Source organism: Physcomitrium patens, chromosome 18 (genome assembly GCF_059467195.1).
Source record: "Physcomitrium patens ecotype Gransden chromosome 18, ASM5946719v1, whole genome shotgun sequence".
NCBI lineage: Eukaryota > Viridiplantae > Streptophyta > Bryopsida > Funariales > Funariaceae > Physcomitrium > Physcomitrium patens.
In genome coordinates, this window is record NC_143427.1 from 6515761 (window position 1) to 6628438 (window position 112678).

The 112678-nt window shown below is 32.3% G+C and overlaps 7 protein-coding genes across 15 annotated transcripts; 3 read left to right on the forward strand and 4 right to left on the reverse strand.

The window, feature by feature from the left end:
* The first annotated feature begins 12661 nt into the window (after positions 1–12661).
* LOC112295096 (uncharacterized) lies at positions 12662–17974 on the forward strand. Of its 3 annotated transcripts, XM_024546276.3 has the most exons (9): positions 12662–13574; positions 13675–13788; positions 14093–14192; positions 14326–14340; positions 14517–14588; positions 15654–16589; positions 16710–17114; positions 17340–17417; positions 17559–17974. In XM_024546276.3, exons 1-8 carry the CDS (start codon positions 13480–13482, stop codon positions 17403–17405), a joined length of 1803 nt encoding a protein of 600 aa, XP_024402044.1. In that variant the 5' UTR covers positions 12662–13479; the 3' UTR covers positions 17406–17417; positions 17559–17974. The 3 variants fall into 3 exon arrangements, with proteins under 3 accessions (XP_024402044.1, XP_024402043.1, XP_090100446.1); XM_024546275.3 differs by having other exon boundaries at positions 17340–17974; XM_090244320.1 differs by lacking the exon at positions 14326–14340 and having other exon boundaries at positions 17340–17974.
* Positions 17975–29401: 11427 nt separating this feature from the next.
* LOC112295515 (triacylglycerol lipase 1) lies at positions 29402–32152 on the reverse strand. The gene is made up of 9 exons (XM_024547243.3): positions 31847–32152; positions 31542–31655; positions 31228–31368; positions 30972–31082; positions 30708–30857; positions 30534–30574; positions 30330–30400; positions 30086–30181; positions 29402–29912 (listed from the first exon to the last, which is right to left on the reverse strand). The coding sequence occupies exons 1-9, from the start codon at positions 32084–32086 to the stop codon at positions 29602–29604; spliced, it is 1275 nt and encodes a 424-aa protein (XP_024403011.1). The 5' UTR covers positions 32087–32152; the 3' UTR covers positions 29402–29601.
* A 6439-nt stretch (positions 32153–38591) lies between these two features.
* LOC112295033 (potassium transporter 4) lies at positions 38592–43065 on the reverse strand. Of its 3 annotated transcripts, none has more exons than XM_073540546.2 (11): positions 42967–43065; positions 42532–42690; positions 41834–42335; positions 41666–41716; positions 41211–41471; positions 40851–41018; positions 40663–40692; positions 40311–40535; positions 39676–40186; positions 39276–39558; positions 38592–39146 (listed from the first exon to the last, which is right to left on the reverse strand). In XM_073540546.2, the coding sequence occupies exons 2-11, from the start codon at positions 42568–42570 to the stop codon at positions 38829–38831; spliced, it is 2388 nt and encodes a 795-aa protein (XP_073396647.1). In that variant the 5' UTR covers positions 42571–42690; positions 42967–43065; the 3' UTR covers positions 38592–38828. The 3 variants fall into 3 exon arrangements, with proteins under 3 accessions (XP_073396647.1, XP_073396648.1, XP_024401901.1); XM_073540547.2 differs by having other exon boundaries at positions 42971–43036; XM_024546133.3 differs by having other exon boundaries at positions 42809–43005.
* A 22738-nt stretch (positions 43066–65803) lies between these two features.
* LOC112295584 (multisubstrate pseudouridine synthase 7) lies at positions 65804–73172 on the forward strand. Of its 2 annotated transcripts, none has more exons than XM_024547356.3 (21): positions 65804–66287; positions 66771–66849; positions 67039–67117; positions 67309–67551; positions 67763–68037; positions 68194–68266; positions 68485–68541; positions 68650–68729; positions 68858–68920; positions 69125–69212; positions 69364–69466; positions 69810–69913; positions 70069–70142; positions 70523–70587; positions 70839–71020; positions 71131–71198; positions 71372–71432; positions 71786–71823; positions 72017–72085; positions 72233–72434; positions 72771–73172. In XM_024547356.3, exons 1-21 carry the CDS (start codon positions 66059–66061, stop codon positions 72831–72833), a joined length of 2295 nt encoding a protein of 764 aa, XP_024403124.1. In that variant the 5' UTR covers positions 65804–66058; the 3' UTR covers positions 72834–73172. The 2 variants fall into 2 exon arrangements, with proteins under 2 accessions (XP_024403124.1, XP_090100360.1); XM_090244234.1 differs by having other exon boundaries at positions 65914–66287; positions 67002–67117.
* Positions 73173–82724: 9552 nt separating this feature from the next.
* Positions 82725–86469, reverse strand: LOC112295025 (ribosomal RNA-processing protein 8). Of its 2 annotated transcripts, XR_002973516.2 has the most exons (10): positions 85836–86469; positions 85478–85539; positions 85312–85363; positions 84829–84943; positions 84399–84493; positions 84199–84305; positions 83830–83944; positions 83562–83606; positions 83025–83194; positions 82725–82894 (listed from the first exon to the last, which is right to left on the reverse strand). XR_002973516.2 is itself a non-coding variant. In XM_024546124.3 (9 exons), the coding sequence occupies exons 1-9, from the start codon at positions 86232–86234 to the stop codon at positions 83126–83128; spliced, it is 1059 nt and encodes a 352-aa protein (XP_024401892.1). In that variant the 5' UTR covers positions 86235–86469; the 3' UTR covers positions 82725–83125. The 2 variants fall into 2 exon arrangements, 1 of the variants encoding a protein (XP_024401892.1); XM_024546124.3 differs by having other exon boundaries at positions 82725–83194.
* An 8652-nt stretch (positions 86470–95121) lies between these two features.
* On the forward strand, positions 95122–96873 carry LOC112295091 (ATP synthase subunit gamma, mitochondrial). Its single transcript, XM_024546265.3, has one exon. It carries the CDS (start codon positions 95261–95263, stop codon positions 96266–96268), a length of 1008 nt encoding a protein of 335 aa, XP_024402033.1. The 5' UTR covers positions 95122–95260; the 3' UTR covers positions 96269–96873.
* A 526-nt stretch (positions 96874–97399) lies between these two features.
* Positions 97400–101640, reverse strand: LOC112295090 (pentatricopeptide repeat-containing protein At1g80270, mitochondrial). 3 transcript variants are annotated; one of them, XM_024546263.3, is made up of 5 exons: positions 101406–101640; positions 100595–100645; positions 100259–100321; positions 99457–99964; positions 97400–99244 (listed from the first exon to the last, which is right to left on the reverse strand). In XM_024546263.3, the coding sequence occupies exons 3-5, from the start codon at positions 100300–100302 to the stop codon at positions 97961–97963; spliced, it is 1836 nt and encodes a 611-aa protein (XP_024402031.1). In that variant the 5' UTR covers positions 100303–100321; positions 100595–100645; positions 101406–101640; the 3' UTR covers positions 97400–97960. The 3 variants fall into 3 exon arrangements, with proteins under 3 accessions (XP_024402031.1, XP_024402032.1, XP_024402030.1); XM_024546264.3 differs by lacking the exon at positions 100595–100645 and having other exon boundaries at positions 100259–100316; XM_024546262.3 differs by lacking the exon at positions 100595–100645.
* Between the last annotated feature and the right edge of the window lie 11038 nt (positions 101641–112678).

The following is a 112678-nucleotide window of genomic DNA, read 5'->3' on the forward strand; positions in this document are numbered from 1 at the left end:
ATATATATGGTAGTATCAAGGCATCCTTTAGATTAGAGCAGGTTTTTCGGGATATTGTAGCTTTGGGAATGCCCACAAGCTTTAGAGTTTATAACATATTAGGAAACATTAGAGTTTATCTCTAGATAGCAACTTTTCTCATGTGTGTATGTATAGATTTCTTAGTAAATATTCAATTACAAATTGTAAAAATAAATAGCAAGGAAGTTCAATTAGTTGTAGATTTCTTAACAAATTATGTCATTATTGTATGCTTTGTTAGAAGAAAAATGTCATAAGAGCAATTAGTGTAAACATAAATAAATAACTATAGATATAAGGACAGCTTTATAGTAAGAAAAATATTAATAAAATATATTTAAAGATGAAAAGAAAAAAGAATTTTTTAAAAAAATTGTGTAATTTTTTTTTAATAGAATTTTGACCAAAACTAGCTCCATTTTGGTTTAGAATTTAAAATATAATTCATATGTTTTAAAATATAATTGTATATAATTATTTATGTTTTAAATATTTTATTGATATTTATGATATAGTTATTTATGTTTAAATTTTTTAAATATAATTCATATATTTTAATTATTAGTTATTATAAAAGATAATAAACCACTAAAATCTCAACATAGATATATTAGAACGTATTTTTTTATTAAATTTAAGAAATCATCTTTTAGATAGTAGTCAAATTGAAGATGTTTTAGGAATTAGTCTAAAAAAGATAAAAACTAAATAAATATTCATTTTTATTTAGTTAAATGTTTTGTAAAGGTTAAGAGTTAAAAGTCCATTTTATAAACAATTATAGTTAAGATACCAAAGAGACATAAATTGGATAATTTATTGGCTTGAAGTAGGTCTATCAAAAAATTAATAGAGCCATTTAGAAGTATGTAATATTAAAAAGATTCAATTGCTTTATAAAAGAGATAATTTTTTTGGAGTTTGCATTGTTTCAAAGCCCCAAAAGGTTTAAATATGGGAGTTTGTTAGTATTATTGGGCTTTTGATACTAATAATTTATAAAACTTATATTAATAAAGAAGATTCAAACATTAATGTTTATTAGAAGGAGGGATGAAGGTACTAATTGTAACATGAGATTATTTAAAATTATTAAATCAAATTCAACCAAAAAATTCCAATATATATTAATTTCATGTAGAATAATATTATTTAAATTAGCAACAAACAAATGCAACTGAAAGGATAAAAGAAAAGGAATCACATTAAATAATAAAAGAAGAAAGATTACAAGATAATACTAAAATCAACCAATATATAGTACTATTAATAATACAAAAATTTATATTTCAAGGATACTAAAATATATCAAACAATAATAGTTTATTAAGACAAGCTAATTGTATATAACAATAAGTTTTTAAAGAATTTCTGAAACCACAATCAACATTGGTAGTCAATAAAAACATTTATAATCATAGCAAATAAGATAAGACAACACCTAATTTTTTAGTTTTAAAAAATAGATAAAAAATATAATAAAATAAGATTATGAACTTATAAATATATATATATATATATATATATATATATATATAGGATGTTGTCAAAGACATAAACCACAACAAAATTCTAAAAATGACAACACATTCTTATATCACCAAAAGAGAGAAAGTAAACAATTAAAAGGTAGATATTAAATTAAAACTAGAATGACTATTGTTATCAATAAAATAACTAGGAAGTCTTGAACCAAGATAGAACATAAGAAAGGCATTGCCAAGAGTAAAGAAAGCTTTGTTCTTGCCTCTATATATACTATATATTGATAAATTATGTAGTAATATCCTATAGATCATATGATATGTGTCCAACTTTCAAAACGCATGTCTAATTTTGTAAGGCAAGTTTTTGACATGTCTACTATATTACCATCTTGTAATATAAATGGCTAAATATGCAACATGTGGATAAGTTGTCAATCTATCAACCACTTACAAATACTTTTAAGATCTACAATGCTTTTAAAAATCTTTTCAATAAAAAAATAATAATTTAAACTATTCCAATTTAATTATATTTATTTAAGTAAATAAACTAGTAAATTTGGCTATCTATTAAAGATGTAATTAAACATAATAATTACATATTATTAAGCTATTGATTTAATTGTATTAAAAAAAATTATTAATTAATATAATAATATTAAAAACTATCTTACTTAAATAATATAAATAGAGTCTATTTATTTTTTAGAAAGATACTAAAAATATATAAATACAGAATTAAAACTAAATAAAATAGAAAATAGTAAAAAATAATATAAGAAATAAATATTAATTTTTAAATTATTTTTAAGTTTATAAAAACTACATTCTTTAACTTAATATTTAAAACCATGTTAAAATAGTCTATAGTAAGTCTTCATCTTAAAGCTAGAAAAATAAAATATCACACTAGTATTTGAATTGTGATATATCAATCTGATATAAATTTGGATAAAAATGGCCTAATATTTATTATTAGAAATATCTTTAATTATATTTTCTATTTTAATTTTAAGAACTATTTCACTTTTAAACTAAAGTAACATAAAATTATTTAAATAAGATAAGAAAAATAACAACGAAGGCCAAAAATCTCTTATTATCTCTTATTTTTAAAAATATAGTAGAGGAATAAAAAAATCAAGATAAAACAAGAAAAATAATAAAAATAGTTGAAAACAATCTATTTACTTTCAGTCTCAAAGATCTAGAATAAGATGGCAAGTTAGTTTTTAAAATAAATCCTATTTTTTCTATTATTAAAGATTTTTTTATAATCAAGAATTCTATTGTACTCAATAATTTTTGAAATAAATTTAAATATTATAATATATAATATAAGAAGATTTTATAGTTTTCTACATATATATTTTAAATTAAAAATACATCTATAGTATTAGATATTTAAATATTATAATAAAAATACTTATAATAAGCTAATTTAATATTTGAATATAATATTATTGCCACATCTTGGATTTAAAATATTAAAAGTAGCTCCAAATCATATATTAGATTCAAATAATAAATAAAAAAAGAAGAAGTAAACAATTGAAATTATTACTTTGCTACAATTTAGATATATTATCAATAATGTAAGAGCAATTGTCTAGAAATTAAAAATTAAAAATTATTTTAAAATAAATTATAGGTAAGCTAAATAATTTTAATAATTTTACTTTAAATAGATAAAGAAAAGAATTCAGATATGAATGGATATGATAGATATATAATATAGGTGCATAATTTGGATTATCAAAGGAAATTAAAACATAACTAACAATGTATGGAATATATATATATATATATATATATATATATATAATGAAATATCATAAGTTAAAAAATATGAATGATTATTTAATTAAATTTTAATTAATAAAGGCTAATAATTCTTTAATAAAGGTGATCTAGAATAAGGTTATAAATTACAGGAATATTATTTTAACCAATCTTCACTCTAAATAGAGCAGGTGAATGTTTTTTTGAAGAACTTTTAAAATTATATTAATAAAAAATTACTTTAATATGATAAAATTTTCTAAAATTTGAAGTTTTTTTCTTCAAATGTTAGTAAAAGAACAATCATTCTTCTTTACAAAGAGTGTAATAAGAAATCTTATTAGTATATTCTAAAAAAAGTATAATAAACTTCTAAAAAATAAATTTTGATTAGTACTGAGAAAAAAACTTATTAATATGAAATTTTTTTCCAGTTAGAGTTTTATTTAGGATAAATGTCTTGTAATCTGTAATACATTTAATGAAGTTAAAAAAAAGAAAAATAAAAGTACCTCTTTTATGCTAAAATCAAATTTTGAAAAGAACAATAGAAAATTATCTTGTAAGTTCTTATCTTTTAATTATAAAAATTATATAACATTAAAAAAAATAACCGAAAATAATTTTAAGCATAAAAAATGATGTTAGTAGCTTCTTCACTAGAGAATTATGTATTAAAAATAATATTTAAGAAGGTTTCTTTTTGGTTTAGTATTTAATTTTTAATTTGAAATAATATTGATAATTTATATTTCAGGTGCTATTAGGCAAAAATGTATTATTAATTTTAATTTTTTAGGAGAAAAAAACCCTCAAACCTTGAGCCAATGTATTAAAAAATTTGCATTGCTATTAAGATGAAATGAAAAAAATATAATTAACTATTTAGAAATATTAAATCATTATTTTTCTTAAATCAAACTACCCTAAGTTTTCTTCATAATAATAATATACAATAATTCTAAAGCTATAATAGAAAAAAATAAAAATATTAAAACTTAGACTCTAATAATAAATTTGAATACATTTATTGGTAGTTTTTTTGGTTTATTTTTTAAATTCCAAAATTGGATCCAATTTTAACTAGGAAATTGAAGAAAAAATTAGATTATTTATATTTTAAAAAATTAAATGTTACAAAAATTATATTTTGATTGATAATATCTTCTTTTTCTTGATTTTTTACTTTATATCAATAAAAGCAAGACAATCAAGAAGATTTTAAAACCTTTAGACATTGGTAAAAAGATATTTTACTAAAAAATATTCATGTTTGTACTTTTATCAAACTTTCACGATAGTACTATTGAAAAATTAAAAAAGATAGAAGTTTAAAATTATTGATGTAAAACAAATAATAAAAGTTTTATTATCTAAATAGAATATTATAAGATTATAACTTAAATAAGGTTTACATGATTGATGAGTAGTGTCTATTTTGCATGAATTGGAGGTTGTCATTACTTTGCATATGACTACACCCTAATATAATTTACTATTGGTAGTGTTGTGATAGTGTTGCTGATGCATGTTTTGTTAAAAAAAAAAAAAAAAAAAAAAAAAAAAAACTCAACTATAAAACAATTCTACTCTAACACATACACCAAAGCACATCAATGCATTCTTCAAACTAACAATGGGAATAGAGTAATCAAATAACCTTATGGACTTGTTGTTGCATTATTGAGTCTTTATAATATTCAAAGTATAGAAGGAACATTGGCAATATGATGATTTAAAGTGAACATGTAAGTTTGAGGTTGTAGTAGTGGTAATTGCTGCTAATTGGTGAAACATAAGTTTGAGGTTGTAGTAGTAGTAGTAATTGTTGCTAAGTAGTAAAACATAAGTTTGAGGTTGTAGTAGTAGTAGTAGTAATTGTTGCTAAGTGGTAAAACATAAGTTTGAGGTTGTAGTAGTAGTAGTAATTGTTGCTAAGTGATAAAATATAAGTTTGAGGTTGTAGTAGTAGTAGTAATTATTGTTAAGTAGTAAAACATAAGTTTGAGGTTGTAGTAGTAGTAGTAGTAATTGTTGCTAAATGGCAAAATATAAGTTTGAGGTTGTAGTAGTAGTAGTAATTGTTGCTAAGTGATAAAACATAAGTTTGAGGTTGTAGTAGTAGTAATTGCTGCTAACTAGTGAAACATAAGTTTGAGGTTGTAGTAGTAGTAGTAATTGTTGCTAAGTGGTAAAACATAAGTTTGAGGTTGTAGTAGTAGTAGTAATTATTGTTAAGTAGTAAAACATAAGTTTGAGGTTGTAGTAGTAGTAGTAGTAATTGTTGCTAAATGGTAAAATACAAGTTTGAGGTTGTAGTAGTAGTAGTAATTGTTGCTAAGTGATAAAACATAAGTTTGAGGTTGTAGTAGTAGTAATTGCTGCTAACTAGTGAAACATAAGTTTGAGGTTGTAGTAGTGGTAATTGCTGCTAATTAGTGAAACATAAGTTTGAGGTTATAGTAGTAGTAGTAATTGTTGCTAAGTGATAAAATATAAGTTTGAGGTTGTAGTAGTAGTAGTAATTATTGTTAAGTAGTAAAACATAAGTTTGAGGTTGTAGTAGTAGTAGTAGTAATTGTTGCTAAGTGATAAAACATAAGTTTGAGGTTGTAGTAGTAGTAATTGCTGCTAACTAGTGAAACATAAGTTTGAGGTTGTAGTAGTGGTAATTGCTGCTAATTAGTGAAACATAAGTTTGAGGTTGTAGTAGTAGTAGTAATTGTTGCTAAGTGATAAAATATAAGTTTGAGGTTGTAGTAGTAGTAGTAATTATTGTTAAGTAGTAAAACATAAGTTTGAGGTTGTAGTAGTAGTAGTAGTAATTGTTGCTAAATGGTAAAATATAAGTTTGAGGTTGTAGTAGTAGTAGTAATTGTTGCTAACTAGTGAAACATAAGTTTGAGGTTGTAGTAGTAGTAATTGCTGCTAACTAGTGAAACATAAGTTTGAGGTTGTAGTAGTGGTAATTGCTGCTAATTAGTGAAACATAAGTTTGAGGTTGTAGTAGTAGTAGTAATTGTTGCTAAGTGGTAAAACATAAGTTTGAGATTGTAGTAGTAGTAGTAATTATTGCTAAGTGGTAAAACATAAGTTTGAGGTTGTAGTAGTGGTAATTGCTGCTAATTGGTGAACATTATAGACTATATTAGATTATTATGTCCATTTATATGATGGTGATCAATTTTATGATGAGAAAGTATTTGTAGTCTACTACAACTATGTTCCACATATATAAGAGTTGAACTTTAGGATACAAAATTATAATTAAATCTTATATTACAGATGCTATTATAATTGATTATCATTTTGTATCACTTAATATTATAATTAAAGTTTAGGATACAATATTGCAATTAAATCTTATTTTTGTTATCAATGGAGTTGCAATAATGGTTGCAAGGAGAAAATTACTTATTAATAGAATTTCAAAAATAAAGAAATAATACCATATTTAAAATATTAAGTTTATTCATTTATTAATTATATTACTGAAATATATGTAGTTGAAAGATTTTGTGGATTCATAATTGCCTTGTCATATATTGTTGCTTCAAATTAAAAAGTTTTAGACTTATTTTGTAGTTAATTTAATAAAGCTTTTGAACTAATTAGACTAAAATTTCTAGATTTATAACTTAAACTTCTACTTTTTATTCTCTATAAAATATCTAAAGGTATTATATCTTTGCCATATTCAGTAAATAAGCTAGTAAAGTAATGTAAATTAGAATAAAAAATATTAGAATTTTGCATGAGCTATCAAAACTTTTAAAATGTAGATGCTCAATGTTTTCTCTTGTTATTTTGAACCAAGTCACAAAAAGATTTCAATTTTGATTATAATATTGTAGAAGTGAGATATTTTTATTTTATTTTATTTTATTTTAATAAAAAATGTAACTTAAGGAATGTCTAATTTCTATATAAATTTTCATTGAATATTATTACAATAGTAGCTTATTTTTGAGTATATACAAAAAGAATGAGGACAAGGTTTATTAAAAATGAAGAATTTTTTTTGTGCTATTTGCTTAATATTGTAATTAACATATGGTTGCAATTGAGACATTATCTTAAATTTTTTATTGCTCAAAGTGCCTTATATTTTCATAAGAGCTTCTTGCAAGAACTTATTTATATGTTTTATTTCAATTGTTTGTATTATAATTATTTCATTAGTTGACAAAAAATATGTATATTATAAAAAAAGAGGTTTGTATAAGTAATATAATATTTAAACTAGTGCCACTTTAGTCTTGGTCAAATCCCAATTTTCATTGATATATAAGTCTTAGATCAAAAGAAAATAAAAAATGACATTAGCGATTGGAATTATATTTGAGAATAGAGATACATTTAAGGCTGCAATTAAGTATGATACAATTACAAAAAATTGCGAAGTGTGGGTTGTCAAATCTAATTGCAAACAATACAATTTGAATTGTATTCATACAAGAAAAAAGTGACATTTTCATTTTTCACAACTCTAAAATACCAAAGCCTTTGATATCAAAGCCAATAATATAACACACACTTATATAGGAATAAAACACTTCAACAATCAATATGTAATTATTATTTTAGTGGTGTCAATAATTAAATAAAAAATTTAAGATGGTCCAACATATTATTCAATAGAGATTGTTAAAAATCTTTGTTCAAAGTATGGCATTTCTTTAATTTATATATAAGTATAGAGAGGTTGTAAAAAAATATGTAATAATCTTTAACAATCATTTGAAGATGGATATCAATTACTTCTATAATATTAAAAAGAGATGTTTCGATCTAATTTTGAAAGTATAATAATTATTGAATGGAATTTTGGTTACTTTGATTGCATTCTTATAGTATTTTATTGCTAGATTGTATGATTTTATATATTATTATTTTTTAATTGGTATTAATAGCATACATCTTAAAGATAGATATCTAAAAATTATGCAAGCAATAACTAATATTGATGCAAAAGGAGAATTATCTTTTTTTACTTTTGTAGTTGTGGATATAAAATTTGATGTCAATTAGATGCAATACTTGCAAAATTTACACATTTCTATCAAATAATAGGATGAATGCAAATACAATTTTTTTTATTACCAAAAATAATTGATTGATAGTATTAAAGAATAAGTTTTATAATTTTATTACACCTTTAGCATGTACCATCTTATGAAAAATAATCATAAAATATTCTACAATCTTAAGTTGATATAATACTTGTAGAAAGTAATATCAACTATAATAATTATAGAATTTGATTGTCATTATAAAAAAATAAAAAATATTACTGAAGTAGCAAAAAATAGCTATAAGATATTGAAAACATGAAATTTTGGAAATCAATACATTTTCTAGGATGTTACTATAATAAATTTATTTTTAACATTACCAAATATTTCAATAAAATATTTCTCGGAATTTGGAAGTTACCAATTTTTCAATTGTTTAAATGCTTTTGTTTATATTTTATAAAATAGATTGATTTACAACCTCAAATAATGCAAAAGGTATTTAGAAATATCCTTTGATAACCATGAATATTCTAAGTATACATCTAATTCTCCTAAGTACATCCTATTAATCTTAAAAAAAATCCAAAATATATCTTATCTCACTTTAATAAATTTCAATTAAATCTTGAATAATCTAAACTCATTTTAATTAAATCTATATCAAATCATAGTCAAATCTTAATCCAATAATATTAACTTATAATTCTATTCAAATCTTAAGTAAATTCTAATCAAATTCTCACCAAATTCTATTCAAATTTAAAAAGAATCTTAACCAAATTCTAATAAAATCTTCTTAAAATCTTCATCAAATCCTAATAAAGTCCTAATAAAATCCTAAAAGAATTAAAATAAAATTCTAATCAAATTTTAAATAAATCTTAATCAAATCCTATAACAAATTCAAAACTTCAATAATTAATAATATAATCATTGATATTAACTTAAAATTTGTAAATTCCTCAATTTCTTAGTTGAATATAAGTGCAACAAACTTGAAGAAGATTGAACTTACTAAATGGAAAGAAAACCTCATAGTTTGTTTAGTTGTCAACTAGCCTTCTTTTCCAATCTTTAAGCTGATTTCTAAGCACTAATGTATTTTACTTTTATTTTCAAATTGCTCTCAAAATTTGCAAAATTGTTGGAAATCAAGTTTTCTATTATTATATCTAAATTTATTTCAATCCAATTTTTAGTTGTTGAAAATCATATAAATCCTCATTGGCCTTCTACATTCTAATTTTAAAAGTCTAATATATTTAAATTTTGATAATTTTTAATTAACTTATTTAATCAAGCTCAACTTTAATATAACTATAATTAAAAATCTAAAAATTTTAAACTATAGATCTCACAAATCTACTACAAATCTCACAAAATACTTCAAAGTATAAACTTTTTTATTTTACAAAAATCAAAGTTATTTCAAAACAAGTATGACTTTGCAAAGCTCTTAGTAAGTCATTACAAACTAGAATAGCTTAAAATCAATGCCTAATATATTGTTCTATTGTTTGCTTTCAAATGCTACTATTTGATCAACAAAAAAGCCTCAAATTTAGTATAAGATTAGAGTTTTGTGCCTTGGAATTTGATTTTGATCTTGATCATAACCACTCCTCTTCAAGTATCAATACATAGTTTTTATTAGAAGCTATGATTTACTTATACTTTAAGATGCCCATAATACTAATTTTGATATTTTATCTTATCTTTTCTTATTTATAGCTATACAAAGTGAATAGAAGCCCATTTTATAAAATAAAACATTAGTATTTATTAATTTTATTACCTCCTTGACTATTATCTATATTTCTAAAGTAATTTGCTATTATATTTTGAAATAAGATCTTCTATAATGAAATTTTTTCTTTTCTCTTTTACTCATTAGTTGTATTACAACATAATATCAAACATCCTAAGAAGCAGTGCATTTGAATATAAGATGTTGGATATTAAAAGTATAAATATACTTTTGATAGATGCAAGAAGGAAGAACATACTTAAGCAACTTACAAAGAATCTTGGACCATTAGTAGCAAAGAAGCCTATTAAACAAGTTTTTTTTTTTTTTGACTAAATAGAGAAGTAGCAAATCTAAAAAATTGAGTATTTTCTGGATTTAGGACTTGCACTTGCTTCTATTAAATAAATTTAAAATTATTTTTAGATAACATTTAGTGTCATTCATGCATTTCATAGCTATACATAATAATTTTAGTTTGATTTTTACTTGGTGTTTTAAATTGCTTATTGTGGATTCTTTTTCTTTTGACGAGCATGATAAAAAAAATTACCAAGGACTAAAAAATCAATTGTTATTGAAATAGATTTAACTAACCTTTTATCAAATTTCATTTTATTCTTTCTTTTAAATACTTTTGATTCTAGTTGTTTGATGTTTTGTTTTGTATTGTATTTTTTTTTCTTATGTTTATATAGTGTTTTTAATTGGAATTTGTATTGTAGCATGCATATATATATATATATATATATATAATTTTTTTCTGTTTTGTAATATGTTGTAAAAACATTAATACAATAAAGGGTCTGAAGGAATATTTTAAAGAAAAAAGTAAACTTCCAAAGTCTTTAGAGCATCTATAGAAGCAATAAATTAACGCCAATTGATTTACTCACAAACATTTGAGCTTCATTAAAATTGGTAACTTCATTAAAATTAGTAACCCTTTAGGATAGATAAAGTTACATTTGATGCTACACATTCTGCCATGGCCAAAACCAACGACTAAATCCTCAAATGAGATTTTAGCAAATCTGCTTTAAGTCACAAGTTTAAAAAACGGTCTATTAATCTTTTACCAGTAGCCACACACAAGGTGCAAAAATTTGCACTGAGTACAACTATTTTTCATACCAATTACCAGTTATAATATCTAAGTATTATAAATTCATATAAATTAGAAAACTATACTTTTAAACTTTGTTTTCTAGTTTTTTATTTTTTTGTAAGAATTCAAGGTAATATGTGATTTTTTATATAAGATTTAACCAAAATTAAAATTTATAAAGTAATTACTTAATGTCATATATTTTTATTATATGTTTAATATCTGGTCTTTATAGAATAGAAATTAAAATTTTAATAATAATGTTAATAATGAAATAGAATGTTTTACTAAAATTATAAGGGTGGTATTTAAACCAAAATAAAAGAAGACAAAGATGAAGACACCAATAATTCTATAGACCAATTGAAGTTCTAAATGTTTATTTTAAGATGCATTGTTAGACTATATGTATTAATTTTGAAGTATATGTAATAAAATTAGAAAAAAAAATTGATTTAATATTAAGTTTTGTTTAAAAATATGATAAGAAGTTATACTAATATGATTAATTTGACATATATAGATAGTAGTATATATACAAAGGGCAAAAATCTCTTCAAATTCATTCTCTTGTCATTATCTTTTTAAGTCTTGTAAACGAAAAATAATCCCGTATAGATTTTGAGAAGATTTTCAAGTCTAATAACTTCAGGACTAAATTGCATCTTTTCTCTATACATTAGCCTTAAGCCTAAGATGTTAAAATTTGTAAAAAACTTTATAGTGAAAATAATTTTTTTATTAAAAATATATTCTTGCATAGATTTAAAAGATTTTGTAAAATTTGGTTCTTGGTCACTTGATAATATTCATAGATCATTTAGATTTAGAAAAGTACCTTAATATTTAATGAAGAATATTAAATAACCTTCTCATTTAAAATTATTATTTTTTTCGTTATAGAGTACATGCTTTTGGGTCAGCCCCCTCCCCTCAAGTGGAGGTGAAGGAGACGAACACCCTCCCTTGGACAGAATTATGAGAACAATTTCCACATGTGAATGGGTAACACAAACCTACTTTAATACAATAAGACAAAGACACCAGAAACGCGACCGAAACTGAAGGGAGGAGGGAGGAAGGGAGGCTGTGGGAGGGAATAAAACCTGATAAAACCGACACTGGTCTGCAACGAAGTTCGACGCTTCCATGAAAGCTCCCTCATGTCCTTACGAAAGTACACGCACAGAGACACAGTAAATATAATAAAAGTGGTGTCTTGCCCCCACGATCTAGGACCCATCAGTAATCTCCTGAGGGGTGGGCAAATGGGGGAGGGAAAGGGAATGAGGAATTGGAACACGTGAGTTTTGAATAGCCAGCACGTTTTCCGCTCACGGCTGTCACCAATGCCCATCGTCACCTCCAAGCACATCCTTTTTGTAGCCTTCTCTTTGATCGCACATGTCCCTCGACACGTGTGGGGCCAGGCCTCGGCTGTGGGTTACACTCTTTTGAGTTGTAATATTTGCTAGTAGAGGAGTCGTCGTGATGGACGATGCCCACACCCAAGTGAGTTGGTTCCATGCCTGCAGTGTAGTGCCGGAAACCTAATGCCGTTTCATGCTGGGTCATTCGCCTTTTAGATTTTCGATTCTGAACCTGCTATATCCAACCCCCCCCCCCCCTGTCGGTCGATCCATGTGCAGGTTCCATTCGATACGTTTGAGGTGTTTGTGGCGAGCGGGTACTAGTAGAGGATTTAATCGCTTGTGCTCGTGTTGGAAATATGTCGGGCAAGTTTCTGAGGTTCAGTTCTGCTTGCACGCGAGACCTGCAGGAGATTTGGGCTCGTAACCATGCCGCTGCTTCCTGTGCAGTCTCCAGCGACACAGTTGATCCTGAAATCTGACCAGTATAAGCGTCTGTGCAATCAGTTGGATCTCCGACAATAGCAGTATTTTGATATTGGTTTGAATTCTTTTTGTCACCGCGATAGTCTGAGGGTTGATTCCTTTCAAAATCTTTAAGAGCTGTTTGGCCGTGGTGGCGCACTACTATTGGCAGAAATTTCCACTTTCACTTCATTGATTAGAGAGGTTTATACCGACAGCTACATTCTTCTACGCGAATTATGTTTTTTATATCTATCACCACTCTCATGCCTAAGAACATTGGTTAGCAGCCAGTAAAGTTGACGTAGGCTGGTGCACTTTGTAAGTCATTTAGGAGGACGCTGGAGCGCAGGCTGAGTGCAATGAATTGAGGATTCTATCAATTTGAATCTAGCAAAGAGGATCAACCTGGAGTCTTTTTGCCCCTGACAGCACAAAAGCTAGTCATACGAAGTGTAGACTAGAGCTGTAACCGATCTCCATGGAGAAGGAAAGCTCCTTCAACGCGCTGAGAGAATTAGTCATTGGTGTTGAATGGACTTATAGAATCATATGGAAGCTCGAGCTCAATCAAAGGTATCACAAACCTAAGCGTCCCAAACGCTCAGTTTAGTTCTGAATGATATAATTCAATGCACAATTGCCAAATAACTGTCAACAACTGTCGTGTGTGTAGGAGCTTGATTTGTTACCAGAGTTATTTCAATGAAAGAGAAGCCACGGAAGTTGATCAAGCTCAAGAATTTCAGCTTGTGTATTGCTCGCGCCAGTTCGCGACCTCTAGACCTGGGTACGTCCAATTGCTGCGGATCTTTTCGAAAAATAAACCCTCTCATTTTGTTAAAATTTACGAATATGTCATATAGTCATTCTGGGCCAGGTTTTTGGTAACATCGACAGCATTCTCTTCTATCCTACATCATCAGACTGTATTCTTGAGTTGCAAACTCAAAATCTAGTTTGAAAACGTTCTTATCATCGCTGAGTTAAGTCCTTGAGATCATGAACAGTTTTTAGGTCATGTTGGTTGAATGTGAACATGAATTAAAAAACAGTAACTCTTGAAGATTCTGGTATTAAAACTAACTTGGCAGGTATGCATACAACGCTTGGAAGCAGCAATCATCGTCCTGGTGGACACCACAGCTAATGCAACAAGTTCCCACAGACGAGAACAGAGATCTCTTCTTAAGGGTAAACATATTCCCTGATATGTCAATGGACTTTTCTTCAGCTGAATTTGATGATACTCACCTGCTCTATTTCTGAAGCTCTGACGTTGGCTTCTCTTATTATTGTCTCTGTCCCTACGGCGATCCTCAACTAGAAAGCTGGAATTCAGGTACGCTTTCGTGATATACACCGACAGCATTCTCCGCGTCAAAAGGATATCAAATTAAATAAAAATATCTCCGGTGCTCTAGTTCTAAGAATTCACAAATGCATGCGTAACACAATTGGAACATTCGCACGCCAGTTTAAAGAGTCTTCCCTCACGAGGAGTTGGTGTTGCTGCAGACTCTTGTGTGCTTTCCAGGTCGCACAGATGATGGTATCGGCTATTGCGTTGAGTTGGCCACCAAAGCTCAGGTGAATAAGCATTATTCCTAGATTGGCCCAGCTCCCTAACTCTTTTGGCTACGAAAGCGCTTCTGAAAGAGCGTTTCCCACCTCTCTATTTATATATAATTATTTTCGACTGCTGTAGACTTGAAATACATTCGCAGCCAAGAGGAAAAAGATAGAACGGAATGGTTCAGGTGAATTTTATATTGTGGAAATTCATCCCCGGATACCGAGTTTCTGTCAATCGAGTCACTGTTTTCTTTCGAATCCCCTGTATAGAATGCTACGTGTTCTGTGTCTTTTGTCCGGTGTGCTTGGCTGAGAGCGAACCAACTGTCACTGGGATTTATTTTTTTAGAAAGAATACTTACGAAGGATGGTCCCAGCATACTTGGGGATTGCGTTAGCATCCCCCGCAGAGCCGGCGGGAACGTCGAGACTACGTCATCCTGGTGCTAGTTTGTGCTCAGCAAGCGTCGGAAGTGTGTCAGATACTGTAGCACCACGTGGATGGGTTTTGGTTTTACCATTTCTGATTCAAGAGTCGCCTATGCTGATTGGCTTGAAGTCATGTTGTGTTTCAGGTCCGATTATGGTTGTGATTTTTAATGGCGATTGATTCTGCGTGTGAATCATATTTGTTTAGCTGATGTGAGGACTCGATGGAATGTTGAATTATTCTTCTTCCGATTAGATTTCGGACGACATGCTGTGTGTGTTTCTGGGTAACTCACCTGAGAACATTGCTACAGTGTACTCATCAGAAAATCTTTTTTCAGGTTTGACTATAGGCCTTTTCCCTCCTTGGACTAGCTCGGTAGTCAGATCCGCTGCAAAGAAAACGAGTTGACAAGGGCGGTTTTGTTCTTCCGTTCGTCCAGAAAGTATTTGAACGTAACCAACACTTGAACACTGACATCTTGAATGTAGACCGATGTTCGGCCTTGATCCGTCGAAGCGAGTAAATTGAATCATGACCAAGGTCGTAAAATTATAAAATCTGTGCGTATGAGGATTGTAGACCACGCAGGGCCACAGCAGAGCACGTTCATTATTCTCAGAGCTGTAATCGTGGAATTTTTTTGACAGATTTTGGAAACCGACACATTGCGGAGCTTCATCCAGGGATTTCTCTACTCCTCGATTGCACCACACATCCAAGAAGAAAAGGTGCTGCGGAAAGTGGGAGGGAGAATTGAGGGTTTTCCTCAAGCGTCCAGGACCGTGACACTACCTATGGAGCCCGTGGAGCATAATTCACCTTGGGCGATGACAGTCTTGCAAGCTAATGCGAATCTGGGACAACCAAGTGTAGGAATCCAAGAACTGAAGTATGTAGACTTTCCAATCCATAACTCACAGTTAGACTTGGGATCAATTGATCTTCCGGACATAATTGGTAGAGATAGCCCGAATCGAGACCCAAGTACTGCATTTCTATTCTCGACGGAATGGATGACCGCCGGAGGTAAAGAAATTGCTGGAGAAGGAGGAATACATCTAGAGAATCTTGCAGGCACACCAATTGACCTACAATTACGGAAGAAAATAGCAATAGAAAACTTAGATAAAATTCTTATGGAAATTCCTGATGAGCAATTGCAAGCTAGCCCATCTCTACAAACTAATGGCGGGATTTTAGACACTACAATGACTTCGCCGGGGAGCTCCTTTCACCAAAATTCGCCAACAGGTATTGGAAAAGTGGGTCAGGTTCCTCCAGGGCACAGCTCGAAGTCTTTGTTTCGACCCCGTCGGAAATCCTCTTTCGCCCGATTAAGCAGCTCGTCTAAGAGGCAGCCCATGATACATAACTGGGCGAAGAATTTGGCGCCGAAGATAGTGGAGTTGCAACGGGAAGCTCAACCATTGACGTTGCCCGACTTTAATGCGTATGAGAGTCCAGGATACAGCCCTCATGAGCATTATCAAGCTGTAGCCCACAAACTGGCAGAAAGAGATCGGAGGTTCAAGTTTAACCAAAGAATGCAGACCTTGATCTCCATTGTGCCCATCATCAGCAAGGTAATCAACCGATTCCCTAAATTCACCTACCAAGTGCTCAATATTTCAAGGACTGACCTCACTGCCCTAAGCCTTAATCGTGTTATTGACACACTGACAAATTCACTCGTGCATCCGCAGAAGGACAAGGTGTCAGTACTTACAAGTACCATCGCTTACATCCACCAACTGACTTCTCGAATCTCAAGATTAGAAAAAGGGGAAGAATTACCTGCACAACCACAAGCGCCAACAATGGAAACTCCACCACCTCTTGATGCAGCAGGTGTTTCAACATTAGAGAGAGTTAACCAGCAGACTTTTGTAAGTGACGAAGCTGGAGCTGGTCGGTCATCCCCTTCCTGGCCCTCTGTCTTAGTTGATGAAGACGACGATGATTCAACGTTGATCATCAAACTGGAGGCTAGCAACAACAATATCTCCCTGATCCAATTGCTCAACTTGTTACTTGAGCTGGATCTTCGAATCCGCACCCTCGATTATGTTTGCACGGATGGCCGATTCAGTGCCAAAACACGCGTCAAGGTATTACACTAATCCTGCAATGCCGCTAAGTCATGAAATAGTCTTGGGGACTTTCCATTTTCTGCTGCATCTCCTTTCTTCGAACCTAGTGAATTGATGCGACAGTTTATCTCGGCAATATCAGGACACATGACACAATGCAATTATTTTATTTTATTTTCTTTCAGTTTTTGTTTTTGTTTTTTCTTTTCTTTTCTGAACGTTGATTATCCCTTCTGATTTCAGAATTCAAAGACGAGCAATAAGGAGATCCAGGTGACGCTTCAAAGATTTCTTCGCATAAAGGAATAATTCAACCACCAGGTGGACTAGCTGTGCTCATCTCCTAGATCTGTGCAGAAACTAAAAATCCAAGTTCATAGTTACGAACTCATGAATATTGGATACTTGTTCCTAAAATATTTATTCTCCTTCTCGTTAACGGTGGATAACAAATTGCTGTAGATCTGCTCGGGACTGGGCTTCGAACTGTTGTCAGCAGATCTTTCACGGAGTTGTTGTGTGAACTGAGTGTGAACGAGTTCTGCGTGGCACTGCAAGAATGTTAGTTTCATTCGGAGCTAGTTTGGGCGAGGAATGGATACAATGAAAGCTTGAGATTGCTGTAGCAACTGCAGCTGATGTGAATTCCAGCGCCGTTTGAAGAGTCTTGGACTCCACAGACTTGGAAATCTGTTCATGGCAGTTGCCATACTGTAGCGCTATATGAATTGAAAACAACTAGTTTAAGAGAGTAAATTTATTTAAGGCATTTTTGGTTTAAAGATTGGTATTTGCAAAACGGTTGGGGGAAAAATGTTTGCAATAAATCAGCAAATGTTTATGTTTTTAGTGGCAAACTGTTAGTTTCAAAGTGTAATTCACTTGAATGTACAAAAAAACATTGTGTAATTTTCTTGGATCAAATTGATGCAATGAAAAAGAGGTTGGATACATTTCAAAAGGAATTGTATACTAGAAATACATGAATTCTATTTTTTTTTTTCAAAGATTGTCTTTGCTCTAAAAGAAAATGTTATACTACATATACATGTAACAGAAAGTGTAAAACTTTGTTTATTATAATCAATAGAATACATGTTCTTCTAATTTCTCCTACAATAGTTTTATCTTGTATTTTACCTACTTAAGATAAATGTAGCACAACATGCTTGCTTGTTATTTAAAATTTCACCTACAAAAGTTTTTAAGAGGTGGGTTCAGTCTTTTTAGCCTTATATTATTGGAAGACTATAAGTAGTGCACTTGTAATATGGTTTTTATCTTGAATAAGGTAAAAATTCACATCAAGCAATTATTTAAAAAATAAAGTATTTATGAAGGTTTATATAATTTATAATAAATTTTTATTAATATTTATTTATTCTTATACTTTCTTATTTAATTATGGATTAATTTTATGTTTAATTCCAGAAGTGGTTATTAAATTACATCCAGAATTGGCATGTACTTTGATAACATGAAAATTACTACTTTGAATGCACATTTAATATAACCACTTTAATTTCATATTTAATATAACCAATTTAATGATTTTTAAAACTTTAATTGAATATTGCATGCAGTTATTTTTCAATATTCTAGTCTATTTTTCCAATTACCATTCAATGAATTTAATTTTAGATTTACTACGCTATTAGATTATTTAGATTAACTTTAATCCTGATATTAAAAAAATAAAAAATAAAAAATAAAAAATAACTTTTAACAAAAAATCAGTTTTAGATGTAGTAAATTCTAATCTTAAATCAAAATTCTAAAAAAAATCCATGAAGATCTTAAATATAAAAATTTAAACTCTAATTATATTAGAAAATAATTATAATAAATTTTAAGTTAAAAAGATCCAGTCATATGAAAATCTGATTATATTAATTACAATTCTAACAATTAATACAATTAATAAAATTATAACAAGTCCTAAATACAACAAACTTAATTTAAAAACTTAATTCTAGAAAAACTAAAATTAATAATTTTAAACTTAAAAATCTATAAGAAGTAATTATTAATAGAATTAAGCTAATAATTTTTTTGATGAATTAGAAATAATTTAATTATGTACCATAAAAATTTTAATAAAAAATTATTTTATTTATTTATTTTTTAATAAAAAAAAAAAAATTAGAAACTATCATAGCTTCATTAATAAACATAATTAAGCATTACTTGTCACCTAAAATTGTTTTAAAATCAAAAAAATATGTTCCATCCTTAATGCTATCTATCAATTATACTTGCTCCTTCTACTTGTCTATAACAACATCTTTATTGGCACCTAATATTGCCAATTGCATTGGCTTTTTTTAATCAACTACTTTAGAGCTTAAATTCTATATAAAAAATACTACTTATGTATAATCTGCAATTTAGACATTTTTGCTTTTGCAAATAAGTGAATGATTTTTTAATCTATATTTTTTTGAGTTCTAGCTATAAAACCAAGAGAATCATACTATTTAGTTTTTTTTAAAAAAAAATATTAGTATTCTAATCTTCAAACTTAGAATGTATAATATTTTTCAATTATTCTATTAATTCTTTTTATCACAAGTAAGAGTTGATATAGATCGGTTCAAATTGTTGAAATGAAAAAATCAACTATATTAAATAATTTGATTTGATATATATTTTTAAAAATATTTGGTATATTTTTAGAATAATTTGATAAGAGGTCAAATTGGTTCTAAATCTAAATCAATTCTAAAGTAGCATTGCAATACATTACTACTGCAAGCTAAGTAATTTACTCTAGATCATTGTCTATTCTTGTTGTTGCATTGTTGTATTGCAACCTACTTTATTAGTAATCTTTGTGATCTTGTACCACAACCTTATTTTTTAGTTGTACTTTTATATTACTTTCAATTTCTACCTAAATAACTTTTAAATAAACTTGGAATGTACATCTTCACAAATAAAGAAAAAGTTGCATATTGATATATACTTAGGATTCTATTCACATGAATAAAAATCTTAGTTTATAATTGCCTATCTTATTACAATCTTAATTTTTTTCTATATCCATCTTTTAAAAAATATTCTTTCATCTTTATAATTTAATCCCATTCATATAAATAATAAGATGCTAAAATAAGATGACTATTATCAAAATTTTATTTTGTAATATTCTATGTTCTTATGCAATTGTACTTATTTACTTATATTATATTTTAATAACTTGTAGTAATTACTTCTAAACTTGTGTTTTATAAATTTCATCTATGTCAATGTCAATTATTACTTTACAATTTGCCTCTTGCACTAAACTATGCCAATAGATTGGATACAAGAAAATGAAAAAAAAAAAACTTTAATTCGAAATTTGTGTCAAATGCAAGAAGTTTGAGCATCTAATATCACTAATAGAGCCAAATATTCCATTGGAGTTAAAGAACACAAAATAAAATTGCCTAGTACTTAGCACCAAAGCACAGAGAAAGTACTAGAGCACAAGAAAATGTACGTGCTAGCCTAGATTTGAAAGTTAAAATCTACTACTAATAAATACATGAATGGTGCACATTATGTGCCTTAACAAGCATGTTGTCTTAGGTGGATGTCAGGGACAAGAACTCGATGAAAGCTAAAGAGTAAGTGAGACTTTTCTCAAAAAGAAATAGGACAAAATAGAAATATGTATATTAAGAAAGAAACTGGAATGGCTATTGCCAAAATACAAGAAAACTAGAGACCCTTGAAACTAGACTAGAAGCAAGAAAGGAGTTGACAAGAGTGAAGAGGGCTTCACTCTTGCCTCTATATATACTATCTAACTAGAAGCCACGTGGCGATGTTCTATAAGACCTCCAATATATGTTGACTTTCTAGGCCACATGCCTTTGCTTGCAAGGCAAGTTTTCTATGGATAGACCATGTAGTTAGCTTGTTCTTTAAGCTTCCAACATGCGTGGCACATGGCTAACTTGTTGACCAAGTTTCTAACCTAAAAGTCAACTATAGACTCCTATAAAGTCAAAGCAGCGTCTATGAAGCTTCTAAGAAGCTTCTCTAGAAGATATTACACAATTAACCTACTTTTACATACTTTTATCTATTCATATAGGTAATTATATGTATGTCCGTGACATTACCCCCCCTTCTAGGGACGAGTTCCACGAGGAGCGGTGATTATATATTGAAAAAATCTAATATGCGGCGAATTGTATTTGCTACATACTCTGATCTTTGTTCTCTTCGAAGATAGTTGATGGGTCCTCTTAGCCATCGATAGTGTCCCATTCCAGGGCGAGAAGACCACCTTGTTATTTGATCACTGTTGAGGCCTTCATAACTTCCTTCAAATAATACATTTGAAACACCATCAGGAGTCGTTCCTATCTCCAATAATATCACCAAACATCGAGAATCTCTTCCAAGGTCGTGATACCAAACGCGTTGTATCTCACCATCTATTCGAGGAAGAACATGTCGTTCTTGAGGGTCTTCATTTCGGTTGCGTCGTCTTGAAGGTTGTGACAATCGCAATGTCTCATCCGGTAAGTCAGCAAACGAAGGTTCTTGAGTTGAATCCGCTGGTTGTTGGCTCTCCATCTAATTAGCGTCACAAAATGCAAAGAAGTTGCAAATAAGGATAGGAAATTGAATGTTATCTTGCCTCAATCTTGTCTCTTTTATAAGAGAGGTTTTCATCTTGGTTTTGATGGATGTCGTTGATGAAAAACTTTGACTTTAGCTGATGCATTTGCTAGATTCTTGGATGGCTCCCATGTGCGCTCACTAATATCATATCCGCACCAATGAACAAGATATTCCAGCTTATTTCGGCGCCGCCTTGAGTCTAATATCTCTTCCACCTCAAATTCTTCATTATTATCTACTTCTATAGGAGGCGGTGGCATTTGTCTTCTTCCTTGTATATCCACTGTCTTATATGGTTCAAGAAGAGACACGTGGAATACAAGATGGATCTTCATTGACTCCGGTAGATGTAACCGATATACAACTGGGTTGATCTGTTCAGAAACAGAAAAGGGGCCAAGCCTACGATAGTCCAATTTGTCACAAGGTCGAGTGGTCTTGATATTGCGACGAAGTAGCCATACCTTATCACCCACGTTGAATTGTGGTTGCTCTTTACGATATACATCTGCATTTATCTTTTGTCGTTCTTGAGCTTTCTTCAACTGCGCCTTCATTATTGCATGTAACTCTGACAACCGATTTGCCATATCTTCTGCTGCAGGATTATCAACTTTTGAAAAATCAAAAGTATCAAGTCGTGGATGATAGCCATAATTGGCAAAGAAAGGTGTTTGTTGCGTGGAGGAATGTACCGTATTATTATAAGCAAACTCTGCCAATGGCAGAAGGTTTGTCCAATCATCTTGTTGGTAGTTGATGGTACACCTTAAATATTGTTTCAAGACTTGGTTTACGCGCTCTGTTTGTCCATCAGTTTGAGGATGGAAAGCTGAAGATAGCTTTATGTCCACTTTTAAAATCTTGAAAAGAGTCCTCCAGAATCTCGACACAAATTGAGTTCCCCTATCCGATATGATATCTTTAGGTAATCCATGATAGCGATAGATATTATTAATGAAAAGCTTAGCTGTTTCTTCACCTGTGATAGATTTTGTACATGGCATAAAATGTGCCATCTTGGTGAAACGATCTACTATCACAAATATAGAATCATAAGATCTTGAGTTTGGAAGATCTGTGATGAAATCCATAGAAACAGAAGACCATGGTTGTTCTGGTATAGGTAATGGCTGAAGAAGTCCGTAAGGTCGATGTCGAGGAATTTTAGATCTTGAACAAATATCACATGATTGTACAAAGTCTTTGACTGACTTCCACATTTGTGGCCACCAAAAATCTCTTGATATGAGTTCCAGAGTCTTATTATATCCAAAGTGCCCTGCTGCTGGAAAGTCATGACGTGCTTGAAGAACACGCAAACGTGCTTTTCCTTCTGGAACATATAGGCGTCCTTCAAAATATAATAGATTATTCTTGAACTCGAACTTAGAAGAATCATGAGACTTGGAAGAATTATTCTCGATATCATGAACAAGAGGGTCTGAGGACATACTGGACTGGATTTGCTTGAGAAAAGTTGAATCAACAGTCAATGTTGATTTCACTGCTCGGAGATGAAATTGCTCCGGTTTCAAGAGGACCGTTCTTTGTTGCTCAAAAGCTGCATCTCCTTCTTTTGGTGCAAAATAAGAACGTCTAGACAGGGCATCAGACAAACCTTGTTGTTTTCCTGGCCGATAAGTGATAATGTAGTCGAATCTTGACAAAGACATACTCCAACGAGCTTGACGACGATTCAACACGCGTGCTGACATGAAATACTCGAGGTTCTTGTGATCTGTATACACAGTGACTGGACTAGAAGCACCTTCTAGATAATGACGCCATTCTTGAAAGGAATCCACGATTGCAAGAAGTTCTTTATCGTGGATCTCATAATTGATCTCGGCTGCTGAGAATTTTCTTGAATGAAAAGCTATCGGATGAAGTTTGTCATCTGTTCCCATTTGTGATGAAACTGCACCCAAGGCAAAATCCGATGCGTCTGTTTCCATAAAAAATGCCTTGGAAAAGTCAACACGATATAAGACTGGTGCAGAGACAAACGATGTCTTCAAGGCTTCAAATGCTACTTCCGCTTCTTGATTCCATTGGAATTTATCTTTACTAGTCAAGCGTGTAAGTGGAGCTGCAACTCGTGAGAAGTCTTTGATGAAGATCCGATAGTAATTGGCAAATCCCAAGAAACATTGGACATCTCTCACAGTCTTTGGAATCTTCCAATCCATGATTGTTTGGACTTTCTTAGAATCCATCATAAGACCATCATTTGAAATGATGTATCCTAAAAAGTCAACTTGAGTAGTGTGAAATACACACTTTTCCATCTTGGCGTACAATCCTGCATCTCTGAGTTTTTGTAATACTTGACGAACATGTATTTCATGTTCTTCAACATTCTTAGAATAAATCAGGATATCGTCTAGGTAGCAGACGACAAAATTGTCTAAGAATTCACGAAATACATCATTCATGAGATGTTGAAAAGCAGCTGGTGCATTCGTGAGTCCAAAAGGCATGACATTATATTCAAAATGCCCGTACCTGGTTCGAAACGCAGTCTTCCATTCATCTCCTTCTTTGATCTATTTTTGTATAGATCTTAGCTTGATTTAACTAGTCAAGGAGTCCTGATATCAAAGGTAATGGATACCTGTTCTTGATTGTGATCTTGTTGAGTCCTCGATAGTCAACACACATTCGTAAAGATCCATCTTTTTTCTTTACGAATAAAATTGGAGCTCCTGCTGGAGATTTTGAATGGCGTATGAAATTCTTCGCTAAATTCTCGTCAATATATGTCTTGAGTTCAGCCAACTCATCTTGCGATAAACTGTAAATTGGTCCAAATGGTGGCTGAGTTCCTTCCTTGAGATCGATTGAACAATCGTATGGGCGATGTTCAGGAAGAATATCTGCATTCTTTTTCTCAAAAACGTCTTGATAATCCTGATATTGACTTGGAATGCCACTTGAAGTCTTTACGCTTTCAGAAATAGGTGCAGCATAAATAGCAAAAGTTGATCCTTCTTTTGCTGCGTGTATAAATGCTTTTGCACCTATAGGTGCAAGTTTTACTATACTAGACTCATGGTTTTTTACTTGGTTAATAGAACTGTTACTAATGCTCTGAGGAAAATCAAGTTTACGAGAAATCCAATCTATTCGAGGATTATACTTTTCTAACCATGATAAGCCTAAAATTACTGGATTAGAGGGAGATCTAATTATATTAAAAATTACGCAACTACTATGACCATTTATTACTACATCTACAGGAAGTGTTTCGTGAGTTACATCTCCAGAAGACAACGGACGACCATCTATGACTTCTACGTGTACAGGTTTAGTTTTTTGTATTAATGATATTCTATGACATCTAGCAAATTCTTCATCTAAAAAACAAGATGAGGCTCCTGAATCTACCAAGGCAGAGGCTTTGTAATTATTAGGTCCTAAACGCACATCTATTATAAAACAAGGAGATGGTTTTGAGGAGAGGATAGGACCTTTATTAGAAGTTGTACAAGATTCCAGCCGCACGGTCCCTATTGTAGCTGGACGTACTCGTTTTCCGACATACTGTCTTCTTTGACAGCCGTACTCCTCATTTTGTAGTTACGTCGCTTCTTTGGACAATGTTGAGCAGTGTGCTTAGGTTCTCCACAATATAAGCACAATCCTTCTTGTCGACGACGAGACTTTTCTTGCTCAGTAAGAGGTTTGAAACGTACCGCATCAATTTGCATATCTTCTACTTCCGAAGGTATGTGTTGAGGAGACGTCGGTGTTGCCATTGAATTGTAGTAACGTTGAGGCCCACTTGTGCGACTCTCGGATCGAAATTCAAAAAGTCGATTGTCGCACTTCACAGCAAAGTCAATTGCTTGACTCAATGTTTGAGGATCAGGTAAATTAAGCATCAATTTCTTTACCTCATATTGTAATCCGTAGAGAAATTGACTCACAAGTGCAGCATCATCCCACTTGATATCAGTTGCAAGTTGTCGAAATTGCGAAGCATATAATGTTACTGATCGATTGCCTTGTCGCAAAATACGGATCTTGTTGGTTGCAACACGAATTGCATCATGTTCTCCAAACATGGATCGAAACTCCGCCAAAAAAGCCTCCAGATTATCCAATATTGGATCTCGTCGTTCAAGAAAAGATGAAAACCATGACAATGCTGAACCTGAAAGAAGTGTACCAATGAATCTTACTTGTGACCCTGGAGTTGGATAGCTCTGGGATTGAAGTTCAATCACTAGTTGGACCTGATTGATGAATCCTCGAAACTTGGATCTGGTACCATCAAACTTCTCGGGCAAGGCAACTCTCGGTTCTCTAACACTCGAAGGGTGTTCCATTCTGGGAGAAGGGACATGGTTTGGTGGAGATGTTGAAGCAGCCCCAATCATCTCTATATCTTCACTTCCTACCATTCTTGTTGCTCCTTGTGGTGGTAAATTGAGTTGATGCATCGCAAGCATTAACTCCCTCAATTGTTCTTGCATCTGTGCCATTGCACTCTTCATTTCAACAAGCTCTGCCATAGTAGCACTTAGAAAAGAGAAGATGTCTAACAACGCTCAAAACAAATAGAAGAGAGGAATTGATAACAAAGAAAATACTAAGAACAATATCAGTTTAAAAGAGGGTAATCCGCAACTTCTAATGCGCTTATGTCTTATCAAGAAAAAGGGGTAATCCACTCTTAATCAAGAAAAGACAAAGCTCTGATATTGTAAGTGTACTCTTGTCAATCTATCAGGGACAAGAACTCGATGAAAGCTAAAGAGTAAGTGAGACTTTTCTCAAAAAGAAATAGGACAAAATAGAAATATGTATATTAAGAAAGAAACTGGAATGGCTATTGCCAAAATACAAGAAAACTAGAGACCCTTGAAACTAGACTAGAAGCAAGAAAGGAGTTGACAAGAGTGAAGAGGGCTTCACTCTTGCCTCTATATATACTATCTAACTAGAAGCCACGTGGCGATGTTCTATAAGACCTCCAATATATGTTGACTTTCTAGGCCACATGCCTTTGCTTGCAAGGCAAGTTTTCTATGGATAGACCACGTAGTTAGCTTGTTCTTTAAGCTTCCAACATGCGTGGCACATGGCTAACTTGTTGACCAAGTTTCTAACCTAAAAGTCAACTATAGACTCCTATAAAGTCAAAGCAGCATCTATGAAGCTTCTAAGAAGCTTCTCTAGAAGATATTACACAATTAACCTACTTTTACATACTTTTATCTATTCATATAGGTAATTATATGTATGTCCGTGACAGTGGACCGTAGAACCTAGATTACAATAAGCCATTTTTTTTGGGGCATATGAAGTCAAAACAATGCAAATTACATACTATGAGAGGCATGGCACCTTTATTGTGACCATAAGGGCCTAGATTGTAGTAAGCTAGTTGCTTAGAGGTATATTGTGTCAACTAGCCTAGGTTTGAAATCTAGAAATAAACATCTAGTACTACCAAATCATGGAAGGCCACAAGCAAGGGAAAGAACAATAACTTGTAGTTTCTTTGTGAGCTTGCTACTACTTCAAAGAACCACACATGAACATACACTCATACTATCCCATTGAAGCAAAATCCACCTCTACTTTGGTTTTTGCAAAAGAATGTCAAAGCCTCTAAGTTGTTTAGTAACCATATTCCTCAAGAACCACATATCTTTTGAGCAAAAATCAAACAAAGTAACAAACAAAAGAATGTGCAACTTCTAGTTAGGCCTATTGTAGCAACTTTAGAGAAATCACACTACACTCTACTCCACCAAAATGATCTTGTTCATATCTCCATTGCAAGAGTAGAGATTTTTCCTCTAGATATTTGATCAGACTTAATGCAACAACCTAACATATTATGCATATAACTAGCAGCAAAATGCAATTCTTTTATTCTAAAGAATCAAGCAAAAATAATTTTTCCAATCCTGGATACTACAGCACATGAGCATTGAAATTGAAGGCAAGCTACAATAAAACTAAGAAACTATTAAACTAAGAAGTTTTCACAACAAAGGAGTGAGAGAAATAAGAAAAACACTAGAGTTGAATGTCATTATCTCTCTATGTGGTGGTGTGGATCACTTGACGCAAGGCAAACCCGCCACCAAAGAGACATTGCTGACCTAAAGAGAGGTTACTAAAGAGAGAAATCTACTCTCTTCTATGAACAAGAGTGCCCCTGTCCTTGGAAGAGATAAGAGCACCTTTGCTTCTACAAAAGACATATCACTAATAAAGCATATGCAGAAATAATTTTTTTATTGTTATTTCCACACCATGATTTAAATTAAACAAAAATATTTTGAAAAAAATAATAATAATTCTAATCGCAAGCTATATAATTATATCAATTACAAAAAACTATCACACATTAATTGTGCATATTTTTTGCATTATTTTTCATGTAATCCAACATTAGGTCTTATTTTCAATAATTTCATACTTTTACATCATACTATTTCATTGATTAATCATAAAACTACATCTTTGTAGTTTTTGATTGAAAATATGTATATATACAATCATTACTAAAAACAAGTATAAAAAATAAATTGAAGTTTTTAAAGAAAATCCATATAAATTTAGAATACAATCCGAATTTATAAATATTTTTTGACATATCTGTACTTATACAATTTGATACCTTAATGATTGTTTCAAATTAAACTATGAAGTCGCAACAATCATAAATATACTAATATACTTAACACTAAATGCAAATATTTTGAGTCGAATTTTGATGTGGTTTAAAACATTAATAAAAAGATATTTTGACTAAATTAGATATATAAAATAAAAATAAAATATAAGATAAATTGGAAACATTTTGAGTCGAATTTTGATGTGATTTAAAACATTAATAAAAAGAGATTTTGACTAAATTAGATATATAAAATAAAAATAAAATATAAGATAAATTGGATTCTTATTGACAACTCATTTGTGATTTTTGCAAGTTATAAATTTTACTAAGTTTTCCAATCTTTTAGAATTAAAAACACCAACATTATTATCTTCAAAAAATGTCTTAAAGACATTGGTTCTATTATCTCAATTGAGTCTACATAAACTTATATATGGATTAATATGAGATATTTAAGTGCAAATAGATTCACATGCTTTAAGAGTTGTAAGCACTAAGATTAATGTATTATGAGTTGTAATTTACTAGCATTAGTATCAAGAAGGTTGCTTCGAAGGCTAAGATCAATTATATGTAATAAGTAGATATTTCATAATTATTCTTACAACACTGTAGATTTACCTAAAGAATCGTGTGATTGCACAAATCTAAAACAATGGTTTTGATTTTTTTTGATATATAGGTGTTTGAAATTTGAAACAAAACTCAATATTTTACAAAACATTATTAACAAAAGAAAACAATCTATATTTTAGTTTTGTCTCCTATGCATTAGTTACTTTTGACAAATTACTTAAATTTCTTTGTATCTTAGAAGACAAGGTAGAAAGTTGTTCTTGTTATTATAAATAATAATTCAATTTTCTCACTAGATATTATTTTTTTTATTGGTTCCAAAATCTATTTTAAACTTTTTTTAGATTAATTGAAGAGCAAAAACAAATACAAAAAGAATACTCTAGCAAAAGTATTTGATATATTTATGATAGCAATTTAGTGTATCAATATTGCTTTGTTTGTGTTTGTTTTGGAAGAATATTACTTTATGTATATAAAGACGAAGAACTTTATTTTATTTACAGTCAATGAAATACACGTTCCTATATTCTCCAAATGGAAATATGGTTAAACAATAAAATCATTTCCAAAATTTTCCTTGAAATCTCTGTGATGCAACTACTAAATTTTGATTCGACACAAATTTCTTGAAAGATCTCAAAAGCGCACTGCTAACATAAACCACTAATGCTCCAGAGTTTGGAGATAGTTGATCACTTGAGGGTAGACGTCTACTTGAGCCTGGGTTCCCAGCACAAAATCGGAATGGCCGTAGTTGGAAAGGTAATGGGAGGAAACCCGGCACCGCAGCTCTCCTGCCAACCTCTTCACATCGATGGGATCCGCAAGGGCATCTTGTCCGCCTGACACCATCAGTAGGCTCATGGTGCGCGGAATGTCGGCTAACTTGTACTGCGGTGGGCTCAAGCGCGTGTAATGAGCAGCATTCCCGAACAATCCGTGGTCAAATTTCTCAAACCGGCCACTTCGCATCACTGTCACACAGCGCCGCAGCAAACAAAGTTAGTTATGTTCCCGACTGAAACTTCTTGGATAATTCAAAACGAAAATTCCTCGTTAGAACGTTCACAGATCCTCGGAGGCATCAGAGAGGGCTAGTGATTCTCGGGAACGGTTTACTGGACTGGATCATGGGCTGAAAACTCACTCTCAGCAAGATGCTGCAAATTCTTCGTGGATGTGGATTGAGGTTCCCATTGCAAATAGTAGGGGACTCGGGAGGTGTTGATGCAGCAACTGGGACCTGTGTTTAATTCACGTTAAACCACGTCTAATCACTGCCGGAAATATGCTTGGATATGCGTGTCTTGTTCGCATGGACTTCAGAATGGTGTCCGTTAATTGAAAGGATCCAAGAAAAACTCAGAGATTGTGCACTTGAACGTTGTTACCTGAAAAATCTAGCAAAAGATTGTCGCAAATCATATTTGGATCGTTGTTAACCAGCCAGGATCCTACCTCACTGAGAACACAGAAGTTGGCGTGTCAGCACGTTTAGAGAAACCGACACCAAACTGCAGGCTAGCGTAGCCTTTCAGAAGAATGGCAAGCACTTCATCTGCATCAGTTTGGAAATTCAAGCAAGAAAAGATTACTTGTTAAGATTGAACTCCCTTGTTCCAAACAGCCCCACAATCTGAAACAAATCATTCAGGATAAGGTTCAGAATTAGCGATTCATGGCACCGGTCTATGGTCCTACGATTGAGTGAAAAATTCGACCGAAATCTAGCAACAGACAAATGATAAACTAATTCAAATCTCAAGCACCTTATCCAACATGAGATCTGCACTAAGAGTAAGCAATGGTGATCTCATGTGTTGCATGTATGCAATTGGGGCAAATAGTACACCAGCCTTCAGCATATTCGTCACTGCTGAATTGTCGTCCGACATTGCAGCAAGCGCCAAGATCGTTCCCTGTTCAAGAAGCAGCATCAGGATTATTAGTGTGATTTTAAAATAAGGAATGAAGTAGTTGAGAAAATCAAAGTGAAAAAGAATTGTATGAAGTAGTAAGCCAGTTGGTGTTACCTGAGAGTGACCCACATAATACAATTGAGATTGAGTGGCACTGGTAACATAGCCGACCAAGGCTGGCAAGTCGGTATCCGCAAGCTCGTCAACTGACCAGTCCCAAAACCTCTGCACATCCATAACATAATATCACATCACAGTCTCAGTGAAGCGAGCAAAACAAACGGTTACAATATTCAACTCCTATCACAGCTTGCTGAACTTGCCTCTTCGTCAAGATAACCCGCATGTGTGTCGGGTGAGGAGCTCTTACCGAATCTGTTGGTGAGAGGTTTTTGTGGCCATAACTAAAGCGCCCCCCACGCAAGTTACCAATCCAGACATCGAAACCTTCATCGGCCAGAATATATGCCAACGATTCCTTCGGGGGATTCAACGCCCAGATATCCCCCCCCTAAATTCCCAGATCATGAATTACACAAAGACGTTAAACGTCAGGCAAATACGAAGCTGCAGCCGGAGTAGTTCTTTCCATCCATACTAATCTAGACAAGCAAATATATTTCTAGAAATTCCTAACTATCAGATTTAGACCTGATAACTTCGCCTTTTTCGAAGTAATTGCACCTGTGTTAAGCCGTGCTGAAGAAACACAGGTAGTTTCTTATGGGTAGAACTGGAACCCACGACCCCGTGTGGAATGTGCTGCAACCCCAACAAGAATCCATCTGATGTGGGAACCTGCATGTTGAACCCAGCCAGTATGTTTGACATCATTAACGACTCAATAGCATGTGTTGGTCATTATCGTTCAATCTCTGCATTCCACGAACCTATTATCCTTAACAAGGTCATGAGACGCATTTCAAGCAGATAATTTATCAGCATTGCTGTCGAGTTGATATCCAGCAGCCTGAATCTTGTCAACACACCGTGATCTCTTCACAAGGATAACCCGCCGCTTTGATAATACTTTCGCAAAGGCCAGGGGCTGTGGAGGAGTCCATGAGTAAGCGGCGTTCTTCACGTCGATCGGGTCCGAATCTCCCTCTCGGCACGGTGACGCTTCCTGGACCCTCCAAACCTCGACTGCAACTACAAGGCGTGGAAAACAACAGCAGTGCCAGCACGATCGCAGCGCCGCAGAAGCGGCCAAACCAATTACCCAACATCGAGATCGATACTAGATTTTCCAATGGACCATGCAGAGCAATCGTCCCACTCTATCGCGACAAAATGTCGTCAATTCCAAGGCAGCTAGGAATTAACGCAGAGGGCTCGATCAGCGCGTGCTAAGGCCTGCGCGGGCGGGATTCAAATGCAACATCAATATCTAAACATCCTCAGGCGAGTTGCGTCAACTATGATTTGGATTCGGTGCCGACACGTGGATTGGCGATTTTCTTGCATGAGTCGCCCAATGTTGATTGATCATGCCTCGAGAGAGTCGTCGCTTCATCACCGACGCGACGAGCGTCGAGGTGCTATCTCGCCGACCCACCGCTTCCTTCGCATGTGTGGGGCTTCTCCGATGTTGACGTCGGCGAATCTACTTTTGAAAATTTTTACATTAAAGTGTGTATTTTCCAAATAAAAATAAAAAAACACAAATACAAAGACAATAAAATAATTTTTTACATCATGTGTATATGTTCTATTAAGTTGGATCAATTTAATTTTATAATTTTTTTTGTTTTTTTGTTGTTTTGGTCTATACTTATTGAAAGGAAAGGCATTATTTTGAGTCCAAATTATGTATATGAAAGCATTATAAAACAAAGACCAAATTGTTTAAAAATAATTAAACATGATAGCAAATCTTTTAAAGATATTATTTCTTCTTTTAAAAACTCTTAGTAAGGTCTTGATATTTGAAGGTTGGTAAGAATTTACATATATATATATATATATATATATATACATATATTGTCCAATCTTAATAAGTATATGTTATTTGGACATAATCTAAAAACATACAATTTATTATTTATAATTTCTTTGAAATATATTTTTTATGTAAGAATAAAATTGCTTTATTAACTTGAATTCTCTAAACATTTATTGCTATACTTCTATCTCTTATAAAAAATAGCTCAAGGGAATAAACCAAAAGAGACAAAAACCATCTTTGATTGGCTATATATTTCATTGTTTTCATCAAAAGAGAAGCAAAAGTGAAGCAATGACTTAACTTTTTAATCAATCAAAGATCAAAATTTGCATTTTGTTACTACAATTTGCCTACAGTAGCACTACAAGATCATTAGGCATGGAAATGAATAAATTCAAGTCTAATTTATTTTGATGTCCTATGTGAGTGTGATTCTTGGACAATTCATTGAAGCTTTAGAGGCTCTATTTGAAAAGCACAATAGCTCTCTAAGATTGATGACAACAATTTGTATGTTTATTAATAGATTTATAAGAAGACAACTTTGAAAGCTTAATGGCAAAAGTTTGGATAATTTTTATAGTATCCAAAGGTGGCACAAACATGTGTATAGGTGGCAAATTTAGAAGTTTAGCATAAGCTAGGTAATATTTTTAAGTATCATATAAACCAAATAAGCAAAACTTCTTTGCATGTTTACAATATAAACTACATGATGTTTTAATTAGGATTGAAGTAAAAGTACAACAAATCTCATTACTTAAAAGTTTTTCCATTTCTACAAAGAGTATGTACTTTCTAAGTCTTTTCAAATAATTTTGGCTCAATGATCCTTCAAACTTTGAATAAAAGAATATAGGTGCAAATTTAGATTTGAATTAAGATGACAAATTCCACCACAAAAGAATTTGAAATAGCCATTATTTTCATATTTAATTTTAATTTTCAGATTCAATTTTATTATTTTGAAAATAAACTTCATATTAAGTTTGGAGCATATAAATTTTTATTTTTGTACCTAATTATAATTTTTGGTAAGTCTTTATTATATTGAAGACTTTTTCATTATGGTCTAATTTGGTAAGATGTCACATATTTTATTAGATATTTTAATAAATTTTAAGTTATAAATTTTTAATTTATAATACAAATGATAAAAGAAAATGATGGTTAATTTATAGATTTAATTGATTTTCTAATATTAAATAAGTTTTTCTATCTCTTAAGATGTTTTTTTTAATGGATTGCATAAATTATTGATTATTGATTATTGATTATAAAATGTTGATTATTGATTATAAAATTTTAAATGTATTTTTTTACTTTTAAGATAAAAAAATTAGTTTTATATCCATATGTTGATATATATATATATATATATATATATATATCACCTTTAATTTTTTACACATGATTTTTTGTGAAGTTTAGTTGCTGTAATAGATACATAGTCATATTTGTATGTTCTTTGCCTTTCAAAAGGTGTTTGTAGTAACAATGAGACTTTTCCCGATTTGTACAAAGTTTTCAAGTTTCTTTAACTTGAATAAGGGATAGTATTTGACAAAGTTATTTTTTTAACTTTCTTCTTATAAATAAATTAAATATTTTATTGTAAATAAAGCAATATAGAATTATAGATTGATTAGTCTTTCACTTAGTGATTGTAAGTCCTATCAATAGATTTTGATTGGTGTATTGGTTAAAAATATTATTTTAAATTATTTAAATATAAAATTTTAGGATTAGAGATTTTTTAAAATATTTAAGTATTTTTTAGAATTTAAAAGGATTTATAAGTTACAAGAGTCTTATTAAAAAATTATAAAATGGAGATTTAATAAGTTTTAGAGGCAATTATCTTAATTATTTTATTATTTTTTAATTATAAAATTAATATTTATTTATTAAGATCAATATCTATATTGACCTTTTATCTATATATATTGCTTATGAAAAAATCTATAAATATGGATTAGTATTTAGAAGTAGCATGAGAAGAATCTCATATTTTTTTAATTATTTGTATAAAAAATAGGATTTTTTGTTGATTTAAATTGATTCTATTACTGTAAGATTTATTAAGGTAGAAAAAAAAATAGCTTTAAGTTGATAATTTTATCATAAAAATATTATAGGAATTTCTAGAATTTATTTAGAATTTATTTAGAAATAATTAAAATTATTTATGAAGTTTTAGAGCAATTGTCAAGATTTTAGTAAAAATCATTTTTATCATTTTGGAAGGAGGGGGCCATTATTAAAAAAAAATAGAATAAGATTTAAAGGCCTTTTTAGGCTCTTAGGCCAATTGGAGTTTTTTGAATACTATAGTATAGTTTAAAATGAAAAAAATATATATTTTACTAGTAGAAAATATAAGGACTAGCAACTAGTGTAGTTTTTATAGGAAGGAAGGTGCACAAGTCTTATATGGGTTGTAACACCTTAGATGTAGGTTGGAGGATAAAACCAAGGCCTTGTGGCCTCTAGAGGACACTCATATATACTACTTGTGAGCCTTAGTGAAATTCAAATCCTTGATTTCATAAGCAAATTATTTTTGAGATTAAACTTATTTACTTAATTTTATTATCATAATTTTTTTATCTTCATATATTCATAACTTAATCATAGTAACTTGGATTTATATGTATTTTTAATGTCATTGCAAATGAAAATCTATCTTAAAACATACTTTTATTTTTATTTTTATTAATAAAAATATAATAAATAGACTATAATTAATTGGTAGTGTATAATTACTTGATTTTAATTTTTTTTACTTATTTTTTGTTAGTTGTCTTTGTAATTTGTTATTTCCTTCTTTCATTTTATACCACCAATTAAAAGCAATTGTTAATTGAAATTATCTTATAATTTGGATTGAAAGATAAATTTTACAATCACATAAATGATGCATTTATTGAAAGGTGGTCCTTCAAACAATGTATGTGAATATAAAAATATTGTGTTTTCATTGGCTTTTACTTCGTCTAATTAAATGAGAATTTTAATTTATTTTTTATCATTCGTGAGTCTTCTATTTTTATTTTTTGTTGGTGCAAAAAAAAACATAATAATTTGTAAATTTAAATGCTAATAAAAAATCCTATTACTAAGTAAAATGTTGAATTGTTCTCAAGTTTTTGTCAATGAGTTTTTATGTATTTTGTTGTTAAGATTGAAACTTTGGTAATAAATGTATCTTTGGTAGTTAATGTATCTTTCTATGAAGGAAAAATACTTTCAATTTAAAAATGTAATAATTTTTTGGTAAATTTTTGAATTCAAGAGAGTTTACTACCTTATCAATTTTCAAAATCCCATCTTTGGAAAAGTATTTTTTAATGCTTGGTGACTATTTAATAGTAGAATTTTTTTATTATAAGCATCTTAAAAATAAATTAAAATTCTCATTTAATTAGACGAAGTGAACTTCTAGTGGTGTAAGTTTCATTGCAATTGCATTGAAATTAATTTTTGAAAATTTTTGAATTGGAAGGAGTTTGTTACCTTTAAGCAAAATACAATCGAGGTTAGTGATTTCTATCTCATCCATCAGTCACCTTGTTATTTTTATTTTTAATCTTTATATTTTAAAATTTTATTGAATTAAATTAAATATAAATAATTTAAATTGAATATAAAAAAAATAAATTTTCTTTAATATTTTATTTAATTTTTGTTTGATTTTATGTTATATTATATTTTATTGTTTTTTATTTTATTTTATTTTCATATCTTTACTGTTTTTTATTTTTACTATTAGTTTTATTTACTACTATTATTTTTTCACATATATGGTAAGTTTTATATACTAATATAAGTTTAAGAATTATTTTTTCATATATAAAACTATTATTGCTAATCTAAAGTGATTTTTTGTTAATTTAGTATTAGTGCAAGTGTTATTTGATTGTCCTAAGTTGTTGGCCTCTTCAAGTTATTGACCTTTCCAACTGGTTGTCAATTACATATACACATATAATATTATTTTTGCTAACTTATTTTTTTAAGTTAGTAATGACTGTACAAAGTAAATATGACCCTTTTTTTTTAATCAAAAGGAAGCATTAGCATTAAATTTTTTTTTTACTAAATCTCTATCTTTTATCTACGTTTCTAAAATAATTTAAAACTACATTTTAAAATAAAATACTTTCAAAATAATGACCTACTTTGAACACCATTTTCTTGTTTCAGCTCAGAACCATTTGGAATTTTTAGAAAATCCCTCTTAGAGAAGGCAAATCAGGTTTAAGAAAAGAAGAACAAAATATGAATTGGAATTATATCCTAACATTTATGATAAGCAACCTCTACCTTAGGTAGATCCCCTTTTTGTTAGATAGATTCCCTTTTTGAAACTTTGTAGTTGCACAAAGCAAGCCAATTAACAAAGTAGTTCACTCACTTATATTAAAAATAATTATAAATAAATAAATAAAATAAAATAACACAGTTTTGTGAGAAAATCACAAAAACTCTATACTCATTATGCTTTAAACACCAAAGCATCAATAAAACTCAATAAAAAATGCACGAAAAAAGAAAATAAAAATAAAAATAAAAATAAAAATAACTTGTAATTTTATTTTAAAATCTAAACAATGTATCATTTTTTTAAAGAGTTTTACAAAGAAACCAAAATAACATTTGAAATAAAAATACTGTTATAAACATAAGTTTATTTATATCCAATTAAGCACAAAGACAGTAGAAATTAGAAGGCATCTGTAGATCTCTTGATGTATTTCGTAGCAGTTTATTCCTCCCTTGACAATCCAGAACAATCTGTCCTTCCTTCCTCTTTTGCCAGCTTTGGTGCTTTGCCCCTCCTGCACGCCCCATTGTCTCCGAATTCGGTGGACTCAGTGGGATCTCACGTAATATTTGTGTCATTCGGATCGTAGAGTCTTCAACTTTAATGCCATTTCGGTCCCTCTTTCTAGTGGAGCCATTGACTCCATCTTAATTGTGCACCACTGCTGTGAGTCCACAGTTACACCCACCAAATGCACAATGGACAGATGAGGAAGACTCATGGCATGACAAGCTGTACTTCTCGTTTCAGCTGAGAACCATTTGGATTTTTTTGTCTATGATGCTGTCCACAGAAAGAGGTGCAGCTTCACTGGGTTGTTTCGTGAACTATGCTCTCGGGATGGTCACAATTTGTTAAGGTTTTTGGGAGCTCAATTTTCACGTATCCAGATACTGAACTCAAACGTTGACTAACCGACAAATAATTGTTTGTCTTAGAAGCAACCTTGTTTTGATTTGCTGTGGTCAGAGCAATTGTCGAATAATCAGCGAAATAAAAACCCATTTTACAGCTTTTAGACTGGAATAGTTGCAGTATTGACAAAGTTGCAACGACACCATTTTCCAAAAGCAGCAAGCATGCTACCATACTGAGACCCATCTGGTTCCTTGTTTCTGTCGTATTCAGGTTCGAGACCCCGAGTTTTTTAGTGGTTGGATCCAGTGTAAGATGATTCTGCACTACCCATCTTAGAAAGCGTGGATTGTGAAATGTTTTAAAAAAGCTTGGCTTTGCCTCATCAATAGGTTGTGGGTCACTGACAGAGATTCCACTGTTCAAGCTATTGCGAGTTGCACGTGTGGGTACAAGGTGAGGTATGGCACAAGTATGACCAAAACAATTGAGATATTGCTTGGTCTGGACAATGCTCTATATTTTTAGTGACAACTACAGCACACTCAGTGAAAACTCATCCCACCAAGACGTAATAGAAAAGAAACAGATCATACCACGTTAGTAACAAAGAAAAACCCTGCATTATCATTTTGTGTTCAAAGGTGATGTTTGCACAATCTAGCAGCAGGAGAGCCTGTTCCAAAATCGAAAGGCAGTTCTAAATGGTTCTATTATAATCCTCGTATTCGTCCCCAAGTGTCTTGTCCCACTGGAGCCCACCTCGTTTGAAGTGATCGAATGGCCGAAGTCCGATTAGTCCACTGTTGCGCAGCTATTTTACAAGTTTATAATACAGGATCTACACATAATATATCATGCCCACCTCAATGAGGCTCATGTGAGGGATGTGAAGAGCCGTTGTCGGCTGCCGGCAATTCCTCCGAAGGAAAGAGTAAAAACAATCGATGATGAACTTCTTCAGCCAAGAGGACGAAGGCTTAGCCTTTACATAAGGGTGGCCCATTACATACGCAACGCCAGCCTCCTTCGCATCAATCAAGTCCATGAGCTCCTTCCGGACCTCAGAATCAGCCTCCATGTCGGTGTCACTCTTGGCGATGTTGAAGTGCACATGCCTCTTGCGCACGACAGGGGGCGAATTAACTCCCTCCCACGACTACAAATTGCACAGATTGTAAAGAAAGAGTCAGTGTTCCTTAGGTCAGGTGGAGAATCCAACAAGATCATCGTGAGAGTTAGCAGATGGTTGCAACAAATTGCAACAGGTGAAAGTTGACGGACTCACCTCCAGGCTGTCTGCGTTGAAGTTGAAATTATATGTGTTTTCTCTCTCGGTCTGTGTCTCTGAAAGGGGAAGTGACAGGCCGGTGTTGGAAGCTGCAAAGCTGGCGCCAAGGGCGCCCATGGCGGTCATGCGCCCATCCAGCGACATTTCGTTGCTAGAAGCGATCCATGGGGCTGAGCCCTCCGTCTGGATGAACTCCGAAAGGTTGTACAGAAGCTCGTTTTCAAATTCGTCTTCGTCGCCGCTTCCATAAGTATCCTTGTAGCCAGACCTCACTACACATCTGCACATGTAGCAGAGAAGCTGATATCACACACATGGAGGGTTAAATTCATCAAAACCAATTACGGCAGGGGCTGTGGATGTGGCAGAAACATGGCAGCAAAAGCAGGGTGACTACCTGTACATGCGGAAATCCCTCGATCCGACTCGCCCAATGAGGTAGCGCTCGTGGGCTGGGACGTAGGGGACGGGTACTGATTTTATGCAAACGAAGACAAGGACTTGATGAAAGGCTGGAAGGTTCGTGACGAAGTGGGAGAAAATGGCAGGCACCCCAGTGACAAGCTCGGTGTAGATCAACCCGATGCCTGGTACGCGGACAATACCAAGGCTTGGGCCCAGACCTAGGAGCCATTTCATGCACACTTTGTTTTGTAGGTCATATTCGTATTTCTTTACGGTGCCATAGTGCCACACGTACATAATGCACATCATGGAGCCGGCCAGCACCAGAGAAACCCAACCCCCCTGCTTAACCTTGTATAGCGCCGCTGATAGGTAAATCAATTCCACCGAGCCGAAAAGGAGGAAGAAGCCCCAAGCCAGAAATGCGCTTCTTTGCCAGACGATTAGAATAACGAGTGTCGTCAAAAATGTTGTCACCAGCATCACCGCAATCACCGCAATGCCTGTGGCAATAACCTCACCAGAATCAATCGAAAACGAGTTTTCAGACATAGCTTCTGACATAAGCTGTTTCCCTAGGAACTGCCAACATAATCAAAGGTAGGTTATCCATGCTTCCCAACTTACCGTAAGCATTTCCAATAGCGATTGTGTTTTGGAATCCGACTGTGACGCTCAAGCTGATAGCGAACATGATCCAGTTGACCTCGGGTATGTAAATCTGCCCATGCATGGTGCTCGAAGTGTGCACCACTTTCACCCAGGGAAAGAACCCTAGCGCCTGGCACTGCTTGATGATAGAGAACGTCGCCGTGATGCTAGCTTGGCTCCCCACGATTGAAGCCAATGTCGCTGTGATTAATGAGAATGACACACGATAGGTTGTTCAGTGGCTGAAAAGAAAACATATTTTTGCAAGGATGAAAGTGAATCGACCAGACGAGGCAGAAAATGAGAGCGAGAGAGAGAGAGAACGCACCAGTGACAAAGACCGGCCAGAAAATAGGCTCTGCATGAATGCACACATAGGGGTTGGTTACTTTCATTTTTTTTTAAAGAAATTGAGTGTGTGATATTTTAAACTCCTCCTGAAACCAGACAGCGCAGAGACATAGTCTATCATGCTGCAAAGACGTAAACAAGTTGCAACACGGCTGCTGGGATTACCTGGGATGGTGCGATAAAACCCATGGTCGACATCGTTAATGTTCTTCGACAAGTACGCAGCTTGGCCCAAGTACCCCAACAGCAGACTAGGGTATATGATGCACGTAAAGGCGACCTTGATAGAGTTTCGAGAGAAATGGCCCAAGTCGGCGTACATTGCTTCCGAGCCTGCAAGTAAACAAACGTAACGCTAAGATCGTCACAAGCATACAACATTCTCTTATTTTGAAACGTTTTTCCCTCATCCTACATTGTGCGTCACTGAATCCAAAAGGTGCTTAATTAATGCGGAGGTTTTGCCGCGACTAGGTTTCAAGCGGTAAATACAAGTATACTGAAATGTGAGAGGTGGTGACCCACCTGTGATGCAGAGGAGAACACCCCCGAGGGAAATCCAGCCATTCTTGCCTGAGACCTTGAAGAAGTGGTATATGTAGTACGGTGAGAGACCGCGCACAATGCTTGGATTGTAGGTAATGAGATTATATACTCCTATGGTGCAATTGCAGAGGAGCCACAGAAGCACAATTGGCGCAAACAAAAATGAGATTCGGTGAGTGCCGAGGTGCTGCAGTCCGAAGAGAAGCACCAAAATGCAGCACGACACCAGCACTGCCACATCTGCAGGCAAATTCCCGTCCCACCATGGCCTGAATTCACGATCCTTCTTAGGGTTCAGATCATTCTAGTCTACCCCCCACCCCGCCTGGAGACCTCAAACATGATTGTTCCATGATTCTTTCGAAAATTTGCAATTGCCGATCATGACTGACGTACTAGAAGAATTTAAGCATTAAGGGTTGCGAAGTACTCACTCTCGGACAGTTGAGGGGCGGCCACCGTAATACCCGAAGTAGCTGACATCACTGCAACAGCCATCAAGCCAACAGGGGACGTGAGATGAGTTGCTCAAGTAGAGATGAGTTCCTCCAGAGCTGGTGCTGCGTTAATCTTATCATGCGTGAGAAGAGTGATTTCCATACCTGCAATAGAAGAAGTGAGGATGCCGTCCCCAATGACCATGCAGGTGCCCAGCAACACAACGATGAGCAGCCCATTCTTCAAAAAGACGTTGTTCTCCAACAACTTGCGCACCTTCTCCCCCCGTGGCGTCTCCGGTGGCTGCTCCAGCTTGTAGGTAGAAAGCTCCGAATCAGCGGTTTGCTGGTTGAGAATTAGGCTCAGCTTAGCGTGCCGGCAAAGAAGGGAGTAGAGTGCGAAAGTGCCGCCTTCGCCGTTGTCATCCGCGCTCAGGACGATGATGACGTATTTGATGACGGCCACAAGAGTGAGTGTCCAGAAGATGAGCGACAGAACACCATGGATCTCGGCTTCTGTGATATGCGAGTGAGGGTCCTCCGAAAACGTGCTGCGGAAGACATACAGCGGGGAGACGCACAAATCACCATACACCACGCCGAAGCTCTGGTACGACAGCATGAGGACTGCTGCCAGCGAGGACTTGTGCATGCGAGCTCCCCGACTCTGCAAAAATCAGACCCCAATTGTTTGCAGCACCAAGAACAGGTCAGATGCATCGATTTCTTCTAGACATTAAACAAGTTCCTCAGTGTTGGAAGATATAAGGAACTAACAGCAGCTGACTCTCTACCAGGAGAATCAATCAATCAATCAATCAACCAATCATGTACAGAGCAACGAAGAGGTCTATGGGCTTCACCTCCGGAGGCCGTTCATCGGAGTCGACTTCCGTATCCATGACAAACGAGTGGCACCCTCACTCTCCCCAACTCCCTCCGTTCCCCTACTTCAACGTGGCAGCGCAATCGCCTCCACACCGACGGACTCAACAACTCATTCAGCATGACCACAACGATCACTGCGCACCGTATAAAAACATAAATAAATAATAATAATAATAATAACGAACCCAAAACCAAAACCTCCAGCACTCCAGTACGCACACTATCACGCTACCACGATGGATCCACACTCACACAAGCTACAGCAGCTTGACCCAGTTCCCGCATCCATCAGTCGCAGTTTACGCTGCTCCCGAGCTGCGCAAATTCAACTCACAATCGACCTCACACTGATCATCTCCCACCAGAACCATGATCTGGAGGTCCACGGATTCTAGACACCAGGCACTCACTCACTCGCCGAATTTGAGAGCTGGGCATCCATCCACCAAGCCTGCCTAGTGTGATCTGACCCCCGGTCTGTTCCTGCTTATATACCTCACGCATTGTTCCCCAATTCACTATGCGAGCGGTTCTCATTTCGGATTCGTAGAATGTGGCGGATGCGCACAGTAACATGACATCGTCCTTTCAAATACTCCATCGTGAGCCCGTGTTTCGGTTGCAGAAAATACTGGAGCTCAAAGGACAATCAGTGTGGGGTCTAGTGGTGGCACCGAAACCTTGCAGAAACAGTGCCCTTTCATGGGTACCAGTGTTAGCACCTTTACTGAGCTTTCTTAGTCCTGCATGTCATGTAGCATTGAAGGCCAAAACCTCACTGCGCTGCACCCTATTAGGTTTCAGCAAAAGCTTCTGGAATGAACAACATCAGCTAGTGGAAATCTAGAAGGAAGAACATCAACTTCGATTGCACTTTGCCATTCATTCATTCTAGTTGGGTTCTGCACGTGACTAGCGAGCACCATCGCCACTGCGACGAGTCACACGTAAAGTTGCTTCTCCGAGGTCTCCATCTTGCTTTCATTCTTTTTCACTGTTTTTTGGTAAACTGCTTGCTAGTCTTTGATTAAGTTCCCCCTTCGTGTTCTTTTTTCCTTAGACAAATAATCAGTATTTGTATATATATGTGTGTGTGTGGGAGAATGTAAAATGGAGTGCGAGTATCTTTGACAGTAGATTGAGTACACATGATGACTTTGAAACCACTCTCAGAACAACCAAAAACAACCCTCAATTTAGGTTTTTTTATAAAGGTTTTTTTTTCTCCTCTAGTCAAGTTCAAAGTCATTGATTTTTTTGACTAAAATATTGAAAAAGTCGTGTGCATTTATGTCACTTTTCTTTTCTTTTCTTTTTGTAAATGATACTTTAAGACAGTATTTACACCTAATATATCTCCAAAGAAATATGTACCCTAAGTGCACTTATTCGCAATCCAAATTACTCCTATACATGCACGTTTTTGTTTCCATGTCACAAAATATCTCACCCACTCATACAACCCATTCTGCTGTCTTTTAATGATATATAATGAGAAACTCTCAGCCTTTTTTTTTGGCTCCATAGAGTGTGAGCCTTACATACAAAATATTAAATAAATAAAATAAAAGAAATAAACATGGCAACACATGTAAGCACATGCTCATGTCACTGCCCAAAACTTAAACAAAAAACCCAGACTTGGGTCCACAAACCAACTTGCATTTTGTTGTTTTCCCCTGCAGGACAAAAGAATGGCCTGGACATCTTGGCTTTTACTTCGTTACAAATGAGCCCACTCAGATTTGCACAGACCCAAAGCACACTACAACTATATATTATTTATATGCTATTTTTTTTTATCTATTTTAAACAAAAATAATAACAAAAGAGATGGGGAGTTGGATTTCTTGGGCCCAGAGTACGACAGTGGAATATTCTTTAACAGATAGTAAGACCATAAGGCAGCAAAAGGGAAAAAAAAGGGGGGGGGAAGAGAAGGATGAGAGAGTGGAGTTACTTATGAGTGAGAGCCTTACATACACTCACTCACCATAGTCTTTTCTTGTCTTTGTTTTTGTTTATTTATATCGTTAATATAAAACCAAAGGAGACAAAAACCATCTCTGATTGGTTACATATCTAATTGTTTTCATCAATGCTGAAGTAACAACTCAACTTTTGATCAATCAAAGATTAAAATCTTCATGTTAATTCTGTAGATTGCCAAGAATAGCACTGCAAGATCACTAAGTGTAGAGCTCGGAAGCTCATAATTGTAATTTTCAGTAATTTTTTTTTTTTGTAGCCAACTGCACAGATTCCAATTAGTTAGTATATGTATACATGTATAATTTATTCTATATATATATATATATGTATATGTATATTTATATATTTATTTATTTATTTTCCTTGTGTCTGCCCTTGTGTTGTATGGTGGAGGTGGTGGGGGAGCAGGTTGACTTGAGGATGAAAGTAGTGCATTGGGTCTGAAAAGTGTCACTAAAGAGACTTCCCCTTTCTCCGACCACTTTCTACACATGCCCCCCTCCCCACACACATGGATGAACAGAGTGTCCTCATTTTATTGATTGGTCTCTCATTCATCCATGACGTTCATGGTCTTCTTCCTTTGAGTTGGATGAAAAAGTGGGGCGGGCCCATATGAGGACACGAGGGGGAGGCTGGCAGCAAAGAGGATGGATGGATGGATGGATGGATGGATGGATGAATGATAATATGTTGTCTGACCGTGGCTGGGACTACTAGGCTTAGCTCTAGAGGGGGGCGGGGGGTAGGTCTTTGCTTTGTGGGGGGGGGGGGGGGAGATTCTACACAACTTTGGTGCTTGTTCTTCCTTCAGCTTTATACACATTTTCATGCTGGATCTGGAGTAGTACAGTGTTTTGCCTTTCTGAATCAGAATTTGTGGTCCTATGTAAGTAATCTTTGTTTAGTCAGGTTGTTCACTAAGATGGCACTTCTCTCATAGAAATATCTCACAATCTTGAAGGTGTGATTTGGGGATCTGTTCTTAAAGTGGCGTTTTCAAGGAAAGAATGTCATGTTTGAATGTGGTTCAACATGTGTGTGTGTATATATATATATATATAGATTGCATACAATGAACTAGTTTAACTTTGTATAGTTTCATTCATCAAATAAACATTTAAATTATCAATAGTTTGTAAATTTTGTAATAAAGTAATAGTCATTTATTTTTGTATTTGTGATTCATGTCTTCTGCTGTTATATATATATAATATCTTGACAATATACATCAAGATGGACATGCATAAGTGATGATTGAGTAGTAAAGAATGGCAAAAATAAAAAAATTTAAATTCTTTCAATTTTAGGATTTCAAATAAAATAGTCAATGAAAATAAATAAGGGCAAAAAGGTATAATATTCACAAATTTTTTTTGATATTAGAATGTACATTCAAAATAAAAAAAAATAATTTGTTTAAATAAAAATAAAAAATATATATAAGAACTAACAAATCTATTAACAAAAAAATAGTGAGTGGATGTAAATGGATGCCCAATTCGATAGAGTGTCAAACCAAAAATGTTTAATTTTTTTAATTACTAGAGTAAAAATAAACCATGTTATTTATAAAAATATTAATGATAAGAATAAAAGTATAAAAAGAAGATAATAATGAAGATTGAAATAAATATCTTTTTTACATAAAAAAATAACTTAAAAATAATCATTTTTTTCTATATTTTTTCCAAAAGATAATAATTCAAATTAAATTAAAATATCAAATATATAAATATATAGCAATATTTAAGTGCTACTAGAAAGCTCAATGGATATTATTGTTGTGTATTTTCTTTCTCATTGATTGTATGACCTTATGTTTTTTGGTACTTGTCATAGTTTATGACTTATATAACCTACCTCAACTAACTCAAGGCATCTTATGGTTTCAAGATGTAAATGAACATAAACAAATTTGCAACTTTATATTAAAAACCTAATTCGTAAATTATCAGAATAAAATATATGAGAGAAAATAGCCTTATTTTTAAAAACCACAATATATATTTTTAGTATTTATTTTGTAAAATATATTAAGCTTTAAATTTAAAAGTAATAAGAGGCAAAATGGGCATAGAAGGATGTTGCAATTGTTTTTTAGAGAGTGTTTCAACACCAAGTCCAAGTATTGATAATTTAAAGTAATAATTGGAATTTATAGAGATGAGATAGTAAGACATTGCAAGAATACATAATTTACATTGATTCAATTTAAAAGGATCCAATTCTGTTTTATTTAGAATTAAATTTAAAAACTCCATTTACCCATAATGGAATTGAAAATTTAGGCACAAAAAATAGATCAATTTATTTTAAAAAATTGAAAGAATTTTTTTAATGTTTTAGTAGAAATATATAAAAAATAATATAAAAATTACATAACATGCATGTAAAACAATAATATTTTAAGTTTTTATTATTATGATTATTTATCTTTAGAATTATTTTTCAAATATGTATACCTAATAAAAATTTAATAATTCTTCAAAACTATGATGGAGAGACTTACAAAAGACAAAAAATAATTGAAAAGTGAAAAAATACAAAATAAAATAGATAGTAAAGATTAAAATAAGTTGAGTCTTTATAGCATGTACTGTAGTATTAATTACTCTTCTTTCTATAGAATTTCGAATCTATGTAATATCTTGAAAATGGACAAAAGCCCTTAGAACTATTCGATACAATGAAAAATTCATTTATGAACTTCATGGGTACTTCACAGAATAATAATTTAGGACATAAAAGACAGATTCACTAAAAAAACTCAACATTAGCATCACCACCTTAATAAATTAAAAATAATGATAACATGTTTTCAAATTAGATTGCAGCATTATGGCATTTAAATATGGCTTTTATAATACATAGATTTTTTTTCGTAGCATTACTGATTACTGATTTCGTACTTAGTTTTTTAAAGATTAAAAGTAGGAATTTAATTTAATTTCAAAAATAAAAAAGTAACAATTTTTTTAAAGTCAAGAGAAATTGTATTTAGAATCATTGATAATAGAATAAAGAGAAAACAGAAATAAAACCAGGTTGGTTACTTCTAATGTTCTCTCTAGCAAGTGTAGAATTGGTTTGCTGAAAACAAATTCAGAGAATTAAATTCAATTGTGAAGATTCAAACTGTTTAGTACAAAAGGAAATAACAGAAGCATTTTGATATTTTGTCAATTAAATTTAGTAAAGGATAGAAATTAAATAAGAACATATTATAAAAAAATTCAAAAAAATCGTACGGATGTACTGGTTTTAATAAACTATAATCACCATACTTTCTATTAAATGATAGCATTCGAATTTATACTATTAATTCAAAGAAGTTTATTTAGTTGTAGTATATTTACTTTAGTAGTCACTAGTAGAAATTAGTGATAAATAGCTTTAATAAAAATAATATAAAAAAATAAAATAGGAAAAACCAGAACCAAAACCAAAAAAATAACTATCTAAATTGTTTCTAACTTGGATGCTATATAAAAGAATATTTAGCTCAAAAAGAATAAGTCTTTATAAGAATCACTTGAAGTTTTCAGATAATATCATAATTAGAGTGTACTTGAATACATGTATAATTATAAATTTAGTATTTAATAGAGGTTTTGATATAATTGATAGAGGTTAGATTATTTGAGTTAGATAGTATTGAATCTTGTTTCATACATATTATAGAAATATAATCAGATCATGACTTTTTTTGTTTTAAATTATTAGGAAATTGAATCAATGTCAAAATTGTCTCAGATTGTATAATTTGGAGTTATATGAATTGGTTCCAAATAAGTTGGTAATTTTTTGGTAAAATCCTATAAAGTTCATAAAGTGTGTTATTTTAAATTTTGTACATGCAAAAGCTGGTTTTATTTTTATTTTTTTAATTTTTAATATCTAATAAAATAATATCAAAGCTTTAAGCATAAACATATATTGCATTGAATCAATACACACTTCATAAGTAGACTTCAAAATTTCTAAATAATATAATATTAGATGATAGGAGATTATATATTTAAATAAATAAATAAATATATATATATATATATATATACACATATATACATGTAGTTTAGATATAAATTAACAATAAACGTTATAATTGTACTACATAATTGGCATGGATGGTTCTATAGTCATATATAATAATTATTTTCTTGATGTACAAATAAAAACAATAAATAGAAACAACTCAATGGTTTCTAGTCAGAATAAAATATGTACAACGTGAGTATTTATTCATAACAAAATTTTAAATATTTAATGTTTTTTAAACTTATTTTACTTTTAATAGATATAATTTAGAAATAAAGTTCAATCTTGACATGAATAATAAAGATATATTCTATTATGTAAATATTAAAAAATAATTTATGGCTTCTTTCAAATATAAATACTTAATTATATTAAGTTTTTGTTTATTCTATTGAATCAAATACCAAATCATATCACTAAATTTATGTAATTTTATAAATAAAGTTTATAAATATTGTGATGCACATTTATATATATAAAAAATTATCTTTAAAACTATGTAATAAATTTTAAGAAAATCAAAATTAAGAACATAAATACAAATAATATAACATAAAAAATAGCATAACATAATAGAATGATGTATTCCTTGAGAAAAATGAATATTACTAAAGATTAGCCAAATTATTTGAATAAAATAAAATAAAATAATTTATTAATAAAAATTTATATAATGCATAATATCTAGCATTTTTTTATAATATTTTTCATATATCATGTATAATATCAAGCCCCATTTTATTATGAAATATAACTATTACACTATTCAGATGCTAAAATAAAGGAATTAATGGTACTACATGTGGGCATTGCCTCCTCCATTGTAGAAGCAGCGTCTAAACAACCAGCCTCCACCCTCCTTGATTAGAAATCCAAAATAGTTGAAAGCACTATTCTTAGATAGATATGGCTCCAAATTCAGTACCATCAGCCAAACTCTTATGCAATTGAACATCCAAAATCCATCAATAAGGGACAATGCAACACAATAAAAATTCAACTCTAATACATTATAAGTAATCTTTTCTACCAAAAAATTTCAAATTATCAAAGCAATCTATGAGAGAGCAATGCAACTAATAGTCATTGGATACATTGTCGTATTCTATGAAATTTGATTGCAAATGCACCAAACACCTAGTTGTCGAAGGTAAAATAGAATTTATAATAAAAAAGTCCTAACAATTCTAATAGAACCCTAAAAAAATTCTAATTATATCTTAACAATGCTGATCAATCTTTAATCAAATTTTAAAGAAATTTTAAAGAAATTACAAAATAAACATAAAAAAATGATAAATTAATCTTAAAAAGATATATTATAAAAAATCCTAAAAATATATCAATGAAATCTTTGAAATATTAAAAATAAAAACTTTAAATGAATCTTAACTAAATCTTAATGTAATCCTAAACAAATCCTAATGAACCATAAAAAAATCCTAATCAAACTCTAAATAAATCCTAATAAAATTTAAAACCAATTCTTATCAAATTTTAATCAAATTCTAATGAAATCCTAAATAAATCTTAGCCAAATTTTAATACAATTCTAAATAAATTCTAGCCAAATCATAATATAATCCTAATCAAATCCTAATTGAATCTTAAAGAAATCTTAAACAAATTCTAAATAAATCCAAAACATCCTAATCAATCTTAATAGTTGTTTTAAAATCTCAATAAATACTAATCAAATCATTGATTTCAACTCAAAATTTATTTACATTTCAATCTATAAGCAATTAACAAGCATACAAACTTTGAAAAATATCAAATTCACTAATCAAAAGAAAAAGCTTCTAAACCTCTCAGATGTTGGCTATTTTCTTTTTCAATCTAGATGTTGATCTTTTAATAATAATTTCTCTTTGTTGAACTGTTAAATTACTTCCAACATTGGCTAGAGTATAGATTTTTAATTCCAAATTACTTTTACAAATTTTTGCTACAATCCAACACATATTTTTTTTTAAAATCATAAAAATCCTTAATGACCCTAAATTAAAAGAATCTAAGACCTTAATCAATTAAAACTCACATATTCTTCAATTTAATTGTTTAATTACCATTAAATTTTTTAAATACATTAAACACAAGTAGAATTATAAACTTACAAAATTGCACCTATAAATGTACTATGATAATTGTACAAGACTCAAATTGTAAACCTCTTTTTATTTCTCAAAATCCAAAACCATTGTTATGTCTATCACTTTGAGAAGCCCTCAAAAACTTAATATGTCTCCAAATCATATAAAATCAGCTTTCTAGTCTTCTTATCTTTGGCAATAGCCATTCTAGTTTAATACCATATCATCTTTGAGTGACTTTCTAATTCTTTTCATTGACATAAGAGCATATTGAAGATTTCTTTCTTTGAGATTCATATCTTTGATACTTTGATAAGAGTGCTAACTTATTGTTTAGAAATAAGTAGATTATCCTACTTCTATTGTTGTATTTTGAAGGTTGCAAACTATTCACCTTTTAACAAATAATATTATTTTTTAATATTGATTTTTTTCTTAAAGCGAGTGGATTACCCCTCTTGAGAAAAAATTTTATTTGTTATTAGAAGTTGCAGATAATCTTTCTCTAATTTAATTTTTTGAATTTCTTTCAATTGTCTATGAAAAGAAAGATTATGGATGCTACTCTTAGTGGAAGTAAAAATAGATTTGTAACTATTGTAGATCTTCATGATCTTGTCAACATTCTAAGAGTAGAAATCTCATGTATTTCTAATGTGAATCATAGAGGTACTATTCCTATGTCTATGGAAGAAGTTTAAAGTCCACATTAAGAAATTGTGCACTTGAAAGAAGTAAGTAGATTGACCTCACAACCAAATCCAAGAAGTTTTGCTTTTACAAGTATAACAAGGACAAAGATTAGTATATTTAAGAAGTTTGATGTAAAAAAATCAAAATTTCGAAGATTTTTGCAACAAATCAAGCTCTATCTTAGGTTACATGCCTTCCAATATCTTGATTTACTCATAGATGCACTTCTATCAAAAAATTCTCTTTCTTGATTTGCACCTTTAATAGAAAAGGATTTGGATTCTTTTATGCTTTGAATTCATTCCTAGGAGAATTTACAACCACATTTGGAAAAAATGATCAAAAAATAGTAGTATAAATTAAGTTCTTATCTTTATAGTAAGGATCACGATCAACTACTATATATATTACTATATTCTAATACCTCACTTACGACATGGACTCGAATGACAAAGCCTTTATTAATCAATTTAGATATGAATTGAAGGATAATGTCAAAGATTTGTTATTGATAATGTCAAAGATAAATCTTTGAAATAAATTATTGCTCAAGCCATTGCATGCAAAAATTAATTATTTAAAAGACATCAAGGATAAAGACTTGATTGGAGAAGAACAAGTCAAATAATGATAGTGTCGGATTAAATGAACTCTTACTCGAGAATGCATTGAGCACTTGGTTGTGGAAGGTAGAATGGAAATTACAACAACAAAATCCTAACTCTAATAGAATATTAAATAACTCTAATTAAATCTTAATAATGCTAAATAATCTTTAATTAAATTCAAAAGAAACTTTAATCAAATTATAAAAGAAACAATAAGAAATCTTAAAGGAATTCAAAAGAAATCCACAATAAACCTTAAAAGAATTCTTAAGAAATTCTAAAGAAATATTAAAATAATTACAAATATATTTTAAATAGATCTCAATCAAGTCCTAATTTAATTTTAATTGAAATCCTAATGGACTTCAAATGAATCCTAGGCCAAATTCTAAATCCTAAACAAATCCTAAATCTTAAGCAAATCATAAATTCTAAATCTTAAACAAATTTTTAATCCTAAGTAAATCATAAATCTTAAATCCTAAATAAAATCTAAATTCTAAATCCTAAAAAAATTCTAATTTCTAAATTCTAAACCAAAACCTAAATCTTAATCTAATCCTAAATCCTAACCAAACTTTAACCAAATCTTAAATCTTAATTCAACCCTAATTCTAAACCAAACCCTAATCAAAATCTAATCAATTCAACTTAATCCTAATATAGTTTAGAACTTCAATATCTATTGATTAAACTATTGATCTTACTTAATATTTTATATAATTTTCAAAAACTAAGTTGGATATAAGCATACAAAACTTAAAGAAAATCGAACCTACTAAATAAAAGAAAAATATCAAAATCTGCTTGGGTGTTGGCTTGCTTCTTTTTTCAACCTTGATGCTAGTCTTCTAGTATCAATATCTCATTCTCATATCATTCAATTGTTCTCAAAATTCACAAATGTGTAGCAAATTAAGTCTATTACTCTCTTATGTAAATTTCACTCCAATCCAACTAGTAGTTTGTTGAAGATCTTAGAAATCCTAACTACCTCTCAAAGTCCAATTTCTAAGAGCTCAACCTACTTGAAATTCAATAACCTTCAATTCAACTATTTGATCAAGTTCAAATTTATAGCATGTAATTTTGAAAACTATTCTTATAAGTGCTCAAAATTTGAACCATAGATCTACTACCAAACTCACAAAATTTTCCAAAATGTAATATTCTTTTTATTTCACAAATTCTAAAGTCACCTAAAATAATTGTGACCTTGAAAAACTCTTATAAAGTCATTACATATTAAAATCAATAAAAATAAATGCCTAAAAAAACTATATTAAATTTGCTTTCAAACTCCACTATCTAATTTCTAAAAAAAACCCTAGAATTATCGTAGGTGCTTGGTTTTGTGCCTCACGGTTTGATTTTCACCAAAGTTGATAATCGGCCTTCTTTGGTGTGAGCTCCAAATTCACCACTCATTAAATTGATGCCACACAATAGATTCGGGGAGTAGAATGGAAGGACTCTTGATTGTGAAATTTTTGAGTTGATGTAAATGTGGATATTTGTAGTTCAATTCAAATTAATGCCTTTCAAGCAATGATTAATGATATTGAATTAAAATATTAAATTTAATTTAATATGAAAATATAGTAAAAATAATTAACTAAGTTACTATTAATTGAATATTAGAATAAAAACTTAAATTTGAATTAAAAGTTAAAATTAAAAGTTAAGTTAAAAAATTAAAAATTAAAGTTAAAGCTAAAGTTAAAGTTAAAGTTATAGTTAAAATTAAAAATTTAAGTTAAAATTTAAAATTAAAGATTAAGTTTAAGAATTAAAATTATAAGTTAAGTTTAAAAGTTAAAGTTAAAATTTAAGTTAAAAGTTAAAGTGAGAATATTAAAGGTTAAAAGTTAAAACTTAAAATTCATTAGCTAAAAGGTGAAATGTGGAGATTACAAGTCATTGTGAAGATAATTGTAAAAATAAAATAAGAGAGGTGAAAGCGAAGGTACCTTGATAATATATAAGGATTGAAGGCAGCGACCCCCTTCTACTCCAAAATTTCCCAAAATTTGCAATTAGCTTAGATTTGAATGATTCTTAGCTGGTTACAAGGCTAACTTAAAGGTATTCTTGATCTAATAAATTTCGTTGCAATCTAATAGTTCAATCGTAATAATTGCTTCTTTGAAGTTGAATGATCCAAATTGCTATGGTAACCAACCCTCTTCACTTAGAAATTCACTAAAAATTCAGATTATCTTCAAATCCAACAAAACTTATGCCTTTCAAAGCTTAAATTATAAATTTTGATGTTCCAAAAATTTCAAATGAAGGAAATTATCAAGCACTAAGAAATGCCTTTCTAAACTCGATTGATCCAAACTACAAAGGCAGTCGGCTCCCTCACACTAAAAAATTCACCAAAAATTCCTTCTTATTTTAAATCAAGCAAGTCTTATCTTGTTGGAAATCTTACAAGAAAAGCTACAACTATTTGGAATTTCACATTGAAAAAAAAGAAACTGAATAAATGATTGAGGAAAATCCGAGGTCCATAAAATCTTTAGAGTATTTGGGAGGCCGAGTGAGCTATCTACCTCAATGGAGCATATTTTAAAACTTAATGACCATCCTTCACAATTCAAAATCCATACATACACAATCATAAGGTTCACAATTAGATTTAAAATCTAAATAAAATTAAGATTAGGATTTTGGCCAAATTTTGGCATGGCTTCGCCCTTCATCAAAAAGAAGAGAGAGAGAGAGGGCTTGGAAAACTAAGCCTCTCTTATACAATTGAGTAGAGGCTCGTAGAAGGGTGGCTGCATCTCCACCCTTATTTTCTAAGATCTCTAATCTAGATCTACGGCCTTCATTCTTCGAACAGCCAATCTCGTTATCAAGGCTGATGGCTCTTGTAAGTGATCAAAATTTTTTTTTTTTGATAAATCTAACTTCACCCATGTGTTCAAAACACCTTTTTAAGTTATGATCGATTACTCACATGCCTCAATCTATGTTCAATTATAACTTTTATGAAAGTTTTTACTTACAAGGATCTGGGCAATTTTTTTGTAAAATTCTTCAAAATGAGAATTTCATTGCTTTACTAGTATTTTGAAGGAGAAGGTGCTGATCTTGTTTTCTTCACTTCATGAAGTGAATCCTATGCTTTCATTACATTTGAAAGCTTCCATTAATTAAAAAAAACTACTTTGCTGCTTGGATTTTTTGAAGTTGAAGAAAAGCTCAAAATTATCATTTCTAACTTCACTAAATCTTTTAGAGAATTATAATTCCAATTCCTAAATCATGTGAATGATTATAGGTGCACTCATAGGCTTTTAATCAACACTCATAGTAATGACTAACAATCTCTAAATTATTAAACTAACTAAGTTACTATTCTAATTTTTTAGCTCTTATCACTTTAGTCCTAATTCATCTAATTCAAGGAATTAGGCTATACATTATACCATCAAGGGTTGTAATCCTAAAATTTCTATAAAATTAAATTTCTCTTATATAAATTCTAATCTAACATGATCAACTATCATAAAATAGGAAAATAACAAAAATTTAAATTTTAGAGTATAATTGAAAGCTTACATCTGAATATCAAATTTTATTTTTTTTCAGTTGAATTTTTATTAAAATTAACTCCTAATTTCTTTTTATATATGCTCATATTCTTTATTTTTCTAATCTACCTTATTTTATCTAATTTATGGCCTAACAAAGTAAGTAGAAGCCTACTTTATAAAAAAATAGAATTTATACTTTTAGTTTTACTTTCTTTTGGACTATTGTCTATTTTCTAAGATAATTTGCTACAATATTTGAAGTAAGAACTTTTATAATATAATAATTTCTTCACTCTTTTCACCTACTATACATGTTACTTCATGACAATGGGAGCTCCAAATATTCATAAACTTATTTATTAAGGCTAGAATCAATACAAATTGATATGATGTGTACTAAACTCTATACAAAGCAAGAAAAGTCTTGACAATGTCAAGAAGCCGTATGCTTATGTTGTAGAGAAGCTTAATACATTGTTCAACCTTATCCAAAAAAATAACACAACTACAAAAAGAAAAGCATGATTGCCAAAAAAGACAATGTATCAAAAAACGAGTTTCTCTAGTTATAATAGGGACCATGTAGCTAGAATCTTGCATAATTCTTAGTAAAGCTCCTATTCTTTCCTTAGATCTTTTACCTTATTTTATAATAGAAATTTATTTAAGACCATAAAAACACAAAGTCTTAGCTTTGTTAGATTTGGGAGCCTCAACTTATTTTATAAACAAAGATTTTGTCAAAAAATAAAAAATATTTTTAATTATGAAAACTAAACCTATATATATAGAAGTCATTGATGGTTATTTGTTATCTTCTAAAGGTGTTGTGCATGAAATTTTTTCTTTAGATGTAACAATTAAAGATCATAATATCATATTAATATTTAATATAATAAGATCTATATTTAATCCAATCATTTTAAAATTATCTTAGTTAAAAAAAATAATCTTTAAATAAATTAGATTTCTTATAATCTTAATTTTATTATTAATTTAATCCAAAATTCCATTAGTAAAATAGAAATATATAAGTCTAAAACATCCAAATCCTTATTGATAGGTACAAAAGCTTTTATAGATGGTGCAAAAGAAGGATCATCTTTTGCTACATATGCCATGCTCATTTTTGATATTTAGAAGATATCAAGTAGTATTCTTAGCTAATATCAAGATTTTCAAGCTATTTTTGAAAAAAAAATACTGATATTCTTCTAAAATATCGTCCTTATGATTATTCCATCAATTTTCAAGAAGGAACTCAATCACCATTTGGACCAATCTATAATCTATCATACAACAAGTTGGTTACACTCAAAGAATATATTAATAAAAATTTGACTAAAAATTTTATATATCATTTCAAATCTCCAATCAAGGCTCCTATCTTATTTGTGAAGAAAAAATACAAATCTCTGCAAATGTGTATAGATTATCAAGGACTCAACAAGATCACCATCAAGAATAGATATCTTCTACCTTTGATTTTGAGATTTTTTGATCAATTCAATCAAGCAATAATCTATGTAAAAATAGATCTATGAAGAATATACAATGTAGTATGCATCAAAAAAGGAGATGAATAAAAGATTGTATTTTGAACAAGATATGGATATTTTAAAAACAATGACATGATTTTTGGACTTACAAATGCACCAATAGCTTTCTAATATTTAATAAATGATATTTTTTGAGATTTTTAGATAAATTTATTATTTTTTTTCTAAATGATATTTTAATCTATTATAAGAATATAAAAAAATAAGAATGTCATATTTTTGATGTGTTACAAAAACTTAGAGATGTAAGATAATATATCAAGTTAGAAAATTGTGTATTTCTCATTACGTAAGTTGACTTCTTAGAATACATCATTTCCAACAAAAGACTATTGATGGATCCAAAGAAGGTCCAAACTATCATGAATTAAAAGATTCTAAAAATAATATAAGATATGTAATACTTTTTGAACATTGTCAATTACTATTTGATCTTCATCAAGAATTTTTCTCAAATTATAGTTTTACTTACATGTTTGACTTGTAAAGACAAACTTGAGTAGAATAAAGAAGTCAAAGCATCATTTGATGCACTAAAAAAAGATTTTGTTTCTACACCAATCTTATATTGTGTTGATTTTTTCAAGGTATTTTTTATGGAAATAATTACATCAAAATTTGCCATAAATGCAATATTATCACAAATAAGAGCAGATAATAAAATCCATCTAATAGATTTCTATTCTAAAAAAGTTTTAGTAGCCAAGATTAATTATGTGATCCATGACAAAGAGCTCTTTGTAATCATGGATTTATTTCAAAAATAGTATCATCATCTAGAAGGTACCTTGAGTCCAGTCACCATGTATACAAATCAATAGAAGCTCAAATACTTCATTGTAGCATGTATTTTGAATCATTGCCAAACTTATTGGAACATGTCTTTATTGAGATTTGATTTTAATATCATTTATTGATCCAAAAAATAAGATTTGTTGGATGCATTTTTTGGACATTTTTATCTTGTATCAAAAGAAAGAGATGCATCTTTTAATCAATAAAGAATAATTTTTTTGAAGTCAAAGCATTTTTACCTTCAAGCAATAAAATCAACATTAACTATTGATTCAATCTTTGTCAAGCAAATTCAATCAAGTATATCCTCTGTTCTTCTTGTCTATAATATTAAGAATAATTCTTTTAAATTTCATGATTCTTTTAAGTTTAAATTTAAGAATAACCTACCTTATTTTGGTAAATACATATATATTCCACAAGGTGGGGTACAATTACGTGTTCTTCAAGCTTGTCATGATTTTTTAATAATTAAAAATTTTGGATACAATAATATTTTAAAGATAACATTAAAAGATTTTCGGTCGCTTTGAATGTGGAAGGCAATCAAAGACTTTGTACAATCATATGATATTTGTTTAAGATCCAAAACTCTTGGCTATTGATCTTATAGATTTTTTTAGCTATTATTTATTTTAGAACAATTATGGTCTTTTGTTTCTATGGATTTTATCACAAATTTTTTTATCTCACATTTATATAATTTTATATTTGTGATAGTAGATCATTTTATCAAGATGGCACATTTTGTACCATATACAAAATCTATCATATGTGAAAAAATGACTAAGCTTTTTTTTGACAATTTCTATTGCTATTATAGATTACTCAAGGATATTATATGAGATATGAAGATTTAATTTACATCAAGATTTTGGAGAATATTTTTTAAGATTTTAAAGGTGGATATAAAGTTCTCTTTAGCTTTTCATCCTTAAATTGATAGGCAAACTAGACAGGTAAATCAAGTTTTGGAGTAATATTTCAGGTGTATCATCAACTATTATCAAGATGATTTGACAACTCTTTTGCCATTGGTAAATTTTGCATATAATAATTCAATATATCTTTTTATTTAATAAATATATTTCTTTGTCAATTATGGTTATGATCCATTACTTGATACTTTTGACTTTTCAAAAGTTGATAATCCTATGATAGAAGATTTAATAAATTGTTTGTTAGAGTTACATGGAACAATAAAGAAACAATTGAAGAGAGTTCAAGAACAACCAAAGATCAATGTAGATGCCTATTTCAAGGAACAACTACAATTCAACATGGGTGATAAGGTATGGTTACTCTATCATAATATTAAGACTATTTGTTCTTGTGACAAGTTAGACTATCAAAGGCTTTGACTTTTTTCTATTTGTGAACAAATCAATCTTATTGCTTATCAATTATATCTACCAAAGTCTATGAAGATCCACCCTATATTCATGTGTCTCTTCTTGAGCCATATAAGATAGTGAATATCTTAAGAAGAAGACTAATACTACCTCTTCATATAAAATTGGATAATAATCAAAAGTTTGAGGTAGAAGAAGACTTAGATTTAAGGCGACACTAAAATAGGTTGAACTATTTTATTCATTGGCATACATATGATATTAATGAATGTACATAGAAGCCAATAAAGAACCTTATAAATACAGTAAAGAAAAATGAGACTTTTCATTAACAATATTTATCAAAATTAAGATAAAAATAATAAATCTTTATTATAAAAAAAAGATCTAAAGAAGATAGCATTCTATCTTTTATCCTTGTTTATAGCTTTTGTGTATTTGTGATGTTAAGGAGATGAAGAACCAACAATCAATAGATTCAATTCAAGAACTTTTAATTGCTAACTAATCAGACAAGAAATTACGATTCTCACAACCTTCAAGACGACATAATGTTAGGGATATGAATCTCAAAGAAAGAGAATCCTCAATATACTCTTGTGTCATTGAAGAGAACTAGAAAGTTACTCAAAAGATAATGTAATATTAACTAGAATGGCTATTGCCAAAAATAAGAAGACTAAAAAGTCTTAAAACAAAACTAAAGATTAAAACAGCGTTGACAAGAATGAAGAAGGCTTCACTCTTGCCTCGATATATACTCTCAATTAGGAGGTACGTGGCAATGTCCTATAGGACCTCCAAAATATGTTGACTTTGCTAGCCACATGTCTTAACTTGTAAGGCAAGTTATCTATGTATGTGCCACATGGTTAGTTTGTTCTACAAGCTATTATGTAGAGTTAACTTGTTCTACAAGCTACCAACATAAGATTAACTTGTTGGCCAAGTTTCTGATCTATAAATACATCTAAAGTCAAAACCTTATCTATGAAGCTTCACTAAAAGACTTTATGAAATTAATTTATATTTACCTACTTCTACTTAATCATATAAGTAATATTGAAGTAAATGTTTATGTCCGTGATACATAATCAAGATAAAGATCCTTAAGAATGACATGTCTTGCTTTGAATAGATGTCAAAATACAATGTATTTGACATCACAACCTTAAAAGAGAATTCTAATGTTTGGTGATTTTATTAGAAGTAGGACCAACTCTTGACAGTGTTTTAAATGTTTTATTTGAAGAAAGTTACGAAGGCCTTAATAATGATTAAATAATAGGATGGTCTTTTTGCCTTAGTATGAGACACTATTGATGGCTTAAAAGACCTATTAACCATCTTTAGAGAGAATAAAGATCGAAGTATATATATATATATATATATATATATATATATATTGTATCTTAGATATTCTCAATATATGAAGATTGCTCTTTGTGAAACTTACCTTTAGAAGGGAGGATAATGTCATGGATATATATATATATATATATATATATATATATTTATTTATTTATTTAAATGATTAAGTAGAAGTAAATATATATATATATATTTTTTATAATATTTATTAGAAAAGCTTGCTAGAAGCTTTATAAATATTGTTTTGACTTTACATATATTTGTAGTTGATTGGTAGGTTAAAAACTTGATCGATAAGTTAACTATATATTAATAGCTTACAAAAAAAGCTAATCATATAGTATATATATAGAAAACTTGCCTTGCAAGTTAAGCTATGTATCTTATAAAGTCAATACATTTTAAAGTTCTTATAAGACATCGCTACATAGCTCCTAATTAAGAGTATATATGGAGGTAAGAATGAAGCCTTCTTCACTCTTATCAATGCCTTTCTAGTCTTTAGTCTTGTTATAAGAATTTTTAGTCTTTTTGTTTTTGGCAATAGCCATTCTAGTTTTATATCATATCATTTTTGAGTGACTTTTTAATTCTCTTGAGTGACAGAAGAGTATATTAAGGATTTTTTTTAATTATAAAAGAGCCTAATTCAAAATATATAATAAAAATATATAGATAAATAATAAGAAAGTAATAAGATCTATTAATATTAGAATTATTTTTTATAAAATAAATTTTATTAACTTTATTGAGTCATAAATAAGATAAAATAAGATAGATTAAAAAAACGAAGAATACAAGCATATATAGGAAAGAATTAGGAGTTGATTTTAGAAATAATTTCTTTAAGAAGAAAAGAATTGATGGCCAAAGAGAACTGATTGCCAACCATGGTCAAACTTATATTTTAAGATACAAAACCAAGTATTTAAATCAACCCTAAGATTTTTTTATAAATCAAATAATAGAATTCGAAAGAAAATTTAAAGAAATATTTTTAAATGTTGATTTTATATTATTTGGATTAATATTGAAAATTTGAGAGATTTTTAAAATTATTGATGGACTTAGTGGATTTAGATTTTGAGAAATAAAAACAAGTTTTTAAAGGTCAATATTTTATGAATTTTGTAGCATGTGTATGCGTAAAAATTAGATAATTTATTTTTGTACTTATTATAAATATGTGTGAAAAATTTGAGATCAATCAAGTGGTTAGATTAAAATACATAAGGATTTTTAGAGATTATGGTCTTGGAAATTTTAGATTTAAGGTCAATGAGTGATTTCAAGATCTAATAATATTTGATAGTTGGATTGATGCAAAATTTAGTGAAAATAATTAAGACTTGAATATCTACAAAAAATTCAATTTTTGAAGTAAGTAAATAATTCAGCAAAGAGACAACAATATTGAAAGATCAACATTCAAGTCTAAGAAGGATGGCATCTAACAATCGAGAGGTTTTGAAAGCTTTTCTTGCAATTGGTAACTTTGACTCTTCTCAAATTTTGTGTGCTTGTTAATTGTTTGTTGATTGAAATTTGGATAAAATTTTAGTTAAAATCTATAATTCAATTAATATTTATTGAAATTTCAAATAACTATAGTAATTAATTAAAATTTATTTGGAATTTTCTTTAGATTATTTAATATCTAAAATTGATTAGGATTTGGCATAAGGTTATGATTTAGGATATTCTTAGGATTTGATTAGAATTTGGCCTAAAATTAGGATTTAAGATATTTTTTGGATTTGATTAGGATTTGATTAGAATTTAATTAGGATTTATTTAGGATTTGTTTAAGATTTAGGAATTTATTATGATTTAGTTAGAAATGATATAGAGTTTGATTAAGATTTTTTGAAAGTTATATTAGAATTTGATTAGAATTAAATTAAAATTTATGTTTTAAATATTTTTTTAAGATTTCTTTATTATATATATTTTATTAAGATTAATTTTTTATTTCTTTATATTTCTTTTATAAATTTTGGAAACTTCTTTTGGGTTTAATTAAAAATTAATTAAAATTATTATAATTTAATTGAAGTTATTTTAGGATTCTATTAAAGTTGTTAGGATCATTTTGTTACAAGTTCCATTTTTCCTTTTACAACTACATATTCAATACATACTTAAGCAGGCCCCACATAATACAATACCACCATTATGTAAAACCTCATATAATCTCATGTATTGGCTATAAGTGTCATGGACATATACATGTAAACAATAATTATTTATATGATTTAGATAATAGTAGGTAAAAGTAGGTCAATTCTATAATATCTTTTATAGAAGCTTTTTAGAAGCTTTATAGAGGCTACTTTGACTTTATAGAAGTCTTTAATTGACTTTTTAGGTTAGAAACATGGTCAATAAGTTGGCCATGTGCCACACATGTTGGTAGCTTGAAGAACCAGCTAACTATATGACCCACAAGTAGAAAACTCGCCTTATAAGCTGAGGCATGTGTCCTACAAAGTCAACATATATTTGAGGTCCTATAGAACATTGTCATGTAACTCCTAGTTAGATAGTATATATAGAGGCAAGAGTGAAGCCTTCTTCAGTCTTGTCAATTCCTTTCTTGCTTCTAATCTAGATTTAAAAGTCTCTAGTTTTCTTATCATTTGGCAATAGCCATTCCAATTTCTTTCTAATATACATACTACTTTATTTCTATTTTTTCAATTTTCTTTTGATACAAATTTTTCAAGTTTATGCATCTTCTTTTAGTTCATGTCTTTGACAATGAGAGATTAGATTGCACCTTAATTTTTTATTTTAGATGTGAAGCAATCAAGGATATATAATACACAAATAGCAAAAGAACAAATCGACTAAAACATGTCAATATCTAAATAATGATGTCTATATAGGCATCATACAAAGCAAGAGTAATTATCAAAAGCCAAATAGACAAGATGATGGAATTCAATCCAATAAATTCTTCTAATACTACCTATATAATATAGATGCAAGAGGAGGGCCTATCAAGGTCCTTCACAATTGATCCAAAAGAATGGATATCGCACAAATAGGGAATCAATGTCAATTGACACATACTTTAATTATACTACAAAGAGAGAATATTGAATCATTTTATAGCATCAATATAAGCAAATGGCCTTTGATAAGAGAATGGAATGCCAAAAGTATTTTCTAGTCTAACACACCCAATACTTTCTAGACTGCGGCGTCCATAGCTACTCCAAAAAAACTTAGTCATAATGTGGTTGGTGATTGCAAAAGGCTTTTCTATTAAGGAATAGAGATTCAAGATTTTAAAAAAAAGATAATGCAATCTATGCAAAGGCTAAATTTTAGAAATAGGACAGCATATATTTCTCTCTTACTTTCAGGTTATAATAGCATGGGACAAATATACAACCATCTAAAGACTTGTAGGTTCCTCTACCTTCAACCTCACTTAGGACATAGCATTACATGGTACATTTCCAATGCTTGCTAATAGCACTAATGCACAAGATGAGGCCACATTTTGGAATGCAAGCAATTCAAGCTCTATCACCAAAAATATAATGTAGAATGTCCTATGGTGGGTGATAATTTAGTACATATGGTACTAAAAATGCGCATACAATCTAAAAGAGGGCTATTTCTACCTTGAAAAAACACTCTACTACATTTGACAAATAACAATCCTAGTAGCAATGGATATCTAGCTACAGCTCAAAAAATACAAATACTATTGTTCATCAAGTGCCACAATATAATAGAATCCAAATCCATGGAGAAATGGGTGCAGTTGAAAATCTTCTATGATTGACAATACACCCCCTCCTCCCTCCCTCTCTCTCTTCTAAGTGGAAGACATTCTTCCATCTCAACTTCTTCCTAAAAACCTTACCAATTGATTACAAAAAATTCAAGTAGCCTTACCTCCTTTGCACCAATATAGGATAGACTCAATAATAGTGATTTACTCAAACAAAGTACAATAAGCTGGAGAAGCCTTCCCCCCATACAACAAATGATAATATAACTTTAACTCTTACAATCCACCTCCTTGTAGTAGTCTAAAGATAATGTCATAAATATTAGAGAACATCTTTCAAGGGTGATGGTAGAAGATATCTTTATGTAGATTATGCACAATATTGAATTATCAAAAAAAGATCACTTATTATAAGATAAGTAACTAAACCTGAGTCATACTAATACAAAACAAATCAAATGATCATTGATATGATCAAACGAGCTAGCATAGCCCGCAAGGAACTTCAAACACCTAAATCCAATTAGGTAGTGAAAACCTCACAAGTAGTACTCAAAAGCCCAAGCACACTTAGCATCTTTGGATATAAAACATAAAATTCTTATAAATTTTCTACTGGCATGCTCTATATACAAGCACAAATTAACTCACTATAAAAATTTTTACATCCTTTTAATACAAGCCAGTTCAATACATTTCAACTCAGATGAGTAGAGTGATTACTTAGCATGAAAGAGTTATGAAGATCTATATCCCACTTTTTTACAGCTTTTTTAATTTAGTTGTTTAAAGCACTTATTTAGTAAGTTAGAGGTCATGATTTTATCTTGCAATGGAAGCAGAGATGATCCTTTTATTCATCATAAGGAATTAGAACTATGTAATTATTTGATTTCTATGTAAATAATCTACAATCTTTAAATTGTTTGCTTATTTGTTTTCTTGTAAAAATAATCAAAACAAAATCTCTAAACAATCTTGTGGTCATTTTACGTAGTATATTTAATAATTTTAAAATTTCTTCAAAAATACCATTTAAGATATGAAGTTGTCATTTCTTCCATCAAATATTGAATGGATTGTATATTACAAACATACGCACAAATTAAGCAAAATACAATTTGTTGAATTCTCACAATTAAATTTAATTGTCTCAATTTGTTTTCACCAAATCCATTCTGCACTTCCTAAAGAAACCATTAGAAGTAACCAATCAAAACAAAACATTGTCACTAACAACTAATCAAAAACCAATCTCTCGCCTCTAAGTAAGCTTTTTTCTACTTTTTTTCAAAAAGTAAAAGTAAGTGCTCTGTCTCAAATCCCACGAAACGCGCATTGCCGTCGACGCGCGGCCGCGTCTACGGTCGCCGTCCGGCCAGGCCATCGTTGGTTTCCGTCTCCGTCGTCTCCATCGTCTCCGTCGCCTCCGTCGCCGTTGTCGTCGTCATCGTTCACAAACAAGGGTTTAGGGCTTAAGAGAGAACTTTTGCTGTGGTCGCGGGGGCTCACTTCTTATGAGCATCACTCTCCTCGTGGAAGCCAAGAGATTCGTTCTAATAATCCAAACATCGACGAGGCGGAAGCGCGTGACATTTGATTCCTCCCTCTAGCCAGACACTGTCGCCGCGAGAAGGAGTTTTTTTCCACCACGTTAGATGTGCATTGGCGGGTAATTGTGGAGGAGTGTTCTGTGCATGTGATGCAAATTTTCGTTGGAGTCGCCAGCTTCGCAGTGCGAGCTTTACATTTGCATGATCATCGGAATTGCTTCTTTAAGATTCTTCAGCAGGGCTATGCAGTAAGAGCTCTTGGAGTTCAAGGAAAGCGGGGGAGCATCACTGGTAGTGTCCTATTGGAGGAAGAGACTTCGGTCACAGTTGAAGCCCTGCAGATTTTGAAGAATTGGAGGACAAAACGCGCCGTATTTGGTAAATGGGGAACGAGTTGTGTTTTCTTTTCGAAAGAAATTATTCTTATCTTTGCCGCTGTGATTTTTGTTTATATTCATTTTCCTTCAGTGTTCTCTTTTGTGAAGACGATGCGTGTATGTTGCTGTTTGACGTTGTCTTAGTTTCTTAGTTCATTTATTGTCTAGCTAGCTGGTTGGTAATACGAGGGACCCGTGCAAAACACGAGGAGGAATGTTTTCTAGACATTGGTAGTAGCGAGACCGTATTGTCTAGGGTCAGGTATTAATCATGGAATTTGTTGGTACATTGAGTTGTAACTGCTTTGATGTACCTCCGTAGTGTAGCTTTTCCGGAAATGGGACGCACCTTACTTTGAAGCTCAAATGAAACAATTTAGGGCTACAGCAATTCTGACGAGAAGTCGTGAGTGTGTTTTGAATTGTTGGGCTCGGTCTTTGTAGTTGTTGAAAAGTGTAATGTGAAATTGTGATGTGAAATCAGAAATGTCTACAGAAGAGAATGTTGGGATTTTGAGTTATGCGAATTCTCTCCCAGGTTTTCGAGGTATTCTGAAGCAGAGGTAAGATTTTTATTCAAGGGGGAGAGCTGTAATGTTAGACTCTGTTTATGTATAGATGCGTTGTAGACTCCATTTTCTTTCTCAATGAACTTAGATAGATCTGTTCAATGGTGTATGATGATGTTCTTAGAAGTGTTGAATTCTCTTTGCAGAGATCATGACCTTTGACGTCGCGCATTGTTTTATTAGATTTTCAGATTTTATTGTAAACGAGGTTGATCTTGAAGGCAATGTCATTCATCTCTCGGATCTTGAGGCTCCTTTAGAGGTATGTTAGATACCGTCTCGTGCTAATTTATTTCTCTTGAGCTTTTCATTACTCTTTCGAGCTGCGGGCCACTCTTCTTCGCTCCTGCAGACGTTCTAGTTGCCCTTTTTGTTTCTTTGCATGAGATCTCTCTTGTGCCAGGGACAAATTCACGGTTTGAGTAACGGTTATCAATTTGTTCACTGCATCAGGAAAGGGCAAAAGTTGTTAAAGTTTCTGAGGAAGGTGTAGCAGACGATGAAGAGGAGGTCAACGGGGAAAAGCAGCCAAAACCCTTGAGTGATGATTATGCTGCAGATGTTCTGGCCTTTAAAGAGATCGCTGGGGAGAGCAATGCAAAAGTGCTGGAAGGCCTTCTTGTTCAAATTGCAAATTCCAACGATCCTGTTCCGCCAGTCCTACTTGCACCTGATGATGACAAAAACCACCGAGGGGTATGTCAAATGCGTTTTTACGTTCTCCCCGTCTTTAGGCCAAACATTACCTCTTAGCACGTCATCTATGAAGTAAACTAGCGAAAAGGATCTATTACTTTGTATATAGCCAGTGACGCTCTGTTCAGCACGTATTACTTACAGCCGTGAGGTAATGCAACCAGTCGGTGTGCCTCTTAGTGTATTTATGGGGTCGAGGTGTTCTCTACAGATGATTCATACTTTCTTCAAGAGCCGTTTAACCTTTATTACATCTGACACCGTCGATGGGGCTTCCGCAACGGACAAGTGCATTCGTCTTCGACATCAACCTCGTAACCAAGGTGGGGGAAACCGATTTCAGAAACGGGGTAGGGAGCACGGTGGTCGGGGTCGCGGTTGGGGCAGGGACAGCAAACGCCAGAAGGCAACCGAAGGTGGCCTTGAGCAACCGTACGATGCGCGGGATTCAGATGGTTGGCCAAGCGAGCGCCCTAAATTTTTGCGGTGTGTTTCTTATATCTTTTCCTGTAGATGATTACTATTACTTCATAGGTGCCACTTTAAGTGTAGGCCATGCTATGGTACCATGAGATGTATTTGCTTAATGTATTGGAGGAATTGAAACCAATACTCAACGTGCATACTTGCTTTGAAATTCAGGTTTCACCTCTACAAGGAAAACAAGGACACTCAAGATTCTTTGACTGTTATCGGCAGAATGCTCCATGTTCAGGTATTTGCAATTTATCTAGTCATTCTGCTTGCCTAATTGTGATATGGTGGCGCTTGCATTCGTTTTATTGTGTGGCTTCCATTGGATCTCTTCTTCGTATTAGATCATTATTAAGCATCATTTTTTGAGAGTGTGAAGCACGTCAAACTTTGTACGTTTGCATCATCCTGTTCAAGTCTAATGCTTCTGGATTTTGATGGCTTATCCATCATTGATAGCCGAAGAACTTTGGATTCGCTGGGACAAAGGACAAAAGAGCCATTACAACACAGCAGGTTTAAAAACCAGCTCCAATCTCTAGCAATCTTTTTTCATTTTGGTTCTGGACTAAACACCTTGGTGCTGATTGATTATATTCCCCACTTCAACGTCCCTACTTTCAGGTAACCGTATTCAAGCAATCAGCAGCAAAAATGGCAGCTTTGAATCAGCGATTGTTTGGTATGAGAGTTGGAAACTTCAGGTGCAATTTCCGATCCGTTATCCATGCACGTTGAGCAATTCTCTATTGTTGAAGTTAGGACATTCAGGGACACTTCGACTTGGAATTTACTTTCGTTTATTTGAGAATTTACATGCTCTTCCTTGCAGTTATGTGGATAAAGCATTGGTTCTGGGAATGTTGTCCGGAAATCGATTCACTATTACTTTGAGGTTAGACGACTTTCTTACCTCTAGTTTGTGACTTTCTGACTTTCTTAGGTTCAAGTAGTTCAGTATGGTTGTTTTGGTAATGATTAGTATCTTAATAGTCAGTTGAGTTCCTGAAATGATTCTAAAAGTTCCTTTTGCTTTGTGTCAAATTGTGTCTTCAGTTGAATGCTTGGCAAGCTTATTTTTTATTTTATTTTGCGACAGAGGTGTCGTGGCAGAAACTGACAAGTCAATCGAGAACGCTGTAAAAGGTCTTGGAGAGAGTGGCTTCATCAATTACTTCGGTCTACAAGTAAGGTGTCGCGGTTTTATTTATTACCCACTGTAAAACAGCACATTATTGGGTCTGAGGTGAATTATGACAGTGTACTTTCAGATTATGGACCAAATACCATGCAACTGTTATCAAATGACTTGCTTTATGTCGTGGCTCTCATTTGCAGCGATTTGGAAGTGGGTCCATAGCGACACACAATGTCGGAGCCGCCTTAATAAGAGGAGAGTGGAAAGCAGCGGCGGAGTTGATATTAGATCCGCGGGAAGAAGATATCCTGTCTTGTTTGTTGCTTCTCTCTTTTTTCTAGTTTGATGGTGGTTTTACGATAGGAAGACTTGTCCGAATGTTTCTTAATTTTCGTTGCTTGAATATGGCAGAGATTTTTCTTTTGCTATTTTTTAGTACCTGTGAATCGTCATTGCCCATCTTGTGAGTTATCTTTGTTGTTGATTTGTGCTTTGATTTTCTTTTTCTTTTCTGTGGGTTTTTCCGCGTCCTCTCGAAATATAGGGATATGTATTAGCCAATTGTATTATCATAAATTGTGGTAACCGCTTGGTCGCGAAAATCATATATTTAGATTCTGTGAAAGTTCCTTGACATCAGAAACACATCAACCAGAAGTTAAAGAAGCACGAGAATATTTCAAGAAGACTGGAAATGTCGATGGGGCCTTGCATAAGTTTCCCCGTTACTTGACTGCTGAACGGGCAATTGTAAGAACTTAACGAGCATGAATGCATTGATGCCGAAGATTTAGTTCTGATTTACACTTTCTTTCTATTGATTTCTACTGAATTGTAACCATAAATCTGGAAGGGTCTACATCTAAATAACGTCATGTTTTTGATGCTGTCGTGGATTTGGGCAGCTAGGAAGTCTCAAGCGTGATTCCAAAAACTACCTGCAAGCAATCTGCTCTATTCCCAGAACATTGCGGCTGATGTATATTTCATACTCTTCTCCTTCATGAAGCCTAGTGTAGAATTTTGCAGGGTACACCTTTATGTGATGTTTCAAATGCTTTGTGAAGTTAGGAAAGAGACCAGTATGGTTGTCTACTGTAACGTTGTATATGCTGTGTGTTTGTCGTTACAGTTGAAATAGGGTTTGAACTATGATAATATCTTCCCCTTGTTAGGGGTTTTGTCCTCATGGTACTCGTCAGTCATCTTTGTTAGAAGAGTTGATAATCCCCGTTTGGATGTTTTTGGGTTTGATACTTGGGGACATTTAATATACAAAGCAAGTGCACATCTTAAACCAACAATTCAATCAACGTGATTAATAAGAGCTGACTTTCAGGAACTTAACTTGATGATCAGGTACGTGCACAGCTACCAAAGCTTTCTTTGGAATCATGCAGCGAGTTATCGCGCCAAAACTTATGGTATGTTTCACCTGTATCGACAGGTTTTTACTAACTATACATTTTGAACTACATATGCAATGTATAACACATTGCGGAAGCCCAGAGTCTTGTTTAGTCTTCAGAGAAGGATGTGTAGACAAGGAATGGAATGTAGATCATTTCAATGGTAATCAAGAGTTTCAAAATTCACAGTTAATGCGCACTTGGCAATTTTAGGTTATTTGTCTTACAATAGCTCTGACTGATATGTTTCTTCAATTGGTGTGTAGGGGTTGACAAGGTCGTTGAGGGAGATCTTGTGTATGACAAGGATTTACAGGGCACTGATGAAGCACCGGAATCAAAGATTGTTGAATCCTCTTTTAACGATTCGGAAGTACGAGCCCCTGAAGTGTTACTTGATGATGTGGTAGAGGCTGATGTTCCTGCTGAAGCCAGCAACAAAATCAAGGTCTTCTTTCAACTTTTATACTTTCACTTCTGATGTAGAAATGCCTTCATTACATTCTTTATGGAAACTAATGCCTTCTTAAAGAAGTTCAATTTTATTTTTATGTACAGTGCTTGACAAAAGAAGACGTTGCGTCAGGAAAGTACAATATTTCAGATGTGCTACTTCCTTTACCAGGGTATGTGCTATACCATTATGAACATAGTATATAGTGTTATCCTCAACTTCATGTAGTAACAGATCTTTACACCCTCTACATCTGTTTGTCCAACCGCTACTGAAGTGATACTAGCTGCTGATTGGAAATTGCCATGATACTACATGATTTTAGACGTTTTTACATGTGTGCAGGGGTTCTTCTATATTCCCAGCTAACGGCACTGCCGATGTGTACCATGATTTGGCGAGCAAGGTCTGGACCAATACCATTGCAAGCATGCTTTTCGTGCCCTTGACATATTGGTTAACTGTGTGCTTGAGTCGTAAAGCACTGTCTTCGCCTCGAGTCTCATTTTGCATTGTGTGTATCAAGTACTGTTATCTTTTATCCACTTGTTATGGTTTCTTTGTCAGTCATTGGAAACAACTTTTGCACATCAGAATCACATTTATCATATCTGAGTTTGAGTTCTCTTTGTAGTTTTATTGAATTTCTTTGTATTACCAGGTACATTCAAGAATATTTAGATTTTCCTTGGTAAGGATGTTGCCGCAGCTCTGCTTGCCCCTTTTTCTGACCCTGTATATACAATTGTTACCCTGCAGGATTCCGTGGACCTTCAGAAGTCTACCCACAACGTGAAGTGAGTACCTGTGTTTGTGTAAACAGTCGGACTTTACCACTGCATAAACGCATAGTTTTCTGTTGTATATCTGTAATTGCATGTTTTACTTTCGTTTTTAGTATATAGAAGTTTATTATGTACCTTAGCTCCATTCATGACTTTGTCCTATTCTGACATACACAGCTCATGTTCTGGTGTCTCCTTTGAGCAGGGAGTTTGCGTTACCTCTTCTGCCTGGAGCGTACAGACTGTTTCTTCAGAAACCAGTGAACTTGGAGTGGTAATTTTCTTTTTCTATATGTATACCTATCTGCATTGTGGCACAGGTTTATCATCTGACGAAGTTCTGCTTCATGTTGTTTAGTGTATTGGATTGACTATTTGTAATCAGCTCTTGATATTTACATCTGTGTTATATTTGTTTCAGGAAAATACTGAAGTATAGTGATCCAACAAAAACTTTAGCTGAGACTGATCTGGACAGAATTCAGAAAGTTTCTGAAGAATCCACAGAGGATTCTAAAAATAAAGTAGAGAATGAGCAGACAGCTTTTCAATTGAGTTTCACGCTACCTGCATCATGTTACGCAACGATGGCTCTCAGGGAGCTTATGAAGATATCCACGTCGGTATGGCATCTTACCCCTTCTTATTCTTTAGTAGTGAGGCTTAAATAATGCGAATAGGAGAGAAAGGGATTGGACGACACTTTAAGCTCCAGTGAGAGACCATTCATGAAATTAGCTTCTCCTCATACTGGTGTCTTGTGTAAATTTCGATAATATATATATATATATATATATATATATATGTTTTTTTTCCTCCTGGTTTGACATCCCCGAACCATTTTCACTCGGCAAACCACAATGGCTTGCGAGAATCTCTTGCTATATGTTTCTCTGTTGCTGTTTGAAGCGGGCATGAAACTCACGAATAGTTGCTTGTGTTGTTTAACTTTGGAACAGGTTGCCTTTCACAAGTCTCTCAACGATGAACCAGTAGTGACTGCAAAAGCCACGTCCGCATAAATTGGAAATTATACGAAACCATTTTTAAGGTTCCAATGCTGGGCGTGCATTTCGGTATTCATTCCAAATTTTTCTCAATTAGATTGTATTTACCATATTTATTAATATGGTTTAAATCGAGACAACAGATGGTAGGAACTATTCAATGCAGGAATGGAGTTATTGAGTGCTGATGGGGTCTACGGCCCAGGGATTTTTGAGAGATCAGACATTGGTTTCCCATCAGAACAAGGCATTGATGTAGGGGCTCCAAGAACTGTGCATCATGAGACTTCTTATGGGGTCAATTTGGCCATTTCATGCAATTGAGTAGTTCTCTTCATAAAATTTTATTTTGGATATGCTGAGCTATCTTGTCAATGGTTTTTTTGGATTACCAAATAGTTTTATTTATTTATTATAATTACAAATTAGGATCGATTTAAATATAATTGGTTTTTATAAACTATAGCATGTCTACTATGTCTACTATGTTGTTTAAACATGAATTCAACTTTAGAAGTTTTAATTAAAGCCACCTATATTAAAGAAATATATGAAGGGACATTCAATTACAAATATTTAACAAATCAATTAATTTTATTAGAACAAAAGAGTTATGTAAATGATATTAATAAGTATTTTTTGTCAATATTTTTGAAGGATTTGCAAATTTTTTTCCATATAAATATGTATATTTATAACAAATTTTATGTAGTTATGGCTTAGAATACATTCTAAAATAAAATTTAAAAAAACCATTAAAGTAACAGTCATGTGGTGATCATATCTATCTCATCACTTTATTTAATTTGATTTTTATGAATAAATTTACTGATTAAATATTTTCTGGGAATTTTTAATTTTCTTAAATTATAACATTTGGTCAATTAAATTTTTAACTATAAACTTTAGTATAGAGCCAAAAATTTCATATTAGAGTGAATTACAAAAAATGTACTTTAGCTTTTTTTAATAACTATATAAGATCATTTGAAATATTTAAAATAAAAAAATAATAATTCTACTAATTTATATTCTTTTGTATATTTAAATTATCTTATAATATTTGTAAACAATGTAATCCTTGTGTATTATACATAGTTCATTTATTAATAATTTTGAGCTATATGTTAAGTAGTTAGGTTATTGTTGATATATTAAATTTAAAATAAACTACAGATGCTGTCGTTTTTCTATTAGTTTCTTAAAAATTAAATATCATAATTTAAAAAATGAAGATAAGTAGGAAGGGAATTTTTGATAAAAGCACTAAACTCAGGCCGCTGCTTTATAAGTTAAAGAAATTCAAACTTGGTTACTTGTCAAGAAAATAAGAGGGACACATAGGTGATAATTGAGGATAATTTGCAATTTTTAAAAGGAAATAAAGACAAAAAGCACTAGAAGATGAAAGATCCTGTAAAAATTGAATAATAGGTTGAATACTCTTCAATTACAATGAACCTGCTCCAATGGTAGATGGGATATTGGAGCTAAGCATTGTCTTCTTCAAAATAGGAGTAGCGTCCACTATCAACTTCTTGCAATTTTTGAGCTCGATATGATTATCTGAGATGTACTTGCCTCCACACAAGATCTCTATACATTCCAATTCTTAGCAATGCCACAATTGTCTAGTCTCTCCTTGATCTTGTAGAAAGTTGGTGATATCTTGTCCAATTCTATCAACTTTCTTTTTGACAATAGTTGCATCTCTAATTCTATCACATTAGAATCTTGAATGTGACCCAATATAGGAGGGCCAATAATTGAAAAGACAATATCATAGTGTGAATTGCAAATGATTCAAAATGCAAAGGGAGAGAACTTGGCATTTCCAATCAAAGAATAAAGGACCAATTATGCAAAAGAACCACACATAAAACAACATTGCATATACCACCAAGAGGAGGAAGAATGTGCACAATGATACAACTTTCAACAACACATTGTTATGTTGAGATGAGAATGAGTGTGGCAAGTAGCATAATCTTTTATAGACATGTTGAAAATTTAGGGCATAAATTTTTGAAGATTAATTTTTATGGAGTAAGTAAATATTTTATTAATAGTTAAATGACAATATATATATATATATATATATATATATATATATATATATATTATAAGTTAAAACTTGAATTTATAGAAATTTAGTAGTATTAAAGTGGAATTAAGATTAAGTTGTAACTCGAATTTATAAGAATTTATAATTATTAAGGTAGAATCTAGACAAAAGATCATATGCAATAGTAGGAGATATTTTTTTGTAGGTATTTTATACAATAAGTAAGCCAAACTGCAATGCATGTCTTTTGCACAACAAATGCAAAATACTACACTAGCTCATTTATCAAATGAGGTCTATTCTTGCTATAGAAATTCCTCTCTCACTCACACAAATACACACATATAATCCTTTCTTTGAAAGATTATCTTAAATAATCTCATGCTACATGACTTGTCTCTAAGTTTTGATTTTTGTTCTTTATATTTGACAATGCGGAGTTGCTACTTAAGTGGCATGTACAATCTTAAAACAAGGAATCAATAGTATTTGCATTGAATTTTTATTTAAATTTTGTCTCAACTTCTTTCTACCATTATTTTTTTTTTCTCTCTTTTTTACTCTTGCTTTCTCTCTTTTTCTTTCATAATGAGCCTATTTTTACTAGATTTAGAAAAAATATACAACTCATGGAAAGAATTGTTCAAAGACATCAAAATCCAGATAGTAGATTATAACTATGTCATTGTGACTAAGCACTCAAAGAAATATTGCCACATATGGTATTGTTGTGACCACAATGGTGGCTACAAAAGCACCATTTTTGAGCTTTTTTGAAAGCAAGATATGTCAAAACAAAAAATTAGTTGCCTACTTAAAATTATTGCTTGGCTAGAAAAATAGAGACAATTATTGGCACTTTAAGATTACTAATCTTGAGGACAATTATGAACCATTATTGACTCCTTCTAGACATGTTATTCATATGAAGCTAATGACAATTGAAATGACATGTGTTGACAATTTGTTACATGCAAATATTTGCATGTATGAGATTTTGACAATTATGTGCTAATAAGATAGAAGACTTGTTACTATACAAAAGTCAATCTATAATGCTTGTTAAATATTTTTTAAGATATTATTCAATAAACAGACACCACTTGAAGCTTTACTAGATGACTTCACTTGCTAAGATTTCCAAGTAGTACACATAATAATAAATAGTGGAACAATGTTCCACATTTATTTTTCTTGTCTTATTTCAATTAATCTTATTTCCATGAATCTAAAACTATTGTTGATTGATGCCACCTATAAAAGCAAAAAATATCAAATGATGCTCTTACATGTTATTAGATGCATGATTTTCAATAGTTTTTTTATAATAGTGCTTATTTTCATGGCTTTGGAAGAAGTTGTATCTTACCATATAATGCTTGAATATATCAAACAATTCTTTATTAAGGTACTTTAGCCTAACATGTTTGTTGCAAATTATGAATTAATTATAATTAATGCAAATAAAGAAATCTTTCTATCTGTAACTATTTTTCTATGCTTCTAGCATATTTACAAGAATAACTTAGAAAATTGCAAGCAAGACTTTACAAATAAGTAGTAGCAAGAATTTTTGCAAGGTTAACACTTAGTAGTGTAAGTATAGAAAAGATAAGTTTAGAGCATAATGGAGTGCTTTTGTAGAGATCTAGAATTCCAATTTCTCCAACACAATTATTTACATTAAGAATATATAGATTCATGTGTATAAAAAAATATTTCTTGCTGCTTGGACAAAGAAGATTTATTACCTTGGTAACTTTGTAATCTCTGTAGCAAAAGGCATATACTACATGTTCAAGCAACATCTTGGATCAAGTAAATTTAATTTGGTTGGTATATGCTAGATCCTAGAGTTTCTCATTAAGAATATGTTGTCATAGACATATATTTATTGTAATTATTACCTAAATAATATGAATAGGTAGAAGTATGTGAAAGTAGATTTATTTCATAATATCTTCTAAGAAATCATTTTAGAATCTTTATAGATGTTGCTTTGATTTTATATGTATTTGTAGTTGATTGATAGGTTAGAAACTTAGTCAACAAGTTATCTACATGTTGGTAGCTTGCAGAACAAGCTAACTATGTGGCGCCTATATAGAAAACTTATCTTGCAAATTAAAATATGTGTTGTATAAAGTTAACACGTTTTGGAGGTCCTATAGAATATCACTATATAGCTCTTATGTAGATAGTAAAAATAGAAGCAAGAATGAAGCCTTTTTTTACTCATATCAATTCTTTTCTTGCTTCTATTCTAGTTTCAAGAGTCTCTAATTTTCTTATCTTTTGGCAACATCCATTCTAATTTCTTTTCAATATATATAATAGCTTAATTTTATTTTGTCATACTTCTTTGAGAAAGTCTCACTTTTTTATTTGCTTTCATTAAATTTTTATCCTTGACACATATACAAGGAGTACGTAGTATAACTCTCTTGTAAAAAGATATGCATCTTGACATTTATCAATCCAACTCCTTGCATTGAATTTTTTTAGGATATCAACCAATTAATCTATCACTATACATTGAAAAAGGTCTATAAAAAAGTTAAACTTGTACATTTTCATATTGTAGGTAATATTGAGCCATACAAAGGAACTTTCACTACAATACTTCGCCTACCACACCTTCATCTAATTCAAACTATGCAATGTAAAAAATGATGCTTTAATCTCAATTACTTTGAGTACCATTGGTATATATCAAAGCCAATTGAAGTTCCATTTTTTTGTCAAGAATGCAATTGATTCCTTGTCCAACATGTTAGAAAAATTTGCATCAACTATCAATAATCTTTTATAACATCAACAAATACTTGTACTTATAGAACTTCAAATTATGTCACAAAAACAACCACAACTTATTGCTGAATTGTAGATGGTACATACAAGAAGGAATTTGTTGTAGAGAAATGATACAAGAAGAGATCTATCTTGATTTGAGCACTACAAATATAAAGTATTGACAATGTCTTGTGGTGTATATAGTAATATTGGATATTGGCAAATAAACCACAAGTGCTTATAATATGAATAAGCAACAATAAGATGAAATTCTAATTCAACTTTTTATATTAGTTTTTTTGTTGCTATATATGCACTATGGTATAATATTACATGAGTTATAATAGTTGATCTGACTAGCACTAATGTAGTTGATAAATAAATGCAAGCTATCTAAATGAGACTTAAAAAATTGCATATATGATGAAACAAGTTCATAATTATTTCTAAAATTTTGAGCTTTTACAAGCATATTTTGGATCTACTACAATGGCCTTTACAAAATGATGATATTCAAATTTTACTCTTTCATCCATTGTTATTTGGTAACATGACTATATAATAAAAAATAAAAATATAGATGTTATTATAGAAGAGGTTAGTTGAAAGATGTAGTAAAAATATAATGATAAATGATATAAAGATAGTAAAAGATTTAGTCTTAATAATATCTTTTATAGAAGGAATTTCTATTTATTTTGTAGAGGTATAAATAAGCCAAATTAAAATAAATGAGATAAGAAATTGATATATGTTTGTTTAAAAGAGAGTTAAAAAAAAGGTTAAGGCAAAACTTACCTCAAATTATCAAAAAATTGATATCCAAAAAGGATCCATTGTCAACTTAGATCAAAATCACATCTTGAAGCTTAAAACCATACTCATACGGCAACTCTAAGGTTTTTTAGTAGATTGGAGAGTAAGATTTGAAAGCAAAGTAGAAGAGATATTTTTAAGCCTTGGATTCATATCATTTGAATCAATATTGAGATTTTGAGGGATTTTTAAAGTTAGTAATGGTCTTGATAGAATGAAGATTTGAGAAATAAAAATATGTTTACAAATTTGAGAGTTACTTGACTTCTGTAGTATGTATATAGATAAAATTTGGACAATGTGTTGTTTTGCTATTTATAAATGTATATGCAAATTTTGAGATCAGTCAAATAGTGAGATTGAAGTATATGAGGATTTTTGTAGATTGAGGTTTCAAAAATTGGAGTTTGAATGTTAACAAGTATTTTTAAGATCTTTAGCAATCTATCAATTGAATTATATAGATACTAGACTCAATTTATCTATTTTTAGTCTAAATTCAATTTCTAATATTTGAATGAAATTTGAGAGTAATTAAACTATTCAAGGAGGTATTTGCATTTGAAGTTTAGCATTCAAATTGGAGTAAAAGGCCGTCCAACACCCGATTAGATTATCTTGCATTTCTCTCAATTGGCTAGTGCAATCAATATCATCTTTCTTGTAATTTTTTTTAACTAATATATTAAAAAGTATGCAAATTTTGAATTGATATCAACAATTCATTTATTAGTTGTTGAGATTTTAATCTGCTATGGGATTTATTAAGAGTTTATTTAAAATTTAGAGTTTAATTAGGATTTTTTTAGGACTTGGTTTAGGATTTGTCTAGGATTTATGATTTATTAAGGTTTCAATTAGGATTTTACCTAAGATTTGATTAAGGTTCATTTAGGATTTAATTAGGATTTAACTTAAGATTTAACTTAGTATTTGATTAAGGTTTATTGGAATTTTGATTAAGATTAAATTAAGATTTTATTAGGATTTATTTAAGATTTTATTATTAGTATTTTTTGAGATTATTTTTTAATTATTTTTAGTATTTTTTAAAGATTTTTTTATTTTTTAAAGGTTTTTTTTTAAAAAATTATATATATATATATATATATATATATATATATATATAGATTTTAAAACTTCTTTGGATTTTTTTTATAAATCATTTTGAATTTATATTAGATTGATCAAAGTTTGATTAGAATTATTAAGGTTTATTTAAAATTTATTTGAGATTTTATTAGATTTAATAGGATTGTTGTTGATTTCTACTTACTTTCCACAACTAGGTGTCTGATGCATTTTCAAGCAAGAATATACATTATACATCATCATATACAAATTATAAATGAGAATAGATGATTATCTTGATTTGATGACGTACATATTTTAAGAGCTTATTGTTGTGCACTAACAAGATTTGCAGTAACATCCATATTGAAGACATTCTTGCATTCATGAAATTCCTTATTATATGTTGTCGAGGTGGAGAAAATTTATCTTAAAAAAGCATTGGACTTTTAGTTGTCACTAATTGCTCAAATAAGTTACAAGATAGAAAAGTACCAAGTTTGTATATGAAATTTTTCCTATAGGGGTAATTACATCAATACATAAGTCTTAAGTACCAAAGATCATCCAAAATGTCATAAAAATATTCTAAAACCTAATATAGCTTTAAAGCGAAATCTTTCCGAACTTCAATAGTTCATATTTCATGATTGGACCATCCAAATAAACCAAAATTTTACATGAAGTACTAATGTACTTTCAACAACTACCAAAACAAATTTCAAGTACAAATTTGTTACGAATCTTGAGATATTGCCAAAATCCTAATAGTAGCTTCAAATCCTTGCTTACATACACCCATGTGTAATTTTCTTCATATCTCACAAACTAAGTACTTAAATACCATAAACTTTTGATTTATATCTTCTTAAACTAATAACACACATTTTAAGAAATTTTGAGCCAAAAATTCTTCTAGAAATTCAAGATATGGTTCCAACCATTACTATCAACAAAATGACTTACTTATTGCCTTAAATTTATATATGTTGTCTTCAACACTCTATAACTCCTTCATATAGACTTCAAATACAAAAATTCATTCACAAAAGATGTAGGTCTTGAAATCACCCTTGCGGTTGCACTTCTTCATTTCCAAAACTTATCATAAAACTCCTTATATCTTCAAAAGAGCAATAGTATATCTTAAAAAGATACCTTAACTTCAAACAGCTATAACTTCATCAATCTAATTCCAAATCTTCTAAAATTTATATACAAATTGTAGTAAAAATTCTAAATCTTACAATCTTTGCCTCTAATTCTTAAATTCTCCTTTTGAAGTCACCAAAATCCTTGTTGTAGTCACAGACAGCCTCTTTAGAGCTTATTGACCAATAGGGATGAAGATCTTTATCCTTGGCCTTTATCCATCCATACCTTACTTTCATCCCTCCAAATAAGTTTCTTAGAGGTTTGAATCTTCATCTTTGAACCTCAATCTTCTCTTTAAATTTTATACTAAAATCTAAATCTTATGTAATTTAAACATTATAATTAAAATAAATAAACTTCAAAATAAATTTTCTTACATCAACTTTCTTTAAATTAACCTATTAACTACTCCAATATACATCAATACTTATAAATATATTATATGTTTTAGTTAATTTTTATATACTATAAATAATTACACTACAATAATGTAAGATGATTCAATATTTTTATAAAAAAAAAATTTATTGAAAGAGCACAAGAATTCAAATTCATATTTTGAATTTGTAACTAGCCAAAAGTTGGTCATTATATCACAACCATAAAATTTAACGGCGGCAATGTCATATTGGCATGCAGCTTCTTCTTTTATACTAAATATTCTTAATCAAATATATTGATATTTCTCGTATATTTGAACAAGTCATTATTCATTCAATTGAGGTATTATACTACAAAATTATAAAAATAGTAATTTATTATTATTTTGCTCCCAGCCATAAGCATCATGATACTTAGAATCATTAGAACCTAAAAAATTGACTTTGTTGTGTATTCTTTTTAGACTATCTTTTTGTTTTGCATCTCAAAGATCCAAATCTAATAAGGCACTTAGGCCACTTTGTATTGTTTCCAATTCTTGCAACACACACCTTTGTCTAATGTTCTAAGATCCCAAAGGCCATTGCTTCAAGTTTGCTCCATAAGAAAATTTTGCCTCCAACCTTGATCCAATAATATTGGCAAAGGTTGGATTCAATTCAAGAGATGGCTCCTCTCTTCAAAACTTCCTAAGTAGTAAACAACATGTGTTTGGTGATCTTCAACATTAGTCCTTGAAGGTGATTGCTTTAGAAATGCTAAGAAGAATGGTGGAGTTGAACTACAAGACTAGCAACCATTTGCCCTTGTTATGTTGAGAGAAGATTTAGAATTGGATGTGGTGTTTCTAATCTCTATTATGTGATGAGGTTAAATGTAGTGCAATGAAAATCGGTGAAAAATCTGCCAATATAAGGTATAGATTTTAAATTTTCTTCCTAGAACTCTTCCCTTAAAAGGCCTATAAGAGAAAATGATCCTTAACATTGTCCACTAATGAATCAACAAGACCACCAGAAAGGGGCTGCCACCCTCCCTTCTTCAATTGTATCAAGACAAAGTCTATATAAAAACACCAAGTCAATTACAAACCTCTACATTTTTTGGATGTGCATGTAACTATGAGGTGTGTGTAGCAACTTTGGATGTGCTTGTAGCTTAGACCTATATATAAATACAATTTGGATATCCTTAAAGCAATCTTGATATTGTTCGTGGTTCAAATTTCTTCTACAATAACAAAACAAAAAACAAAATAAACAACAGTTGCAATAAAAAATTCACTACTGTAAAATCAAAGAAGAAAACCTACAATAGTTTAGTTCAACATAATTAACCTGAGACAATTATCACATCTCAATTCATACATTTGATTTGAAACTCAATTATCAAAAAACTCACTGACTTATCTTGAATTGCATATATTCCTATTTCACATACATGATTTGTTCATTTTTAGGTTACAGGTTTTTTTTCTTATGACTTCTTCCAAGTATTGTCTATTAGGATTGTAAATAAGGACGTACATTTAGATTGGCTATTATGTTTCTTCAGTCTATATTCCCCAAATGAGTCTTGCTATGTTGACATCCACATCATTGTCCTTAGTCCAAAGAAACGCACCATAGGGTAAAAAATACCATTGAGATGCAACAGTCTGATGTATTGACTGATGCCTCAGTAAGTGGTAAATTGAATAAGAGATTCACTCCAGAATTTCATCGTAATCAAAACTTGCTACAAAATTGTAAGATTGCGTGGGCGAGTGCCAGAGTGGAAGTAAGGACACAGCAGCCTGATAATCTCATAAGACATACAGGAACACTAGTTACTATTTGTAAGCATCAACGTGCCAGTAGACTATTCAGATATGTTTGAGAAGAAGCAATTCTTATGACAATAAGAAAAACCCATGTGGAATGTACCTTCAGCCTCGTGTCGACTTAAATAGTTTGGCTGAACGAACCACAACTCCTTGCCCATAAATTGCTGTTCGTGCTATTTTGAATGGTGACAATACATAGGATCACCGCTTCTTATAGATGCAAGGTTTCAGATCGGGCCATTGAATTGGCTTCTTTCCCGTCTTCTCTCCCTGTACATCACCAAGGAAATTTAAGAAAGCCGAGAGAAAGACGATTGAAGAGAAGCTTCAACCCAAAAAAGAGCCAGAACTTTCAAGTTAGTACTTCATGTAAAGATGACAAGTGTAATGTGCCAGACATGATGTGCTGAACATAACAGAAATCTAAGTACATGAATCATTGTGAACAATATCTACGCCAATAGAGGGAACACAACTTTCGCCTTGCAGCTGTGACTTGATACTAACTTATCAGGGATTTAAACTGAGAGGGTCCAGAGCAAAATAGGACAAGACTTTTGGATTACTTGGTTGGGAAAAGAATTTAATGGGTATGGTAAAAAAAAAAAAAGACTGCTGTGAAAACTCTTCAATTTACCTGTTTCTTAAATGTAAACATACAGAACATTTTGTTCTTCTCATCCTGCAAAACAGAGTAGAATATTCATTCAAATTTAGAAACAGGTAGTTTTTGTATGCAAATTTTGTATAGGTACTAAAATTAACCATCTTTCGGTTAGAACTAGCAGAAATGACCCACAAGTACGGTCACCAATGGCATTGATTCCAATAAGAACTAATAACAGCCGACAAGCAACTGCCATAAGAAGCTTTCCCAAACCAATAGCGGTTTGTAAGAATCAAACCTGGGAAACCAGTGCAAAACCTAGGCGTTTGAGCGCATCTACGAACTGAGTTGGAGAAGCACCATCATTAGCTGGATCGAAGCGGCTTTTGACTTCTGCTATCAGCAAGAATCCTCTGCTCATACCACAATCCCATATTAGAAACACAAGGTTCGTCAAAAATATAAGGATGCGTCAAGTCATAACTGGGGTTCCTACTTTGAGTAAATTGTTTTGTATCCTATACAGGGACCGCTCTCTTGTTGTCATACTTCAATTATTTGTTCATAGAATGCAATTTTCAAAAAGCAGTGGATCATGAACGCTCTGTAAATAATCCAAATGAATCACTGCGTCCTTGTTTCCAGACAGAGAAAGAATTGTATGCACCCTAATTTTAGTACACGATGTGCTTCTTTGAGAAAACGTGGGTAGTCAACTCCCATCAGCGACAAGCAGAAAACAGCAACATCGATGGAGCCTTTCTCCAAAGGTGTCTGCAGGCGATTTATCAATTGTCAAGCAATAATCATCCAGCACAAGAACTCAAACGATCATAAGTTAAAGCTGTAGTGTGACACGTGACTCACGTTGGCCATGTTGCAAGCAATAACAGTATCGTCACAAGCTACAAGGTCCAGCGAGTAAACTTTGTTCTTGACAGATTTCGAAAGTCTTGCATCCCCTGTTAAAAGGTTGAGTCAACTATGAATAAGTAAAAAAAAAAAAAAAAAAAAAAAAAAAAAAAAAAAATCGCAACAAAATTGTTTGAGGAAGATTTATACAAAGGAAAAGGAAAAGTGTCAATCAGAACAAGGAACAAGGTATATCAAATAATTACTTTCCAACTGGGTAAGGTGGATAATTCAAAGAAAGTTCTCGACATTAACATCTTAGAACATAAATTGTTGTGAAGTAGACACGGAAGTAATCAAGGTCTGCCCAAAATGAATCGTTTGTTGAAACACTGTACAGACATCAACAGACATAAGTGTAAAACATTTGGGAAGAAGACCGTACCACAACCAAAGTCTGCAACGACCATATTTGGACCACGGGCTTTGAGCCAATCTATAACTACGTCAACTGGCAACCTTGGCCAATGAGTCATCTGCTCTTGATATCCTGCATGGTACTGTGAGCCATATCAACCAAAAGAAAGTTCCCTAATCAGTGAAACTCACATGTATAAGTCCTGCATCACAACAGTAGCCAGAGTCTTACTTCATTGCAAAACATATCTCTGACGCATCCATAGCCATGCTTACAAGAAACTAAATACATAACCAAAAAAAACGCGAGTTCTAATACAGAAAAATCTGTTGCAGCTACATATAAACTCTTGACTAACTGTAGACCTGAAGAATCTCAAAGATTCACGGGGAACAGTAATTTCATGTTGTTTAGGAAAATCCTAGTCCTGGGCGGTTCACGAAAAACAAGGAGAAGTAAATGCAATTCCGATGAAAGAACAAATACAATAGTAACACCAACAGTTCTTACCAACTTAAAAGCCCCTTCATCTTTCTGGAACAGCTCAAATGCATCCTCTCCTCTGATTGCTCACACCAGGATAGCTCAAGTGAGAATTAGATTTTCATGGATGACGCACCCTAAAAACAGTTAGAGAATTGATTCAGAAGCTCAAGGAGATTGCATCAATGCTTACTTGCAAGTGTACAATTGTTCATTGAGCATCCGAAATTGGCCTCCGCTGAGTCGCGCCCGCATCTGCACTCAACAAGAAACAAGCATGTCTCAAACCAAAAGAATTTCTCCTTCCTCATCTTCTTCACATTTCTCCGCATTAAACCAGCATTTCCAACTCATGGTGCAAAAACCTTTCACTCCCTAAACCCTAAACCCTAAACCCTGAATCGCAGCATTGTTGACAAGCAAAAAGAAAAACCACTAGAAAGAATCACCGCGTAGTAAAAACCTAATGAAGGCCCATTGAAGCCACCAATAGTGCGACGCAAATCAACCTAGAAGCACTCCAAACCGAATTCAAATTCTTCTAAACATACCTTGTCAAGAAAGCTCAAAGGCTTCGCGATCTCTCGCTTGGGAGGAGTGGCAGCGACGACATCAGATTCATGCGAGTTATTCCCTTCCTCAGCGACTTCCTCAACCCCAGCATCACGAACTCCTTTCTTTCGCTTCTTTCGGTTCCGCTTCTTCTTCGCTCCCAAGTCACCATCATCATTGCCCTTTGCACCACTCATCACACTCATTTTCTTCGACTCTACGGCACCGCCGCCCTTTCTCTTCATCACAACGGGTACAACTCCGCCGATCGCTACTCCTGGTCCTGCTCCTGCTCCTCCTCCTCCAGCTGCAGCAGCAGCTGCTTTCAGTTTCATCCTGGCCTTCTTGCTTTTCTTCGTCTTCTTCGGCTCACCAATCCCTGCTTCCTCTAAATTCATCGTTCTCTGTGTATGCAGAATCCTCTCTCACTCTCTCGTCTCCAAACCGAGAATTCTATGCGCTTGTTGTTGAGTGTCAATAGCGAGGTAGTTGGGGTGTGGTAAAGCAGCAATACGTGCAAGCGTTGTGAGAGAATCCCCCCTTCCCTCTTCCCCTCCCCCGAACCTCTTCGCTGCTTGATGCTCCGTTGCAAATGAGCCTCCCTCCCTCACCCCCTACGGAAAGCAAAGCTTTGTTTCTGCACTACGCACAAACAGGGAGACGGACTGGAAAGGAGGAGGACGGAGGACGACGCAGGGCATTCATAACGAATGAATGAATTACTGAATGAATGTTAAGCCCATGTTCCGATAATCAATGAATGAATGAATGAATGGGTGCTGTTCATCCACGAATAGTTGCATATGTTACAAGTCACACCGATAAACGTTTATCGTCGCTCGTAGTTGGTTTTTAGTGATTTAGTGAATACAGATTAATGAAAATTGTTAACGTTTTTAATGTGCTGGATGCCAATTTTTATGTGTTTTATTTCTCATATATGAATTTTTTTGAACTATTTGGATTTTTTAAAGAATTAAATATTTATTTATTTATTTATTTACATACAAGAGTTTTGTAATCTTTTAAAAGAAACAATGAATCACGCTTGATCATAACACACTTGACTGATTGAATTATAAAGACAAGACTTTTAATTTAGCTATTTTAGTTGTTGTAATTACATTTTTCATTTGCAATGAAGGAACACAAATAGTTCTTTTGTTATGCATATACTCTTTTTTTTTCTTTTTCTTTTTTTTCCTTTTTTTTTCTTGATCAACATTTCTTTTGAAGTAGTTAATTTTTGACTTGGCAACAACAAATTAAATTTTTATACTTTTTTGTGGCAAATGAGATAAGTTTCCACTAATATATATATGTATATATATATATATATATATATATATATATGTATCTTTACATACATACATATAAGAATTTTGTAATATTTTAAAAGAATCTTGGATTTCAATAAGATTAACTATAAAAATTTATTAAACTACTTTTATATTTAGAATATAATCATAAAAGAATGAAAATTTGGATATTTTAAAATAAATCTTTATATATATATATATATATATATATATAGTGATTTTTTTAGATTCTAGTTTTCTTGTTTTGGGCACTAGCCATTCTAGTCTTAATACTGTACTATCTTTGAGTAATCATCTACTTCTTCCAAATGATATGAGAATGCATTAACCTTTTGATTTTTCATGATTTATGTCCTTGACACCAAAATAACTAAAGAGATGGAGAGCTAAAACATCCATGTCTAAATTAAATGGCATGTCTAATTCAACATGTACATATATTTTAATGAATTAAAATAATTTCAAAATTACTTTTTAAATTTATTTTGAATATATCAAATATATTTTAAAATATATAATTATACCATTTTAGTTAATTTTTAAAAATTATACCATTTTCACTAATTTTAATTTTTTAAAAACATGAAAAGTTTTTGATAATTTTGAAATGAATAAATTCTAAAATTTTACAATAAAACATCAACTTAGAAAGTCAGACTCATGTTGATTTTTTTTAAAGTATGAATTTATATTATAATAGATTCAACAGATAATTCTATTGTTTTTTAATATAACATTTTGTTTAAAACAAAATAAAATAGAATTCTGTTTGTCTTAAATTTAAAATTAAATACCAAAACAACAAAAGGACTCCAAAACAAAAGTTTTCATCAACCCTATGAATAAAAGTAAGAATTTGTAAAGATTCAATATATATATATATATATATATATATAGCAGATAAATCTAAAAAAGAAAATCGAAAATAAAAACGAGATATTTTAATTTAGTAGTTAAATAATAAAAATAAAATAAAATAAAGTAAAAGAACCCATACAAAGTATAATATAGTAGATAAATAAATCAAAAAAATCTTTCCATATATACTTTAGATAATTTTTTATTTTATTTTTAAAAGAATAGATTTGAGAAAATTATTTATTTTAATATATATATATATATTAAAAATAATTATTTATTTTATTTTTATTTTTATACTTTAAAAGATTGCTAAAATCATGTATTTAATATCTTTTGATTTTTTTGTATTTTTCCGTGTTTTTATTTTAAATAATAATAATAAAATATTATAACTTAATATAAAAAATCATAAATTGATTTATAAATCAACATATATAATTAAGAATATAGTTTTTTTCAATTTTTAAAAAGAAATAGAAAAAGAAAAACAAAACAAAACAAAACAAAACAAACGCATATTTTGATTAAAAAAAAAAAAAAAAAAAAAAAAAAAAAAAAAAAAAAACAAGGATGTATTAATAAATGTTTATATATTAAGAATTTTATGAATAATTAAATTTTTATATTTTTTTTCTAAATGTTTCTAAAATAATTTTTTTTATTTTAACATTTTATAAGAAATTAAGTCATTTTAAAGAAATATTTTTGGAAGCACCAATAGTAATTAAGAGTGGAACTGTTAGTTTTGAATATTTTCAGAAAGAAGTACACAAAGTTGCATATATATATATATATATATATATATATATAGATTGGTATTAACTCAAATGTATAATTTTACATTAGTCATATGATAGAGTAAGTTATTACAAAAACATATGAAGCAATTTTTTTCTCTAAATTTTAATTTTTAAAACGTGTTAAATTTTGCATACTACTGTTGAACTTGCCAATGAATACCTCATGACAGGTTTTTATGCCCACTTGTTGCTTAAGCAATAAGCGTGCAATAGGTAGAAAGAAGGGGCAAATATTTCTTCTTAAAAATTATGTAAATTCTATTTGAGAAGTCACTAACTAAAAATAGTTTTGTTAATTGGCACATGCAAATTCTATTATTCATCAAGAAATTTTTAGACCAAATTTCTCTAATAGTGCATCCATACACTCTTTTCATTTACCTTGTTTTTAGACTTCGTACGACCACTTTTCTTTACTTTGGATTGTGACTCTTTTACACACTTTATTTTTATTTTATTTTTATTTTTTTTATTTTTTTCTTTTTTTCAAATCTAATCTAGTTTAGCAAAACACTTCAAATCATTATATTGCTTTGAGTTTTGGAGTAGCTCATTATATGCACAACTTGAAATGTTTTAGAATTCCTACAACTTTTTTTTTTCTAGGGCTACAACTTCAAAATTATTTAAAGTTATTGGAATTCTCTATATTTGAAAAAATATTTTTTTTAAATAAATTTTTATGATTTTTTTGATTCACACATTATTTCAAGTTTTTGCTATTTCTCAAATTAATTTTTTCACAACATTTTGAAATTATAAACTCACATTCAAAAAGTAGACTGGATATGTGCGAAGTTTCAGGTATTCATCGTCAATTCAACAGTAATGAACAATAAAAAAAAAGATATAAAATACACCATAGAATGAAAGATTTTATGTAACTATTATTGAAGAAATATAATAAGTAAGACACAAGTAAGTAGAAATCAGCAAGGTTAGACACAAGACAAGTGTAAAATGAGAAACCTCTTACTTCCAACACCCTTTATTTATAGCTAGAGTTTACATTTATTATGGCTGAATTTCATCTTCAACCATCTTTGCTTCATTCAATGAAACCCTAGCCGCCATCTAAATCCTAGTCGCCACCTTAATTACTTTTCTTCACCTTTTTGTTGCCTTTTTACCATTAGTAATTTATTTGAAGTAATACTTACTTACTTTATCAAATCTATAGTAATACTTATTTATTTTAATACTCTCATTTTGCTATTGGTCAAAGTCTATTAATCCTAGTTCTTTTGTTAACTTCTAATGCCTATCCTTTACTAGTACTTTTGTGAGCAAATCAGTAAGCATATCTTTTGTTGCTCAATACTTCATATCAATGACTTCCATTTCAATCTTCTTTCTTATGAAGTAATGTTGAATGTCAATGTATTTGGTTCTTGAATAATGCTTTGAATCCTTTGCAAAAGAAAAAAATCTTTGATTATTATAGTTCATTGGAGTTGCTTCCATTTATACGAGTCCAATATCTTCTAAAATTTGTTTTAGCCAAATTGCTTCTATTACACCATGACTTGCTGCCATGTATTCTACATCCATTGTGGACCTTGTAACTGTTGGTTGTTTCTTGTAATTCCATGAGATTGCTCCCACTCCAACAAAAAACACATATCTTGTTGTTGATCTTCTATCATTTGCATCTTCAACCCAATCTGCATCACAATAACCATGTAATGCAATATTATTCCTTCCAAGACACAATTTGAAGTTTAAAGTGTCTTTTAAGTACTTTATGATTCTTTTGATGGTTGCCCAATGGATTAGTCCAGTCTTTTATATGTGTTGACTCACAACACTCATCGCATATGCAAGATCCATCTTTATGCCAACCATTGCATACATGAGTGAGCCTACTATTGCCTTACATGAAATATCTTTCATTTCATCTTCAACTTCAACAAATTCCTCATTTGTGAGCTTCATCAATTTCAAGTTGGCTTCAAAAGGTATTCCAATAGGCTTACAATCTTCCATATTGAATCATTTCAACACTTCTTTAATGTACTTACTTTGGCTCATTGTAATAGTCTTGTTACCTTGATCTCTTACAATTTCTACTCCTAAACAATAGTAGAGTTCTCTCAAGTCACTCATCTCATATTCTTCCTCTAACTTTGCCTTCAACCAATCCATTTTTTCCATAGTATTACTTAATATGATCAAATCATTAACATAGAGGATGACAATCAATAATAATTCATTTGATTGCATCATATACAAAGAATGTTCAGCCTCACTTCTTACAAATCCCTCATTCAAAAAGAATGTATCAATACGTTGGTATCATGCCTTTGATGATTATTTTAATCTATATAAAGATTTCTTCAACTTAGAAACAAGGTATTGTTTGTTATCTTCAATAAATCCTTGAGGTTCATCCATGTAGATGTCTTCTTCCAACTTTTCATTTAAGAAAGCCGTTGTCACATCTATTTGATGCATCTCTAATTCTATTGCTATCCCAATTGCTACAATGGTTCTAATGGTGGTGAATTTGGCCATAGGAATTAATGTCTCATTGAAATCAACACTATCAACTTGTGAATAGCCTTTGGCAATTAATCTTGCCTTATATCTCACAACATTATCCATTGCATCTCTTTTCATTCTAAATACCCTCTTACAACCAATTAAAGATCAATTTGGAAGAAGTTGGATCAATTTCCATGTTCTATTATCCATGAGTGATTTGTATTCATCTTCCATGGCCTTCTCTCACTTCATTGCATCTTACAAATTCAATAGATTAGCAAGAAAAGCAACATTGGCATGCTCTTTACTTACTTGAGGAAAGATATGGTTCTTCTACTATTTGTTAAGTTGTTTTCTATCTCTCAAAGGATATTTCTTTTTATTTGAAGAAGATTCATCTTGTTGCACTCCATACTTGCTTCCAAGCTTCTTCTTTCTTAAACTTTGTCTTTTCTCATTGAAAGACTAATACTCCTCATCATCATCAGCATCTTCAATATCTTGAACATCTTCATTGTTGGTCCTAGGAATTGTAGAGACTTCCTTCTTCATCTTCTTTGTCTCTTCATCTTCATTCATACCATCTTCATTGTCATCATCATCTTTTTTTTTTTTGCTAAAATTGAAGATGTATCTATAAACATACTATTACTCTCACTTGGACACATCTCTAAGTGTTTTTAAGCACTCACATGTTCTAAAAATTCTACATTACGACTTTTGATGATCTTCTTGGTATTCAAAACCATTAGCCTATATGCCTTGGTATCTTCACAATATTCAACAAACTCACATTTTTTACCTTTTGTATCAAATTTGGACCTCATACAATCTAATACCTTTGTATAGGCAATGCATCCAAAAGTCCTCATATATAAAATACAAGGTTTTCTCCCAATTCAAGCTTCATCAAGAGTTTTTGATATAAGTGCACTTAAAGGCCATATATTCTTTGTATACACTATTATTACTACAAATTTTATTCAATACTCAAATCCAAGGTTTTGTGCATCTCTACAATGATGCGATTTTCTCTTTCAACAACTTTATTTTGTTGTGGAATGTATAGAGTAGAGGCTTGTCTTGCAATACCTTGAATCTTCAAAAACTCATCAAAATGATTCAACATGTACTCACATCCATTATCCATGCACAATACCTTGATCTTGCAATCACATTGATTCTTCACAAGAGCCTTAAATTCCTTGAATCTAAAAAAACACTCACTCTTGCATTTGATGATATAAATCCATATCTTCCTTGAAAAATCATCAATGAATGTGAAAAAATACTATGCTCCTCCTATTGATGGTGTCTTCATAGGTCCACAAACATGCGAATGTATGATCTCCAACAACTTGCTAACATATGTTGTTACTCTACTTTGAAATGAGGTCCTTTATTGTTTGCCTTACATACAATCTTTACAAGCAAGTGTATTGGCATTATGGCTAAATTAACCAAGATCCATGCCACTTACTATGGATTGAAGTTCCTTCATGCTCTTGGCATTCAAATAACTAAGGTATCAATGCCAAATGCCAAACTTGTCTTGATCAAGTGGAAACTTAGCAAATGTAGCCACTTCAATTCTATTCACCTTCTTGTACTTGATGAAGTAAAGGTTGTCATTTCTAAAGCCCTTGGCAACATCATTTCCATCCAATGTCTTTAAAAAGCACCCATTCTTATCAAATTGTACCTTACAATCATATGAAACTAATTTACTCACCAAAAAGAAGTTTTTCTTGATTTTGGATACATACAAGACATCCTTCAATCTAATCTTCCTTGTTTGTCTTCTCTTAACAATCTCTACTACAATGGAGCCTGTTCCAATAGCTTGTACCATACCATTGTCTCTCATAAAGATATTTGTTGCTGAAATTTCTTCATAAGAATCAAATGAATACTTGTATGGTGTCATATGCTTGGTGGCACTTGAATCAACAATCCACTTGGATATGGCAGCCATAGAGGTGGCTTCACTTGCCATGAATGCAAAATAATCTCCTCCAAATTGTTCATGTACATTGTTGGCACTTTCTCTATCTCTTTTTTTGGCCTTGTAGCAATTTTGTGCAAAATCATTTGGTTTTTTAGAAATGAAGCAAATTTTGACATTACCTCATTGATATGAAATGTTGTCCTTGCTTTGACGTGAGTATAATATTGAATCTTCACTTTGAAGCTCTTTTTCTTTCTTCTTACTTACTTCATGGACAAGTCTTGCCATCACATACTTCATTGTAAGTCCTTCAACTGGATGGATTCCAATGCCACAATGACATAGTTGTAGGATTTGAAAAGATTCATCAGCTAGGTCATGACAATATCACCCTCTTTTATAAACTTGTCAATAATTGTTGTTGATTTATAAGATCCTTTACCTTATTGACATGAGCCATGAGATCTTCACTTTCTTCTATCTTACAAGTGAAGAACTTCCTCCTTATGAAGATGATGTTCGACAAGTTCTTGCTCTCATATATGTTGCAAAGAGTCTTTCATGCTTCTACTGGTCTTGTGTAAGAGACGATGTGAGAAAAGTTGAATTCATCCAAATTGGTGGCAATTATGCCAAAAGCCTTCTTTTTATGTCTTTTCAAGTCCTTCCTATCCTTAGCATGTGCATGTATGCTTGGAGCCTCTTCACTTTCATCTACAATGCCTTAAAGGTCCAAAGATGCCAACAAAAGTTTTATTTTGACCTTCAAATTGTAGAAATTCTCTGCTCTAAACTTTTCAACCACTCTTAAACCTTCACCGTCACTAGAAGCCATATCTAAAAAAGGTTCTATTCAAAAATATCAAAAAAAAAGAATCACTATGAGCTTGAAATCACCAAAATAATTTTACACTTGTAGAATCTGATAATGCCTTCTTGTGAATAAATGAGTACTTTCTCACTCAAAATACTCTCAGCTTAAGCTGTGAAGCTTCTAACAAGTATGTGTACTCCAATAAACCTCATTATCATGAACTCTCACTCTTTGGAATCAATTATTTCACTATATACACAAAATAGGTGAAAGAACATCAGCAAAACAAAGGACACTATCAAGATCTTTCTGTAACGTCTTAAACTCTCAATCTTAGGAGATAAGAACTTACAAAGCAATGTTAAAGATCTATAAGATCAAAGTCAACACATCTTCATGCCCAAAATACAAGTTTAAATTTTAGAAATCATAACATCAACAAACACCATAAGATCTTTTCCACACAACTACAACTACAAGAGAATGACAATAATTTACTTGAATGGCACAACAAAGTATGTGTGGGCCCATAACATATTGAAGACATATAACAAGCAAGATACAAGTAAGTAGAAATCAATAAGATTGCACACAAGAGAAGTATAGAATGAGATACCTCTCACTTCCAACATCCTTTACTTATAAGTGGAGTTTACATCTATTATGACTAAACTTCATCTTCATCCATCTTTACTTCATCCAATAAAACCCTATCCGCCACCTTAGTTACTTCCCTTCACCTTTTTGCTACCTTTTGACCATTATCATTAAGATTACCTAAAGTAATACTTACTTACTTTATCATACCTATAGTAATACTTATTTACTTTAACAACTATAATTTTATCAAAAGAGGTTGAAATTGATTCTCCATGTAAATAAGATTCACAATAGTTTTCTACAATATGTAGATTTTAACCCCCGGATTAAGGATTCAACGTGATTTTATTAGTTAAAAGTGAACGAATGAATAATCCATACTCGTGCAAACAGTCCAGTCACCGGCTGGAGGCAATCATCTGAACGGTGCGAACTGGATGGTGCCGGTGAGAAGTCTACCGCGACGGGCCGATCCGGTGACATGTCCACATTCCTTTTGCGAGGAGGCTGGTGTGAAGGGCGTGGTGTGTCTGAGCCGTTGTAAACCCTAAAGCTTGCTCTGGGAATTGCAGCTCCAAGCTCGCACTGGATCGCAGAGATGGCCACAGGGGCTGCGCGCCGGGGCGGATGGCGTATCGCGAAGCAGTTTTCGGAGAGATTGACGCTGTCTTCGTCGTTGGGGGTGCAGAATGGGGGTGGTTCCGTGGGAATGCAAGGTCTGGGGGCGACTAACGAGGTGGCGCCCTTCGGAGCGAGGGCCGCCTCCAACCAGGCTGTGCGCAACCGGATGCGCTCCGTGAAGAACATCCAAAAGATTACCATGGCTATGAAGATGGTTGCCGCGTCGAAGCTGAGGACAGTGCAGGTGAAGGCGGAGAATTCGCGGGGTTTGTTTCAGCCATTCACAGCTTTGCTAGGAGACGCGCCTGCTGTGATGGGGAACAAAACGCTCGTGGTCACCTTGTCTACTGATAAGGGCTTGTGCGGGGGTATCAACTCTACAGTGGTGAAGTACTCGCGTTCGCTGATGAAGTTGAATCAGTTGCATGGCGAGGGTTATGATACGAAGTTCGTGATTGTGGGGGACAAGGGGAAGGCACAGTTGCAGCGGGAGTACAAGAAGCTCATTAGTACGTACATTACCGAGACGCAGAAGGTGGCGATCAATTTCACGCAGTGCGCCATGATCGCCGACGAGATCATTAAATCCTGCGAGTATGATGTCATCAAGGTGGTCTACAACAAGTTCAATTCCGCTGTTTCTTTTCTGCCTACTGTAGCGACATTGCTCTCTCCGGAGATGTTAGCCGGGGAAGAAGCTCAGAAAATCGGTAATCTAGAGTCTTACGAGACAGAGGGAGCCGAAACCCAGGGAGAAGTTCTTCAGAATCTTGCTGAATTCCAGTTGGCATCTGTGCTTTACAATGCCATGCTTGAGAATGCGACCAGTGAGATGGGAGCACGTATGTCCGCCATGGACAGCTCTACCCGTAACGCTGGTGAGGTGCTCGATCGTTTGACTCTCAGTTACAACAGGTCGCGACAAGCCTCCATTACGACGGAACTTATCGAAATTATTTCTGGTGCTGCTGCATTGGAGGGTTAGGTTCATTCGGATTATTGGTTAGAAGTACCCGAGTTTTTTTGCAGTTCGATAGCGGCGTACCAGGTTTTCCACCTGACTATCTAGTTTCTTGGTATTTATGTTACGGCAGCAGTTCGGAAGGTTTTCTTTTCAACAATTGTTCATGGGAGCATGTGTGTCCTATCATGTGCGTCTCTGCTGTTGGAGCTTCGACTCCAGTGTAGGGTTCAAGTGCCGTCCTGGCATTGAGATATATGAGCTGGTCGGAGTGAACCTTCCGAGAGAGAAGCAACCAAAAGTTGATGTCGAGGTCCGGACGTATGCTGCTAGTTTATAATCGTGCAGTCTGTTGTAGGTCGAGAAGATCACCGCTTGAATGTTGATAGTGGATATCGTACGTGTTGCTTGCGACTGTGCTGCAAAGCATGAATGGACGTTGAAGAAGCAAGGTTTTGTGGATTTAGGATGGATGTAGATGCCGTTTCTCATGGTAATAAGAATAATTAGTGTACTACCAACTGTTGGTAGTAGCCCATCAACAGAGAATACGAAATGCTGCATGTTGCAATTAAACCACTAGCATTAAGTTGCATTTTTTTAATTTTAAATTTGGACGTTAATGAGCATATGAAGTTCACTAGCCAGGTGTGCTAGCCTGGTTGTTCCAAATTTTTTATATGGTTTCGTGCCACGCTCCAATTTAAGGGAATTGTTATGAAGAACTTGTCCAGTGGGACATGCATGTGAGGCAATTTCAGCCACTTTGATGTTGGTCAGCAATTGTGCTGTAAGGTTTTACGCGAACGTAATATCTGCTCTAGCTTCAATGCAAATTTGACCACCCATGTATCTTCTGATCTTTGTGTATCAGAGTGTCTTTCAAAGTAAATATTGAAAATGTTTAAGAAATGTAACATCTTTATCACATTCGGTTTACTGAAAATACGTGACACTGGGCTATTCCACTGACCCATGAAGCTTAATGAATCCCAATTGAATCTTCTTTAACATGAAGTAACGTCATCCGCACTCGCACATAGCAGCGCCCAACCGATTTATGAAACCAAAAGTAATGAAATGGAGTAAACACATCCTACGGATTTTGTTTAACAGCTTAAAACCAAAACCAATAAGAACTTAGAAATTATCAGGTTTCCAGGACAATTCAAACTCCTAATTTTCCATTTTTAGAAAAAGAAGATTCAGGGTCTGTATTGGATATTAAGTTCCGAGAAATATGGACATGGAAGAATTTATACTTAGAACGCATATATCTCGCCCCCTCCCGAAACATCTCTATACCAATACTGGCTAAACAAAACCTGGTCGGGAAATCAACCTCATACTAAACACTAGGAATCGGGGTGTTGGGATATCCAACAAAACTTAAGGGAATAGTTCCCAAGGGTTGTTGCTATGAAGTAAATGATCAACTGTGCTTGCCTACTGGACAAGCCTATGCTACTGAAGCCTAATGCAAATTCCAAATTGATCCTCTCTGCATACCCGAATGGTAAGCTCTCATACACAAGAGTCAGTTCTCATTCAAGGACTGCATATAACGTTCATGAAAAGACATACCTCCCATTCAGCTGAAAGATATTCAGGTCTCAGGAACTAGGCTTAGCCATGCAATCCTGATAAAATTGGGACGTACCTAGCCTTTCAAGGCACAAAAGGGCTCAGGCAGGATACGAAATAACCAAAGTACAGTTACGCAACGACTTCAGGTTGAGCTGAGGCCTCAGGGACTTCCTCTCGTTGTCCTGTTTGTTGCCGTAACAAACTAAGCGTTTCATCATTAGGAACGAGTTTGTCGGTGGACATCCGATGCAAAAATCCAAGAGCTGGCACACGGCTGTTTATGTAGGCCTTCAGAAGTATATTATAAACCTGAATGTTAAGCCTTGGGTATGCTTTCTTAATCTCTTGGAATTGTTGTTCAGCATTGACCACGTTACCCCTCTCTGCAAATGCATCTAAAACAGCAACTAAAGTCTCAAACCAGGGCTTGCTCCGACCCTGCTTAGGGTCTACAAGAGCCTCTTTCATGGCTGCCACTGCTTTGTCGAGTTGATCCGTCTTCAGGTACCCAGTCACTAGGTGGTGATATGTGATAGCGTTTTTCTTTCGGCCCAATTTCTCCATATCATCCATTAGCTTCTCCGCTTTATCCATCAAACCCTGCCTAGTATATGCACTCAGTAGTGAGTTGAACTGACGGCTTAAAATTAATCCCTTCGATTGGCTCATAACTTCATATAGCTCCTCTGCCTTCTCAACCATACCCAGCTTCCCAAATGCTTCAATGACTGTTATGTAACTCCTGTTTGAAACGATAGGGCCACTCTTGACTTTCTCCCAAACCCGTTCAACCCCGTCCACATCACCAACAGCACCATACTGCGAAATAAGGATATCATATGCAGAGCGATTTCTGAAGATGTCCCCTTCTTCCATCTCCTTCAGATAAACCTTGGCCTTCTCTAGTAGTCCGGCGTGAACACAGGCAGTCGCTAGGGTGCCAAACGTCGCTGCATCTGCCTTCACATTCTCATCAGCCTTTAATTCCTCGAATATTTTCTCCATCCCCTCAATGTCACCACTCCTAGATTTTACATCCATCAAAATGTTGTAGGTATACACATCCTTTGGGACCCCATGTGCTTTCATATCTTCCAAAATTTCAGGTAGTTTGTTCTCCATCCCTTTCCGTTTGTACAGCAACATCATCTGGTTAAAAGAAAACGGCAGGGTGAGGAGACCTGTGCTCTTTAGCTTCTCCAACAAAGCCCCGGCTTTCTGTGCCATTTGATGATCCACATAATTCTTCAAAAGGGTGTGGTAAGCAAGCTCCGTCTTGAACTCGGGAGGGGAATTTTCCAGCAACTGCTCAGCAACCGTGAATTGTTTCATTTTCGACTTAAGATCAATTCGAACGATGTTATCTGCCAACTCCCACTTGGTACCCTTTTCTAGTGCCATCCAATCGGATATCTGCAGGAAGTGATGCAACTATGAGACAAGCTGAACATGCCCAACAATTTAATGAGGATATAGCTTAGGTGAAAAAAACGCCAATAATATTTTGATTGCGCGGAAATTTAAATATGCCTCAAAAAAGGTTTTGAGACGTAGTGATGACAATCTGTTTATCTTAAAGCATATCATATAGATGAATTGCTCATGATATCGGACAGGAAGCTCACCTCCATAGCTTGTTTGTAACGCTGCCGGCGTCTCAGACGAATCAAAATAGTAACCAGTACGTGCTTATCAAGAACATATCCCTCGTTCAACCACTCCTTAATAAGGGGCACAACCGACTTTTGTGGTCCCTGTTTCACACTTTCAATTTTTTTCCACAACGCTCGCTGGCTCTTGATTCTTTCCTCATCCCATGCTTCACTTCCAGATGCAGAGTCCTCTAAAGCACCTTCTACAGCCTTTCCAATACTAAACCCATCCGTGTTGTCATCCGCTTCATTCTCAACGTCGGGAACTTCTTCTGGTTTTCCTTCCTCTACTCCCGCATCTGATTGAACTTGGGTGGAGAGTGATCGAAAGCCAGTTTGCTCTGGAAACCACGAACTGTATCCAACTCTAATCTGACCGGGTACAGCACTTTCGAGCATCCCAAACGTCGACGGTGAGTACTTCGACACTCTATGTGGATATTCTCCATTGATAAATTTTCGCCCCGAACTTCGCCCGGCTCTACAAAACATTACCAATAATGTCATGAAATCCCCTGAAAATATGTTGTTAACTGAGAATTAAAGATTTGAGGGAACCAAAGAAACCACAAAGACAGGGAAATTTCATCAAAACAGCTAAGACGTGTACAGATGAACGCTAACCGGACTCATCACATCCTAGCAGTAGAATTATCACGCCAAATAACGCTTTAAGACATTCTTACACAAAATTAATTAGTAGAGATGGCCTTGAAGCTAACCACATACGAACGTGTAAAGAACAAGAGGAAGAGGTAAAAATAAACAAACTGACCGCTGCAAGTAAGCAGCACGTGCTGCTCTCCAAACTTTCGACATTGACCCACTTCAACCTGTTCTGCAATTCAAAGTACGAATGATATTAGTGAAGAGATAGGCATAAAGCGCAGTCTCAGTGCTTACAGGAGGGACTGCGTAGGGCTTCACCCACGCACAACCAAGCGAAGTAATAGAGAAACATGCTAAAGTAACTGGTAATAACTAGGGCCCCAAACAAGCGTTCCAAAAAAATACGAGGGGGAAGTGATCTGTTGAAAATTGTGGAGAACTGTAAACGGTAACCATTGAGACAACAGTGAACAGTTACCGCCTCACAATATATTCCACTCACATTTTCCTCCCTTTCTCACGCACCAGAAGCTTTATTAGACCTAGCATTAACCTGCATCTCCATTCAACGAACACGCAATACTAATTGCATGGTTAGACGCGTCTACGTAATCTCATCACTAACCAATAGAAGTCCAACCCCAAGCTTCACTCCTGTGTTCAGCTGCGTAAAGAATCATGTACTGAATGAAGAAGAATTCATTTATTGATGTTAATTACAGTAACTTTTATAACCATGAATCTGATGTCCGTGAATTATTTTATGAAGAATAGGCATCGTTTTGGGCTACTCCCTAAAACCTCCCATCATGCAACTACCCTTCCCACAGGGAAAAATGAGGAATGAAAATAATAGAAAAACAAAATGGGCGCTAGAATCAGCACGTCTAAAATTTTACGAATCCGAAAGCACTTGCAAAGCAAACTTGAAAACTTCAAAAATGTCATTTCGAAAAAGAAATACTACTCTAATACTAAACCATGGTTAGAGTTCATATCAAAACCCCCCGTCTCGATTTCCCAAATCTACAGAATGAGATAAAATTGCACGCGGTTATTTATTTTATTTTTTAAGAATGCAAAGAGTTACTAAATTCTCAGCGCAACCCTTGCTTAGATTATCCTCCAAATACAATACCCTTAAACCCTAAACCCTTGGCCATGGAGCCTGATTTTGAGAATCGCGAGAGAAGTGCAAAGCAGCAACACCCATACAAATTGCAACCACTGAAAGAACAAAAAATCTCCGATCGCAAGCTGAAAAATAATTAAATAAATAAAAACACCCCCTAAACCCAGCAGAAAACTCAAACCTTGCTTCTCCGAAGAATTGACCGGAAGATGCTGCAACCCTCGGGAAAAGAGGATTATGGAGCGCTGAATGAGACGATCGCGCACATCGATGCAGAGGAAACAAAACCTAAACAGGAACAAGGAAACTGCAAATGTGGGTACTCACTACCCGAGACGATCTGCGGTGCTGAAATGCGGGTGCAAGTGAGGACCCATCACACAGAAAACAAACGAGAGAAAGTAAGGAGCAGCCAAGTTCTATTTGGCAAAACCCTAAAAGGCCTGTCCGAGTGGATTCGGCAGTCAGTCAGTCAATCACAGTCAGTCAGTGAGTGAGACTAATTTGTTGTATCCAGGATGAATTTTCATAGATATTTATCGAAGTCAAGAAGAATTAAGTCAAAATAACTATCATGACTCTACAAAAGTGGGTGGGATCAAATCTCGACTGTAAAATTCCAACCTCGTCTGAATGAAATTTGTTCCTTACAGTGTCAAAAAGAAAGAAAAATAAAATGAATTAGATCAAAAATAAAATAAAAAATAAAAAAATGAGTGGGTGAGTAAGTTTACACTGGTGATGAGAATGGTGAGTCTTTAGTGAGGATAATGAACAAAGAGAGAGAATAGTTTCTATTAATTAACATTTGGGTTCTAATGTGTAACTTCGTGCATGACAAAGCTCTCACTGACCCACACTAATTATAATCTCCTAACTCAATCTAGAAAGTGAGTTTGCCCTCTAAACTAGGGAGACAATTAGCAAGGGCAAAAAATCTTGTGGAATGTTAAATGTCACCTTTGTGGATGCTAATAATGTGTTAGGTGCCATCCATCTCCAAGATATAAGTTTAGAGATTGTTTTGACAAAACACTCACTTCCTATCTATAATTTTTAATATGAGAATTTTCTTTTGGGTCTAAACAAGATTACACAAAGTTATACCAAGATACATGAGTTTAAAGTTGAATTATATATTGTGTCTAATACACTACAATGTATGTATATATATACATATATACATATATATAGTACAATGTGAAAATAATTCTCATAAATTTTTAAAATAAAAATAAATTTTCAAAATTTATATTAAGATTAATATTGATATTAGAGAGTAGAAAGAGAGGGATATGTAATAAAGGATAGATTGTCAACAATCTTGCATATTAAACTTTACATTAAATAAGCACAAAAATAACTATTATTGAGTTGGAGTCATGTACAAATTTTTGTAAAATAAGTAATTTAGTTTATTTTTCAATTATTATATTTTTTCACATAGAATTCTATTGTAGATGAATAATATTATTATATTTACTTAAATATTGCATTGGAACATATGCAATAATGTGATACAAGAGTTGCTCTTAGTAATAATTGCAAGGATAACAATGATGGAGCATCAATTACAATTCTAACAAAGCTCAAACAAACTGTAACAAAACTCAACATAATATTACATGAATAATACATTTCAATATTAGATTTTAAAGCTTAGTGTTTGTGTTTTTAAAACCAAGATATATTAACTTGAGATTCTTGCTGTTATATGAAATATGTGAAGCATGTGGTAAATCTTGTTATATCTAATATTAATTGTTTTTTTCTAAATAACATATAAAATTGATAAATTCCCCTCAATAAAAATATGTATTTAAGTTTTTTTTATTGGTAGTTGTACTTCATAGTTTTAGTTATAGTTTTTATTTTATAACTTATTGAATATTGTGCTATATATGTAGAATAGAATTATACATTACAATTATCTTTTTTCCATGGAAAAAAAGAAAAAGAAAAGAAACCAAGGAATATTGATCAAAAGTTTTAAATCCAAAATACATTTATCTAGTATTTAAGACACTATAATCATAGTATTTGTATGATTTTATTACACATGTATTAGCAAGAATGAACAACACATAAATTACTCTGTGTTTCTAGAATCTTTACATGATGCAAATAACATGAATAGTTGATAATACTCCAATTACACTATTTTTAATGTTAATTTTTAAAATTTTACATAACAATTAAAATGTTTATTATCTAAAATAGATTTAACTATATAAAAAAATCATATTATTTTTTTTGTTAATATACATTTCTTACAATAATCATGATCATATATTTCATATATTTAAACCATTAAATACATTTTATAGTGCTTAATTAGTAACTATCATATATTCATGTAGCTCTATTGGTATATCTAAATATATAAAATTCATGTCAAAGTAATATAGTTATTGTTAAAATTAAAAATTCTACATCTTTTTGTAATGTATAACTTTATACACCTCTCATTTTGAATACATAATAACCTTGTACTTTGATTTGTTTTGGTCACAATGCCCCATATTGAAAAAATAATCGATCTATTAAACCTTACAAAAATACATTAGCAATTTAAGTGTTTTTAAATTTATTTTGATTATATACTTTTGATGATACTAATGATAAATATTTTTTTCAATGCAATATTATATGTATGTATATGTATATATATATATATATATATATATATATATATACCCAATATTTTTAACGCATATATTATTTGAATTTTTTGATTAATTTATGCAATATTTTATGATGTAATATTGATTATTAAAAAAAATAATTAGGTCATATTAAAATAAATAATATTTTAAATATTATTTTAAGGCATCAAGAGTCTCTTCAAAGATTTTAGTAGCAAAAAAGTTCATTTGTTTTATTTTCTAAAAGAATGCTTTGATTTATGAAGTTTTTTGAAGAATATGCTTTTTAAAATCTAAATGGTTTATTAAATTTTTTTAGGAAATAATTCTTTCATTATTATTTTTTATAAATTCTAAAATTTATTAAAATTATATCCACAAATAATTTTTGAAATATTTTGTAATTCAAAATAAAGTAAAATAAAAAATGATGCTTTTACTTCTTCTAATTTTATATTATTTTTTGTGTATCATTTTTTATTGTTATTAATTTTTAATAATTGATTTGAATGAATGTGGTATTCTCGAAATCTTTGTAATAGTTTGAATTGTAATAGACGTGTAATATCTTGAGCAACAAATTATAATAATTTGGTTAAAAATCAACCAATAATAGCCTAATATTTACAAAGAGTAGAAATACCAACAAAGTAACTACTACAATAAATGAAGTTTTTAGCAAACAAAGATATTAATGCAATATTGTAAAACAACATTATTACAAATCAATAAAAATGCATTGTGTTATAATCAATATATTTGACAAAACTAATAGTTATTTTTTTTACATTTTATATTATTTTATGTTGTTTATTATTAAGAATACTATAACAAAATATTGGAATATTTTTATGTTCCAATTTCGTTTATAATAATTTGAAAAACAAAATTTTCTTATCTTATAAACTAAGTTTCGTTATAAATTTCTTAAGTTGCCAATTCCTAACTCCCAACCCATTATGAGTTTCTGATAATTCCACACTAATAATAAAAAAACCCATAAAGTAATGGTTTAAATTGATGACAATTATAAATAAAACTAGTCAATTTTTGAAAACTTTGACCAATATATATAATAAAAACAAGAACAACAAAACAAAAAATAAAACATAAAAATAAAAATAAATCTTAGTCATTAAAGTTAGGAGGCATTGTAACGGCCATAATCATGTAAGCTAATAATTACATATAGAAATAGGTAGAAGTAAGTAAAAGTAGATAAAAGTAAGTTAATTCTATAATATTTAATATAAAAGCTTCTTAGAAACTTCGTAGACGCTGCTTTGACTTCATAGGTGTCTTTAATTGACTTTTTGGATTAGAAACGTGGTCAACAAGTTGGCCATGTGCCACACATGTTGTTAGCTTGAAGATCAAGCTAACTATGTGGCCCACACGTAGAAAAACTTGCCTTGTAAGTCAAGGCATGTGTCCTACAAAGTCAACACATATTGGAGGTCCTATAGAACGTTGCCACGTAGCCCCTAGTTAGATAGTATATATAGAGACAAGAGTGAAGGCTTCTTCACTCTTGTCAACTCTTTTCTTGCTTCTAGTCCAAGTTCAAGAGTCTTTAGTTTCTTGTCTTGTGGCAATAGCCATTCTAGTTTCCTTTTAATATACCTACTTGTTTATATTTTGACTTATTATATCGAGATAGCCTTTTTGTGTATATTTTCCCTCATCGAGTCTTTGTCCTTGACAGATTGACAAGAGTACACTTACAATATCAGAGCTTTGTTTTTCTTGAGTGAGAGTAGATTACCCCTTTCTCTTGACAAGACATAAGCATATTAGAAGTTTGCAGATTACCCACTTCTAAACTGATATTGTTCTTAGTATCTTCTTTGTTATTAAGTCTTTCTTTTCTTTTGTCTTGAGCAGTATCAAACAAATTTTTCTTCTTAGTGTCATTATGGCAGAGCTTGTTGAAATGAAGAGTGCAATGGTACAAATGCAAGAGCAAATGAGGGAGTTAATGCTTGCGATGCATCAACTCAATTCACCAACACATGAAAGAACAAGAATAGCAGAAAGTGGGGATATAGAGATGATCGGAGCTGCTTCAACATCTACAACAAATCACGTTCCTTCTCCAATTGTACAACACCCTGTAAGCATTAGAGAACCAAGAATTGCCTTACCCGAGAAATTTGATGGTACGAGATCTAAGTTTCGAGGGTTCATCAATCAAGTACAATTGGCAATTGAACTTCAACCCCAAAGCTATCCAACTCCAGGATCACAAGTCAGATTTATTGGCACTCTACTTTCTGATTCTGCATTATCGTGGTTTTCGTCTTTTCTTGAACAATAAAATCCAATATTGGACAATTTGGAAGCTTTTTTGGCGGAGTTTCGATCTATGTATGGTGAACACGATGCAACTCGTGTTGCAACAAATAAGATCCGAATTCTGCGACAAGGAAATCGCTCAGTAACAGTGTATGCTTCACAATTTCGACAACTTGCAATTGACATCAAGTGGGATGATGCTGCACTCATCAGTCAATTTCTTTATAGATTGCAATACGAAGTAAAGAAATTGATGCTCAACTTACCTGATCCTCAAACTTTGAGTCAAGCAATCGATTTTGTGGTAAAATGTGATAATCGACTTTTCGAATTTCGATCCGAGAATCATTCACGGGAATCTCAACGTTATTACTCAATGGCAACATCAACATCTTTGCCAAACGTACATTCGGAAGTAGAAGACATGCAAATTGACGTGATACGTTTTAAACCCCTAACTGAGCAAGAAAAGATTCGTCATCGTCAAGAAGGATTGTATTTATATTGCGGAGAACCTAAGCACACTGTTCAACATTGTCCAAAGAAACGACGCAACTATAAAATGAGGGGTACGACGGTCAAAGAAAACAATATGTCGGAAAACGGATTCGTCCAGCTATAATAGGGACCATGCAGCTGGAACCTTGTACAATTCCTAATGAAGGTCCTATCCTCTCCTCAGAACCCTCTCCTTGTTTTATAATAGACTTATATTTAGGACCTAAGAATTACAAAGCCTCTGCTTTATTAGATTCAGAAGCCTCAGCATGCTTTTTAGATGAAAAATTTGTTAAAAGTCGTAAAATACCTTTTATACAGAAACCTAAACCAGTACATGTAGAAGTCATAGATGGTCGTCCCTTGTCTTCTGGAGATGTCACTCATGAAACTCATCCTACAAAAGTAACAATAGGCGGTCATGATAGCTACATAGCTTTTAACATAATTAAATCCCCGTCCAATCCAGTTATTTTAGGTTTATCCTGGCTAGAAAAATATAACCCTCGAATAGATTGGAATTCACTGAAACTTGACTTTTCCCAGAGCGTTATTAATAGTTCTACCAACCAAGTAAAAAATTATAAGTCTAGTATAGTAAAACCCGTACTGATAGGTACAAAAGCATTTATACACGCAGCAAAAAAAGGATCAACTTTTGCTATTTATGCTGCACCTATTTCTGAAAACGTAAAGACTTCAAGTGGCATTCCAAGTCAATATCAGGAGTATCAAGACGTTTTTGAGAAAAAGAATGCAGATATTCTTCCTAAGCATCGCCCATATGATTGTTCAATCGACCTCAAGGAAGGAACTCAACCACCATTTGGACCAATTTATAGTTTATCGCAAGATGAGATGGCTGAACTCAAGACATATATTGACGAGAATTTAGCGAAGAATTTCATACGCCATTCAAAATCTCTAGCAGGAGCTCCAATTCTATTCGTAAAGAAAAAAGATGGATCTTTACGAATATGTGTTGATTATCGAGGACTCAACAAGATCACAATCAAGAACAGGTATCCATTACCTTTGATATCAGGACTCCTTGACCAGTTGAATCAAGCTAAGATCTATACAAAAATAGATCTAAGAGGAGCATATAATCTAGAACGGATCAAAGAAGGAGATGAATGGAAGACTGCATTTCGAACCAGGTATGGACATTTCGAATATAATGTCATGCCCTTTGGACTCACGAATGCACCAGCTGCTTTTCAACATCTCATGAATGATGTATTTTGTGAATTCTTAGATAATTTTGTCGTCTGCTATCTAGACGATATCCTGATCTATTCTAACAACGTCGAAGAACATGAAATACATGTTCGTCAAGTATTACAAAAACTTAGAGATGGAGGATTGTATGCCAAGATGAAAAAGTGTGTATTTCATACTACTCAAGTTGACTTTTTAGGATACATCATTTCAAATGATGGTCTCATGATGGATTCTAAGAAAGTACAAACAATCATGGATTGAAAGATTCCAAGGACAGTAAGAGATGTCCAATGTTTCTTGGGATTTGCCAATTACTATCGGATCTTCATCAAAGATTTCTCACGAGTTGCAGCTCCACTTACACGCTTGACTAGTAAAGATAAATTCCAATGGAATCAAGAAGCGGAAGCAGCATTTGAAGCCTTAAAGACATCGTTTGTCTCTGCACCAGTCTTATATCGTGTTGACTTTTCCAAGGCATTTTTTATAGAAACAGATGCATCAGATTTTGCCTTGGGTGCAGTTTTATGACAAATGGGATCAGATGACAAACTTCATCCGATAGCTTTTCATTCAAGAAAATTCTCAGCAGCCGAGATCAATTATGAGATCCACGATAAAGAACTTCTTGCGATTGTGGATTCCTTTCAAGAATGACGTCATTATCTAGAAGGCGCTTCTAGTCCATTCACTGTGTATACAAATCACAAGAACCTCGAGTATTTCATGTCAGCACGCGTATTGAATCATCGTCAAGCTCGTTAGAGTATGTCTTTGTCAAGATTCGAGTTCATTATCACTTATCGACCAGGAAAACAACAAGGTTTGTCCGATGCCCTATCTAGACGTTTTTATTTTGTACCAAAAGAAGGAGATGCAGCTTTTGAGCAACAAAGAACGGTCCTCTTGAAACCGGAGCAATTTCATCTCTGAGCAATGAAATCAACATTGATTGTTGATTCAACTTTTCTCAAGCAAATCCAGTCCAGTATGTCCTCAGACCCTCTTGTTCATGATATCGAGAATAATTCTTTGAAGTCTCATGATCCTTCTAAGTTCGAGTTCAAGAATAATCTATTATATTTTGAAGGATGCCTATATGTTCCAGAAGGAGAAGCACGTTTACGTGTTCTTCAAGCACGTCATGACTTTCCAGCAGCAGGGCACTTTGGATATAATAAGACTTTGGAACTCATATCAAGAGATTTTTGGTGGCCACAAATGTGGAAGTCAGTCAAAGACTTTTTACAATCATGTGATATTTGTTCAAGATCAAAAATTCCTCATCATCGACCTTACGGACTTCTTCAGCCATTACCTATACCAGAACAACCATGGTCTTCTGTTTCTATGGATTTCATCACAGATCTTCCAAGCTCAAGATCTTATGATTCTATATTTGTGATAGTAGATCGTTTCACCAAGATGGCACATTTTGTGCCATGTACAAAATCTATCATAGGTGAAGAAACAACTAAGTTTTTCATTGATAATATCTATCGCTATCATGGATTACCTAAAGATATCATATCGGATAGGGGAACTCAATTTGTGTCAAGATTTTGGAGGACCCTTTTCAAGATTTTAAAAGTGGACATAAAGCTATCTTCGGCTTTCCATCCTCAAACTGATGGACAAACAGAGTGCGTAAACCAAGTCTTGGAGCAATATTTAAGGTGTACTATCAACTACCAACAAGATGATTGGACAACCCTTCTGCCATTGGCAGAGTTTGCTTATAATAATACGGTACATTCTTCCACGCAACAAACACCTTTCTTTGCCAATTATGGCTATCATCCATGACTTGATACTTTTGATTTTTCAAAAGTTGATAATCATGCAGCAGAAGATATGGCAAATCGGTTGTCAGAGTTACATGCAATAATGAAGACGCAATTGAAGGAAGCTCAAGAACGACAAAAGATAAATGCAGATCTATATCGTAAGGAGCAACCACAACTCAACGTGGGTGATAAGGTATGGCTACTTCGTCGCAATATCAAGACTACTCGACCTTGTGACAAGTTGGACTATCGTAGGCTTGGCCCTTTTTCTGTTTCTGAACAGATCAACCCAGTTGTATATCGGTTACATCTACTAGAGTCAATGAAGATCCATCCTGTATTCCACGTGTCTCTTCTTGAACCATATAAGACAGTGGATATACAAGGAAGAAGACAAATGCCACCACTTCCTATAGAAGTAGATAATAATGAAGAATTTGAGGTGGAAGAGATATTAGACTCAAGGTGGCGCCGAAATAAGCTGGAATATCTTGTTCATTGGCGCGGATATGATATTAGTGAACGCACATGGGAGCCATCCAAGAATCTAGCAAATGCATTAGCTAAAGTCAAAGTTTTTCATCAACGACATCCATCAAAACCAAGATGAAAATCTCTCTTATAAAAGAGACAAGATTGAGGCAAGATAACATTCAATTTTCTATCCTTGTTTGTAACTTCTTTATTTTTGTGACGCTAATTAGATGGAGAGCCAACAACCAGTGGATTCAACTCAAGAACCTTCGTTTGCTGACCTGTCGGACGAGACATTACGATTGTCACAACCTTCAAGACGACGCAATTGAGATGAAGATCTTCAAGAACGACATGTTCTTCCTCGAATAGATGGTGATATACAACGCGTTTGGTATCACGATTTGGGAAGGGACTCCCGATGTTTGGTGATTTTGCTAGAGGTAGGAACAACTCCTGATGGTGTTCCAAATATTCTATTCGAAGGAAGTTACGAAGGCATCAACAATGATCAAATAACTGGGTGGTCTTCCCGCCCTGATATGGGACACTACCGATGGTTGAGAGGCCCTATCAATCATCTTCGAAGAGAACAGAGATCAGAGTATGTGGCGAATACAATTCGTCGCATCATAGATTTCCTCAACATATGATGACCGCTCCTCGCGGAACACGTCTCTAGAAGGGGGGGTAATGTCACGGCCATAATCATGTAAGCTAATAATTACATATAGAAATAGGTAGAAGTAAGTAAAAGTAGATAAAAGTAAGTTAATTCTATAATATTTAATATAAAAGCTTCTTAGAAACTTCGTAGACGCTGCTTTGACTTCATAGGTGTCTTTAATTGACTTTTTGGATTAGAAACGTGGTCAACAAGTTGGCCATGTGCCACACATGTTGTTAGCTTGAAGATCAAGCTAACTATGTGGCCCACACGTAGAAAAACTTGCCTTGTAAGTCAAGGCATGTGTCCTACAAAGTCAACACATATTGGAGGTCCTATAGAACGTTGCCACGTAGCCCCTAGTTAGATAGTATATATAGAGACAAGAGTGAAGGCTTCTTCACTCTTGTCAACTCTTTTCTTGCTTCTAGTTCAAGTTCAAGAGTCTTTAGTTTCTTGTCTTGTGGCAATAGCCATTCTAGTTTCCTTTTAATATACCTACTTGTTTATATTTTGACTTATTATATCGAGATAGCCTTTTTGTGTATATTTTCCCTCATCGAGTCTTTGTCCTTAACAAGCATATTTTTAACCAAATCAATATCTTCATGTTCAAGAAATAGAAACTCACTGTCATATGATTTTGGGATATGCAAGAATCTTTTATATGAACAAGTCCACAGCACAATGTCCCCATCTAGAATGAAGAAAGAAAAAACCTAACTTACAAATATTGATCTAAAGTATGCAAAACAAACATGTACTATGAGCATATCTGAAGGGGCCTACAAAATGGGGCCATATAAAAATAATTTTTTTTTTAATAATATAATGCATTATAATACAACCAGGCTGTTACTGTTGGTAACATTAACAATGTCAGGCACATACAAATAACTGCACGTTTTTTGTGGTGGTCCAGATTTTGGCACTTCACAAAATACACTTCTTCGGTTTCTGACCTGAAAACCTAAAGTAGAAATAGTTGTATTGACACGCAAAACAAGGGAATGATTTGGTAGAGCCGGAATTATAAAACCCATTTAATGGGTTTTTTGCTAATGCGTGACATGTGACTGCAACATTCTCGGTTCCAGTGTGGGATTCCGAAGCTCACAGCTCAAAAATTATGTCATATCTCCCACCAACAATGTCTTCCACACCGCAACAACAACAACAAGACAGAGAGACGCCGACAGTGAATTGCACAGTTCCACATTCACGATTCAGCACAGACTTATTGTTTGCAACACCCACAAGTCGGAATGACCTCCAAAAATCAAATCAACAACGAAGCAAACATGGCAGCCTGCAAGTAAAACTGTACGGCGCAACGGTTCCGAAGTCGACAAGTATTGGATCAGAGCACATCAGCAGTCGAGACGTTCGTCGCAACGCTTCAACGTGATCTAGATCTAGGTAATATCCTGGATTGATACCTGGAATCAAGTCAGAGTTCTAGACATGTGTGTGGGTTGTGTGGGGTTCTTTTCACCACTTTGAGAATCATTGAATCGTGTGACAATACGGAGGAAGTCCGATGCAGAATTTGGTTGTGTGAAAGTACACGGTCCTGGAGAATGTCACCATCTTGATATGCAAAGGCTGTTTCTATGCTTGCTGGTGAGAAATTTCAGAAAGGACGCGAAAGGAAACAAAGCAAGCGCCATTGTGTTGTGACGAGGATCCTTACACCTAGTCTCCTCCTAGCCTCCTCCTGCTTGGTCCTTGGGTAGGTTAAGTTTGTAAAACATGGGCTGTGGATCAGAGAAAAGTCACGAAGATGAGCACGAGGGAGTAGTTTTTCTTGGTGCAGGTGGGGGCAGAATACTCATGAGAACGCGACCGCATTAGGGCCTGATTT

What these genes read in the sequence shown, in the direction of transcription:
- LOC112295096 (XM_024546275.3), top strand. Translation starts at nt 13,480, where the DNA reads ATGGAGAAGGAAAGCTCCTTCAACGCGCTGAGAGAATTAGTCATTGGT. An exon ending in TTCGCGACCTCTAGACCTGG is followed by an intron (nt 13,789 to 14,092) that starts GTACGTCCAATT and finishes CTAACTTGGCAG; the next exon opens with GTATGCATACAACGCTTGGA. An exon ending in TTGTGCCCATCATCAGCAAG is followed by an intron (nt 16,590 to 16,709) that starts GTAATCAACCGA and finishes GTGCATCCGCAG; the next exon opens with AAGGACAAGGTGTCAGTACT.
- LOC112295515 (XM_024547243.3), bottom strand. Translation starts at nt 32,086, where the DNA reads ATGTTGGGTAATTGGTTTGGCCGCTTCTGCGGCGCTGCGATCGTGCTG. An exon ending in CAGATCTCATGTTGGATAAG is followed by an intron (nt 30,575 to 30,707) that starts GTGCTTGAGATT and finishes GATTTGTTTCAG; the next exon opens with ATTGTGGGGCTGTTTGGAAC. An exon ending in TCTTTTGCTAGATTTTTCAG is followed by an intron (nt 30,182 to 30,329) that starts GTAACAACGTTC and finishes AATTAAACACAG; the next exon opens with GTCCCAGTTGCTGCATCAAC.
- LOC112295033 (XM_073540546.2), bottom strand. Translation starts at nt 42,570, where the DNA reads ATGGATACGGAAGTCGACTCCGATGAACGGCCTCCGGAG. An exon ending in CGCCCCTCAACTGTCCGAGA is followed by an intron (nt 41,472 to 41,665) that starts GTGAGTACTTCG and finishes ATTTGCCTGCAG; the next exon opens with ATGTGGCAGTGCTGGTGTCG. An exon ending in CTGGCCGGTCTTTGTCACTG is followed by an intron (nt 40,536 to 40,662) that starts GTGCGTTCTCTC and finishes CATTAATCACAG; the next exon opens with CGACATTGGCTTCAATCGTG.
- LOC112295584 (XM_024547356.3), top strand. Translation starts at nt 66,059, where the DNA reads ATGCAAATTTTCGTTGGAGTCGCCAGCTTCGCAGTGCGAGCTTTACAT. An exon ending in CCCAGAACATTGCGGCTGAT is followed by an intron (nt 70,143 to 70,522) that starts GTATATTTCATA and finishes CTTGATGATCAG; the next exon opens with GTACGTGCACAGCTACCAAA. An exon ending in AAGCCAGCAACAAAATCAAG is followed by an intron (nt 71,021 to 71,130) that starts GTCTTCTTTCAA and finishes TTTTATGTACAG; the next exon opens with TGCTTGACAAAAGAAGACGT.
- LOC112295025 (XM_024546124.3), bottom strand. Translation starts at nt 86,234, where the DNA reads ATGAATTTAGAGGAAGCAGGGATTGGTGAGCCGAAGAAGACGAAGAAA. An exon ending in GTTTTGCACTGGTTTCCCAG is followed by an intron (nt 83,607 to 83,829) that starts GTTTGATTCTTA and finishes TCTGTTTTGCAG; the next exon opens with GATGAGAAGAACAAAATGTT. An exon ending in TGTTTACATTTAAGAAACAG is followed by an intron (nt 83,195 to 83,561) that starts GTAAATTGAAGA and finishes GGTGATGTACAG; the next exon opens with GGAGAGAAGACGGGAAAGAA.
- LOC112295091 (XM_024546265.3), top strand. Translation starts at nt 95,261, where the DNA reads ATGGCCACAGGGGCTGCGCGCCGGGGCGGATGGCGTATCGCGAAGCAG.
- LOC112295090 (XM_024546264.3), bottom strand. Translation starts at nt 100,302, where the DNA reads ATGTCGAAAGTTTGGAGAGCAGCACGTGCTGCTTACTTGCAGCG. An exon ending in CGTGCTGCTTACTTGCAGCG is followed by an intron (nt 99,965 to 100,258) that starts GTCAGTTTGTTT and finishes AATGTTTTGTAG; the next exon opens with AGCCGGGCGAAGTTCGGGGC. An exon ending in GTTACAAACAAGCTATGGAG is followed by an intron (nt 99,245 to 99,456) that starts GTGAGCTTCCTG and finishes CACTTCCTGCAG; the next exon opens with ATATCCGATTGGATGGCACT.